This window comes from Stegostoma tigrinum, chromosome 5 (assembly GCF_030684315.1).
Source record: "Stegostoma tigrinum isolate sSteTig4 chromosome 5, sSteTig4.hap1, whole genome shotgun sequence".
In the NCBI taxonomy this organism is placed as follows: Eukaryota; Metazoa; Chordata; class Chondrichthyes; order Orectolobiformes; family Stegostomatidae; genus Stegostoma; species Stegostoma tigrinum.
The window spans coordinates 98,419,839-98,564,017 of NC_081358.1; the positions used below are offsets into that span (position 1 = coordinate 98,419,839).

The window sequence follows — 144,179 nt, forward strand, 5'->3', positions numbered from 1 at the left end:
TAGCTTGATGCATGGCACAAACAATTTATTCAACCATCAAGTTTCATCCATATTTGTCTTTGAGAGCAGCTAGACTGTGAAAGAATGCAAAAATATAAATGCCAAAATAGAAGTGATAATGGGAACTGCAGATGCTGGAGAAGCCAAGATAATAAAATGTGAGGCTGGATGAACACAGCAGGCCCAGCAGCATCTCAGGAGCACTAGGTCCGAAACATCAGCTTTTGTGCTCCTGAGATGCTGCTGGGCCTGCTGTGTTCATCCAGCCTCACATTTTATTATAATACCAAAATAGAAGTTGAGTTGCAGTGCACTTGCTGATACCTACATGTTATAAAAGGCCACCAAGTTAGACATTACCAGAATGCCCATTCCACTTGCCATACTCAGAGATTAGCTTTATTTTGGGCAAGTGCATGTGTGTGTTTGAAATAATCAAAGACAAGATAATCAAATAGTTATTTATAGCACAATTATATTACAGGGGAATGTACAATTGAAATTTTAGTGTTTGTTATTGGATAATATACACATGCAAAAGATCAATCCATCTCAAAGCCCCACAACCCCACCCCTTAATCACTATGCTAAACTAAGACACTGAATCGCAAAAACGTTACTCATTGCTGTACTGATAGTATAGAACGGGATTAGTGTGTATAAAAGAACAAGGATTTAAGGGAGGATTGTTGAGAGCTGTAAACAAAGAAACGTTTTCAAATATCTCTTACAAATTAAAATTAAACCAGTTTCCTCAGCCAACTTCTGTGTAATGTAGAATTTCCTTTGCGCAAAGCTGAAGTGCATGGCTCGTTGTGAACATTGTCATAATGAGCTGATAGTTTGCAATACAGATGCCATTTCAGATTCAGTGTTAGGGTGCAAACTTCCTCCTGCCAACAACACCCATCCCAACTACACTCTCTTTTCTCCCCCTCTCTCTTCTATTGCCTTCCACACCTAAAACTGTTACTGTGCACTCTCACATGACAAAGTTTGAAGTGTTTATCTGGTCTAGACTAGCCAAATTTTACTGAACTATGTTCTAAGCCACTGAAATAATGTCAGCAGGTGGTTTAAATTGATTTTTCCTCATATTGGCAACTTTACTCCAACTTGTGAAGTGAAATCAAATTCTAATTGTTGAACAATGATGGCACACTTCAACAAATGTAAACTTAAAACAAAACAAGTTCTCCTGTTTCTGTAGGGAAAGTGATGTGTCAAGTACATCCCATGGTTGTGCTCTTTCAATTGTCCTTGACGTGCAGAGGCTAAGCAAAAGGAGAAGTGGGATCAATTTCTGTTTGTTGACAGTCCGGTAATCTTGGGACACAATATGGTTCCGGTTTATTTGTTCAAGTTGCAGAATGCAGAGTTTTTTTTTCCTATCCCTCTTCCCCCAGACTCCTGCCACTACCACCAGCAACAGGCCTACATACTTTCTATCATAACAGGTGAAAATGTTCTTTCCTAATGCAATCCAACTTTTACTTTAAGTGAGAATACTTTCATCCTATCTCTTCTGCACGCTTCACCACTATCAGATTTCATTGTCATCCAACTGGATAGAACATGGAGCCTAAGCCTCAATAGAAACTTTAATTTGGAATCACTCACTTGAGTTATCAATTCAGTTCACCTGCAAGATTTTAACATCACAGTTCTATTCACTGACGAAATGAGACAATGAAACGATTGGAGTCTCAGCGGAGATCTAAATGTACACTATGGCATAAGGTAACTTTTCCATCCTCCTTCAACAATACATACTGTTTTTCAGTCTGTCCTCTAAGTGTGTTCAGTGGCTCTGTACCATCCATGAGTGGTTTTAACTCAATTGTAAACCTGGCAAAAGACTAAGTAGCTTGACAATAACATACTTTGTAAATAAAAGGGTTATTTTACAGAAAATCTGGGCAAACTTGATACCCAAAGCCTTTAGCTTTTGTTTCAATTGCATAAGGAAAACTACTTTTAGAGAAATTAGAATACAAAGCTGGGTGGGAAAAGTGGAGGAAAGGCAACAATGTTCTTAATGGATATGTCGAGCTCTGGAAATATGGTCCTTCAATTTTGGATAATTGAATCTTTTCATCCTCGTCTTGCACGAGCTATTCTTGTTTATACTTCACATGCCGGGATGTTTAGAATAGCTGTTCTTTGCACAGGTTAATGGGTGGAAAAAAACTGTGAATCATAAAATCAACAAACATCACTACGAAAGAAAAGGTATGATAAATATTGGCACATTGGGTGCATATAAATCACTAAATGTGGATCTAAACTTTTTGTAGCCATGAAGTTCACGGTCGGTACACGTGCAGGTATGAAAAACAGAATGCTCAATTAGTTAGTGAGGTATCACTTTAAAATCTTTCAAGTGATGTTTCCAGCACAACCAATTGTAAGGGGAGACTGGCTGATATTAACTGTTCTTGCCTCACGCTCTAATCCTCTGTAGGTATGATTTGTTAGTGAAATGATTCAATATAATTTACATCATGGTAGAATGTGACAATTTTGTCCACAGTAACTACAGAAACAAAAAACTTGCAGCTTCTTGAAATCTGAAGAATTTAAAGAAGATAGTAATTCAGATATAGATTCTTTGAACCAGATGGTGGCTGACCTGTAGAGTGTTTCCAGCATTTTGTATTATTTCCCCCTGTATGTTTTGCATGTGATTCATTGGGTTAATTTTTTTTGAGAAATGTTAAAGTTACTATTTTCAATTCTGCACAGATCATGAGGTATGCTTCCTTCATTTGACTATCAATATTTTAGTTTACTGCAAACAAAGCATATACTATCCCCATTTAAACAGGACCTTGGCCAAAGGTAAAGTACTGTTTACCAGTTATTCTTCCACTTTTCATTAATAATTTCATAATAAATGCACGTGCTTGAGCTTCAGTATTTGCACTGTAATGGTTAACACTGCTAGGGACTGTGGAAAATAGTGCTGCACACAATGTATGAAAGGTAGCGCAAGACCGAAAAGAGACTACCTATTGTATTAGGTTTGAAATGATACACAATGGACCAAGGAGAACGAAAGCCAAATCTTAAAATAATCAATTTAAGTGTACGATAGAATTTTAATGTCCATCAAAAAAGGATGAAAGTACTAATCACAGACTACCATCTGCTGGACAGCTGAAGGAATAACAGGAGGGTTAAAATGCAAGAGTCAAGCAATTCATGTTTCCTGTCCACTGAAAAATTCAGTCCCATTGTTAGAAGAATAGTAACTGATGTTGGTTTTAGCTTTTAGATAACTCTGCATATTCACTGCTTAAAAGGGAAAGCAAGATATACCAGCTCAGCTGCCAATTATTTAACACTCAAACATCCAAGTTACATTTCCTATCTTCTTAAAGATTTCTTTCTCTTCTCAAGTGACATCCATAACTGCATCTGCAAGTGGGCAAACATACTAGGTTTCTGACAATTCAAAAGTGTAAACCATTCAAGTGAATTACCGTGAACTTACTAATAACCCTTAATGGTGCACTTTAAAGCCCTGGCCATTAAACTTACCTTATATATTAGTTAATTTTGGTAGCACAATATTCTAATTTTTTTTCTCCTAACAATTGAAATGAACTTGTTTCCATGGTTAAGAAAATAGCATTACATTTCAGCAGCATTCCATACAATCAAATCTGGCACTGATATATATGACAGATGCATTCCAATGTGCACAGAAAAACCATAGGGTCAGTCCAGAGGCTCCTTGCAAGGAAGGCAGGACTGAACGATGCTCACCAAATCTGGGTCAACAATATATGCAAGTTAAGCAGTGGAACTGCACTGAATCTCAGTCAGGCTTTGACGTTGTTAAGTTTGGGCCCTTTGGCAACTGAATGGAACTCAGGCTGAGGCAGCAGGAATTGGAACTGAAGCTACAACAGATTCTTGGCAGCAACAAACATCATCACAAAAGAAAGGTAATCTAAGAGCAGACAAGTAATTGACTCAGTCATTGGAATAAAGCTGGAAGATTCTGCACATTCTAAAGCTGATAGTACAGACAGGTCATTGATGTGAAGAAAATCACAAATTAACAGAGCTGATCAGCTTGGAATGTTCCCTCACATAAAAGGAAGTCCCTAGTAGACTTCCAAAATATAACTGTGGCTTACTGCTAGCGGTATGAACTGAGCTGAAATTGTTTCTGCCTTGAAACAGTTTTGCTGTGGGTCAGACCTGACAAAAGGAGAAAGCAGCATGATTGCTAACCCAATAACGAGAGTGATAAAACACAGATCCATCCATTGGGAAGCACCACTCCAGTAGAAATTATTGAAACTGACTCAATTATACATACTGCAGACACTCAATAACCAAACTCAAAATAGAAAAGATACAAATGGGTAAAGTACTGTAGGAAGGTCAGTAACTACAGAACCATACCAGAGTACAGGTCTGTTCAGGAACAGTATTTGAGAAAACCCAGGGGAAATCAATGAAGCCATGTCATCCAACAACATTCCAAATAAAATGAGTTACTGAGAATCTACTGCAAGGGAGAGCTGGCTGGCTAAGTAATGGAGTGGACAAAAACCATGAAGACAGTGTCTAAGATGGTCAACGGGAAGAGATTGGATCAACGAGAGCCAACTGCATGGCCAATGGGCAGAATGTCAAAATGCACTGGCAGGACAGCTACGGGTCAAACAGACCACACAAACAGCAAGAATAAGCATTGAGTGGGTTCAACCTCCACAGGTCGAGAGAGGAGGGGACACTGGCTTTCCAGGCTATCATTTCTGACAGAGATTTCTGAAGCACATCCTAAACTGGAGTTGGTCACAACATAAAACCCTTATTGTTAAAGGACCAAGTAAACATATATCAACCATTGGAAACAGTGGTTTAAATATAATCAAACAAGTAAGCAAGAATTTACTACCATCTGCGTTAATACTAGGTTTAAAAGGAATTTTGATTTTTGTACATTCAGAAATTGGTTATGATACAAGCCTGGGCACTGTTCTTTCCAGTTTACATGCAACTAATTTGCAGTTTTAAACTGTCCCTGTTGTGTAGAAATTCAAATGAAGGCTGGTTAAGTTTTCCAGCCCCCTTGTCCCCTTCTTTAAAAAAGTGTATCTCCAAATCCCAAGTACTCATGTTCATTATCCTGGGAGATCTCAGACCAACTAATCATGTTTTATTTAGAGTCCACAACGGATCCAGAAGATTCAAAGGATCTTCACCAGTGTGAGTAGCCTGGAGGCCCTGGCCATCCTGAGGCTGCAAGAAGTTGTGCTTGCTAATTTTCTGCCTGTTCCGGGGATTGCTGTCGAGGGTGAAGGTCTCTGCAGTTAAGGATGCCAAAAGATCTAGTGAGGTGGTCTTGCTGTCTGCGTTTGTTATGGGGTTTGTGGAAGCCGGCTGTAAAACAACTGGACAATCTCCTACATTCAGTTTCATTTCATCCAACTCTTGGGTTGTGTCACAACTTCCTGAGCTGACATTATTTGTTTCAACGGCTGATTGACTTGATGGTGTCATCTGTGATGGTATGGTTGGTTCTGCCACTGCACTAGTGACCTCAGCCTTGAGGTCCTGCTGAAGCAGATCATTCGACAGTGGTATGGTATCAGTCTGAGAATCAGACCAAATATCAAAGCTTGGATCAAATGAAGGCAGAGTGTTCAGTTTGCCATCTCCAATGGTCCCAGCAGATGTCTTGATGCTGAGCTTTGCAATGGTGGCCTGGATGGAGCTAATTGGTAAATCACCTCCAAGAACTAAATCCTGGGATTCTTGGCGGGTATAAACCTGCAGAGCAAAAAATAAGTGAGACTGAATGAGAGGAAAACAAAACCCTTTCTCTTTCTAAATGAAAGAATGTTCCCTTCACAGTTAACTAATTACAATATTACATTCTTTTCCCCACAGAAGTTCAATGATTTACAGTGCTAGGTGCTAAAAGCTGAATAAAAGGTAAGCAAATTAGGAAGTAATTATTCAGTAACACTAAAGTTACTTTTGAAAACACAGATTGTGGGAGGAAGAAACATAAAATGTGAAGATTCACAGTTTTAAGACTCAGGAAACATGTAAGGGCAGGCGGTAATTTTAAGGAGTGAAAACAGAAGGCTTTTGAAACTTTTACTCCCTTTTAAAGGGATAAGTAAACTGACTAATTAATCTCATCTGATAGTATTAGAGGTGATTATTAGCTGAAATACCTCTTGTTCAAGTTAAAATAGAGGTATCAGAACCTTTGATAGAAATTCAAAGTCTTGATTTACAATTGCATGCGAACGTGGGGCCTTATCGTGCAGCACTCCTTCAATACTACACTAAAATAGCAACCTAGCAGAAGAATTCAATGCCTCCAATTTTGGATCTAGGCACTAGAACTACTGAAGCCATCACCCCTTGTAATTTGCTGATCTACCCTGCCTCCCATTCTGTCAAATATTAATTTTAAAATTCTTGTCTTGGCCTTCTGATCTCACCAAGGCAGCACTGTACTATGGCATCAATGCTAATAGGTCACGGGAAAGATACAGATGGGAATCCTTGAAAGTTTGGATTTCACCCCCTGTTCCAGGTAGAAGCATGACAGCACTTTCTAAAAGCAATACACTGTTTCACAGGGTGCGATGATGAACTGATGTCATTCTCAAATGACAGCAAGCAGATGCCTGCAATGGTGCTGAAGGCTATAAAATGAAGTAGTCTGCCCAAGAGAATACAATCAGTTTGTTTTGTTTTCTCCCAGCAGCCTCCCTCACTTTCCAGCTTCCTCTGCAACACTGGAGTTTCTCTCAGTCTTTGTGTCTGCACATGGTAATCTTACTGTAATAATTATTCCAAATATATAAACTGCCTAATCAGTTGCAAGATGATGATTGCTGCCCTTGGACAGTCCTTCATTGGCCACAAAGTGGGCAGTTTGGAAAAAAGCCTGGGTCAAAGTTCAAGATTCTAGCAGCAGACCCCACCCATGCCCAATCATTTGAGTGTTAAGATTCATTCATCAGCCCTCAGAACTCTGAACCCTACCACTAGCCTCAAACATCTCAATTTTCATTTCTCAGTGCTACCAACTGTCCCTTCAATTGCCTGAGTCTTAGGTCCTGAAATTTCCTCTCCAAATCTCTCTGCGAGCATGTCCTTTATACGCTCCTTCAAAGTCAGATGTGATTTTTTTTTATACCTGATGTGATTCAGTGGCAAAATGTGTTTGGTAACATTCCCTGGATGTACCTTGGGATATTCTACTGTTATGACTGGTGGCCAGTTTTTAACTGCCCAAGGCTGAACAGTGGAATTCCCTCCCTATACCTATCTACTTCTCCCTTTCCACACTTAAGATACTCTTTAAAACGTACTTCTTTCACCAAGCTTTTAGACATCTTATCAAACATATATGGATCAATAATATATTTTGTTTCATGTTCCTGCAATACAGTTTGGTATTTAAATGCAACTTAGGATTACGGTTCTAAATAAATGAGTTGTTAAAGGCTATAGTTTGTAAACTAAGTTTCAAAAACATGAACAAGTACCTTTTGAGATGAACTGCTTGGTATTTTGCTGGGAAAAGTAGTGATAACTCCATGCCTCAGCAGAACAAGCTCCACATGATTAAGAATGGCTTCATAACAGAACTTCAGGTGGAGCTAAAATGATACACCACAAAGCAGATCAGAAAAGCAGCAGCTGCCATGCATGTCTTTCATGTTTATATGTTGACTTCCCTCCCACAAACCACAAAAACAATTGCTGAGAACTAAAAAGTGTACGTTAGCAGACTGCATTGGTAAATTATTTAAGTACACAAGATTGCTATACAGCGTAACATTTTTGGGGTGGTTGATGGCTCAACAGTTTCAGAAGAAAGCTGAGCTACATGTTGCACTCCAGTCAAGCATACACAAAGTTAATGTAAACTGGTTTTAAGGGGTCATTCAAACCACTTGCGTGTCCACACAACAAATGGCTATAAACAATTTGACCAGTGTTGGGATTGTAGCCAAAGCCAATCCTGCCTTTGCCCACTGACCACCCATGCAAGCATTCTAAAAGAAGGATGTACCAAGGGAGTAGAAGATTAGGACAAAATAGAAAGGACCCATAAACACTTAGTTTACACTGGAATCCTCTATTAGACAGTGAATTTAATAAATAGTACAAAACACAAGAAATTAACTTAAATTTTAGATTTGTATCACAGACACAAAAGTAAAGCCTTCTTATCACCTGACAGTTTGGATTATTTTCTAAATGATTTTCTTGAATGTAAGAAGTTAATGAAATCACTTGCTGGATATGACGTGCATGCGGCATTATTTTAAGAAAATTAACTACACCTACACACTTAATTATAGAGAAGGCTAGTAAAAGATATTAAACAAAAGTTTAAAGTTTCATTGTTTCAAGGGGGATCACTCACTCAAACGTATGTCAGATCAAAAAAAATTATTTAAGCCTTAAACTGACTTTTAGAAGATTGATTTTGTAGCAACATCAATGACAATGTAATTTAGATATTGCAAGGCAGGTGGGAAGGTTATTAAATTAGAAAGGATCATCACAATCAAAAGCTTTTGAAGCATCCAGATATTTGTAGTTTGGGCTACACCCAATTGAAAAATTCTTAACATTGTCTTCAGCTGAACTGACCACATGCATGTGGTCTCAACCCTGGTAATTACACTTTGGGAATTCACTCAAAATCAAGAAGGAACAAACATCACTGAAAATGACAGAAGTTGGAAAAAGCCAGAACTTTGCCAAAACTCACCATGTTTGCAGAATCTTCCTTTCTATATCATTTTCTCAAATGCAATTAGGAACGAGCAACAAATGTTGCCAGTCTTACCCGCGATACCCACATCACTAAAATGAAAACATTCTACCTTCCCTGATGGCACAATACTGTCATAGACAGGCAAATATGTACCAATAGTTGCAGCACTCATGCCAATTATACATTTCTTTTCTATAGACAATGCAGAGATCAGCTAGTTTATGGTGGGATCCAGAGTCTTGGATGCTGGTGATCACCAAATTTCACACCCAACAAACGACATCTCCAATATATACAAGCTCCAAACAAGGATTACGGTTTTGTATAGCTGATTGTAAAACCAAAATACGTGGGTGCTTTCAACCAGATCATCAACCTCAATTCCTTCGAATGAAAGTTTTTGTTTTGATGAAGATGCTTTCTTTTGGCTTTAACAACATCATTAGAATAGTCCAAGATGAATTAATGTTTTTTAAGTCAACCTTGTGCTATACAAGCCAGCAGTCTGAATTGCGTAACAATCACACAATGTTACATTTGGCTGTTCTGACCTATCAGTTAAATTCAATTTCACTAAAGATCAAGGGCAGGGTTTGTTGCAAGATTTTCAATAGGTCACATGAAAGCAGGAATGCATTACAGTTAGTTGGGGAAGATGGAAGATCAAGTAAGAAACAAACCCCATGCAAGTAAAAAACTTTTTAGCTGGATTTCTGAAAAGGAAACCAAATTACATGGGGGTTTTATGTAATTAGGAACAGAATTAGAAGTAAAAAGCAGTTGAATAGCTCTGTGTAGTCAGAAAGAACTCTGGACAAAGCTTACAGATAGTAAACAGCTAATTGATAGAGTTAATCCTCAAAAAATGTCTTGGGAGCTGTGGTAGCTCATAGGAAGCAATGCGCAATTAATAGTTCAGGCGGCAGAATGAGGTGTGAAGGAAATCCACAAGCAATATTTGCTTTGTGCAACTGAGCAAGATCAGATCTCAGGAAAAATCCAGTGGCATTACTAGATTGGTGAGCCTAACTGTCTATAAAAAAGAAACGCTCAAGTTGAGCCTGACAGTCAGTGTTGCAATTCAGTGTTCAGAATCCAGGGAGTACAGACTCAGAAAAAGATCAATAATTATGGCAATCCATGACAGAGCTGGATCAAAAATGAAAAATTGTAATCCTGTAGGAAATTTTAACTTATTCTAACTTCCTACAGAAGTGAAATGGAAACAAGAAAAAGATCCGAAGAAAAGGTATGCAGGTCACTAACATCTGAAGGGAGTGGAGGGGCAGGTTACAGAGAAATTCACGGGAACGGGTTTGATCACATTTGCTGTCTGAGGTGTTCTGTGAATGTTCAACAATTGTTTGTCTATTACCATATACACATCATACTAAGATCAGACATTAGAATACAAGTTACATCTAGCTTTGAAAAGTCTACACTTCTTTGTTATTAATTTTTACATGTTTGATTAAGTTTTACTTATAATAACTTGTTATCCTTTGCTGATTAAATAGGCCTGACTAAACTGTTTCATACTAAATGCTTACCATCTGAGACCTTATAACTGGCCATATCATAGCCTGGTTAAATTAAAAGAATTGATAAGATCAGTGGAAGAGTGGGACTACAAAGCGATCAGTACATCTCTCTAGACTTGGTTATAACTGCTTTTAGAGAGATCAGAAGGTAGTTTTTCAATACATACAATATTAAAACATATAACTCAGAAGATTCGAGATACAATTTCTATTATTTGCCAAGTTAACTTGATGATGATAATGGTAAAGGTCACAAAAGAACTTCTGGGATCTGAATCAAAAAACTGCTGCAACTCAGCGAGCATCAAAACCATCAGAAGAGGAATGGCAAAAAGGAAATGATGAAAAGGTAAGTTATGCAGGTAAAACTCAGGAATAAAGAAAAACTTGGACCTGGGTGTTTCACTCCATCAATAATGTAGCGCCTTTTAAACATACTGCATGTTCAACTTTGATACTGTATTGTTTGAAGCAACAGGATGAAAGAACAACTATCAACTGGAGGAAACTCAAGTCACAGGAAAATGTTCTTAACTTCCTCACCTTGTCTTGGAGCATGTGCTTCCTCTGCTGTCTCATTTTCCGCACAATCTGAGGCACATCAGGGATTCCATTACCAGCCTCTACTTCTTGCACAGCAGCATAGACAAGACAGAAAGCACCGGTCCTTCTAACTCCAGAGCTAAAAGAATCAATAATAGATATTTATTTTTGGTGTGTTGGTTATCTAACAAAGTGAAAATTTAAGGGTGTAGAAAAAGTGACACCCAACTATCAAATTTTATACACTTAATGCTTTCACCCTACACAAGGGTCACAGACATAGATCAAACCAAGATTGAGCGATCTTACCAACCATTTCCAAAGTGGACTTAGGAGCACATATGACGTTTAATCAAACTAACCTAGGGTTCCCTTTTATTTTAGAAAGGGATCTGGTCCTAGGATGTAGCCTGAAGTAAAACGGATGTCCACATTTCAGGCAGTGATCTCAAGCCTGTGCTGCCATTTAACTATATATTATTAGTAATTCCTATTTCAACGCTTACAGGTCTTTGCCCCTTCGATGCCCATGCCTGAAAGAAAAAATTGATTGTTGTCTTCAAAATTTCAACTGTCCAAAGTATTCACAAACTTTTGGGAAAAGATTTCCCTAATTCTTTCAGTGAATAAGTGCCACCATGTTTTACTCCTAAATAGTCCAACTCTAATTTTAAGATCTTCCCTCTCACTTTGGATTACTGCACCAACTGCTGATGTTAAGACACACAGCAGCCATTAGCCTAACCCTGCATCCATAAAGCCCTTGCTATTTGCAGCAACTACACAAGTGGTTTCCTAGACCACGTCAGAGAGTCAATCATGTTGGTGCAGGAATGGCTCTTAAATTGTTCTGCACAGTATTCCACCCAATCAATCATGCTCCATCCTCATGAAGTCAGTAATCAATAATACCTGCAATGCACAACAATTGGTGTATGAAGTGGACGCTGATGCAGGTAGTGCCCATGTACCTCTTGAATAAAACGCAGTAGATTACTTTTACTGTCTGGCAAACCCCTACAAAAAGAAAAAAAGCATCATTTCAGGCTTATTATTTCCACTGAAGTTTCGGATTTTACAAGAAATGCAAAGATAGAAAAAAAAACCTCGCAGTTCAGAATATAACGTAGTATACCATACGCTAATTACTGCACCTTAAAAGGGGTGCAATGCAGGTGAGGCCTGGTTTCATGGATGCCAGCAAACATTCAGTATATCACTCGTACTTCAAGACAAGGTAATGTGTATTGACAGTCCACTGATGGCACAGTTAAATGTAGCATTCCCAAGTGCACATTCTGCACCACTACAAGGTTAAGTGCCACTTGAATTTACCAACCACTGTTCACGGTGGGAGGGGTGTTATGGGTAGCTGCAATCAATAAACGACTGCTCCAGCTATGGTAAAACAACTCAGTATTAATTAGCAGTGAAACAGGGAACTTTTCCAATTTGCATGATGGGGTGGACATGGTTCATTCTAGATATTTTAAGCATTCAATTAATGTATGAACTATAAACAAATAGAAACACTTACAGTTCAGGCCATGATGTAAACTGTAAGTGAATGATTGTTCGCTTCAGGCTCTGGTCTCTATACTGCAAACCAATCATTCGCTCCACGTGAGTCTGTGTTATTTTCTGTGTTGTCAGGGTCAAAGTGATAGGCCCGTGCACTATTTGCTGGCCTCGCTCTGTTGGGAAGTAACGGATTACCTTTTGCTGCAACAGGAGATAGAATAATATATTTTGAGACACATCACTCAAAATCATTTTCTCCTCGTAAATTATATCTATTATTTCCATACTCAGGACCTTAATCCAAAAAGTTAATTCCAAGGGCTTCTCTGAAAAATATTTTAATGCAATGCACCTATACACTGCAAAGTAGAAGAGCTGGATCCAATTAGCTACCATGAGATTCTGATTTCAAACATTCCATTGTAGTTGGATAGATAACCAAAAAAAAACCATGAAGGCAGAGAACTTAATGGCTCCAATTATTATATCAAATAAGTTTCGAAGATCCTTTTCACACTGTGAAGTTCTAAAAGCTGTTTGATCACAGCTAAATCCAATCCTCAATTCATCTTGCATCTAGTATCAGCAATAAGTCATTAATTTAAAAACCAGGAGAAGGAATAAGGATCCATCTCCTCTTCTCTAACCCAAAGACACAATGTTAATTTTAGAATCCATTAACACTGCCCAGCTAAAATCAGCTAGGATTTTAGAGTGGGATTCAAACCTCTCAATTGTTTTAGGTTAACATGGTTCACCTAATCCATGATGTGGTGAGCCAAAAGCTGAACACCAAAGCAATATTTAATTTGCAAGACTCCAAAGGACAATATTGGCTAAAATTTGCTTTTTCCAAAGAGGCCATGAAATTGGTTAGCTTAAATAATACTACTTTGTACAATAGTGGAGGAGACTTCTCTGACAATGCCAATATCTTTATTAATACTGAAAGGAGGTTTAGTGTCCTAGGAGCTAAAACTGTACTACTGGCCACAAATGATGACAGTGGTGAAAAAAACAAAGCAAACCAACCTTCTTATGCTGTTAATTATGCTCAGTGAAGCACTTTTGTTCTTGCAGTAGAACACAAGGTAAATGGCTCTTGGGAACTTGGATGTTGCAGCCTCCAGAGTTCAGAATTAAACCCTTCATTGGTGCAAAAACAGAGTGTTGGGAAGCCAGAGATGTCCACCCACAATTTCAACAGATCTTTTTGAGAGCAGGAAAAGGGACAATGTCTCTGACATAACTTGACAAATGGAGGACATGAACAACTGAATGAGAATAAAAATGTCTAGACATAAGAAAAAGATCTTTAATTAGAGTGTCAGCCATACTTGGTAGAATTCTTGCTTCAGAGTCATGGGGCTCTTGTTCAAAGTTCCACTCTAAAACCAAGGTTGGCACTCCAATCTAGTACTAAGGGACTGCTGCGCTAGAGGAGGTACTCACTTTTGGATGAGACACTATAAACAGAGGTCCAATCTGCCTACTCAGTTGAATGCGTACATGGTACACCACTAGTTAAAGAATTGCAAGAGAGTAGAATCTGTAGAGTCCTGGCCAACGTTTATTCCTCATCAGTGAGACAGTTTATTTGGTCATGATCATACAGAAAGCTTTCTTTTAACCAGAAGCTTATAAACTGGCAGTGTCTAAACTGGTAAAACATATATACCTGAAATACCAGAAGTTTACGTATTATCATGACCTTCGCAATGTCCATGTAGTCAGTTGAGGGTGTGAATAAGAAAAGTCTCTGCCAGGAGGTTTTAATTAAGGCAAAGGTGCATTATTATGCAAGTGATTTATGTTCTAAATAAAGTGTAACAGTAATGTATACACACTCTGCATTATGTTTCTATTACTTAGAATGTGTTTTTACATTGATTATGTGGACCTCTTAATCAATTGGTACATTCCTGGCCCCATCAGTGCCAGTCAATAAAAGGTATGATATATTGCTGTTTGTTGGAGTTTGCTGTGCACAAATTAGCTGCTGGTTCCTACAGTGCAATGACTGGCTATAAAACAATGACTACCTGGTGGCCGTAGGAACACAAATCTTTCTTTTTCTTTCTCTATTACATTAATCAGCATTATTAAAAAAAAAACACAATATTGAGAAGGGGTCCAATTTGAATCAAACTTGTCCATACAATTATGTTATTACTGCTTAAAGAAACAATGCATCATAGCCAATTCAAACTTCAATGTATTTACTAGCTCTACTGTAATAAAATGAAGAATTTTACTGCCTAAGTGTGTAGTTCATCTTCCTATGGATTATATTAAAACCCAAAGGATACTTAGGATTGCGTGTTTAGATAGGTAAGTTGGTAAATAAATTTGAGCACTTGCCTCAGGCAAATAACTGAAAAGATAATCTAGCCCAAATTATCTTTATTCTTTGAATCAAGGACATTGTCCAGAGTTTTGAGGCATGTTAGTAAATACGCACTGCAACAGTATAGAAGGTGGAGGGCAAAACATTAGCAGTGAGCCAAAAAGCAGAAACAAAACACTCCTTCCCCCAATGCATGTTTTTTTTCCTCAATCAATATTAATTTACACAATAATCTTGTTAAAAAATCAACCCAAATATCCATCGTTAGGACATACCTTTTCCACTTCCTGTTCAGAGACCAGCATAACCACAAGTGACACCTTTTGCTCATAAATCATTAGCCAGAAGTCTGCCGCGGTTCCCACCAATGGAGCCTGTGTAGCTATGATTCTTGGACAGTAAGAGGATAAGTCCTCAATCATACTAGCATTGATGTAGTCGTCTTTTCCTGATTGGATTATAATCCTATTTTTGTCATAAGGCATGATATCCTGATGACGATTTTTCATAGTGTAACAGCGAGCAACCGCAATTGACAACTGTCTGACGTCTTTTTCTTGAGCATCCTGCAAGTCCTTCCATTTACAATCCAATTCAGTCAAGGTTCCATATGAGGGTCTGTCCATGGAGTCAACAACAGTCTTAAAGCTTTCCAATTCCGTCAACAACTTTCTTACATGCTCTGGCTTCTCATATGGATCTTTCTCTATGATTTGAATTCCCTTTGGTTTCTGCCCTTCCTTCGAGTCGACTTTGGTAGGCAAGAGAAGAGGCTGAGTCACTGTAGTCTGGGGCCCTCCATGCTGGCTATCTGGACTTGATGACAAAAGATCGTCGGTTGAAGAGTTTTGCCTCTGAAAAGGTACTTCAGAAACAGGTGCCGTTGCTCCAGGTGTGAGAGATGGTGGTGGTCTCTGCTGTAAGACTGTAGATCCAGCCATTGCTGTGGGCAATAATGCAGCAGGAAGAGTACCAACCTGCCCTTGTGGAGGCTGTGAGGAAGGAGCCGGTGCAGGTGGCAGTGGGGATCCAGATACAATTGCACTGGCTGGCATTTGGCTAACTGTTGAACTTTGCACAGTTTGGATTGAATGTGCAGCATGATGACCTGTTGAGACAGGCTGAGGTCCTCCAACTTGATTTGGTAAAATTGCAGATTGTGGTCCAGCATGCAGATGGGGTGGAGGAGAGGAGAATGGCATGGACGAGACCCCTTGAGCTGAGGATCCAGGCAGCAATGTCATTGGTTGTGACTCCGAAGTAGATGCTACTGCATGACATTTTTGAGGCTGTGGAACCACCGCAACAGGAACATTCTGGCCTGGTTGAAGGTTACTTGGATTGCCTGGAAAAATAATGTTGCCTGCATGAGGTAGAATCCTTGGTGCAGCAGTTTTATCTTGAGCAGGATGCTGATAGAGGTGAGATCTTAAATGTGGCTGCATCTCAGATGGAGGCTGTGCCAAAACTGGGACTGGAGAATGGGGTGGAATCTGCGCAGTATTTTGAGGTCTTGGTTGAGGCTGCAACTGTGGTCTTGCCTGTGGAAAAAATTGAGCTTGATAAGGTTGCTGAGTATGTATTTGAGGCCTAATGTGAAGTTCCTGGTTTGGGTGCACCTGATTTGGTTGCTGGAACATATGCTGTGGCCCGGGGGCAGTACAAGCAAATGATGGCACATTTGTGAACTGGGACTGGGATGGCTGGCTGAATGGGTGACCACCAGGATGATACGGATATTGACCAACTGCCCTCATTGCAGGTCCAGAAGGGACACCAGCTGCACCTGGTAAAGGCATACTGGGCTGCTGTCTCATTCTCACATCATAGATTGACGGTCTATTAAGCTGTCCGCTCACTGACTGTGGATCTGGTGTAAAGCTTGAAATTGGAGTCTGTATACTATCCACTGTAGTGGTTGAAGTATTTGGTTGTGGTACAATATTTCCTCCTGGTATCTGACCACAGAATTGTCCAGGGTAGGCAAGTGTAGGCCCAACAGATGGAGGTGGTGTATGCAAACCGGTGTTAACCGGTACAGTTGAAGAAATTTGTTGACCCAATCCATAGGATGCAGTAGGACCAACAGCACTGGGATGACCCATTGAAGGGGGAACAGGCATGGAATTTGGCAAGTGCTGTGGTGAAGTCCCTCTTGGAGCTAAATGGCTAGCTGTAAAACGGGGCTGAGCTGGAACTGGATCCCTAATCATGGTAACTGCAGGATAGGATGGAGGAGGTGGTGACGATGCAGAGATATGTCGAGGGAGTACTGGGCAGGACACAGATGGACCCATCCTTTGAGCAGGTAGACCAGATGTACCACTAACTGAAGGAGGCCCTGAATGACTGATTCCCATATAAGGCCCTTGGGTAATCCCAGCAGTTGAACCTGGTGGTGGGATTGCTCCTCCATGAAAATATGAATGTGCATGACGAGTTGTTGAAGCAGGATCTGGAAACTGTTGAACATGTAATGGTGGCTGCTGCAGCGCACTAGTAGTCCTACAAGCTGCAAAAGCTTCTGGCTCCGAGTGTCTCATTCTTGGAAAAACAGCAGGCTCTGCGGGATATGCTCCAATGCTATCTACAGGCATTCCATTTGTGTGTGCTGCTAAAGTATTTGTTGGTAAGCTTTTTAACTCACTGGGAAGATCATTAAAAGTAAGAGCTGCATTAAAAGTTCGTATATCTACATCTTCAATACTGGCCAAAGAGTCAAGTTCTGCATCAGAAGTTTTCTGCAGAGGTTTTGGTGCTGTTGGTCTTGGTGGCGGCTTCTTTTTCATTTCCCTGAAAAATAAGTAAATTTGGTGACGTTTTACACCATTATAGTGAAATGTTGTGCTTTGTCCAAGTATATTATGCACATCATTTATCATTAATCTGTCTTGACAGCAATCAGAGAAACTGCTAATGGAAAAATACTGCACCAAGAAACATTAGGCTAGCCAAACTTCCCAACTTTGGAAAGGATTATTCCACGGCACAACATTGTGGGCCGAAGGGCCTGTATTGTGCTATACTTTTCTATGTTCTAACACTATGGAGCAACAAAGTCTTGCTTGAGCCTTCCTTGCCACACTGAAGAAATACCAAATGCAAAATCCTATACTATAGAATTTGCTGAGTTCACAGAACAAGGAATACCAAGAATTCCACAGACTACTGATACTCAAAAAAAATCTCCTCATTCCTTTCCTAAAAAGGAATCCTCATTTTTAATGTATATCCTCTACAAGGAGGATGATGTCCTGGTACTCATTTTATCAAGTCCCTTCAGGATCTTAATGCATCAATAAAATCACTTTCACTCATCTAACATCTGTAAACCTTGTTCTTAGATGAAGCTAAATACATCGTTCACAGTGCTCCAAGGACTCCAGGTGTGGTCTTAAGATCCTGTAAAGCTTCAGTAAAACTTTTTTTTCCCCCCCCTGAAGAGGGGTCCCGATCCAAAACATCAATTTTTCTCCTCCTCTGATGCTGCCTGGCCTGCTGTGTTCTTCCAGCTCTGCACTGTTATCTCTGACTCCAGCATCTGCAGTTCTTATGATCTTCCTGTAAAACATTCCTACTTTCATATTCCATTCTTTTGCAATAAACACCAACATCCCATTGGCGTTCCTGATCACTTACTGTACTTACTTTTGCAATCATGAACCTGGACACTGAGATCCCTCTGTACCACTGGCACTGCAATTTCTCTCCAATCAAACAGTGTCCTGCTTTTCTATTCTTCTTCACAAGTGAATAACTTCAATTTTTTCCACATTATACTCATCTGCCAACTTTTGCCCACTCCTTTACCTTGGCTATATTCCTTTGTGGACCCTTCACCTCTTTTTTGGGAACTTATCTTCCTACATAAACTTCCTTACATATGATTCCCTTATTCAAATAATTAATATTTATTGAAAATAGTTGAGGCCCCATCACTCTGGCATTCTACCCGATATAGCTTACCAACCTGAAAAAACCCATGCATCTCTATCCTCTGCTTCCTGCAGGCTAACAATTCCCTTATCTATGTTAATATGTTAGCTCTTGCACTATGTGCTCTAATCTTTCACAGAGACTCCACCCTTGACACCTTATCAAATGCCTTGTTAAAATTCAAGTACATCACATCCATTGGTTCCCATTTGCCTACTTTACTTGCTATTTACTTCAAATAACTCTAATAAGTTACTTAAAGATGATTCTGCTTTCACAAAACCATGTTGACTCTGCCTGCTAGAAGATTGGACATGGCTATTCAGCCCTTCAAGCCAGTTCCAACATTCAGTTTGACCATGGCTGACCATCCAACTCGGTACCATTTCCCACTTCACCTCATACTCTTTGATCCATTTAGCCTGAAGAAATATATCCAACCTAACTGATTAAGGATTCTAGCCTGTTGTCTATGAAAGATGATAGACTAATTAGCCAATAGTTTTCTATTTTGTTTTCTTACTTGAATAAACTTATCACGTACAATATTTTAATGAGTGGAATTAATTTTTCCTTAATTTACAGGACAGAGTCTGCCTTCAGGAAGGAGTTATCACAAGAGAAATCCATCAAATGTAGACTCATTTCAAATTAGATGCTATCCTGTTTAGGTGACTGTTAAATCTCTAACCATGCAATGTCAAGGTTGATATTTTGATATCTGGGTTTAACTGTTCGAAGATCTAACTAATAATGTATAAAGAAAATACTGAGAAATCTGACCTAAGAACTGTCAAATCAGTAACAAAGTGAAATGATAAAAGTTGGTCTGATAGGCAGTCTGAAAGTTGATCAGTTAGTCATAATAATCATCATAAAATAGACCAAGAAGATTCTGCCCAACAAATTTGCTTCATGTTTCTGAAGATTTGAAACAGTAGGTTGCGACACTATTGGAGAAAATAAATTTTGAGAGTAAATTTGCAAGTAAATTTTCCAAGACAGGTATCAAGAGCTTATTAAAACCGCAGTGAACAAGAACTCCTTCGAGGAGGAGGAGAGTGGGCAATTAATAATGGGGAAACCAAGAAACAGCACAGAAATTGATTAAATACTTTACATCAGTCTTCATAGCAGAAGGCAGTATTAACATTCCAAAATTCCTAACTATTCAAGGGGCAAAAGGAGGAAAGGAAATAAATACAATAACTAATCACTGGAATTAAAGCACTAGGGAAACTAATGGGCCTAAACACCAAAACAAACCCCAGATCCTGATGGGATGTATCCTAGGATATTAAAGGAAGTAGCTATACAGGTTGTTGATGCACAGGTAGCAATTTCCCAGGAATCCTTAAGATTCTGAATAAGTCCCAGCGAATTGGAAAACTGCCACATACCTCCTTTATGTAATAAGGGAAATAGACAAAAAAAACAGGTAACTATAGGTCAGGTGGTTTTGTCAGTATTACTGGGTAAATATTAGGGTCTATTACAAAGGATGTAACAGCACAGCATTTAGAAATACATAAGATGATAAAGCAGAGTCAGCATGGCTTTATAAAAGGGAAAGCATGCCAGAGAAATTAACAAAGGAATTAACAAGCAGGATTGATGAAGGGAAGCAGTGGATGCAAGAGATTTGAATTTTCATAAAGACATTTGTAAGTCACCACATATTAGACTACTTAATAAGATAAAAGCCCACGGCGTCGAAGGCAGTGTATCAGTATGGATAATGGATAATGGATTGGGTAACCGAAAAGTGAACTTAGCCAGGTTTGCTGTTGACACAAAAATGTTTGCCTTTATTTCAAAGGGAATAGAATATAAAAGTAGGGAATATATAAGTTAAAAATCCCAAAGAACTACAGATCCTAGCAATCAGAAACGACAACAGAAACTGCCGGGAAAACCTCAACAGGTCTGGCAGCATCTTTGGAGAGAAAGTAGAGTTAATGTTTTGGATCTGGTGACTCTTCTTCACATGGTTCACCAGACTCGAAACATTAACTTTGATATAAGTGGGGAAGATTTGCTAAAAAGAAAAATAAGAAACTTAGTCAGATTACAACCTGAATGCTGTGAACAGTTTTCTCGTCTAAGGAAAGATACGCTGCAATGAAGATGAGCAGTTCCAAGAAGGTTCACTAGGCTGGTATCAGATATGGAATGAATGTCTTATGAGAAGGCAGTGAGTAAATTGGGCCTGTACTTTATGGAATATAGAAGAATGACAGGCAACCTTATTGTAACATACAAGATATTTAAAGGGCATAACAGGGTAGAGTGGAATTGTTGCTTCCCCTTGTAGCAGAGTCTAGGACCAGTGGACGTCATCTCAGAATAAGGGTTTGTATTTTTAAAACAGAGATGAAAAGAAATTTCTTCTCAAGTCTAAGGGTTGTGAATTTGTGGATTTTTTTACTGCAGCTTGTGTCAGTAAATAGATTCAAGCTGAGATAGTAAAGATATAGGGTTATATGGAAAAGTCAGGAAAGTGGAGTTGACGATTATCAGATCAGCCACCATCTTATTGAAGCAGACTTGATCGGCTGAATGGCTTACTTCTGTTCCTATATTTTATGGTTTTATGGGCATCTAAGAGGCTTTGACAAATCTCATGGAAAGCTTCCTAACTAAATATAAGTCACAGCGAATGCTGAGCAACATGGAACGGGATCAAACATATGTCAAAAATTAGAATAGGAAGTATTTGCGAAGTAGAACTTGAGAATACAGCAGAAAGCCTATTTAAATCATTTTAAATAAAACAAACAAGCATTATATTGAAAGACTGAATAATATTTGCAACATCAAAACATCAGGAATATTGTTAACAGACCACATTGTTTTTTTGGAATAATAAACTGTAATGGAAGTTGGATTGCTGGAACTAAAAAATTGGGAGATTTAGATCTCAAAAAATCCAGAAGTGCTGCATATACATACTGCTGGTTTTGTGAAGAAGTACTAAAGAAATTCAAGGCCAAGAATCTTACAATTTAAGGAAAATCTATTTGACAACAACAAGCCTCTGATAGCCTGACCTCTAGAATATTTAAAAGCCACAGTGGCCAAGAAAAGTACAGGAGAAATATCCAAAACCCACAGACATGCAAGAAATAATTCATGTATGAAAGGCCATGTCCAATCTGATCAACCAGGCAACAAAATGTCATCATTGCAGAAATCAAGACAATGTTAAGTAGATAATCTACAACTTCGTGATTGTTTGGTTACTCTATATCTTATTCTGCCCATAGTACAGATAAACATACAAATCAGGAGTAGGATACTCAGTCCTACCCAAAAGGATCTACACATGCCAATCGATGTGTGGATGCATAAACCTCAGGCTCTCAAAGCTGACACTTTGCACAGACCTCAACTGCAGAAATAACAAATCGGGAATACAGACTCCACCAATCAATAAGATGGCTGATCTGATTCTTGTCTACCCTGATAACTTTTCAAATTCACTCGAGGGATGTGGCTTTCACTAGCTGGGGCTGCTAGGTTTTTTTTTTAAAGCCATTCCTAGTTGCCCTTAAGAACATGACAGTAAGCTGCTCTCTTGAACCATGGAAATCCATTTGATGTAGGTACATCCACAATGCCGTTAGGAAGGGAGTACCAGAATGTTGAAACAGCAACACTGAAGGAACGGCAATATATTTCCATGTTAGGATGGTGAGTAGTTTTGAGGGCAACTTGCAGATGGCAGTGCTGGTCTCCATGTCTGCTGCCCTTGGCCTTCTAAATGGTAGTAGTCATGGGGGAGCAAAGTGTTTCTAAGGAGCTTCGGTGAATTGCTGCAGTGCATCTTGTAAATAGTGTAGTTTGCCGTTACTGAGGATTGGTGAAGAAGGGAGTGAAAGTTTGTAAATGTGGCGCCATCAAGTGGGCTGCTTTGTTCTGGATGTATCAAGTTTCTTGTCTGCTGCTGGAACTGCACGCTACCAGACAGTGGGGAGTTCCATCACTCTCTTGATTTGTGCCTTGTAGATGGTAGACAGGCTCTGGTTAGTCAGATGATGATTTATTCACTAGACTCTGATCTATTCTCGTAGCCACAGCATTTACATAGCTAGTCCAGTTCAGTTTCTGTTTAATGTCAACAACCAGAATATTGATAGTGTTGGTCATGGCTACTGAATGTCAAGGGGTGATTAGATTTTCTCTTGTTGCAGATGATCACTGGCACCACACAAGCGCTAGGTAACATTTGTTACCACTTGTCAGCCCAAACTAAGATAGTGTCCAGGTCTTGCTGCATTTGATCATGGACTGCTTCGAGTTGATAATCGTCAACTCCATTTCATTTTGTCATTTATATAAATGATTTGGATGTGAAATTTAGGAGATATGGTTAAAAAGTTTGCAGATAACACTAAAATTGGGGGTGTAGTGCAAAGCGAAGTAGGATATCTTTAAGTGCCACGGGACTTCGATCAGATGGGCCAATGGGTGACAGATGGAGATTAATTTAGATAAATGTGAGGTGTTGCATTTTGGTAAGGCAAATCAGGGCAAGAATTACACAGTTAACGGTAGGGTCCTGGGGAGTGTTGCTGCACACTTCGGGTGCAGGTTCATAGCTCCTTGAAATTGGAGTCGCAGGTGGACAGGGTATGAGGGTGGTGTTTGGTACACATGCCTTTATTGGTCTATGCACTGAACACTGGAGTTGGGATGTCATGTTGTAACTACATAAGACATTGGTTAGGCCAGTTTTGCAATATCAACTACAATACTGGTCTCCCTGACGATAGGAAAGATGCTGTGAAACTTGGAAGGGTTTGGAAAAGATTTACAAAGACGTTGCCAACGTTGGAGGAAGAGGGTGAATAGGCTGGGTCTATTTTCCCTGGAATGTCAGAGGCTGAGAGGTGACTTCAGAGGTTTATAAAATCATGAGGGGCATGGACAGGGTAAATAGCTAAGCTCTTTTTTCCCCAGGGTAAGGGAGTCTAAAACTGCAGGCCTTAAGTTTAAAGGCAAGAGGGAAAGATTTAAAAGGGACAAAGGGGCAACTTTTTCACATAAAGGGTGGTGTGTGTGTGGAATAAGCTGCCAAAGGATGTGGAGAAGACTGGTACAATTACAACACTGAAAAGGCGTCTGGATGGGTATATGAATAGGAAGGGTTTAGGTGGGATATGGGCTAAAGGCTGGCAAATGGGACTAAATGAATTTAGAATACCTGTTCAGCACAGTCCGAAGGAACTGTTTCCATGATGTACAACTCTAAGATTCTATTGTCAATGCACATGAAACAAGATGAGAGGTATTACAACAGGCACAATAGTTTGCACACTATGGTTATATAATTGTAAATAGTTTTATGCTATATAGAATCTTGTGTTTTATAGATTCTTCCCACATCTGTGACACAGTCAAAAGAGTTTACACAACTGAGAACATAGATGGAAAACAAAAATATTAACAGATAATGCTGAAAGAGAAGGGATTATTGAAAAATATTTCAAATAATAAAGAGCATAGAAGAAAGGTCCAAAGTATTGCTTAAAGTTAAATTAACAAAAAGAGCAAAAGGAAATGGTAGGCATGATGTAACCTCTCCTCCTTAATTAAGCTAGTCTTATTATCCTTTTCAAATCACCATGCCGTTCATGTACTTACGGGGCTTTATTTTTTGATTCAATTTCTCAATTACAGAAAAACATGCTTACTGCTCCAGTACAAGTTGCCTTTGGTCCTCTTGAGATTTGCAGATGTCCTTCATTTTATCCAATAGCCTTGTTACTTTGCTTTCTAGATCTGCATAGAACTCTTTTCCTTCTTGGGATTTCTTCATCAGGTCTTCGTAAGCTTCATACGATGCTACTAGCATCTGAATAGTAACGTTCCACCTAAAGAGCAACAGGCAGCGCCAACTTTAAACTTGTGCTGTTAATTTTAAATCAATACAGTACGATCATTAATTGTCTTTTCTGTGTTTACAAATCATAAATATGTCTATTGAAAAAAATGAACGTCATGCCAGGATAGGAGAGATTTCTTTTTCTTTCTTACAGGCAGAGAATCTTAAGCAGCATTAGCCAACATTTCAGAGAAGAGCAATCTAATGAAATTGAACAAGATAATAACAGAAAAAAGTCACTCACGTGAAATTTAACTGTTTTGCTCCACAGATGCTGCCTGACTTGCTGAATTTTTTTCCAATATTTTTAATATTTCTAATATTCACGATGTATTGCTTTTGTGTTGAAGATGAATACAGAAAGATGAATACAAATTTCCTTCCATAAAGGATATTGAGTTGCTGCTCAAATTCTCAGCTGCTCAGGCTTTATCCATGAAGAAACAGAAACATTTCAGGTTGAGAACTTTAATCAGTTCTGCCTGACCTACTAAGTATTCCCAACATCTGTTTTCACTTCCGATCACTACATTTCCTCTCCTTTGTAGAAGGGTGACAGCACAACTTCAGGCTCAGTGCTAAGGTTGTTGTCCAGATGTGCAATTAACAGTTGTTTCTGCACGGAGAAATTGCAGCACGATTATTTTACTAGATGTGTAAACAAGTCAATTTTAAATGGTGGCCAAAATTCAAATTCCAGTTTGGTGGCTGGAGGATTCAAATTCAGTGAATTAAATAAATCTGGAATTAAAAACTTGATGATGATCATGAAACTACTGAATTGTCACTAAAATCCATCAACTCAATATCCTTTATGGAAGGAAATTTGTTATCTTTATCCAGTCTGACCTATACGTGACTGCAAACACACAGCAGTTTGGCTGACTCACTGCCCTGAGGATGGTCAAGGAAATCATACAGCGCATTCAATAAAGTGGCTCATCAGGGCTGAGTCAAGGGAAATTAAAAACAAGTAATAAATGCTGACTTTGACAAGATTGTTCACATGCTTTAAATCAATAAAATGAAACCTGCAAACTACTGTTCAGATTATACGACAGTTATTCAACTGGTATCAGACTTTATTCTTCCAGATTTGTCTGGGCCTTTAAAGGAATGGGTTATTGATTACTCAACCGTTAATTTTGGCTTTATCAAACACAGATACATGACAACATTCACCAAACAGTACTGAATATAAACTGCTCAGAAAAGCAATACCTTAAAATTCGTTCGACATAAAACAGACTCTGCAATAACAAAAATAGCTTGGCCATTTCCACTCAAACGGACATTATTTATGTAAGTAGTAAGTAATTCTTCATTTCAGTGAAATTGTAAGTACAAAGGTGTCTTTCATTTGTTGCTCTCCCACTCATCATTGGTGTTGAGTGAATCTACAGTGAATGCCACCTTCATGTAGTTTATGCCCTCCTGATTCTTTTTACCATCCACTAAGATGAGAAATGTCTTCATACAATAAAGAGCCTGTGGAAATCATTACTACAGGAAATGGTTGAAGTCAAAGCATTGTGTTTTCAAGGAGGAAATAGATACAGCTATTGCAGCTAAAGGAATCAAGAGATGCGCAGCAGCAGCTGGGTGTGGGGGTGGGAGTAGTGCAATATTAGAGGTTTGAGTTTCATGATCGGCCATAATCATAATGAATAGTGGAGCAGGCTTGGAGGGGTTGAATAACATACTCCTCATATTTTCTATATTTCTATATATCTATGGCCCTCAATTCAATCAATTACTCCACCTCTATCTTTTCTATAGTTCATTTGTGCCATGGCCCCATTCCAATGGAATGAGTACATTTCCTCCAACAGTTTGCTAATCCTTCTCTGCATGGTGATTATTACGTTGTCTCAAATTCAACAATTTTGGCTTTTTCTCATCTGAACACTACCATTACAAATCTGAGTCTGGTGCATAAATCTAATCTGAATCAGTGGAATCTCGCCATTAAGGGGCCCAAAGAGTTCTCGTTTTCGATATGAGACTTGAGTTCTTATCAAGAGATTATAGAAGTTTATTAATAACTATACTCAAGAATATGACAAATTTACATCTATAGTATTATGCTCTTACTAATGTTTTTATTACATTGCAAACATAGTTAGCTGGCTGTCTAAATGACTGTCTGCTTGCTAACTCTATAGAATAAGATATATCACATGCATCACATGCCACAAGATCATCTAGATGTCTTAAAGATTCAGTGCCTAAAATCTATGCACTTTTACCACTTGGTTGGCCTGCCTATCTTATTCCAATGTCAACTTCTTCTAATGGGGCAGAAGTGCAACATCAAATATTCCTCATGAATTAAATCAGGATGTCAATTATTCTCACTGATAATGGAGTTCATAAATTGTTTTAATTCAACAGCTGATGAAACACAAGATCATGGAACACAGTAAAGAACATTTTGCCCATCTGTTCAATTCACATTCAAGTAAATTTTAAGCATAAAAGACTGGCTGTTCCCTTCTTTATGTAAGCACAAGAACTTTCCCTGACAAAGGTAAAAATTCAAAAATTGCAAATGGCTGTTAATTTACATGGGCAATGGACACCCTCAGATTAAGACACAAGGATTTCAATGACACTGATTAAAACAGCAAATATGCAAGTGAATTACAATATTCTTAATTAAGTTCCTGACTTTCCACAGATACAGCAATTCATTACGTCAGCTTTCTTGTATGTTATATTTTGCAATAATTGTGTTCTTTTAAGAATAATGTCTGTCAGCAAATCACGCTTATGCTCACCTCCATTAGCTACATTCCTGTTATACGGTGACAATGCAGTAGGATTTTAAAGGCAATTTCTCTAATGACAATTTGTACATTCCTGTAACTCCATTGGAAGGCAATGGCCTAGTGGTATTATTGCTGGATTGTTAATCGAGACACCCAGGTAATGCCCCGTGAACCTGGGTTCCCACCATGGCAGACAGTGGAATTTGAATTCAATTAAAACCTGAAGTTAAGAGTCTAATCGTGACCACAAATCCATTGCTGATTGTTGGGAAAAACCCATCTGGGTCACTAATGCCCTTTAGGGAAGGAAACTGCCACCCTTACCTCGTCTGGCCTACATGCGACTCCAGACGTACAGCAATTTGGCTGAAACTTAACTGCCCTCTGGGCAATTAAGGGATGGCAATAAATGCTAGCCTAGCCAGCGAGGCCCTCACCCCTTGAATGAATGAAGGGGAGGGGTGCAACTATTGCTCTTCCAAGTCTACTGTACCTGTTCCTTACACTAATTCACCAACAGAAATCAGCACGTGTAATGTTCAGAACTTCTTTCTGAACTCTATTTCGCTCATCTTCAAATATCTTAAATCCCATCTCTGATCTCAATCTTGATCTATCTCGTGCTCACCTACAACCATCCTTAATAATTAGTCAATGCCCCCAATGTCTGTAAAGGTCTATTTTTCAGCATGTTAAAGGTGTTTAACAAAGATGTTAAAAGGTGCACTGAAAAATAAATAATGTTCAGTGCAAATATCTGCAATTATTTATCAAACTGTATCAGCCCATGTACTGATAACTATTAAGACTTATCTTCAAATGGTTGTTTTGAATTTCTTTGGTACCTCTTAATTGATAGTTTAATTTTGTCTTCCCTTTGTATCTCTAATAATCTCCCTAACTATCATCTGTAATTTGCTTTAACTGAAAATTATATACAAACTGATCCAATGTAGTATAACAGGCCTTTCTGATAGCAATCTCCATTGGCTCCCAGAGTACACTTCAGTTATAACTTAACAGAACTGTAAAACAGAACAACATATTCCTAGACTTGTATAGGAATTTTATACATAATCAATTTTTTAAAAAATTCTAACTATTTACAGTTGGGAAACATTGAGACACTTTTTTCATTGATTTTTCACATGAAAGTACATTGGTTAAACTATGGCTGCAAGGCTTCTGAACATTTTATCTAAATGGATAGTTCTACTTCAGCACAAAGCAACTGCTGGAGGACTATTCAATTATGGTGAGGTTTACAGGTGCATTTTATCCTCTTCTCACCAACCATCCACTTGAAAAAAAAGGTTACTAGATGATGATCAAGTACTGCAATTATTGTACTAGACCAGACACACATCATAACAAAGCTCATAGCCATTGTTCAAATCAGGAATTAGACACAGGACTTTCCTGGTTTGTATAACGCACCACATAGAACCAAAGAAGCACCACAGAAAGCAAACTGGCTGGATGTATAGAGAGAACGGGATGCATAACAGCCTGGACTGCCCTGCCCAGGACTACAGAAGGTTGTGCGCACAGCCCAGACCATCACAGAAGCCAACCTCCCATTCTTGGACTCCACTTACACTTCTTGCTGCTGCGGAAAGACTGCCTACATCGTCAAAGACCCATCCGACTGTGATAATGCTCTTCTACAACTTCTTCTTCAGGCAGAAATTACAGAGGTTTGAACAAACGCACCAGTGGGTTGAAGTGCAGCTTCTTCCCTGCTCTTATCAGATTGATGAATGGACTCTCTAACTTCAAATAACATTGATCTTGTTAATGTTGTTCTTGCTTCACACACATCCTGTGCAGTATAATCTGTATGCCTCACTCTACCCAAGTTTTTTTTTAACCCTATGGCCTGTATGTCCTTGTTTACTGTGATCTGCCTGTAATGCTCACAAAGTTTTTCATTGTACTTTGGTAGACATGACAACAAATCAAATGAAACATGGAGTATAGTGCAAGCAAAGCATTTCAATAAGCAGACAGCCTTCTTTTGGTTAGCTACTCACTTATGCTCTGCTTCAGCAAGAATTTTCCTAAATGTAGCATATTTGACATTAGCATCTGTCAAAGCCTTCAAGATGTTTTCTTGGGCAGCAAGATTTTGATCAATGTAAACTTTTAGTTGATCGTATTTCTTCAGTTGTTCTTCAAAAAGTTTCTGCAATTACATAGTTATACATAAGCAAATCGTACAAAGTGTACTGGATACATCACAATTTTCCTTCCGCCTTTCCGGATGACCAAAAATAAATTATCTTCCTAACTGCAAACCAACTACTTGACAATAAAAAGTCCTCACGCCACTGCGGAATAAGTTATTGCAAGGGCCAAGAGCATGATGGGAAATCATAAAAACACAATTGTGACAATAAAGAAGCACATGAACTACATCTAAAATAATTCATGTTACTAATATGTAGCCCAAACTGCCACTGCACCATACACCATTTCAGTCTGAGTTCTGGATCTGACAAGCAATTTGGACAAAGATTCGAACATAAGTTACTGGATCCAGCTAGCATTAGCTGCACTTGGGAAGATCATTTATGACATTATTTTTGAATTATTTTAATGGCTTTAGTCATTATATGTAAATATGGTGTAGTTGGCGATTCACCTTCATTTCTGAATGGTCTGTTGTAACAAGTGTTGTGGTAATGTCATCCTTCTGGATGGTATCTCTCAGCTGCTGTATCAGTGAGGAACGCTGGTCACGCATTTCCTCAACCTTCAATAAAATTCGCTTCATGTTCTGGAGAACGCTCTTTTCCTCTATTAAAATGTAGAGCCAAAAACACTGTGCATTACTGAACTTGAAAGTGAGGATGCCAAGAACCATCCAAGGCCACTGGTTATAGCCAGCAGACCCAACTAACAGCATGGAAAACTTAAATGTAGGAATAGAACGTTACAAGACATGCCAAAGGTGCCCACGTGAGAGAGAAGAATGGAATCTCTTGTTTGAAAGCAGCTTTCCTGTTGAATATTGAGCACTGTACTTGATACAAATATAGATACAGAGGGCAAATAACGTGCCTGTGCAAAGTAAACTTGCCACAGATACAGTGTAGATTGTTCTGTTGTGAATAGGTCAGTAAGAAAGGGTCCAGTAAATAGGAAGCTAGGTTTAAAAATCAAAACTAAACAAAGCAAGGCAAAATATGTAGAATATTCCCCAAGTTTCTTACCAGTTTATGAATTACACATATTTGAGCTTTCTAAAAAAAGAGAGTTGGAGGTCTTGGGTACAGAGGATCCTTCAGTTGGATAGCCAACCTGCACTCCAGTAAAAGTGAGTACATTATAAACAACACTATGAAGTACAAGTTGAAGGGTACATGTAACAATAACAGACCAGTACAATTCCTGAGAGAGAAAAACATTAACAGATATAAGTTACATTGCCAAATGTATAGAAAATACATGTCAATACCATCAGAGACAGTGGGAGTTGGTAAAGCAGCACGAAGATCTTGTAGGGGCCCACTTAAAAGCCGTAAGTTACTGATATGTAAATTCATTGCCTTATGCAGCTCAGTATTGGTGAAACTGGCTTTCTCATGCACTTCCATGTACTTGGACCACTCCTTGCTGAGTTCAGATATTCCGCTTGTTGTGCCCCTTTTTCCAGTGGTCTCTTGTAATTTCTGCTCTGCAAGTTCATCCTGGTCCATAAGATCCTTAAACTCTCTCAGGGATGCTTCAACATCAGTGTATACTCCAGATAGAACTGGGGAAAAATTTTAACAGTAGTTACCTTTTCCATCAATTTGTAGGGTTTGGCTGCAACGCACAACACAGCGATCAAGAAAGTGCCAAGTTTGTGTTAAGTTGGCCAAGTAAAAGCAAGTTGTCAAATAGAAATTATTAATGAGCTATACATGCAGCTATTGTGACATTATTGTCATTACATGCATTCTTGTTTTGTAAATTCAAGCATCACACAAAGAAAATAGATCACAGAGTAAAATGTCATAGAAAATTAAAAATGAATCATAGAAACTTTGAGAACAAAGAGTTGTCAGAGAGCCAAAGAAGATAGCATATAAACAACCGAACTGGAGTTTATATTCGCATAAAACATACCTTGCATGGATTGAACCAAATTTTTCACAGTATCCGGGCGGACACTCAGTGCTGCACACTTTTCCATCAGGACTGGTGGGATATGATTATACATGTCTAAATTGTCTATTGACTCTGGGTCAATTCTCAAAGAATCCATGAACTGCCTGTTATAAAATGAAACAAGACAAAGCAGATTTAAATATCAAATGAAATTCTCTGCTTCCCTTTAGACAATTTTCTCAAATCACAACAATAAGATATGTACTATCAAAAGACATAAGCTTCTGTCAAGCATACTGAAATACAAACAGAAATTGATTATCTCTTTACACACTGACTCCTTTTAAGTCATAGAATTAATTTGGCTCCAAAACGCATGGTTAAAAGCATTTTGTTCTTTTTTAAATTAGATCACAAAACTGCAAGGCAACAACATAATTATTGTTTTAGTCATTGCCACAAAAATCCAAAGCACAGAAAATGGTTGTTCAGCCGAACCATTCTAATCTCATTATACAGTATTTGGCCCATGGTCTTGGCATCATAAGTACAAATTTAAATGCTTCTTAAAGCTATTAAGTTTTTTGCCTCAACACCCTTAAAGACAGCGTTTCGTACACTTACCTTCATCGGTCAGTGCAGCGGGTCTAGGAGTTTGAGAGGTTATGTTGCAGCTGTATAGGACATGTTAGGCCACTTTTGGAATATTGCATGCAATTCTAGTCTCTCTGCTTTTGCAAGGATGTTGTGAAACTTGAAAGGGTTCTGAAAGCTCTAGTTAGGCCCCATTTAGAATACTGTGTCCAATTTTGGGCCCCACACCTCAGGAAGGACATGCTGGCCCTGGAGCTTGTCCAGCGGAGATTCACACGGATGATCCCTGGAATGGCAGGTTTAACGTATGATGAACGGCTAAGGATCCTGGGATTGTTCTCATTAGAGTTTAGAAGGTTGAGGGGAGATCTAATAGAAACTTACAAGATAATGTATGGTTCAGAAGGGGTGGACACTGGGAAGTTGTTTCCGTTAGGCGGGGAGACTAGGACCCGTGGGCACAGCCTTAAAATTAGAGGGAGTAAATTTAAAACTGAAATGAGACGACATTTCTTCAGCCAGAGAGCAGTGGGCTTGTGGAATTCATTGCCACAGAGTGCATTGGAGGCCGGGATGTTGGATGCCTTCAAGGCAGAGATCGTAAATTCTTGATATCAGAAGGAATCAAGGGCTATGGGGAGAGTGCAGGGAAGTGGAGTTGAAATGCCCATCAACCATGATTTAAATGGCAGAGTGGACTTGATGGGTTGAATGGCCTTACTTCCACTCCTATGTCTTATGGTCTCATGGTCTTATGGAAAAGATTTACAAAGGATGTTGCCAGCGTTGTAGGGTTTGACCTATAGAGAGAGGATAAATAGGCTGGGGCTATTTTCTCCGATATGTCAGAAGCCGAGGGGCGTCATTATAGAGGTTAATAAAATCATGAGGGGCATGGATAGGCTGAATAGCCAAGGTCTTTATCCCAGGGTAGGGGAGTTCAAAACTAGATGGCATAGCTTTGAGGGGAAGGGAGCAAGATTTTAAAGAGACCTAAGGGGCAACATTTTCACGCAGTAGATGGTGCATGCATGGATCAGGCTGCCAGACGAAGTGGAGGAGGCTGGTACAATTACAACATTTAAAATGCATCTGGATGGGTATGTGAATAGTAAGGGTTTAGAGGGACATGGGCAGAATGCTGGAAAATGGGACTTGGTTATTTTAGGATATCTGGTCAGCATGGATGAGTTGACCCAAAGGGTCTGTTTCCACGCCGTATAAGCATGACTATGACATCTCAAATCACACCAAAAAATGTTGAAGCTACCAAATACACACATGCCAAATAGCATAAGCAGCAAATGATATACAGAACGAAATGATTACGTAGCTAAAGGATCAGATCGGGGGATCAATCCAGGGATCATCCGTGTGAATCTCTGCTGGACACGCTCCAGCGCCAGTATGTCCTCCCTGAGGTGTGGGGCCCAAAATTGGACACAGTATTCCAAATGGGCCTGACTAGAGCTTTATAAAGTCTCAGAAGCACATCACTGTTTTTATATTCCAACCCTCTTGAGATAAACGACAACATTACATTTGCCTTCTTAATCACAGACTCTACCTGCAAGTTAACCTTTAGAGAATCCTGGACCAACAAACTGCAGCAATTCACGAAGGCAGTGCACCATCATCTTCTCAAGTGCAATTAAAGCAAGAAAATGCTAGCCTAGCCAGTGAAGTCTAGATTCCAAATGATTTAAAAAAAACTTTGTGAAAAAGTTCCAGCTTTTTATAAGCTGGTTAGCATTTAGATTCAAGAACATTTTTAACAACAAGTTGAGTGATATTGCAACTTCTGAAAAGTCGTTGCACAATGTAATTAGGTTCTGAACTATACCAGTTGTATGCGGGGCAAATACGTACTCTAATACTTCATTTTTGCTGTCTATTTTAGCCATGACCTCTCGTAACAACTTTGCCTTTTCTTCACTAGAAAAACAAAACGGGAAAAGGATAAGATATGGCACAGATACAGCTTCAAACATATAAATGTTTCAAAATATTACAATCTTTACAACAGTTGTCTTTATAAACCTAGAAGGATGAACAAAACAAATCTGCAACTGCTGTAGTCATTTTGCAATCTTTTTGTTCAAAATTTAGATTATAAATTATTAATTTAATGTATTGTAAAGGAAGCAACACACAAGCACTTTTGGACACCAATAACAGAATTGAGAGCAGTGAAAACCTAAATTTAAGAAAGTAAACAGTATGCACAGCAGGCTAATTTGTATCCAGGAAAAGACAAAAAGGTTAATACCTCATCGAGATGTTACCCAGACAAACTGAAACTCTGACTTGTCCTTTTCAGGTTTTAAATGTACAGTGGCTGATCAAAAATTATTTGGCAAGCAATTCATTACAGTTTTGATCATACAATGGTTTTTCATTAAATGCGTTGGCAAACTCTCTATTCACCAAATTGAATTTTGGATACACTTCACCCAAAATTTACATCAATTCTCCGATAACTCATTCAACAGCTTTCGCTGTGTAAAATAATTTCCCATGCTCCCATTTAACAGTTTCTATCTTCTAGCTCCTGCTACTTGATCCTTCAAGTCAGCATTTCAGGTTTGTCAATGCCACTGTCATCTTAATGTCATACACCATCCTGGCTTTACCATGTTGTTCCCCTAATGGAAATAGAGCAAAAATCAAAGAAATCTCCAACATCATTATGGGAGCACTTCCACCAGGCCAGTTTGAAATATTTAAAGGTAGCTATCACCTTCTCTCAGGCAACTAGGGAGAGATAATCAATAATCAGCAGAAGACCTGACTGAGGTTGAACAATGAAATTCTCAAAAGTCTTTTCCCTTCTAAATAGAGAATGGTTAAATTCCTAAAGCATCTATGGCTTATACACGTTTACAGAGAAATGGGTAAAGCTAATAAATTAGCTTTTTTGAAAAAAACAAGCAAAAGAAACTCTTGTAATGATGCAACGACTTTTAGAACACATTTCAAAGTTCCTGTGCTTAATTTTCAGTCACGTAGCTGTTCAGAAGCTGCAAGCCTCAGGCTCACCTGTACAGAGACGAGGCCTCATGGGCTTCCATAGGCACCAATTTTGCAAAAATGTCAGGACCAGTCACGTTTGGATCAGTTGGATTGACAGGAAGGGCTTTTACCAGAGATGCTCCTATTAAAAATAGGTTGCCACAAGAATTAAAATACCTGCGCCTCCTTCCTGAAATAAAATTGTATTTAATGCACTTGAACATGCACAAAAATGCTCTAATTGTTTTTTAAATTAAGCAGCTCAGTTCAAGGGCCAAAGTTCAGGGCTGGATGCATCAAGTTGTAATGAACAGAGGAGATGACATTAGGAAATACTGAGTTACAGAAAAAGATGGAAGAATCAAGATTTGCAGTGATTTGAATCTTGGAAACAAAGAATTAGGATACGAGTCAGTGAGTAAGCAATACCCTACACACAGACTATCAATAAAAAGTGCAAATTAGGCAATCAAAAAAACTAAAATATTTCAAACAGTTTTAAATTTGAAAGCGGTCAATAGAAAATAACCTTCGAAAACTTGCCTTTTACAGATGTGAGTGAATCCAGAGGTGGCACAGCCTCATGATAAACAAAATCATTGTCCTTCTTGGCAGCATTATACCTAAGTGAAACAAAGAAGGTAGAGTCTGTAGAAAAAAACTCAACATTAAAATATTTTAATGTGTTTCCCCCTTTTCTCACCCAAATGTCAAAATTTGTGAAAGTTGCTCATAATACAGCCTCCACAAAGATTTTCAATTTATAACTGAAACAAACTAATGCCATCAGGAAATCTTTCACTGACAGGTAAAAGCCAAACATCCCATATTACTGGTTCTCAAGAGTGGTGCAGTTTGATCTGCTTCAATTGATATAAAATGGAACACAAAATGGAAGTAAATAATTCAGTTGTACAGAATGCCTTGGTCAGATCCTCACAAGTATGGCTTTTAGCTTTTGGCATCAGACAAGGATACATTAGCGTCGGAAGGGGTGCAACACAGGTTCACCAGAATGACACCAAGGTTTAACGAATTACATTAAGAGATTGCAGTCAGCTTGGATTCACTTAAGTTTATAATATTAGCCCTCAACCATTTAGAGGTAAACATGATGTGCAAATATGGTCCTTGGATTTGATACGTGACAAAGATCATTGCCCATTTCAAATAAGACTTTAAATGCGAATTCTATTTGTTTGGACAGGAATCTGGAGATTCTCTAGCATTAGGCTTTGTTTCAAACCTCCCTAAGTATATCCGATATTTTGCTTTTAGATAGCTATGGCTGCCCCAGATGACCAGAGCAACGCGAGATCTCGAGAAGGACATCCTTACTGATTAATAGAAGACAGTTTACGATAATGTGAGAAAATCATCCCCAATAAGCAATAAGCCTATAATTCCCACAAATTGATTTATAATGCTTCTTGAATAGTGAAACATTTGTGGTGTTGACGAAATTAGGAGATAGTCTTGTTATTCCAAAGACTTTGTGAAAAGGTTGAGAGTTTAAGTGAATGCTCATGACCACAAGCGTTATAGATCTTTGTAGGAAATAATGGCCAGATCACATGTTTTGTCGTTCTGCCTAAATTTGATCTCTCGAGTTGTTGAAGGAATGCTTTGATTATTTTGGCAATATAGTTAACATCCAAATGAAAACATTTCTGTAATACTTCTTCCAAAGGTCTCATATGGCTGCATTATCTCTGAGAACAGTATTACAAATTTCAGCTCAAAAAGGGAGGAACCATTTGTTTTGACATAGTCTCAATGGCCCGCTTCCACACTAGGGATTCTACGATGTGTCAACACAAATAGAGACTATTATTAGATGACAACATCACATGATAAATAAGTTAGTGAAAATGAAAGAGCAACCTGAAAGCCAAAAAAAGTCTTCAAAGAAAAATTACATGCCTTGACCTATGAAGTAGACAACATCCTTGTTGAAGGATAGGCCACATGATGTGATGCTTTTGGAGCACTGCTGAGCGATGCAACACCTACAAGTTTAACTATCTGTGTGGTGGTCAGTCATAGTGAGGTACAGACTTGAAATGCCTGTCTCCTAAGTTTGAGATCTCAGAAACAGCGTTAGGTGCAGCCAATCAAGTTCTCTCTCATAAAGGGAAGTAAAAGGTGCTAAGGAACAGGATGATAAGACTACAGCATGCCCGGCAACAGCATTTAGGTGATTGAAACTTACACTGAGTGTAAACAGAGATTAGGCTCCTTGCACTGCTCCAATGGAATCAGAAGATGCACAACACAGTTAAGGACTTACTGACAAGGCAACAATAGAGACATTGGGAAAAGCTTTCCATTAGATGATACTCATTAAAAAGAGAGTACATTAAAAGCAGAATATTTTCACCTTGGGGCGCTTCTTCTCTCATTCTAAAATCAATTAAAGTGTGTTAGATGTCATAAAAGGTGCTTGATTATTGTATTTTCAGACTGAAATTGTGCACTATTGTAAGAATTAAAAAGGAAAGTAGAATAAAAGTTGTTCAAATAATAATTCAAATTATAAAATAAGGGAAAAGGAGTGGCACATGCATTCAATTAGAATACTACTTTGTCAGATTTGCAACCTGGATTTCAATACCAGTTGCACAGAACACAAAAAATGCCTCAACTTGGCAGTTAGTAACATTAAACTAACAAGCACCCTCAGAAGGCACGTGAATGACTAACATGTAAAATGGTAATGTCAGACAAAAATGAGTACTTCTGAAATTGGAAGTAAGGTAAGTGTGGTGTTACAATCGAGAGAACTATACTCTAATTGTTTTACTACTAATCAAGGAGTCTACAACACCAACATTTCCTTTAGGTACAGCTGCGGAGCAGCTCTGAGGATCAGCGCACATTGACTGATATGCCAACTCACTTCCCTGCATTGAGTCATGGTTTTGGAAGTGGCTGTCTCACACGATCAGGCAACGTAGCTGAATGCTGGATGCTAGTTACTCAAACTAATGAAAATGGATATCTCGATACCACGTGCAATGTGTAAGACAACTAACACGGATGCTTTTAAGGGGAAGTTAAGCACTAGTGAGACAGGAATAGAAGGATGCAGTGTTAAGGTGAGATGAAGTGGGCTCAGAAATAGCTTTTGTGGAGACAAGTGGCTACAGAGAAAAGGCACCAGAGTGGGAGTGGATTCATTGCCCTTGCTGAGGTTGAATGGCCTCTTTCAACACTGTAACCATTCTATGATTATAAATCTCTTTAAATTACTTACTTTCCTCCAATTACATCCATAGTAAATCGTAAAGCTTCTTGAACAGTCTCAGGTTGGCCCTAAAATACAAAAGGAGTCTACAGTTTGCTTTTGCACAGGATATTTCATACATTGCTAACAGAGTTGGCAATGTCTTCCCCTCCTATCTTCTGTACTGTTGACATATCAAGAGATATTTTTTGAGGAAAGCTCGCAGGATACATATTTGGGAACCACTTGAAGTAGTATATCTGGATTTACAAAAGGCATTCAATAAGGTGCTACACAAAAGATTAATAGGCAGTTATGAAGGGCTTGTGAAGCCGGGTATTAATGTATCCTGAAAATAGGACTGTTAATGATAGGAAACAAAATGTGGGTGTAAATGCAATATTTTCAAGTTGACAGATCGTAAGTAATGACACACCACAAGCATCAATGCTGGCATCTCATCTTTTTAAAATCTATATTAATGACTTTGATGAAGAAATGGAAAGCAACAGATCTTTGATCCTTCATCATACAGAGATAGCTGGAAAAGTGAAGAGGGATATATGGATTGGATAAAACCAAAAAGGGAGGCTATACTGTACGGTAACCGTATAAAACACTGGTTAGACAAAAGCTAGAGTACTGCATTCAGTTCTGAAATCTACATTATATGAGGGATGTGACAGCACTAGAGGGTGCAGAGGAGATTTACCAGAGTGTTGCCTGAGCTGGAGAGCTTGAACACACTGCGATTGTTTTCCTTATATCAGAGGAGACTGAGATAGAACATGATTGAAATGAATAAAATTATGGGGGACATATATAGGGTAGACAGGAATAAACGCTTAACCTTAAATGGATGGATCATTGACCAAGGGCGAGCTTTAAGGCAAAGGACAGAAGGTTCAGTGGAGATGAGAGGAAAAACTTTTTCATCCAGAGGATCGTGAAAATCTGGAACACATTGCCTGTAAGGCTGATAGAGGCAGAAACACTGATAGCATTTAAGTAGCACTTAGATGTGTACTTGTCTTGCATAGACACAAGGTTATGGAATTGCAGGAAAATTATATTAAAATAGTTTCCTGTTTTGACCAGCATCAACTTGATGGCTCAAAGACATTTTTCTACGCTGTAGACTTCTATGGCTGCATAACATTCTTGAATAATTAGTTTCAAATATTTTTTCAACATTATGCAATTGTAACATTTTATACTCAAAAATATATCTGCCAAAAAAAAAATCAAAGCTCACCTTTGCATATTTCACTGCTTCATTCAACTTGTCCAATGAGCTTTGGAAGTAAGCAAGCTACAGTGAGAAAACAGAATGTACAATATTAAGATTACACTACATCTAAACATGTGGACAAATGCATGAATTTAAATTCTGCTGCAGATTCAGTTCACGGTCTCAAAAGGTCATATCAACAGTGAAAAATATTTCCTACTCACTCTTTCTCCATACTTCTGTTGTTCTTCTGATTGCTTACCCATATGAAGCTGGAATAAAAGTACAAAAAAAAAGTCTTAAGATTGGCAGGAGGAGCTGGAAAACTCCAGCTATGAAGACAGAATGATTGCCAGAACTGCTGTGGCCGATAAAAATATCATTCTAATCACTTAAACTGATACCTCCTTCTTGCTTGGGTATTTTTTAAATCAGCTTCACAGCTGAAGTGCATAGTTTCGTCAAAAGGAAACCTTAACTTGTCCAACATACAACTTATTGCAATCAGTCAGTCTTATAACAATAGACAATAGGAAAGAGTTGGCCATTCGGCCCTTTGAGCCAGCACCACCATTCATTATGATCACGGCTGATCATCCACAATCAGTATCCTGTTCCTGCCTTATCCCCATAACCCTTGATTCCACTATCTTTAAGAGCTCTATCTATCTCTTTCTTGAAATTATCCAGAGACTTGGCCTCCACTGCCTTCTGGGGCAGAGCATTCCATATATCCACCACTCTCTGGATGAAGAAGTTTCTCCTCAACTCTGTTCTAAATGGCCTACACTTTATTTTTAAACTGTCCCCTCTGGTTCTGGACTCAGCCATCAACGGAAACATGCTTCCTGCCTCCAGAGTGTCCAATCCTTTAATTATCTTATACGTCTCAATCAGATCCCCTCTCATCCTCCTAAACTCAAGTGTATACAAGCCCAAGATAATCAAATGTGAGGCTGGATGAACACAGCAGGCCAAGCAGCATCTCAGGAGCACAAAAGCTGACGTTTCGGGCCTAGACCCTTCATCAGAGAGGAGGATGGGGAGAGGGAGCTGGAATAAATAGGGAGAGAGGGGGAGGCGGACCGAAGATGGAGAGTAAAGAAGATAGGTGGAGAGAGTATAGGTGGGGAGGTGGGGAGGGGACAGGTCAGTCCAGGGAAGACGGACAGGTCAAGGAGGTGGGATGAGGTTAGTAGGTAGCTGGGGGTGCGGCTTGGGGTGGGAGGAAGGGATGGGTGAGAGGAAGAACCAGTTAGGGAGGCAGAGACAGGTTGGACTGGTTTTGGGATGCAGTGGGTGGGGGGGGAAGAGCTGGGCTGGTTGTGTGGTGCAGTGGGGGGAGGGGACGAACTAGGCTGGTTGAGGGATGCAGTAGGGGAAGGGGAGATTTTGAAACTGGTGAAGTCCTCATTGATACCATATGGCTGCAGGGTTCCCAGGCGGAATATGAGTTGCTGTTCCTGCAACCTTCGGGTGGCATCATTGTGGCAGTGCTGGAGGCCCATGATGGACATGTCATCTAGAGAATGGGAGGGGGAGTGGAAATGGTTTGTGACTGGGAGGTGCAGTTGTTTGTTGCGAACTGAGCGGAGGTGTTCTGCAAAGCGGTCCCCAAGCCTCCGCTTGGTTTCCCCAATGTAGAGGAAGCCACACCAGGTACAGTGGATGCAGTATACCACATTGGCAGATGTGCAGGTGAACCTCTGCTTAATGTGGAATGTCATCTTGGGGCCTGCGATAGGGGTGAGGGAGGAGGTGTGGGGACAAGTGTAGCATTTCCTGCGGTTGCAGGGGAAGGTGCCGGGTGTGGTGGGGTTGGGAGGGCAGTGTGGAGCGAACAAGGGAGTCATGGAGAGAGCGGTCTCTCCGGAAAGCAGACAGGGGAGGGGATGGAAAAATGTCTTGGGTGGTGGGGTCGGATTGTAAATGGCGGAAGTGTCGGAGGATGATGCGTTGTATCCGGAGGTTGGTAGGGTGGTGTGTGAGAACGAGGGGGATCCTCTTGGGGCGGTTGTGGCGGGGGCGGGGTGTGAGGGATGTGTTGCGGGAAATACGGGAGACGCGGTCAAGGGCGTTCTCGATCACTGTGGGGGGAAAGTTGCGGTCCTTAAAGAACTTGGACATCTGGGATGTGCGGGAGTGGAATGTCTTATCGTGGGAGCAGATGCGGCGGAGGTGGAGGAATTGGGAATAGGGGATGGAATTTTTGCAGGAGGGTGGGTGGGAGGAGGTGTATTCTAGGTAGCTGTGGGAGTCGGTGGGCTTGAAATGGACATCAGTTACAAGCTAGTTGCCTGAGATGGAGACTGAGAGGTCCAGGAAGGTGAGGGATGTGCTGGAGATGGCCCAGGTGAACTGAAGGTTGGGGTGGAAGGTGTTGGTGAAGTGGATGAACTGTTCGAGAACGCCCTTGACCGCGTCTCCCGTATTTCCCGCAACACATCCCTCACACCCCGCCCCCGCCACAACCGCCCCAAGAGGATCCCCCTCGTTCTCACACACCACCCTACCAACCTCCGGATACAACGCATCATCCTCCGACACTTCCGCCATTTACAATCCGACCCCACCACCCAAGACATTTTTCCATCCCCTCCCCTGTCTGCTTTCCGGAGAGACCACTCTCTCCGTGACTCCCTTGTTCGCTCCACACTGCCCTCCAACCCCACCACACCCGGCACCTTCCCCTGCAACCGCAGGAAATGCTACTCTTGTCCCCACACCTCCTCCCTCACCCCTATCGCAGGCCCCAAGATGACATTCCACATTAAGCAGAGGTTCACCTGCACATCTACCAATGTGGTATACTGCATCCATTGTACCCGGTGCGGCTTCCTCTACATTGGGGAAACCAAGCGGAGGCTTGGGGACCGCTTTGCAGAACACCTCCGCTCAGTTCGCAACAAACAACTGCACCTCCCAGTCACAAACCATTTCCACTCCCCCTCCCATTCTCTAGATGACATGTCCATCATGGGCCTCCTGCACTGCCACAATGATGCCACCCGAAGGTTGCAGGAACAGCAACTCATGTTCCGCCTGGGAACCCTGCAGCCATATGGTATCAATGTGGACTTCACCAGTTTCAAAATCTCCCCTTCCCCTACAGCATCCCTCAACCAGCCTAGTTCGTCCCCTCCCCCCACTGCACCACACAACCAGCCCAGCTCTTCCCCCCCACCCACTGCATCCCAAAACCAGTCCAACCTGTCTCTGCCTCCCTAACCGGTTCTTCCTCTCACCCATCCCTTCCTCCCACACCAAGCCACACCCCCAGCTACCTACTAACCTCTTCCCACCTCCTTGACCTGTCCGTCTTCCCTGGACTGACCTATCCCCTCCCTACCTCCCCACCTATACTCTCTCCACCTATCTTCTTTACTCTCCATCTTCGGTCCGCCTCCCCCTCTCTCCCTATTTATTCCAGCTCCCTCTCCCCATCCCCCTCTCTGATGAAGGGTCTAGGCCCGAAACGTCAGCTTTTGTGCTCCTGAGATGCTGCTTGGCCTGCTGTGTTCATCCAGCCTCACATTTGATTATCTTGGAATTCTCCAGCATCTGCAGTTCCCATTATCTCTGTATACAAGCCCAGTCGCTCCAATCTTTCAACATATGATGGTCCCGCCATTCCGGGAATTGACCTTGTGAACCTAAGCTGCACTCCCTCAATAGCCACAATGTCCTTCCTCAAATTTGGAGACCAAAACTGCACACAATACTCCAGGTGCGGTCTCACCAGGGCCCTGTACAGCTGCAGAAGGACCTCTTTGCTCCTATACTCAATTCCTCTTGTTATGAAGGCCAGCATGCCATTAGCTTTCTTCACTGCCTGCTGTACCTGCATGCTTGCTTTCATTGACTGATGTACGAGAACACCCAGATCTCGCCGTACTTCCCCTTTACCTAACTTGACTCCATTTAGATAGTAATCTGCCTTCCTGTTCTTGCCACCAAAGTGGATAACCACACTTTTATCCACATCAAACTGCATCTGCCATGCATCCGTCCACTCACCTAGCCTGTCCAAGTCAACCTGTATTCTCATAACACCTTCCTCACATTTCCTCACATATGGTCTTGTCACTAGTTTTACCATATTATGTACTTCACATGCAAGAGGTAAGTTCCATGACTTTGGAAGTAAATAAAAACACAGATTAACTAGGGCTACATTGGACAGAGAAATTTAGCAAGTCAGAGAAATGCACCTTCCCAATTTACAAACGATCAACTTTCAAATGCTTGCACATATGAATATAATCTCAGACTGGAGTGCAATTTTAATGACTTGATATACAAAATTCTCCTGTACATATGAACGGTGCCTTTACATTGTCTTGAATTGTGTTCTGACTTGAAAAAAATCAATTAGCAAATGGACTCCAGAGCAGAACCCATTTGCAACCCAGGGTCTGCCTGTAACACCTTAGAACTGAACCTAAAAGACTGATTATATAAATCTGTGTATATTTCACAATAAACTGCCCACAGAGATGACACAATAGGCATCACTTGAGTCTCAGAAACATTAGCGACGAGATGTCAAAATCTGATACTTCAGTATGGTAATATGTTACTATTAAATAAGGGGAAATGCTGTCTTTTGGCTGCAATACAACATGGAAACCTCAACTGCCCTCTCAGCTGGAAATAAAAGATACAGGGACATTTCTGAAGAGCAGGGGAGTCCTCCCCTATGTCCTGAACAGTTTATGAACTCATTGTGTGTAAATGACTGCCATGTTTCTTACTTCAGCGGCCAAGAAAGCATTGGAATGGTCAAATTAAAAGACAGAGGCTCGGATACAGATTTCAGCAGTAGACGAGCTGATAAAATAAACCTGAATGACAAATTAAAAATTAATCTCAGGCTCAAAATAAGTCTTCAAATCAAACAGTGTTTTAAAGGCTATACATTTAAAACCAATTTGTATTGTATTTTTAATTAATATGTATATTTGATCTAGATGAAAATGACCACTGAGTTGCTGATATAACACTGACGATTAAAGGACTCGTCAGTTTAGACGACAAATCTAATTTTAAAAACTCGATTGAACACAAAGAATTTAAATTAGTTGATAACAATCTTTTTCTGCAGAAGTTATGAAATGATCACAAACATTGAAATAGACAGGAAAAAACGCCTTGTTTACTGAATGGAAGCAGTCTTGAAGAAGAAGCTGCCTGAGAAGTAACTGCAGCAATTACAGCAGCCGATGGATTGAATAAAAACTTGGTAAACTGAGGAAAATACTGATAAAGAAACTGTTTATCAAGATTTACTTCATATGGAATTGCATAAGGTTAGGCTAAATCATGTAATTTGTCAGGTAAAATTTGGAATCTTGGGATTACCCTTCTGGACAGTTACTAACCAAGAGGCCAATTAAATTCCCACCCATCTCAACATCCTTTCATTCTTATTTAGGTCAGGATTTATGGCTCGTATAATCCATCAGGATGGATACTTTTTCCTAGCAAAATCAGTCATTCTTGGAAAATTGAAGCAATATTGGATGAACTGTACTGACTTAAAGGCAGTTTTGAGTTCCGAACAAAAGCCCTTTCATAATTGAAGCAAAATTGCAATTGCATTAAGAAGCCTTACAGTCATCAGAAAGATTAATTTTCAATATATTAAGCTCAGGCTGAATTCAGTGAACATAACCAAGATCTTGCCATTACACCTAATGTACACTTTGTATCCCTACTAAGAGTAAAATCATAACAGTTTCAATAAAACAGTAACTGTAATATAGCAGCACAAGTTGCTTATTAGACATTTTATAGAAATTTGATGATATTCAGTCAAATTAATGTTTTTTTAAAAGTCAACCAATTGCCTTGCGCTTAAAGCACTAAATAGTGCATGTAGACTGAAAAGTTTCCGATATGTACATTCAAAAGCTGGACTTGAACAAGATGTCCTTCATGATAGAATAGTTCAACAATATTCATGCCCAGGCTTATTCTTCAAGAAATTTGGTACTTATGCAAAGTGAGGAGTGATAGTCATCTACAAACAAGTAGTAAGTCTTACAGAAAAACAAAAGGAGACAACTTCGAGGAATGGTCAGAAGGAAAGTGTGTTCTTGGAGAACACCAGATCAAAATTCAAAGTTTTATACTTTCCACACGATGCTACTTACATGTGCGACTGCAGCATAGTAATAAATCTTCATCTGCACCAGCTTCTTCCAGTCTTTCTGAAATTTCCCAATAAGTGAAGCAGTCTCTGAGTTTTCCAGGGCACGACAGGCTTCCTTATAATAATCAACCACCTGGCAACAAGGCAAACTATAAAAAACTCTTCCAATCATCATTTTAACAATATGCATTTTTTTTTTCCTCTGACTCATCAAATTTCAACCTAATGAAATTACCAGAGCAATAAAACCAAAAGCAAACCAGGAGCAAATGCGACCAGGGACGTTATTTTCCCTGCCTTAAGTCTGCATGAAAAGGTATTAGAAGCATTCTTCAACTTTATCACAAAAGGATGCGCTGCAGAAAATTTCAATATGGGAGAAGAGTAAAAGGCAATTCCCTTGATATCTTTACTAAACGTATTCTCAAAGCTAAAAAAGAAAGTTACACGCTTCTCATATTATCCGGGCATTATGAAGAATGATGTAAGATTAATTGGAGTTTCTATTTGTCTAGACTGCAGTCAGACAATTTGTAATATCCAACATTTTGGTCACATGTACAGTTTTGGTCATGTTTCCATATAAATGATTAAAGTTCAGAAAAGGGTGACACCAACAGCTGCAGTTCTCTATTACAAGGAATCAATCTACTGAATTCATTTTGACTGTAGACCAAAACACCGTGATATGGTCATCAAAAGGTAGAAACAGGCAGCTTACTTCATAGATCAATTATAAAAATAAAACATTTCAAATGAAAAGGTGCTGGAGGCAATTTACATTAGTTAGAAGAAAGACTGCAGATCAAAAGATGGAAAGAGATGACAATTTGCCTTCAGTCAAAGTCAGCTCCCTTTAAAACCAGATTAAAAGATTTCTTTGATCTATTTCCACAGAGATGCAGCACAGCTGAACAGAAGATCTTAATTTCCAACGTAATCAATCTTTAAAAAATAAATACGGTCAAAAAGGATTGAGAGGTAGATATATAAAGATTTAAAGTAGAAGGATTTTTGGTTGGGATGAGGAAGAAATTTAGGATCAGGTGAGCAAATTTGGACACAAGAAGAGTGAAATTTATGTTTCTAAAATCTTTTTTATTCATGGTTTTGTGTTCCCTGAACTCTTTGAATAAGGCAGAAATTTGCAACTTTCCTCATTTAAAATTTTTCAGGAAATACAAACACAGTCTAACAACCTACAGATTATGAAATGCACAATGTTACATACACTCACCTGGGCACTGATTCTTGCCACTAAAAAACTTTTTCTGTTGTCCAGCATTGATTTTTCCAACAGACACTCCTGAGCCTGTCCCTAAAGTAATAAAACAGCAGACAAGTATGATCATTGTAATACAGAGCATATATTTTTACAGAAAACATTGCAAGGGCCAACAATAGCTTATTCAACTAAGAACAAAGTCAAATAAGACCATAAGACACAGGAGTGGAAGTAACGCCATTTGGCCCATCGAGTCCACTCCGCCATTTAATTATGGCTGATGGGCATTTCAACTCCACTGACACGCACTCCCCCAGTAGCTCTTAATTCCTTGCGAGATCAAGAATTTATCAATTTCTGCCTTGAAGACATTTAACATCCTGGCCTCCACCGCGCTCTGAGGCAATGAATTCCACAGGCCCACCACTCTCTGGCTGAAGAAATATCTCATTTCCATTCTAAATTTACCCCCCTAATTCTAAGGCTGTGCCCATGGGTCATTTTGGAATGCAGTTGATGTGATAATTTAGTTAATGCCATGCCTCTTAAATAAGATGTACTGCAATAGCACAGACAGTGTATTTTCAAACACACTAGGCAGGCATGCAATTGCTATCAACAGGGAAAGTCTCCTTATCAAACTTCACAGATTGCTTTAGCCCCACTATTAATATATTGCAAGAAATCTTCCATATCATTACATAATTCTGCCTCTAATGCCTTCTCTAGCCATTTAAGAGATTCACTAGGCTGATTCTTGGGCTGAAGTGATTGAATATCAAAGATCAGATTAGGCCTTTATTCATTACAGTTTAGAAGGAAAAGCAGTGAGCTATTGAAACCTACTCAATTCTGAGGGTTCTTGACAGGATAAATGTTAAGATGATGCTTCTACTATTAGTGGAATCACAAATACAGAGAACATAGTTAAAGGACAAAAAAGGGATACTCATTTAAAAGTGCACTGCAGAAGAATTTCCTTTCCCAGAGGATAGTGATTATCTGGAATTCCCTACCTGACAGCACTGCGGAGGTTAAATCGAAATATTTAAAAATAAGGTTGACACATTTCTAAATTTAGGAAAGTTGAGTGCTATGAGGACTTACATCTGGGCTAGATCAGCCATGATTTTATTCAGGGGCAGGGAAAGCTCAAGGGGCTGAATTGTCTACTCCTATCCATTATGTTCTTGTATACAAACATCAGTTTATATTCAACATCTAAACAAGGATCAGCTCTGGACAGTCTCCATCACTAAGACTACTTACTTTAATCTCCATAACTAATTTCTCATCTTTGTCCCTCAATCACTATGTTTCCATCATGCATTTTCCCTCATTTTCTCCAAAAACATAACCTCAGACTCTGCTCTACATATTTCTAGCTCCTTCACCTGAACATTCCTGAATTCCTCTACTGCTCCACGTATCTTCTTCCCATATAAAATTATCTCTGAGTACCAAACTTCTGGACACCTACCCAATATCCCCTCCTTTGGCTCAGTTGACAGGAGAAAGCACAACCTGAGTGAGGCACAGCAATAATGACGGTGTGTTTTAGGGAAAATGGAGCACAGTGAGAATGTGACACAGGAGAGGTGCTTTTTGTGGTTTTTTTGTAGTTTATACCATTCTACAGTAGGGGGGACCTGAGAGTAAGGGCCCTAAATAATTTGATGTGATTTGATATTAAGCTTCTTCAAAAGGTTAAATTTAAGGGGTAAGTCATAGTGGGGCACTCCAAGTCGTGATGTGCTGTTCCTGCTCTGACAGAAGTCCAGCAGAGTTTCTGCATATGTGCTGGCCACGGCACTGGAAGTCTCCAGCTACAGTTCTTTCTGAAGTCTGGTTTTGAAACTGGAATACCAGCTGGGGACACTATAAAGCATCTTATATCATGTGTATTACAGGCTAAGACTCCACTGGTAGGAAGACAGTGTGCAACGACCAGACAAAGCAAGAGGATCTGGCACGCAGTGGAGGAGTCTCTTGTGGTACCTCCCTGGAAAATGGATATAATGTTTTGGATTCTGCTGAGGAAATCACCTCTCAAGGGCAAGTTTCTTCAAAGCAAATTGGTTTTAACGTGACTGAAGGATTATAGAATTGGTTGCAGAATGTGAGCTTTCCCTACTTGTAATGGCTAAAATGTCATTTCCTCCCCATCACTTTAAATGACACGGTTATTGTGTGATTTTCTTATAAATGCAAGATCACACGAGAACGGAACTACTGTGTTATATCAGAATCAACTGTAGGTTGAAAAGTTGGACCTTGAAGGTACTGACCTCAGGATTACTCACAGGTCATATGCTAGTCAGAACAGAAATAGAGGACATATCAGATGCACACATGGTTGAAGAGGTAACACAAGAAAAAGTGTTTCAGATTCCTGGAGTATTTGGACCAGTTCTAGGGGAATGTGGCCAGTACACATTGGACAAGTTACAGCCGAGCAGGACCACGACTAATGTCCTTGGGGGAGTATTTCCTACAGTGTATTGGGAGGCTTTAAAACGGCAGAGTGATGGGACCTCGTACAAGGAAGGGGAATCAAAGGCAAGAGAAAAAAAGTGAAATTAAAACAAAAATGATTGGCAGAGAAATACCACAGGGGCTAGTGCTAGGACTTTTGTTGTTTACACAAATGATCTGGAAGTGAAAGTACAAGGCATGATGAGTAAGTTTGCAGATGATACAAAATTAGAAGGTGTCTCTGAAAGTGAAAAAAGTTACCAAAAATTACAGAGGGATCTTTACCAAATGTGGAAGTGTGCTGAGGATTGGCAATTGCAATTCAATACGATAACTGTGAGGTGTGCTCTTTGGAAAGTCAAAGCAAGTTAGGACTTGTACAGTAAATGGAAAGGTCCTGAGGTGTGTTGTAGAACAGATGGACCCAACAGTACAAGTATTTTGTTCGTTGAAAGCAACATCACAGGTGGACAGGGTGGCGAAGAAGGCATTTAGCATGCTGGCCTTCATTAGTCAAGGTATTGAGTATAGGAGTTGAGATGTTACGTTACAGTTGCACAAGTTGTTGGTGAGGCCGCACTTGGAGTATTGTGTACAGTTTTGGTCATCCTGTTACAGGAAAGACATAGTTAAACTGGGAAGTGTGCAAAGAAAACGTACGAGGATGTTGTCAGGACTGATAGGCCTGAGTTATAGGTAGACGTTGGCCAGGATAGGACTTTATTCCTTAGAAAGTGGGAGAATAAGGGGTGCACCTTTTGTGGTGTATAAAATCATGAGGGGCATATAGTCTTTTTCCCAGGAATAAGCAATTGAAAACTAGTGGGTATAGGTTTAATGTGAAAGGGGATAGATTTAAGAAGGACCTGGAGGGGCAATATCTTCATGCAGAGGTTGGTGCGTATATGGAATGGGCTGCCGGAGAAAGTGATTGAGGCAGGTACAGTAACAACATTAAAAAAAAATTGGATGGGGGCATGGTTAGGAATGGTTTAAAGGGATAGGGTCCAAATGTAGGCAATTGGAACGAGCTGAGTGGGCACCATGGTCAGCATGGGCCAGTTTGGGCTAAAGGGCCTGTTTCCAAGCTGTATTACTCTATGACTCTATAAATCAAGGGCCAGGATCGAACAGGGCCACAGTAAAAAGTAATAGAAATGGGACAAATAATCATAATAAAGAATAGTCTTAAGGCTTTGTGCTTTAATGCACAAAACTATGACAATAAATGGACAGTATGAACTCGACGGGGTGAATGCTTTGCTGCCACACTTTACGGGTTCTAAGTATTTGTGATACCCGCTCCAATGCTGTGAAATCTGCACTGGTAGAGCTGAGAAACACTAAGGGGGAATGAACGAAAAATATTGGTGGCAGTTGTATACAGGCTCACAAACTACTGACGTAATGATAATAAACAGGTAGTAAGAGATGCAGGTAGTGAAGGGACACTTATGGAAGACTTTAATTTGCATACAGATTGGGCAATTCAAATCAGCAACAATACTACAGAGAAGGAATTCCTGCAGTGTATACAGGATGATCTTTGGGACCAATACAATGCAGAAACAACTCAAAAACAAGCCATCCTAGACTGGGTACTGTGTAATGAGAAAAGAATAATTGACAATCTAGTTGTGAGGGGTGTGTTGGGGGTGAGCAACCATAATATGATAGAATTTCTTATCAAGATGGGAGAATGACAGTGGATTCAGAAACTAAGTTCTTGAATCGAAATAGAGGAAATTACGATGGCATGAGTCACGAGTTGGCTAGGATAGATTGGGAATGCTATTTAAAGAAATGACGATGGGAAGAGAATGACAAATATTCATGGGATACATGGGTGGACCGCAATAACTATATTTCTAAAAAGCAAAATGAGAAAGGTAGTTGAACCATGACTTGCGAAGGAAATTAGAGATGACATTAGATCCAAGGAAGAGGCATATAAAATGGCCATTAAAAAAAAACAGGCCAGCGACTGGGAGCAATTTAGAGTTCAGTAAAGGAGTATAAATGGATTGATTAAGAAAGGGAAAATACAGTGAGATAGCAAGCTTGGGGGAGAACATAATAGTTTTGCTAAAATATTATGGGATAGCAATCGGAATCAAGAAATCTAGCTGGATTTCCATCACAGCCAAACAAGAGGAGTTAACACAACACAGAATAAGGAACAAGGTTACCAATTCTGGACTGTATGTCTCAGTTACAGTTTGTGTGAACAGTAAAACAATGGGGACCACAGCAGACTATGTGTCTGCAAATCTTCTGATCTAACCTTGAGTCTTGTCCTTACCAGCATGAGGTTGATGTTAAGGTTGAGGATTTGGTGACTCATGTCTACACTGTAAGAGTGACTGAAATGATCCCGTAAGTAAGAAAAAGCTCCTGCTGAACACTGGAAGTGTGTACAGGAAACTTTCATTCCCTAGAAAGAGGTAATGGAAATTCAATTACTGGATATGTCTAAAAACAAGGCATAATTGTAAGACAAAAATCAATAAGCATTGCTCACTTTGCAGTTATTTGATTATATTTATTACTCACCTCTTCAGTCACTCTGTTATCCACAGCTCCAAGCATTGAGTGAAGGGCTCCTGGGAGAGAAACAAAATATCACAAGTTCAACATTCTATTACACTAAGAATTGGCACTGCCGGTCCAATAAGAAATGAATCCAGTCGACCTCAATCCAGTGCCAGAGCTTAACTGCGACGAAAGTATAAAATATCCGAATTCAGCATTAAGAAACAATCCCATTAAGAAATCACTCATGTTAGAATTTGTAAAGGGTTATATCAGGCTCAATGACAAAATGCAATTATATGTTTCCCCAAAATAACAGGTTTGAATACAAAGACTCATCCAAGTTACTTGCTTTATGGAGGCTTAATTTTTAAAATTCTTTCATGGTATATGCATATCCTTGGCAAGATTACCCTTTACTGCTATTACTAATTTGCTTTCGTAAGAGTTTCAAGCTAAGCCATTTCAGAGTCCAGCTAATAGTCAACTACATTGCTGTGGTCTGAAGTCACATGTCCTAAGAGTAGATCAGGATATCTTCCCTAAAAGGACATTAATGAACCAGATGAGTTTTGGTAACAATCAATGATAGTTAATATGCTCGTTACTGAGCCTAGCTTTATATTCTAGGTTTATTTACCAAAGTTAAATAGCATCAGCTATGGATTTAAAAGAGTTCCTACTGCCACGGTCTCCAATATGTAGATAATGTTTGAGTAGTCAATCGCAGAGTCTCCAACAGTGGATTTTTAGCCCAGGCCATGTTTCCTCAGCATGCATTTCTGACAGCTGATGTCACCACATGCATGCTGTCATATGACTTTTGCTTCTGGCAGCTGCATTACTATAGAAAAGTGCATACTAACAGGTTTTATTAGCTTTTTGCATCATATTTCAGTTTATTCCAGGACTATCAATGGGAGGGTAAGGATAATGCAAGCAACCAAATAAGGTATGTAATAGGAACAGATGTGTGAAGCCAGTATATTATAATACTAGAAACATAGAAGGCTAACCAATCCACGTGGACTCCCTGCAAGAACAGCTCAGCTAATCCTATTCTCGTCTGTTGTCTGCAGACTTTAAGTTTTCATTTTCCTTTAGCTGCTTCCCTAATAGACCCTGTTGCACCTCACACTCAATATTCCTTGTAATGCAAGGTGACCACGGGCCCTGGAAACAAATGCGACCTTCTCATGTTTGCACACTGTAAGGGTACCAGCAACATTCTGGATGTTCCACAGGCACAGATCCACAGGCCTACCTGCAGCGTGGCCAGCAGCAGTGTGACATCACAAACTACAAAGCAGTTGGAGTGAGTGATGAATCTGGAGCATCTGACATGAAAACAAAAATGCACAACTTCCACGTGGAATAAGAGAATGCCTCGTATGCCGTAAAAGTACGTTGAGAAGTCACAAAGGGAGCTTGGACCAACACCACTCAATGATGTATGGTGATTTTAAGAACAAGTTTCCCTCACACAACATGCTTTGAACAAAGAAAGTTGACAAGTTGAAGGCTGTTTTGGAAACCACTGCACTACAGCATCAGCTCAGAGCTCTAGATGACTAGTCCAGCAATATTACTACTATGCCACCACCTTTTTAATTTTTCTTAAAGATAATCAGCATTAGTCAAGTTTATCAGGATCAAAGATAAAGTGCATAGGATATATGGTGCAAAAAACAGGCTATTCAACACAAATCAGTGCTGATGCTAATGTAACATTCCTGTTTAAGGGAGAGAGGCAGAAAGTGGGAACTTACAGGCTTGTTAGCTTGACTTCGGTCATTGATAAGATTTTAGAGCCCATTATTAAAGATGATTATGAAGCATTCGAAAGTGCGTGGTGAAATAGGGCATAGTCAGCACAGCTTTGTCAAGGGGACATCATAACCCTGGCAAACCTGTTAAGATTCTTTGTGGGGGGAAAAAAAAGCAAGTTACATAAAGGAGAGCCAGTGGACATGATACATTTGCAGTTCCAGAAGGCCTGTGACAAGGTGCCACACAGGAGATTGCTAAATAAGATCCCATGGTGTTAGGGGCAAGATATTGGTATGAGTAGAGTGACTTCTGCTGACTGGCAGAAGGGAGAGAGTGGGGATAAAGTGACATTTTCAGGATAGAATCCAGAAGTAGTCAAATTCTGCGGAGGGGTGGGACCATACAGATATTCACATCATACCTTAATGATCTGGATGAAGGAACTGAGGGCATTGGTGTTAAGTGTACAGGTAACACAAAGATACATGGAGAGACAAGTAGTGTTGAGGAAGCAGGGAGGCTGCTGAAGGATGCTAGGGCAAAGAAGCAGCAGAAGGAATAGTGTGGGCAAGTGAGATTATGCATTTTCGTAGGATAAACAAAGGCAAATTACTTTCCAAGTAGAGAAAGGCTTCAGAAATCTGAAGCACAAAGGGACAATTAGGAAGGCTTATGCAATGTTAGCATTCATTTTGATGGGGCTAGAAGCAGAACAGTAATGCGGACGCTACATAAGGCTCTGGTCAGACTGAGTTTGGAATACTGAGAGCAGTTTTGAGCCCTGTGCCCAAGGATGGATGTGCTGGTCCAGAGGAGGTTCGCAAGAGTGTTCCCAGGAATTAAGGGCCTATCATATAAGCAGTTAAGAATTCTGGGTCTATTCACAATGGAGTTTAGAGGGGGAGGGGGGGGGGGGCGGGGGGAAGGAGGTGAAGAGATTGCATTGAAACTTATAGAATCCTAAAAGGCCTGGATACAGTGGATATGGAGATGTTTCTGAAGGCATAGCTTCAAAATGAAGGGACAACCGTTTCGAACTGAGAGAAGGAAATTTCTTCAGCCGGAAGGTGGTGAATGAATGGAACTCATTGTGACAGCCAAGTCACTGAGTGTATTTAAAGCAGCAGAGACAGATAGGCTATTGAGTAGCAAGGGAATCAAAGGTTATGGGGAGAAGGCAACAGAAAAGGATTCAGAAGCAAATCAGCCACGACTGGATGGCAGAACAGACTCAATGGGCCTAACCCTAAATCTGTTCCTTTATCTTATAGTCTAACCAGTTTGTGCAGGTGTTTATGCACCTACTTGAGTCCCCTCCCATCGTTTCTCAAACATTGAGAATAGATACAGTAACCTATTTTACGGACTAGATTACCAACCCACAGCTCACATTACTATTCAGCTCTTGCAGCATTTTGCTTAAATTACTGAACCAGGTTTTGGTCAATAATTCAACAAACAGGACTTCAACTTTCCAATGGCACTTGGATAACCCAAAATCGGTTTCAAAAGAATCAAGATTGCTTTTTAAAAAGGGTACAACAAGAAAGAGATTATAGAGCTTTTGGACTGTCAAAAAACCTAAATTGCTTCTTTTTGTCTACCTGATAGTTCCCTCTTAAAACTGCCCTTTAAAGTAGTATGCCACAGTATTATCAAACTATATCACCTTCTTAAAGGAAATAAAGCAGGGGCAAGATGATGTCAACATTCTAGGATTTTAAAAAAAGTTGCACAAATTTTAAAATAACACCTTTATTCAAGTGAAAATTGAGACAAGAAAAACACTGTTGAGTGTGCTATTTTGAACTCTTTTTTTCAGATCCAAGAAGAAAATAGCAGAAGTTACTCCCCAAGTTCTAATACATTAAAAGGTTAGTTAAGAGTACGCCAAAAAGTTGCACATCTCTGTACAAAACTGTAAATAAATGTCAACATCCTGGGGATTACTACTGACCTGAAACTGAAATGGACTCATCACAAATTCTGTGGGTACAAGAGCTGGGAATCCAGTAGTGAATAAGTTACCCCTTGACTCCCCAAAGCCTGTCCACCATCCACAAGACAAATCAGGAATGTGATGGAATATTCCTCGCTATCCTGTGAGTTCAGCTCCAAATACACTCAAGAAGCTTGACATAATACAGAACAAAATAGCACCGCATCCACAACCATTCAGTCCCTCCACATCTGATGTTCAGTAGCAACAGGGTGTACTATCTACAAGATACATGGCAGAAATTCATCAAGGCTCCTTATCTGGCACTCTTCCAAATCCATAACCCCATCTAGAAGGACAAAAGGAGCAGATATGAGGGAACATTAACTTCTCCAAATTCTCGTCTAAGCAACTCACCATTGATGGAAATACGTTATCATTGTTTCACTGTCAGTGGTTCAAAATCCTGGAAATTCCTCCTGACAGCATTGTGCATATACCCATAGCAATTCAAGAAGTTCAAGGCAACTCACCACTACCTTCTCAAAGGGAATGATGGACGGATAATAAATACTGGCCCAGCCAGCCAAGTTCATATCTATACATGAACCAGAAAACACTACTTACCCAGATTATATAAAATGCAAGCCTGTTCGTAGCAGATCTCATCAACAGTTACTGTCTTGCCAGAAAAGATTTCTGTCCTGTAATTTCAGCAAACACATCAGTTTGTCAGTATATACATTGTTTTAATTCCACTGGACTAATATATCACATTGTTGTTCTTAAGCTCTACATGAACTGAACAAATGTGAATAGGTTATGCACAAATGGACTGCAATACACAAATTAACAAGGCGGCTTCAGGTAATTTCACTTCCACAACAAAGAAAATTCAGTAAAGAGAAGGCCATCCCATAAGAATGGACAGGATTGGTGAGGAGCTGCACCTTCAAACACTGACTGGTTCTTGCCCAGCTTTGCTGCTGACATCCTGAGGTAGGCTTGTAGCGAGCCTTTTTTCTCAGGTGGGTGGAACATTGTGCTGTAATGGAGTAAAGAGTGAATTTTAAAACTTTCAAGAAGAGAACTATCATAATTGGGAGTAGGAAAACTAAGATAATGAATTCCTTGCCAATGCAGAGTCTCCAGCTTAAAGTTGCAGTAGTTTGGGTTATTAAGTGGGGGAAAATGTTGTGGATGTTAAATTAATGAAACTGTCAATTATATAAATTCAATAATGAGCAGCTTTATTTCTAAAGATTTTGACCTGTGTTTTATCACATCTCAAACTCACTCTCTCATTATGAATTCCTTGAAGTGCAATGACCATTAGGCACAAATATATAACTATATCGCTGTGAAAGTTCATTTAGAGTGACAGTGGCTTGTGTCTAGAAGTGACAGTTTTTCTTAAGGAGGAGGACATCTGTTTTGTTATTAAGTAACAGCATCACCTAACGAAAGTTAGTGAGAATGAAAAAGTAGCCCTGTAAACCAAAATATAGCGGTCAAAATCTCCCAGCAAACACTCATAAGCAGCAAAACAAAATTCCCGACATACATGTTGCACTCAAATTGAAGGCCTATAACTTGGCCAGTTGGCAAGACCCTTGTGAAAACACCTTATCATATGGGTTTCCTGCTCCCACAAGGAGGATGAATGAATCCTTACTCAAATTCTTTTACTGCTAGAGCAGACATCGTTTAAGAGTTTTAAACTTAATTAGAAGAATACAGCAACTCCCACAATAATTCTACTAAGCCACATTGATCATTTAGATTCTAAATTGGATTCATTTTTGTGCTATTTTAACAGATCCCCAAAAGAGCAATACTGTGTCAAATGTACATCAGTCAAAATTAAATCAAGGAGGACTCCTTTTCTGAAGGTTATAAATGGGGCTAAGCAACCTCACAAACAATAGTTCAGAGTAAAATTCTGTTGTCTTTCCAGATCGAATCATGAAGGGTTTGAGCAGGTCAAATAACGAGGAGATATCCAAGAATACTCTATCCACGATGTTGCTGGGGTTTTGCACTTCAGCGCTAAAGATGAGGCTGGAGTGTTTTTAAAAAAATATCTGCAACCAGAAATGGTCCAGGGAAAACCTACCTCAGCCTCCGGTGATGTCACAGCTTTCAGCCAATTCAATTCATTGAGTGAGATATCAAGGAAGGACTAGGGTCCTTAGCACATGGATAAACAAAGGCTGTAAGCATTGACAATATCCCAGCTGTAGAATTAAAGATATGCTAACAATTATGTGTGTTTTACCAAGCTGTTCCAACAGCAATGACAACACTGGTATCTGCGAGATGAAATGGAAAATTACACAAACAGAGCCTGACTACAAAGCAAAAAATCCAATCAGGCCAATAATCAATCTTCTCTCTCAATGATCCGCAAAGGTGTTGCTGATGAAACCAGCAAGCAGCACAAATTCATCAATAACCAGTTCATCAATGCTTAGCTCACATTCTTCTAGGACTATGTAATTCAGAAACGGACAAAGGAGAAGAATTCTAGAGATACAATAGGTCAGACTGCTCCTGACACCAAGGTAGCATTTGACCAAGTGTGGTAGCAAGGAGTGCTAGCAAAAATGGTATTGATGGGAATAAGCCGTGAACTAACCACTGGTTAGAGTCATGTGTAGCAAAGAAGAAAATGGATTTGGATTTTGGAGACCAAACCCATTTACGCCAAGACACCACTACAGGATTTCCTCAGATGTAGTTGTTTTTGTCAAACTGTCCAGACATGTTACTACATATCTCCGAAGCAGGTTGGGCTTAAACCCAGGCCTCTTAGCTCAAAGGTAGGGACACTATCACTGCATCACAACAGCCAAATTTCTCAATGTAGATATTTCTACTCAACCTGTTCAAAAATGATATCACACAACTCTGGAGCAGCTGGGACTCAAACCTGGGCCTCCTGGCTCAGTGTTATAGGTTCAACTGCCTTCTGTTGGATCAATGATCTTCCCTACAATCTAAGTTCAGAAATATGGATGGTGGCTCACAATCTCAGTATTCAGCTGCATTTGTAACCCCTCAGACAATGAAGCCATTCATGCCGAAAAGTAACCAAATCTTGGGCAACAGTCAGACTTGGGGTAAGGGTCAAGGGATGACCACATTCAAAATAATAAGAAATCCATCTACCTTTAACATTCAACAGATTACCATTTCAAATTCCCCAGCATCTTAAGGTTACCACTGATCAGAAACTCACATTGGCCAGCCATACAAATATAACAGCTACAAGAGCAGACCAGAGGTTGGAAACTCTATGTAGTTCAACTCCCAACTTCCCAAGACTTATCTAGCAGCTAAAAGGCATATGTCAGGAGTATAATGGAATATTCCCCACTTTTCTGAATGACGGAGCTCCAAACCAGTCAAGCAGTTTGAGGACAGAATCTTTCACATGACTGGAATTTCACTCACCGTCTTAAACATTAGCTTCATACATCATCAACCAGTGAAAGCAGTGTGCACCATTTACGAGATGCACCACAGTAATTCTATAAAGCAGCATTTTCCAAAGCAGTGAGCTCATCATTCACAAGAACATGGGCAGCAAGTACCTGGGACGACTACTGCCTGCATTCTTCCCTCCAAGTCGCACAACATGTTTACACAGAAATATATCACCATTCTTTCACTATTGAGTAAAAATCCTGGAACTCCTTCCCTAATGCAACTATGGATTTAATAATACAATACAGACTGCAAGATTCAATTTAGAGTCTGCTCTTGATATCAAGGTAGCATTCTACTGAGTATAGCATCAAGGAGCCCTGGCTAAATTGAAGACAATGGTAACTAGGAAGGGAAACTCTCCACTGGTTGGAATAATTTCTAACATAAAGGACTAAAGTGGTGATTATTGAAGGCTAATCATTTCAGCGCCAGCATATAGCTGTTTTATACTGTTTTAATTACCTTTCCAGCATACAGGGCAGAAGTGGGAATGTTTACTGATGATTGCAGTGTTCAGAGCCATTTGTAATTCCCCAGGTAGTAGCAAGAAGTAAGTTTGAATTGATAAGTGGTAAGTAAAGTTCACGTTACTTAAGAACTAGCAATGACAGCCTGAACAAGAAAGAATATAACCATCTCAGTCTGTGCTCCATAGCATTATCATTGCTGAATCTTTCACCATTGGCACCCTATGGGCTACCACTATCCACAGACCTAACTGGACCAGATGTATTAATATTTGGGCTAAAAGGCTGCCCTGAAGTCAAGAATTCAGCTGTTCGTAATTTCTCCCCTAACAGCATAAAGCCTGTTCATCATCTAGAAGGTGCAAATTATGAACATGATAAAATAATCTACGTTTCCTGGCATTGCCTTGCACTAACATCACAAGAAGCTCAACACCATTTAGGACAAACCAGGCTATCAGCATCCCATTCAGTCCCTCAACCACTAGCTCAAAACAACTGAAGTGAGCATCACTTTCAAGCTGGATTGCAGCAAGTCAACAAGTCTCTGCTGACAGCAACCTCAAAAACAATTATCTCTGCCAACTAGACAGCAAAGAGACATTCATGGAATACCAAACTCTTTTAAATTCTACTTCCAAACACACAGCCTCTTGATTTGGGAACTCCATCAATGTGCCTTCACTGCTGCCAGATAAAAATAAAATCTGGAACTCAAACCTAATCAGTACTGCATATGCAGCTACTCTAAATATACAACAATCGTTCAAGAATGCAGCTCATTACCATCTTCTTTGGAGCAATTAACAATAGAACATGAGTGGTGAACAAAAACAGAAGTTACTGGAAAATCTCAGCAGGTCTGGCAGCATCTGTGAAGAAAAATCAGAGTTAACATTTCTGGTCCAGTGACCCTTCTGCAGAACTGGTTTGTTTTGTTCCTGATTTACAGCTTCCACTGTTCTTCTGGTTTTTATTTAGGACATCAGCGCTGGCCTTGTTGGATTCTCCACAACTAACACCACACACAAAAAAAATGTGCTGACAGCAAACCTAAGAGCAGAGCAGAAGAGATGCCAAAATTAGCTACAGCATTTAAGAAGTGAGCCAGATATCACTTCCAAAACCTATCCAGTCACCCTTACTTTAAAATGTAACTGACTCTAAAGCTGGACATCATCATATTAAACTGGAAAAGGTGCAGAACAGATTTACAAGGATGTTATCAGGACTGGAGGGTTTGAATTATAAGGGGAAGCTGGAAAGGTTGTGACTTTTTCCCATGGAGTGTAGGAGGCCAAGGGGTGGCCTTTAAGAGGTTTATAAAATCATGAGATGCATAGATAAGTGAAAAGCAAAGGTATTTTCCAAAAGGTAGAGGAATTCAAAACTAGCGAATACATGTTTAAGGTGAGAGGGGAAAGATTTAAGAGAGACCCGAGGGGCAACTATTTCACACAGACAACATTGCGTACATGGAATCAATCATCATCATAGTCAGCAGTCCCTCACAGACAAGGATGGCTCTCCTCCGCTCTCAGAATGGATCTGTAAATGGCTGTAGAGTCAGATGTGACATTCACAGGCTGTGCCACACTTGGGACATAACATAGTGATAGGAAGAGGTGGGTGGGCTGTTGGTGCAACAGTACATTCCTTATGCTATTTTCACCTGGCTTCTGCTTTTTCAGACTGCATGTCTCAAGGTACTCAACGACTTCCCAGATGCTCCTCTTCCATTTGGGATAGTCTTAAGCCAGTGATTCCCAGGTGTCAATGGGAATGTCGCACTTTGCCAATAAGGCCTTGAGGGTATCCCTGAAACATTTCCACTGTCCACCTGAGGGTCACCTGCTGCTTTGTAGCCAAGAGTTGAGTGCTTGTTTGGGAGGTCTTGTGTCAATCACATGAACAATGTGCCTGGCCCATTGCAGCTGACGAAGAGAGGTCAGTGCTTCAATGCTGGCGATGTCCGCTTGGGCGAGGTCGCTGATGTCAGTGTGTCTAATTTCCCAGTAGATTTTGCGCAGGAAGCATTGACAGTCCTGCTTCAGTGCCTTAAGGCCCACGTCTCAGGAGGGCGGGAACCACCACAGCTCTATGTATCGTGACATAACCAACGTGCTCCATTTTTTCAAAATTTTCAATTCCCTGGCAGCCAAACACCTCATCTTCACCATGAATGTACAGTCCCTTTACACCTCCCTCATACAGATGGCCTAAAAGCCGTCCGCTTTTTCTTTTCCTGTAGGTCGAACCAGTCCCCCCTCCATTGACACTCTCGTTCGCTTGGCAGAACTGGTCCTCACCCTCAACAAATTTTCCTTTGATTCTTTCCATTTCCTACAAACCAAAAGGGGAGGGGGGAAATTATGGGCACTCTATTGGGCCCAAGGTATACCTACCCCTTTTGAGGATTCATAGAACAGTCCCTCTTCCACAACCACACTGGCATCATCCCTCACCTATTTCTCCACTATATTGATGACTACATCAGTGCTACCTCATGCACCCCAAGAAGCTCGAGCAGTTTAATCAACTTTGCCAACATCTTTCACCCTGCCCTCAAATTCACCTGGACCATTTCTGATACCTCCCTCCCCTTCCTGGGCCTCTCCATCTCCATCTCGGTTAACTGACTCATCACTGATATTTGAAACCACTGCCTCTCGCAACTAGCTCGACTATACTTCCTCTCAACCACCCTCCTGTAAAAATGCTATTCCATACTCTCATTTCCTCCATTGCATCTGTTTCCAGGATGAGGCGTTTTGCTCCAGGACAACCCAGATGTCCTCCTCCGTTAGGGACTGGTATCTTCCCTCCTCTTTAATTAAGGATGCCATCAACTTCATCTCCTCTGTATTCCACAGTTCAAAACCCCTCCAACCCGCACCAATAAGGATAGAATCCCCCTATTCCTCACGTACCATCCCACCACCACCAAATCCATCGCATCATCCTCTGACATTTCCACCACCTACAATCAGACCCAAACCCAAAAACATGGATATGTGCCTCCCCATCCCTGTCCATTTTCTGCAGGAACTGTTCATTCCATGAACTCATCACCTCTACACTGCCCACCAACATCTCCACCACACCCGATACCTTTCCCTGCAACAGCAAATGCAACACCTGCCAGTACACTTCCTCTCTCACTTTAGCCCAAAGCTCCAAATAATCCTTCCAGATCCAGAGATTCACCTGCACTTTATTCAACTGAATCTAACGGATCAGTTGCTCCTGATGTGGTCTACCCTAACGCAGGCTCAGGGATGGTGTGCAGAGCATCTGCACTCTACATGCACCGACCAACCCGACCTCCTGGCTGCCATCCATTTTAATTCCTCATCCCACTCACTTGGTGGCATATCAATCCTTGGCCTCCTCCACTGTCAGTGTGAGGCCAAACATGAACTGGGGGTATACACCACCTGATATTTTGCGTTGGGGGCTTTCAGCCCACTGGTCTCAATACTGATTTCCCCAACTTCAAAATCCCTCCTACCCCCAGCCATATCCATGTCCAGCTTTCCCCTTCCTCCTCACCTCCATCATCTAATCTAACCTGAGCATCTTCCTACTCACCTACGCCCAGCACCCTTCCCACTGACCAATCACAATAATGTCTACCTGCATCCACCTATCACCATCCCACCTACCCTTCCCCTGTGCCCACCCCCACCCCAAACCTGACAAAGGATTTCAGCCTGAAACGTTGACTTTCCTGCTCCTCAGATGCTGTTTGATCTGTTGTGCTTTTCAGGCTTCACACCTATTGACTCTGGCTTCTAGCATCTGCAGTCCTTCCTGTCTCCACAGCTCTGGTTTGGAGGCAGCGAAGAATGAATAATTTCCTGCTGGCTCTGTAGGTTAGTCTCACTCCAGTGGAATGAACTGCCAGAGGAAATGTTAGAAGCAGTTCAAGTTACAACCTTGTAAAGATATCTGGACAGGTACATGAATAGGATAGGTTTAAAGGGATTTGGGCCAAATGCAGGTAAATGGTACTAGTTTAGTTTGGCAAACCTGACTGGTATGAACAAGTTGGACTGAAGGATCTGTTTCTCTAATGTATGACTATGATACAATCTAAAGATCTTTTGCTACCTCTAAGGTAAAAATATTAGTGGTCAACTGTATCTTACCAGAAGCCAAGGCCTTCAGGATGAAAGAAAGTAGCAACTGAAAATAAAACAAATACTGGGAGGAAAATGCTATTCTTACCACGTGACTGGCACAGCCGCCTCTTCTCCTAAGCCCATGGGAATGCGACTCTGCAGATAGTGAAGCTGGCCAAAATATTTCCTTAACGTACTACATCCTTCAAAGTCTCTTGTAACATTCACGGCACTCTGCAACAGGACAAATGTTTTTGATTACCACTTGACAACTATAACCAATCTAAAACTGTTTTTTGTTTCCTACATCATTTGCTCTTCATTTAAATCAAGCAGCAAAAATATGAGATCTGATAAGAAATGTTAAAATTACAAATTAGCTTTCATTATGAAGATCAACAGAGAACCAAAGGTCTGACTTTAAATCTTTAAGTTAGCATTTCCAGTGAATTAAAATCAAGCCAAAAGAATGCCTGGTTGCAGTTTCACTTCCCTTCTTTTTAAAAAGATTGTCACTTACATGACACATGTTGCTCTACACCATCACCTGTTCCTTTTAGTGCTATTACAATGGTCCCAGTTACTAATAGACAAGTCAGATCACAGTACAACGCCTGGTTTGATTCATCAAACTTTGATATTTCTTTTAATGTTTTCTTTCATTGAAGCACAAGCAGAGAAAGCTGCAGATTTAGTTTAAAAAATAAAACAGCTGTTTATTACAGAAATTTAATAAAAACAAAATACAATAGTTTGTAAAATGATGGTGCTGGGGTGTAGATGTGTTGTGTTTTGCATATGTTTTGAAGTCTTTCAGTTAATCAAAATCCACAGATCATTTCTTTCTATATCAAATTTAATGGATTATCTTAACTGCTTCTTCTCAGTTACTGACCTGTGAACTGTCATTTGGTTTGATTTATTGTCGTCATATGTACCTAAGTATCTTGAAAAGCCTTGTTTAGTGAAAAGTACAGGCAGATCATGTTAGAGAGTCCATTCATCAGTCTAATAACATCTGGGAAGAAGCTGTTCTTGAGCCTGTTGGTGCATGCTCAACCTTCTGCATCTTTTGCCTGACAGAAGAGGTTAGAACATAAAACATAAAACAATACAGTGCAGAACACGCCCTTCGGCCCTCAATGGTGGGAGGAATCTGTGATGATGTTAGCAGCCTTTCCGTAGCAAGTTTAAATGGAGTCCTTGGATGGGAGGTTGGAGTCTATGTTGGCCCGGCCTGTGCACACATCCTTCTGTAGTTTCTCAACAGTCGCCATGCCAGGCTGTTATGTGGTACGGTTAAGTTGGTGAAGTTCCTTATGGACATGCTGAATTTCCTAAGCCGCCTGAGGAAAAGAGGCATTGTTGTGCCTTCTTGACCACTGCATCTGTGTGGAAGGTCCAGGACAGAGTGTCAGTTATCATCAATCCTAGGAACCTGACACTCTCGACTCTCTTCACCTCAGCACCGTTGATGTAGATGTGGGTGTTTCCTCCTCAAGTCAATGGTCAGTTCTTTTATTTTTCTGATATTGAGAGAGGTTGTTGTCATTACACCATGACACCAAGCCCTCTATTTCCTTTCTGTACTCTGACTCATTGTTGCTTGATATCCATCCTACAATGTAGATTGTGTTCATTTGGAATTTGGCTATACAGTCGTGGGTGTATAGAATATAGGGGGCTGACAAAGCAGCCTTGGGGGGCTCTAGTATTGAGGGTCATTGTGGAGAAGGTGCAATTGTCTATCTTCACTGATTGCAGTCTGTAGGTCAGGAAGCTGAGGATCCAGCTGCAGAGGGTGCAGCTGAGACACAAAGTCTTAGAGTTCTGAGATTAGTCTAGAGAGGATTATGGTGTTGAAGTCGGTAGGTAGGAATATGAAGTAGGTATCCTTGTTATCCAGATGTCCCAGGGATGAGTGTAGGGCTAGGGTAATGGTATCCACTGTGGGCCTGTTTCGTTGGTAGACAAATTACAGGGGACCAAGGCAAGGCTACAACTGATGAAAGCTCTGATTAATCTCTCAAAGCACTTCATGATTATGGAGGGCAGAGTTGCTCGGCAGTAGTCATTAAGGCATGTTACATGTACTTTCTTTGGTCGTGGGACGATGGTCGTCTTCTTGAAGCAGGTGGGGATTTTGGCTTATAGGAGGGAGAGATTGAAGATGTCAGCGAATACCTCCACCAGCTGGTCCACATAGAATCTAAGTGCGTGGCCAGGCACATCACTTTCAAATTTCATTCTACTAAACTCCAATGAGTATGGGCCCAACCACCTCAACTTTATCTGACAGTCCCGCCATACCCAGGATCAGCAATAGTGGATGTTCACAAAACCGCCCTCAGGGCCAGTACATCTATCTTTAAATAAGATTTAGCATTACTGTTCACTGCTCCACCTGTGGCCTCTCTAGCAGTTTCTACAATTTTAAGCAAGACTTCCCTATTTAACTACTCCATTCAATTTGAAATAAAGACAGAATGATATTTTCTTTCACGACTAAACTTGTATGTTATCTTTTTGTGATTTATGTACAAGAACTCTTCTGCACTATCACTTTCTGCAGTCATATTCCATGTAAATAATACTCAACCCCTCTATTCTTTCTGCCAAATTGTATAACCTTACATTTTCCTATTTTACATGCCAAGTTTTTGCCCATTCATTTTATTTATTTCCCTGTCTGTAAACCTGACTGTAGTACGTTTGTGTTTCTCAAATAAGTCATTAATATATACTGTAAATAACTGTAGCTCCAGCAATGATCCCTGTGGCACTTCAATATTAATGATGACCCCCTTATGCCAACTCTGTCTTCTATTTGTCAGCCAACTTTCAATCCATACTAGTATACCACCTCCAAAAACATGCATTTTTATCTTATTAAGAAACATAATACCAAGATACCTTATCAAACACCTTCTGGGAATCCACATGTTATATCCTCTGCTTCTCCTTTATCTGTCTTGTCTGTTGCTTCAAAGAATTTTAATAAATTTGTCAGAAATGATTTGCCCATCATGAAGCTGTGCGGACACCGCTTGATAACATTACGTATTTCTAAATGCTCTGATATTACATGCTTCATAACAGACTCCAACATTTTCCCAATACAGATGTTAAGCCAACTGGCCTACAGTTACCTGTTATTATCTCCTTTTCTTTGTAAATAAAGGGGTTGCATAGTCAGTTTGCCAATTTTCTGGAATATAATGATTTTTCGAAGATTTCGACCAGTGCATCTATCCTCTTTAGCTACTTCCTTTAATATCCTAGAATGCATCCCAGCAGGGGCCTTATTGGTGTTCCCATTAGTTTACCTAGCAATTTCTCTATAGTGATAGCTAGTCCATTTATTTCCTTTTCCTCCATTTGCCCTTGATTACATTGTAATTTTGTATTGCTATTAGTGTTTTTTTAGAAATAAGACTGATGGCAGCCAAAAGAGAAGGAAAACTGCAGAGAAAACTGTGCTAGGGAAGACAAGTGGCTACAAAAAATACAGATTCATGGTTGTACTGTTACATATTTCTAACGCGACAAAGATTAAACGAATGGTGATCTTCAAGACAAAAAGCCTCATAAAACAGCAATTCCCAAAAGAAAGAGTTATCCACATTCACAATAAAAGATAAATGGATGAATGAAGGTGGTTTGAAAAATGGCCAAGGGAAGTTTAGAGTTTTTAAACCAGGGGGTTATGAAAAAAAAATCATCTTATCAGAGACAATTTCAGGTCACAGGTCATCAATATAGTTATTGCTAAAAAGTTACTGCAAAACTGATTTCACAGTGATTCCCAGTCATCCAACCAGACTTCAACAATTAAATGGTCTCTGAAAAAGTCTTTCAAGGACAACTTGAGGAAAAAGTGGAATAACTGAATGACGGGAAGAAAGAAGTCATTCACAAAAGGAGGCATCAAACATTGTCTGATATCAGCAATCCAGTGTTAATGGACTGCTGAGGCCTGGACAAAATTAGAACAGAGACTGTCACCAAATCTGGGATACCACAGCACCTTGGGGAATGATACGTCTGAAAGCGGGCATGATTACTAATGAAAATGATGTCAATGATCTACACAAAAATGATGATGATTAGGGTACATTATCTGGTTGAAGACAAGCACAATTTTTATGGATTTTGTGTCATATTCAGTAATTACTTGCTACTAAGTAGTATTATTTTATTCAATATGAAAAAGAAATGAAATTGTATACAATTTACATTGTTGACGATGGCATTGATGGATTCAGTCTACAAAAATTACTGTTTCCCTCTATGGAGGTTACTTTGTGTAAGTAAAATTGTAATAATAAATGTACAGTAGCTCCTTTCATGTACTTTTGGGGGCAGCAATGGCAGGAACTCTCATAACTGGCAACACGAATAAGGAAATGAGAGAAGGTGAATTTCAACCTCTCCAAAATATCACTTCAATAAAAAAGAAAAATCGACACCAATTTTTAATTAAAGACTTAGTCTTAGAAATTCAACTTTTATATGGTAACTCCTGGCTGACATTTACTGTCATAACATGCTAGAAAAGAAACATTACGTGAACAAAAGAAGATCTCGGAAACAGATAACTGTTAAATTGGAAGTAATGGCCAAATTATCTGATTGATCTTAGTTGCTGAAAAAAGTGTAAAACAAGAAATTTCAGGGTCATTCTGCCCAACAGCTGAAACCCAGCTCAGGCATAGGACAAGCTCAGATACATTATTCATTTCATAGGTAAATGAATAGGCAAGGTTATGACCCGAAGGTGAGCACAAGGCACATAAAGAGAGATGAAAAACAATGTTTTCAATGTAATTTTTGGAATGCCAAGAAAATGCCATAAAGTGGCTAAATTGACTGCAACATTTGAAATAGCACTGGATAGAATTAAAAGTAAAAATGAAAGCAAGAAGATAATATAACTGGACAAGACATACAAAAACAAAAGTATGAAAATCAGACTACAGCAGTTCTAAATTGAGTACAATTAAAAATGCCATAAGCCTTGATCTGTACTAGAATGTTTTATTTTCCAGATCAGTCATTAATTTTCTCAAGTGCTTCCAAGCGAATTGCATCATGCAAGTTCAAAAACAAAAAACTTGAGCTCATGTTAAAATTCATTCAAACATGCCAACATCAAGGAGTAGGACTCCAACGATGCTATCTTGCTGATCTGAGACACAATTTATTTCTATTACAGAATGCATTCAATAACTCTAATTTTAAAAAGTTGTTTCTACACTGTCATTCATCTTTGTATCTCATTGCTTCACTTTCCAAACTGATTGATCAAGTACATATGCAGCCACTGGGTACAATGTCCACTTCACCTGACTTTTGACAGATGAGTTACCAATGCTACAGATTCTTCTTCCATCAGAACGGCCTTTCAAAGCACACTGGAAAAACTACAGGCAGCAATGCCTTGCACTAGAAGACTGACAGCATAAGTGAATCAATAAACTGCATCAGATACACAACAGGATTATTACAATCTAATTTAGCATTGTTTAACTCTCAAATTTTAAGTATGTCTACATCATTTCTATTTTGTTTTGGCAAGGGGCCTTGGGCATTTGAGGTTCTACTGTACCAGCAATGACGTGGGGTTAAAACTAAAGGTACAGTCACATGGGCAGGAACACATTACACAGAAAATTTCCTGAATAAACAAACATGGGGCTTAGAGCTCCAACAGTTAAAGGCAGCAGTCTAATGTTTCAGTAGCAATCTGTTATTCGATGCTTACCTGTCTGAGCTGATCAAGTTTCTTCAGTTCCTCACTGTAGTTGTCAGGATTTTCACCATAATGCTTCAAAATATACTGAAAGATAATTGATAAAATGTTTAGAGGACAATGTAATCTTTGTTCTACTTTTTCATTACTTAATTATGACACATTGTTAGCTGTGGCACACAAGTAAAATGCAGACTACTCCTTCCCCAAAGCTTGTCATTGCTCTCATATCCTAATTTTCAGAACCTCTGTCATCATATCTAATAATACAACTTATGTGCACACAGTAGATTAAAAGCAGAGGTAAAGGGTAAATACATAAGATCATGAAAGATTACGCACTAGTTTATCAGTTTCAAATTGGTTCATTTCCTGTTTGAGTGCAAACATACCTGCATGAAATGTGACAACTAAACTTTTAACTGTATTCATCCAAGTAGATGTGACAATAAAGCTAATTCAATTCAATTGCAATCATGACTTCTGTTTCCTTCTGCATTGCAACAGCTCCATAGTCACTCAAGACTAACTCTGGCCATACCTCAAGTGAGGTGAAGCCAATAAAGTGCATCAGTCTGAAGGTCTCATTACATTTTTTTCTGAATTCTAAATAACAATGACTAGTGTAATCATAGCCTCCAAAAGATTATATGGAGCTTCTGTCAAGCATCAGCTCTGACTCAATGCTAGCTTGTAATTTTGTCTCAATGCTAAATTGACAGATAAACATCGAGAGGCTGACATGCCTAGTACTCAATGGGCAACTGCTTCAGATTCTACAATGATTGACATTCTCTACTCTAAATACCTCTTTCAATGTCGGTGGAACGTGGGAAGGCGTACTTGAAAGAAACCCAAGCCTGTATATTTCATAGCTTTGCACCAAGTGCGGAAAAATCAGAAATATGGAAAGATGTGCAATACCAGCAAAGCAGCCAGAATCTATAAGTTAGACTTGCAATACCTTTTATCTTTTCATCTAAAAAGAAGTGACCACTACTGTACTTCTGGAATGTTATATACGAATACAGTTCAAACAAGTAGCTTGACACCAGCCTAGATAATCAGCCCCAGAAAACAAAGTGTGGAGCTGGAGGAACACAGCAGGCCAAGCAGCATCTTAGGAGCACAAAAGCTGATGTTTTGGGCCAGGAGCCTTCATGAGAAAAGGGGCAGGGGGAAGAGGGTTCTGAAATAAATAGGGAGAGAGGGGGAGGCGGATTGAAGATGGATAGAGGAGAACACAGGTGGGAAGGAGACAGACAAGTTAAAGGGGCGAGGATGGAGCCAGTAGAGGTGAGTGGAGGTGGGGAGGTTTGGGGGGGGGGGGGGGGGGGATAGATCAGTCCGGGGAGGACGGACAAGTGGGCAGGATGAGGTTAGAAGGCAGGAAATGGAGGTGCGGCTTGAGGTGGGAGGAGGGGATAGTTGAGAGGAAGAACATGTTAGGGAGGTGGGGACAAGCTGGGCTGGTTTTGGGATGCAGTGGAGGGAGGGGAGATTTTGAAGCTTGTGAAATCCACACTGATACCATTGGGCTGCAGGTTTCCCAAGCAGTATATGAGTTGCTTTTCCTGCAACCTTCGGGTGGCATTGTTGTGGCACTGCAGGAGGCCCAGGACCGACCTGTCGTCTAAGGAATGGGAAGGGGAGTTGAAATAGTTCGCGACTGGGAGGTGCAGTTGTTTACTGCAAACCGAGTGAAGGTGTTCTGCAAAGCAGTCCCCAAGCCTTCGCTTGGTTTCCCCGATGTAGAGGAGGCCACAATGGTACAGCAGATGCAGTATACTGCATTGGCAGACATATAGGTGAACATCTGCTTGATGTGGAATGTCTTCTTGGGGCCTGGGATGGGGGTGAGGGAGAGGGAGGAGGTATGGGGGCAAGTGGAGCACTTCCTGCAGTTGCAGGGGAAAGTGCCAGGTGTGCTGGGGTTGGAGGGGAGCGTGGAGCGGACAAGGGAGTCACGGAGAGAATGGTCCCTCCGGAAAGCAGATAAGGGTGGGGATGGAAAAATGTCTTTGGTGGTGGGGTCGGATTGCAGATGGTGGAAGTCTCGGAGGATGGTGTGTTGGATCCGGAGGTTGGTGGGGTGGTATATGAGGACGAAGGGGATTCACTCATCCCTCACACCCCGTCCCCGTAATAACCACCAAAAGAGAATCCCCCTCATCCTCACATACCACCCCATCAGCCTCCGGATTCAACGCATCATCAGCTACTCAAATAAAGGTGTGATCCTTAAAATAACCCAAATCAACCATCAAGTTTAATGTTACCCACCACTCCCTTATCAAGTATTAGTAGCCTCACGTGCACTGCAGACCAGAACAATGACAGGTAACATTTTTTATCCACCAAAAGAAGTCACGGAAAGCAGAAAATTCTACCAAATAATCAATTCCACAACCAACACCACCATACATATACTTGCAACATAAATACTGCAATATGATCAGAGATAAGACTCCTTCCCAGTTCTTTTCCAACCAAAAACTTGCACTGATATAATATTTCTAGCACAGTTAAAGTTCTACACAGTTCACAAGAGAGTGATCAACAAATGTGAGGTGGAGATACAAAAAAGATGTTATGACAACTAACCAGAAGTCCTGGTCAGGTATATTGGTTTTAAGTAGTTTCTTCTAAAGGAAGAGATGAAAATTAAAAGTATCATAGAAAGCATTTCAGAGCTTAGGCCTTGGCAGCTGAAAAAACAGAGCAATTAAAATGATGCAGATATACGGGAGGCCAGGAATGGAAGACTCGGGGGTCTCAATCTCCCATTTTTGGAGTTTGGGTGGTGGTGGTGCTGGGGAGCAGAAGGATCATAGCCAGTTGGAAAACAGTTTAATGTAATTAGGGAGACATATAAAATTTAGAAAGAATACATTTTCATAAAATGTTTTCAGTAATAAGGAGCCTTTAACATAGCAAAACACCCTATGTTTTACAAGGATAGCAGGAACTGCAGATGCTGGAGAATCTGAGATGACGAAGTGTAGAGCTGGATGAACGCAGCAGGCCAAGCAGCAGAGGAGCAGGAAGCCTGGCATTTCAGGCCTAGAACCTTCTTCAGAAAAATCTGAAGACCTGAAAATCTGAAAAATCTAGGCCCGAAACACCAGCCTTCCTTCTCCTCTGATGCTGCTTCGCCTGCTGTGTTCATCCAGCTCTACACCTTATTATCCTATGTTTTACAAGAGTCTTTTCAAATAAAATTCAACAAGCCACATACGGAGATATCAGAACAAATAACCAAAAGATTGATCAAAGAGAAATGATCTTGAGAAGCATTTCAAAGGAGGAAGCCAGTGAACCAGGGATATATAAAGATGGAATTTTTGAGCTTAAAGCCTTGACAGATGAAAGCATGGTCCCGAACGATGATGCAAAATTAGCAATACTCAAGGGCCAAAACTGCAGTGACAGCGTATGTCACAATCACAGATGCCTAAATGTACTTTATAGTCGGTTAAGTATTTTAAAAGTATAGTCATTGTTGTAGAAAACAGCAACCAATTTGCACACAGCATGTTCCTACAACAGCAATGGGATGACTATATAATCTGCTTGCATGATGCTGACCAAGATTAAAAAAATTGCTAGGCCATAAGGGAAAATTTCCCTGTTCATTTTTGAAATATTGTCATGCACAAAATTAAAAAAATTCTTCCAGACAAAGCGTTCATCTTTGCATTTACTTGTGGCTCGGCCCCAACTCCTTTCAGACATAACCAAATTTCAGCAGGTTTTAAGGCACTCTGATTGCACAAAAGCATCCTGATTCAAGTTTTAGAAAATAAGATCCATAAAACAATGTACAAGTTACAGCTATACTCAGAACCAGTGTGATCAAATGCACTCAAGCTGCCCAGACAGCCATGTGCACCACGTGATTTCGTGTTCACATAAGAAACGGTGAGACAATTTTAATAGAGATTACAAGGTGTAGAGCTGAACGAACACAGCAGGTCAAGCAGCAAAGGATGTGCTGTGTTCATCCAGCTCTACACCTGGTTATCTCAGATTCTTCAGCATCTGCAATTCCTACTATGTCAGAGACAATTTTATTAATCTGGATAAAAAAATTCCCAAAATGGTTTCAATAAATACTTCTTAAAGAATAAATCATTGTTTCTGTTTGTAAATTCAGTTCAGTTATGTTCTTCCATGGTATAATTGTATGAAGTCAATCATAGGAATCTAAGAAGAGCAGGAGTAGGCCATCTGGTCCATCAATGCTCTACCATTCAAAATGATCACGGCTGATCTTTTCGTGGACTCAGCTCCACTTAGCTGTCTGCTCACCAAAACCCTTAATTCTTTTACTGTACAGGAATCTATCTTTGTCTTAAAAACATTGAACGAGGTAGCTTCAACTGTTTCACTGGGCAAGGAATTCCACAGATTCAAACCTTTTGGGTGAAGAAGTTTCTCCTCAACTCAGTCCTAAAATTGCTTCCCCTTATTTTTAGGCTATGCCCCAGTTCTAGTTTCACCCACCAGTGGAAACAACATCCTATTTCCATCCTATCCTTTCCCTTCCCTTCATAATTTTATTTGTTTATATAAGAACCACCCTCATTCTTCTAAATTCCAATGAAGATAGTTCCAGTCTACTCAATTTCTTCTCATAAGCCGATCCTTTCAACTCTGGAATCAACCTAGTGAACCTCACTGCATCCCCCCCACTGCTAGTATATCTGATCTCGCGCAAGGAGACCAAAACTACACAGAACTTCAGATGTGGCACCTCACCAGCAACCTTGCAATTGCAATGTATTTTTAATCTCAATTCCTCTATCAATGAGGGACAATATTCCATTTGCCTTCTTAAATTACCTACTGCACCTGCAAACCAATTTTTGTGACTCATGCACAAGGTCACCCAGGTCCTCTGCACAGCAGCATGCTCCAATTTTTCAACTTTTAAATTATAGTTTATTTTGTTGTTATCCCTACCGAAGTGGATGACCTCACATTTACCATCATTGTACTCCAATGCCAGATGCTTGCCTACTCAGTTACCTATCTATATCCCTCTGCAGACTTTCAGTGTCCTCTGCACACGCTGCTCAACCACTTATTTAAGTGTCATCGGTGAACTATGACACACTACACTAATCTCCACTACACGTAGTCCCCAACTCTAAATCATCTATGCAAATTGTAAACAATTGCGGTCCCAATACTGACCCGAAACACACCACCAGCCACGGGTTGCCAACAAGAAAAACACCCATAATATCCCAACTCTTTGTTTTCTGTTAGTTAAGCAATCTTCTATCCATGTTAACACATTACACAATACCATGCACCTTTATCTTATGCAGCAGTCTTCTGTACGACACCTTGTTGAATGCCTTCTGGAAATCCAGATACAACACATCCGGTCACCCCTCATTGTCCATCATGATTGTAATGTCCTCAAAGAATTCTAGTAAATTAGTTAAACATTACCTGCCTTTCTAGAATCCATGCTGCATCTGCCCGATGGGACAATTTCTATAAAGTTGTCCCGCAGTTGCTTCTTTCAGTATGTATTCAAGCATTTTCCACACTACAGAAGTTAAGCTAACAAGTCTATAGCTACTTGATAATGGGCCTATAGTTACATATTGCATTTTACATACAAAGGATTGTTATGGTGCAAGACAGAGCCACTCATCCCATTGTGCCTGAACTAATCTTCTGAACAGTTTAACATATAGCCAAACATCTATTTTATTTCCCCATAACCTGTACCTGTTTCTAATTAAATAATAATCCAATGCTCGGCTGAATACCTCCATTAAATCTACCGATCATACTTCCAAACAGTGCAATCCATACCGTAACTACTCACTGTGAGAAAAAGGTTTTCCTCACCTCAAATTTACTTCTATTGCAAAGTATTTAAAAACTAATCCCCTCTGGTTCTTGATCTACTCTGCCAAAGCCCCTCATGATTTTGAAAACATTAGTCAAATCCCCTCTTAGCCTTCTCCTCTCCATGGAAAATAGTCCCACCCTAAGAAATCTTTCCTAATAACTGAAGTGGCTCATCCATAGAGCAATTTTTAGAATTGTTTTTAAAAAAGATTACACTTTCCAGATCAGTTTAATCCAGGGAGACTGAGGAAATATCAATAAAGACCCATCTGACCCTGATAATAATCTCCTATAACTTCTTCTGTCAGACAGAAGATACGGGAGCCTGAATACATGCACCAACAGGGTCAGGAATAGCTTCTTCCCAGCCATTATTAAACCTGATGAAGGGACTCTCTAGCCTCAAACACTGCTGATCTTGCCTAGCACGTGCCCTGTGCAATGTAACTTGTATGCCTCTGTCTATATCTTTTTGATCCGTATATCTTTGCTTCCTATGATCTGCCTGTACTGCTCCTAAACAAAGCTTTTCACCATAATTTGGTACAGGTGACAATAAATCAATCGAAATACAGTAACAGAAAGTGGAGGTGAGATTTAGACATCTCCACGTATATGCCGAAGAACACATTTTGACATTGAGAAAATGATGCTGCCTTATACTCCATGTCAAATCATGAGACATAATCAAATGGGGCGGTCACAGCTGGGGGACACACATAACACAAGGAACTGCAAAGTAATGCAATGGCTGGAAATCTGAAATAAAATCAGAGGTGTTGGAGAAACTCAACAGGTCTGGCCATATCAGCAGAGAAACAGTTAATGTTTTAGTCAATATACAAGAAGGTCAATCATCTCAGGTCAAGAATTCCTCAGGGTAACATCCTAGGTCCAAACAGCTTCAGCTACTTCAATGACCTTCCCAACAAGGTCAGAAATGTGATATTTTCTGATTCAGTGACATTTCCAACTCCTCAGACACTGAAGTAGTCCAAACCATATACAACAAGGCCTACTCTTTAGGCTTGAGCTGTCAAGTGGCAAGTACTATCCCCAACCCATAAGTAGCTGGCATGACAATCTCTACCAAGAGGAAATCTTACCATCTCCTCTTGTCAGACAATGAAATTACCATCATTGAATCGATTACCACTGACCAGAAACTCAACTGATCAGTAACCACAAACTGTGAGGTGGTTAACTCACGAGTCAGGAGTGTAATGGAATGCTTTGTATTTGCTTGGATGAATGCAGTCCTGGCATCACAGAAGAAACTCATCACAATCTGGAACAAAGCATTTCACTTTATTGGCACCCACTGATCAACTAAAACATTCACATTGTCCAGCACCATTTACAAATTACTGCCACGCATTTGACCAACACTTCTTCAACTGTACCATTCAAACATGTAACTTCTGGCACCTGGAAAAATGAGGGAAGTAAGGCCATGGGAAGATCACCACTTACAAGTCCATTGGTGCAGCATTCCTGACTTGGAACTAGGATGGAGGCAAAATCATGTAACTTTTCTTTCCCAGCCGCACCAGACGGGCCATTGAGATTCAAGAAGGTAATTCCAATCACCTTTCAAGGGCACTTAGGGATGGACAACTAATTTTTGATGTTGACAACAATGTCAACATTTAGTGAAATAGTTAAAAATTTGTATGTTGGGGGAAAGAGGGAGAAAAAAGGCATACAGCAGCTGGTTGTTGGGTCATCCAATGACTGTACCTCCCTCAGTACTGACTGCTGCATCCATCTTGATTTGTCTGGTCAAGTTCTGGAGTGGGATTTGAACCCACAGTGTTGGAACTAAAGTAATATGAAACTATTTTTAAAAAAAAAACTCAGCTGGTCAGACAGCATCTTTCACAAGGAAGGTCATGATTGTGATGAAAGGATGCCTCAACGTGAAACATTAACTTTGTTTCACTCCACGGCCATTGCCTGCCTTGTTGAGCATTCCAGTATTTTGCAGCACCTTTGATCTGCATTATGTTGGGTGTCTGCTGACAGCTGACTGTTACACTCATCATGGCGTGATGGCGTTGAATGCCCTTTGTGAAGCTCATCTTAGGTGAAGAATAACATCAAGGAAAAAAATGGTTTGGTTCAGCCTCAGACGTTTCGCTGTCCGAGTCTGCAAGTTAATAGCGAATGGAATGACGAGCAATCAAAAGGAACAGCAAATCTATTTAAAAACAAGATGCCGAACTCTTAATGTTAAAGGTGGTAGGCGCAGGGCCCGGATACGGTTCCTGGGATTCATAGGGGCTCAGCAGAAACATTCAGGGGCCTCAGTGACGCCAGCGGAGGCCGTCTCCTCCTCCTCCTCCTCCCAACCGAACAGCCAGAGTCTGGACGCCTTGGCGTTGTTAGTTCTCAGAATAATCTAACTCAGATGAAGAACACCAAGCCCTGCTTTCGATCTTCGGCCGATTCTCCGTCATTCTTATTTACCTGTCGGACTGCACTGGCGAAAGGAAACTCCCCGGCTTCCTTCAAATCCAGCCAGATCATCGGCATCCGCGGCACGGCCTCCATGTTGGAAGGACAACCGAGACCAGCCAGTCGTGGCGTCACCCAGCGGATATGACGTCACGTCGGCACCCTGAGCCTTGTGGGAATTGTAGTTCACCCCCGCGCTCTCTGGGAGCCTTCACCACACTAAGAAGGGGCGAAAACAGAAGTTGCTGGAAAATCTTAGGGGGTCTGGCAGCATCTGTGAGGAGAATTAACGTCTCGGGTCCGGTGAGCCTTCAAAACTGATGGTGGCTCAGAAGATATCGGTTTATACGCAGAAGGTATCGCATTTTCTGACGTTGCACGCTACCTATTATTAGAATGTGGAGGTGCCGGCTTTGCACTGGGCTGGACGAAGTCGGAAATCACTCGACACCAGGTTACAGTCTGACATAACAAGGTGTGGAGCTGGATGAACACAGCAGGCCGAGCAGCATCAGAGGAGGAGGAAGGCTGACGTTTCGGGCTTATTCGCTTCTTCAGAAATGGGAGTTCCTACTATCTCTGAACCAGGTTATAGTCTAACAAGTTTATTTGAAAACAAACAAGCTTTCGAAGGGTCAAATAATAAGTCGCTGCAGGTCATCCAAACTGTTAGATGGTGTGAATATAGTGTCAACAGCTGAATAACGAGCAAAGGGATAACCTATAGTCTGATTAAATGAGGCAGAGAGATAATTACAAAAACTTTAAAAATAAGGTGGTGTCAGAGACGATCCAAATGACTGGAATAACATGATAGGTATAACAGTTACATCCTGAGTTGTTGTAATCCAAAACTGTGCAAACCAATTACGGTCGAGAGATCATAATAATTTATCCAGGTGGTGGTGACGAAACAGGACAGTAAGGAAGATTTTCCAGATACAGGACAGTGTGGTGGGGTCACATGTAATGTGATTATGAACCCAAGATCACGGCTGAGGCTGCCTTCATGGGTACAGAGCTTAGCTATCAGTTTCTGCTCGTGATTCTGTGTTGTGTATCTTGAAGGCTGCCATTGTTTTAGTGTCTGCATGGTGTCACCAATATACCATGCCTCAGGCCATCCTTGCCTGCTGCGTATGAATTAGATAACATTGGCCAAGTCACATGAGTACCTACCATATATATGGTGGGTGGTGTTCCCACGTCTGTTGCCAGTATCCATGTTGATGACCTAGCGTGTCTTGCAGCGTTTTCTGTGTCAGGGTTGTGTGGTGTTGTAGTTGATGTTCCCCTGATGGCTGGGTAGTTTGCTGCAAACAATGGCCTGTTTAAGGTTTTTCAGTTGTTCGAAAGCGAGAAGTAGATGTATAGGGATGATGGATGTGAGATTGCTCGCTGAGCTGGAAGGTTAGTTTTCAGATGTTTCGTCACCATTCTAGGTAACATCATCAGTGAGCCTCCGATGAAGCCTTCGGAGGCTCACTGATGATGTTACCTAGAATGGTGACGAAACGTCTGAAAACTAACCTTCCAGCTCAGCAAGCAATCTCACATCCAGAACCTCAACCTGAGCTACAAATCTTCTCAAAACTCGCTAGTATAGGGATGACCTTGATGAGGTACTCATCGTCATCGATGACATGTTGAAGGCTGCGAGGAACATGGCGTAGCCTGTCCGCTCCAGGGAAGTATTGTGTGATGAAGTGTACTCTATTGGTCGAATCCTGTGTCAGTCTTCTGAGGAGGTTGTTGCGGTTTTTGGCAGTGGCACGTCAGAACTTGCGATCGATGAATTGAGTATCATATCCCACTCTTATGGGGATAACCTTCAAAATCTTTGGGTGCCCGTTGTGTTCCTCCTCATCTCAGCAGATTCTGTATGTGTTTGCAGGGCCTATGCATACAGGATGGCTTCTTCAACATTTTTAGGGTGGAAGGTAGAGAAGTGCAGCATCATGAGTTTATCCGTGAGGTATTTAGGTGTCCATCCTTGATGCAGATGCATGTGTCCAACCGTGAGACTAATTCTGAAGAGTAGTCCATGGTAAGTCTGATGGTAGGATGAAACTTGTTGATATCGCTGTGTAATTGTTTCAGTAATTTCTTGCCATGAGTCCAAAGGAAGAAAATGTCATTGATGTTTCTGGCATACAGCGTTGGCTGGAGGTCCTGCACAGTGAAGAAATCTATCTTGAACCTCTGCATGAAAACGTTGGCATATTTGGGTGTAAATCATGACTGTTCCTTATATTTGGGTAAAGAACTGGTTGTCGAAGGTGAAGATGTGATCGAGGATGAAGCAGATGAGTTGCACAATGGTGTCTGGAAATTAGCAGTTGTTGATATGGAGTACTATGGCTGTTGCAGCTATGCTGTCATCGTAGGGTATGCTGGTATAGGGTGCCGAAATATCCATTATGATGAACAATGTTCCTGGTTCGACTGGTCCGTGGGAGCTGAGTCTCTGTAAGAAATCTGTAGTGTTGCAATGAAAGCTGATGGTTCCTTATACAATGAGTTTCAAGGTGCCCTAGACATAACTGGAGAGGTTCTCACACAGAGTCCCATTGCCTGATACAACAGAACACCCAGGTGTGTTGGCTTTGTGTGTCTTTGGAAGGCAGTAGAAAACTCCTATGTGAGAAGTTCAGCGGATGAAAGTTCATATGATACTCTGAAGGCTGGATCAAAGGTCTTGATCAGTTGACAGATGCGTTCTTTGATCAGATTGGCAGGTAGCTAACGGTAGTATTCCTAGTTGTTCAGTTGTCAGTATGCTTCTTTGCGGTAGTACATTCCGTTCCATATGACAATGGCTCTTGCTTTGTTTGCTGGTTTGACAATGTTGCGATTAGTCTTCAGAGCATGGATGGCGTTGTGTTGTGCTTAGTTGACGTTTTGTGCTATCTTGTAAGCACAGCTGATTAATCTGGTGTTAATGTACGTCCTGACAGCTTGAACATGCATGTTGAGCCAAGGGCAGCGGCCTTCTGGAGGAGTCCAGTTCAACACTTTCTTCTTTGGTCGCTGCACCATGGATCTCTCTGTCAACTGTTCTGGCTCGTAGGTTGTCTCATTGGGCTTGCTGCTGACATCTTGAGTTTGTGGAAGAATTCCCGGAGCCTCATTCACCTGATGAATTTCTCTGTGTCTGCAGCCAGACCACTGTGGTCCAGTTAGGTAGTGTGGCAGAAATTGGATCCTCGGCTGAGAACTTCAATTTTGACCGATGCGTCAGACAAGTTGATGGACTTCCCTGTGATGGTACTGGTTTCAATTCTGGTTCCAGGCAAAGCTTGGACTGCTGGTGGTGATGTCAAGTTTCTCCATTTTCTTGTTCTTGGTGTGTATGTTGGCGTAGTTCTGTTAACCTCATCTGCTTGGCATTATCTCCTAGCTGGCCCACTGAATCCTGAGCGCAAGCTGAGAATGTAGACTCTACCTCGATTTCAACGTTGCAGCATCTGCTGTGGAGTTGGTGTACAAGATGATGAGGAGTGTGTAAGAGGTGTGACAGCAGAGTCTGTTGGCATAGTATGTGTTATAATTCGTCTTTGGCCCAAATGACACTGCTCAGCAATCGCCAGACAGTGCTGTTCCCTCCAAGTCGGGGAACACTTCAACAGTCAGGGACATTAAGCCTCCGATCTTTGAGTAAGAGTCCTTTGAGGCGACCTTTGAAAGAGACAAAATGCAGAATCGCAATGCAAAAACTGATAACCAAGATAGCCTCAACCGTGATTTTGGGTTCATGTCACGCTACATATGACCCCACCACACTGTCCTATATCTGTAAAATCTTTCTTACTGTCTTGTTTTATCTCCATCACCTGGATAAATTATTACGCTCTCTACCTTAGATTGTACTGTTTTGGATTACTATGACTATGGTTAAAGACTCGTCATGTGACTCTTATACCTAACATGTTATTCCAGTCATTTGATTTGTCTCCAGCACCACTGTATCTTTAATTTTTTGTAATTATCTCTCTGCCTTGTTTAATCAGATTATGGGTCATCCCTTTGCTTGTTATTCAACTGTCAATACTTTACTTACACCATCTAATAGTTCGTATCACCTGCAGGCCTTATTATTCGGCACTCCACTCACACCATTGTATGGTCTTTTGACCTGCCTGCCCTTGATCTCTCTCTGCCCATAAGTTCTGTGTTCTGTGTGCTTTTCTGTCACTTGACTTGGCGAAGGTGCTACACTTCAGAAGTTTGTGATTTCAAATAAACCTGTTGGACCTTGATGTGCATATTTGCAGCTCCCTGAAAGTCAGAGGACGGGTAGATAAGGTGGCTTAAAAGGTATAAGGAATAGTTGCCACTCTGAACCAAGACACAGGACAGAAGAGGAGAGGAGTTCTGCTGGAACTGCATAAAAACACTAGTTAGACTATCATTGGCATACTATATATAGTCTGATCACACTTTAGAAAGGATGTGACTGTACTAGAGAGGGTGATTTAGATTCTATAAGGTATAGTTAGTGCAGATAGGAAGGCATTTGTTTTCCATTTGTAGAGGGTTCAATAACCAGGAAAAATAAATATAAAGTAAGAGACTCCGAGGAAAGATGAGAATTTTGTTTCATTCAGAGGATGGTGGGAGTCTGAATCAGAATCCTTTGTTTCATAAGAGCAGTGATAAGGCATTCAGATCTTGTGCAGACCAGCTGGCGGGAATGCTTGGTGACATCTTTAACCTCTCCTTACTTTGATCTGAATTCCCCTCCTGCATCAAGAAGACTATCATCATCCTCATGCCAAAGAAAAATCGTGCAGTGTTCATCAATGACTACCACCCAGTGTTTCTGATCTCCATAATTATGACGTGCTTTGAGAGGTTAGTCTTGGCTGACATTGACTCCAATCTACCAGATTGCCTTGATCTTTTGCAATTTGCATACGGGTACAACGGGTCCATGGCAGATGCCATTTCCCTGGTCCTGTACTCAAACCTGGAACATCTAGATAACAAGGACACCTGTATCAGGCTTCTACTTATTGACTACAGCCTTTAACAAAATAATTCCAAAAAAACTCATCTTCCAACTTTGAGACCTATGTCTCTGGTCCCCTCGCTGTACCTGGATTTTGGACTTTCTGACCCCTGGACTGCAATCAGTAAGATTTCTACCAGAATAATCCTCAAAAATTGTGCCCCGCAAGGCTGTTTACTCAACACCATACTTGTACCCCTTATACACTCATGATTGTGTGGCCAAATTCAATCTCCATTCCATTTACAGGCTTGCTGATCACACTGCCGTGGTAGGTCAGATCTCAAGCAACAACGTTCAGAAAAGATTTACAAGGATATTGCCAGGGTTGAAGGATTTAAGCTCTCGGGAGAGGCTGACTATGCTGGGGCTATTTTCCCTGGAGCACTAGAGGCTGAGGGGTGATCTATTGGAGTTATAAAATCATGAAGGGCATGGATCAGGTGATAGTCAAAGTATTTTCCCCAGGGTAGGGAAGCCCAAAACTAGAGGGGTTAGGTTTAAGGTGAGAGGGGAAAGATGTAGAAAGGACCTAACGGGCAACTCTTTCTTGTACAGTGTGGTGCGTGTGTGGAATGAACTGCCAGAGGAACTGGTGGAGGCTGATACAATTACAACATTTAAAAGGCATCTGGATGGATATATGAATAGGAAGGGTTTCGTGGGATATGGGCTAAATGCTGGCAAATGGGATTCAATTAATTTAATTAATTTAAGATATCTAGTCAGCATGAATGAGTTGGACGAAAGGGTCTGTTTCTGTGCTGTACATTTCTATCACTCTTTGATGAGACAGAATACAGGAAAGAGTGTGGATGGAATGATCTTCAGAAGATCTGTGTGGACCCAGTGGGCCAAATGGCTGCTTCCACACTCTATGGATTCTATGATTCTAAGTCTTATAAACTCTGGTTTTGATTGCATTCAGCCCTTTATAAAACCGTGAACTGCATTTGACCTAGGTTGGATCGTAACTACAACTTAAATTTTTATGGTACCTTTAAGAAAGAAAATTAGGCCTAAGAAACTTTATCTATTGTTTGGTACTTGCTTTCCAATCACAAAGATATAGGTTGGAAATGTTAGCTGAATATTTAGGTTTTGAGAAGATTTGTAAGGTGGGAGGACGATTTAGAGAGAGACAATTCCCAAGAGTTGAGCTGACTGTTGTGACTGCTGTGAATTAATTTCTCTCATCTCAGCTACCAGATCTTCTCTGGCTTTTCAGCATTGTTACAACATCCTGGCCATTCTTGGTCAATGGGATACAGCAGTTACCTAAAAATGAATATGTTTTGAGAAATAAAACAGATTTCTGAACCCTCCTGAAAGATTATGAGAAGGGCCTAATTTTATATAGTAATAATATCATTGAGATATCTACTTCTCAATTAAAATCACAATTAACAGATTATCTAGTCATAAATACATTACTGCTGGATGCAGCTTATTGCATGTAGGTTAGCTTCTCTGTCTTCTATATTAAACAGTATCTACACTTCAAAAAAAGCGTTGCTGTGCTCTGGGGTATTTCGTATGTTTATTTGTGTTACCCCAACATTTCATTGCATGCTGTAGGGGAAATGTCATAAGGCATTGAAATGACTGTTATTTTTTATTTTTTAGAACTTTAATTCATTTCATATCTCTAATACTTTGATAATTATATAGGCTGTTTGTTAGAGCAGCTTCTTATTGTATTCTTTCACATGATATGGACTTTTTGGGCAGAGACAGCATTTATTGCCGATCCCTAATTGCCCTTGAACAGAAAGTCTTTCTGAGCCTTTTCTGAAGTTAGGTAAGAGTCACATCAATGCCAGACCAGGTATAAAATACACATTTTCATCACTACGGAAGATTAGTGAACCACATGAGTTTTTATGATAACTGATAGTATTATGACAACCAATCCTGTGACTAACTTTCAAATTCAGAATTTATGAATTGAATTTTACCTCGACCAGCTATTTTGGTGAACCATCAGAGCATTAAACTGGGTCTCTTCATCGATTAACCTAGTTACATTACCAGCAATGTAGTCCAACTGGGAATGCTCCCAAGCAAGTCTATTAAGAGAATCAGTGATACCACTTAAGCCAAATATACATAAACAACTAGCTGTGCTGAATGGCTGTTTGGCTTCAGTTATAGCAAAAATAAAATTCAGATCCTATCAAGAGCTTTAAGTGAAGTACTTTAAAGCCAACTGAAGTGCTTCCAGATAATTTGGTGGCAGCCAATGATTATGGCCTAGAGAGACATTTTTTTCCATGGGTTGCCATTTTAAACAGTGCGTATGTGTAGTGAGAGCAGTATGAGATGTTTGTCTTAACAGCTTATACTTTCCACTTGCAGATTTTAGGGCAACAAAGAATCAAACATCCCTTGTTGGCTCCATCTATCTTTTGTCCCTTCGATCATGCCACTGCGCCTGCAGAGTGTCTTCCAGATCCCAACCATGCATGCTTCTCTATTCTACCAACGTCTTATGTTTCCCATGTACATATTGCAATACAGAACCATATGAGGCCCATACTTTTTCTCCCATTATTGGCCATTATGCCCTCAGCCCTGTTCAGCTGAAATCTTACTGCACACTCTCTTTCTCTTACCACCAACCAGTCTAGTCATCGAGGGCTCTTTACTGCTCTGTGAATTACACACAAACAAACCCTGTCAACTACGCCAAGCTATTATGTCGATGGAAGAATAATCCAGTCTAGTCTGACTCCCCGAGGTTTCTTTTTACCAGTCTCCTTTGTTCAAGAACATAGCAGGATCTCTCTTCTGACTCCCAGAACAACATTGTATTCTATGAAATCAAAGTGCTATAGATTACAGCGTTTGCATGATCAATTGATTACATAAGTCATCACATCCGAACGTGACCATCAAATGGATACAATATCTTTTTTCTTTGGACCACATACTTCCTTTATTTGCCTGCTTGTCAAACCTGTTGGTCAAAGCTTGCGCACTCCTTGTACTTGCCCAGACATGTTTGAGCTATACTAACCCTTTCACCTCCCTACTTTGTGCACTAAAGTTGTCCCAATTGACATTGGGGGGGGGGGGTAAAAATCCTCTATTCTTACTGTCATCTTATTCTTTCACTTCCTGAAACTTGATTACATACTTCAGCCTTTATTTCTCCCTTTTTGTGTGCTTGTAGCTCACAACCAATAGCACATATGTCCCTTTTGTGTCTTTTACTTCTGCCCTTATGTCCTTGCTTGATGACCCTTCCAAGATATCAACCCTCCTCACAGCTGTAATTGATTCTTTGATCAATATTATAACCTTCCTCTTCTATCCTCCTCTCTATCTTGTCAGAATTTCCTAAATATTGAGCTACCAATCCTACCCATTATTTCAACCAAGTCTTGGTCATAGCTATGGTATCATACTCCCATTTGCTTATTAATGCACTCAGCTCGTCTATCTTATTCCTTGCATTAAACTACATCCATTTAGCCTTGCTAAACTCACTTCTTTCTTATTTCATCTGCCATCTAGACTCACTTGCTCGTGTTTTAAATTCTAAATCCACATCAGCTTTGTTTCTTATCGAACTATGTCAGAATCCCATCCCCCTGCTAATCTATTTTAAATTTGCACCAGTGGCATCAGCAAATCTTCCCTTCAGGATGTAGGTATTGTTTCTGTTGAGGTGTAAGCCATCCACTTACACAGTACCCACCTAACCCTAGAAATGGTCCCAATGCCTCAGAAATCTATAGCTGTCCCTCCTGCTACCATACTTCAACCACACATTCAGTTGCTTGACCCTTCTGTTCTGAGTTACTGCTGTGTGGCACCGTCGGTCTCCAGGGATGACTACTTTAGAATTCTTGCTTGTCAATTTTCTATGTTGAATTTATTGCGGCCTAAATTGCTATTTGTGATAAAGTCCTGAAAAGTTGGTATCTACACCCGGTGATACCAATGTTACATCTCATTGCCCAATCTGCCCTAATGAAAACCTAGCAGCATGTCAAACAGCAACCAAAATGACCCGTGAAGGCTGCTTTCACTGGTATTAGCCAGGGAATGGTAGTAGTATTGAAATGGAACGTGAACAACAGTATAAGAATCAAAAATGTTAAGCTTGATTTTTAGACCCTGCTTGAACTCGGCTGCAGTTGGACCAGTGTTTAAAACAGCCTTATGGTTGGTTAGCTGATTCCATAGCTGAGCCCAAACGGGCTATCTTTGTGGAGAAGGTAAATGGGTGGTTGACAGGACTACCAGCCTGCATGCGGCAGGTAGCCAACATAGTTTGTTATTGGCCACTCAAAGCCAACTAAAGGAGGATGACCAGAATTTTCCAGTTCCTGTCCAGGTTCTCACAGTTGGGGAAACTCGGTTTTACCTCGCCCCTGCTGTTGCCGTGGCTGAGGTGTTATAGCGCTGTCCTGGCTTTTAAACTTGTTATTTCATTTTAAATTTTTATAAATTTGAGAGAGGGCATTACCATGTCATAGACTCATACAGCATGGAAACAGACCCTTCAGTCCAAGCTGACCATAAACTAGCCCCACCTGCCAGCTCCTGGCCTATTATCGCTTCAAACCTTTCTTTCCTATTTGATGAATAAAATGTAGCAGAAATGCTGTCAGACTTAATTGGCTACCGTCATCAACTCTCCTTTCCAAGCTGGAAGTTCTCTTAATGACCCCAACCATAATTGACTGTCCTGAGGTAAATTACAATGATTGATTGTTTTCCACAAAAAGAGAGCTTCTCCTGACGTTCCAGTCCAGTGGTACTGCTGTAAAAGTTCACATGGACTACAAAGCTACTTTTTGCCTTTTGGCTGTGACTCCACAGTTGTGACTGAGCTGCTGCATTGCGAAGATTTAAGATGAATGTGAGGCAGATGGGTTGGGCAGTGAGTGCTAGCTTTGCTAAAACCCAAGACTGAATTCAAAGTAATATCCTTTAAACAAACCAACTTTTAGATCAGGATAATGGGTTATTTTTTTAATTTGAGAAATTCCCTTCAATTGTTTGAAGTTGATTTCATTGAGAATTTTGCACTTGCTGCTACTTCTGTCAAAATCAAGTTTGTTATTGTAGTGTTTGATTAAAACAATACAGAATGCCACCATTATAGAGCTGGGGGGCTTGCTAGCAGCCAGTAGTCAGACTCCCATCACAATTGCTCCTTCCCCACCCCCTCCCCAATGTTTAAGATACTGCCCAGTCTGACAGTGAGGCCCAAAGGACCTAAAAGACTTTGGTTTGGTTTGCATTCTGCACTAGTTTATGCAGTTGGTGTCAGTACAGGCAATTACAGCTTACCGGCATAAGCTATGTCTGCTTGATCCTGGACACAGTGGCCACGTTACCTTTGGTGAAGTATTTTCTCCCAAAAGTATTACTGGAAGGTTGGAATTTAGAATTGGAAATGATAGAATTTTCTGTTTATTATCACACAAGTTAATCACCTGGTGGCAAAAGAAAACATGAAACGGGTGCAGGTTAAATCAGGCCCATTTTTATTTAAGACACAGCAGGTGAATGTTTCTGCTTGGCCTCATTCCATTGATGATACTTTGGAATTATCTTACATTCCACCATTTTGTTGCATGGTCTGAAAGAAAGGAAACAAATGTACAATGATTTATTAGGATAATTTGATTGTACGTCTGGTCTCGGCTGCTCTCAGGTTAGAAAGTGCCTTTATTGATGTTAAAAGAAGGCATACTGACTCAGCTGTGATTTTAAAAAAAAGACACAATCTGTCATTTTAATTTAATTACATTTAAGGGCCCCAAGCTATTTGACATGAATCCAGTCAGACAAAAACCGACAAGGAGCAAAACAAGAAGACATTAGGAATTGTGACCAAAAGCGAGGCCAAAAAGAGGTCAGTGTTGAGGAATTTCTTAATATAGGAAAGGAGTAAAGAGACAATGACATTTAAGCAAGGAAACCCATAACCTAAGACACACACCTAAGTTGCAGACATCGGCACCAATGGTGTGAAGAAGACAACACAAAATTAGTCAAACAGAGCTCCTCAAGGCTTTTATTATTGAAGGATGCTGCAGAGATAACGGAATGAAGCTGTGGACTTCATTTGAACACACAGATAAAGTTTTTAAAATCCAGGTGTTTGTGGATCAACAGAGGAGGCAAGATAGCAAGTATTGACTTGATGGTTAGATAGAAATTAATGTGATTGAGGCAGGGAAGTTCAAGGAGAGCCCTGGCTTTTTTCAAGGTACTAGAGAGGACAGTGAGGTGGTCACACTGATGGTTGAGTTGGCCAGTGACACTATCTTTTGACTTAATTATGAAGATTGATGATGGGCAAAATACAGGAGCACTTGACAGGGAAATCCAGGTGCATATGTGGTTTGGGGAAGGTAGTTCTCATTGAAGACCTGTGGTTATGTCTTTGAAATGGGTTCTGGAATGCAGCTTCAAAGTTCAGGGGCATAGACTAGGACATGAGGATGATTTATTAGACAAGGAATAATCAGCAAAAGTTAGAGCAGATCAGCAAAAGTGAAGAACCGTAATCCCTTGTGAAGTTTCACAAGATTTAGAACAAAGAACAGTACAGCACAGCACAGGCCTTTCGGCCCATGATGTTGTGCTAACTTATCCTAAGATCAATCTAGTTGCATACCCTATATTTTACTATCCTCCAAGAATCGCTTAAAAGTCTTTAAAGTATCTGACTCCACTACTACTGCCGGCAGCGCATTCTACATGCCCACCACTCCCTGTGTGAAGAAGCTACCTCTGATATCTCCCCTACACCTTCCTCCAATCACACTAAAATAAAGCCCCCTCATAATAGTCATTTCCACCCTGGGAAAAAGTCTCTGGCTATCCACTCTATTTATGCCTCACATCATCTTGTTTACCTCTATCAAGTTGCCTCTCATCCTTCTTCACTCCAATGTAAAAAGCCCTAGCTCCCTCAACCTTTCCTCATAAGACCTGCCCTCCAGTTCAGGCAGCATCTCCTCTGCGCCCTCTCTAAAGCTTTCATATCTTTCCAGTAATGAGGTGACCAGACTTGGAAACAATATTCCAAGTGTGGCCTAACCACAGTTTTGTAGAGCTGCAGCATAGCCTCACAGCTCTTAAACTCAATTCCCCTGCCAATGAAAGCCAACACAGCATATGCCTTCTTTACAACCCTATCGACTTGGATCGCAACTTTCATAGAATACCTACAATGTGGAAACAGGCCCTTCGAATCAACAAGTCAACACTGACCCACAGAGCATCCCACCCAGATCCATCCCCCCACCTTTCCCTGTAACCCACCTAATTAACACACCTCTGAACACTATTGATAAATTAGTATGGCCAATCCACCTAGCCTGCCCATTGTTGGACTGTGGAAGGAAACCAGAGCACCTGGAGGAAACCCACGCAGACACGGGGAGAATGTGCAAACTCCACACAGACAGTTGCCCGAGTTTGGAATCGAACCCGGGCCTCTGGCACTGGGAGTCAGCAGTGCTAACCACTGAGCCACCATTCCACTTGGGGGATCTATGAACATGGACCCCGAGATCCCTCTGTTCCTCCACACTGCTGAGAATCCTGCCATTAACCCTGTATTCTGCATTCAAATTTCAACCTTCCAAAATGAATGACTTCACACTTTTCTGGGTGGAATTCCATCTGCCACTTCTTTGCCCAGCTCTGCATCCTGTCAATGTCCCGTTGCAACCTATAACAGCCTTCCACGCTGTCCACAACTCCACCAACCTTCATATCATCGGCAAACTTACTAACCCACCTTTCCACTTCCTCATCCATGTCATCTATAAAGATCACAAAGAGCAGAGGTCTCAGAACAGATTCCTGCTGAACGCCACTGGTCACCGAGGTCCAGGCTGAATACTTTCGCTGTACTACCACCCTGTCTTCTATTGGGCAGCCAGTTTCGTATCCAGACAGCCAAATTTCTCTAAATCCCATGCCTCCTTACTTTCTGAATGAGCCTACCATGTGGAACCTTATCGAATACCTTGCTAAAATCCAGATAACACCACATCCACTGCTCTGCCTTCAATGTGTTTTGTCACATCTTCAAAGAATTCACTAATGCTTGTGAGGCATGACCTGCCCTCCTCAAAGCCATGCTGACTCTTTCTAATCAAACCATGCTTGTCTAAATATTCAAAAATACTGTGTCAGAATCCTCTCCAATAGTTTGCCCACCACAGAAGTAAGATTTGATGACCCCATATGTCATTAATGTTTGAAGGGTAGTTCCCGGGAAATCTGTAAAATCTGACTTGATTGCATTTATTATTGATTTATGCTGTGGGTATTTGATAATTGTATTCTGGGTGTTGAAAATAAACTGTAACAAATATAATGTAGATTATATTACTGTCAAATGTGTATAGGAAGGTAATGTTGCTTGTTCTAAACTGTGGCATCTTTTGGCTTTATTCTCTTAGTAAGTCCCCTGCATCTCATCTTTTACCTACTTTAAAAATAAATATTATTGGTTCCAAGGCCAGGTTGCAAACATAATTTTAGTGATCACTTCCAGAACCATAACTTGTTGGCAGCCTGGTTTGGAGTCATAACATGTATATTTAAATAAAGGAGATTTGTAATATTTTATTTCATTGAGTAGATTCTTCACATACTCATTTCAAATAAACCCATTCCAAGGTTCCTTCATGGCTTCATTCCTTATCCTTTCTGAGAGATCATCTTCATTCATCAACAGCCTATTCACTCCAGTATCACTTAGTTAATGTTTCCAACATTTCTTTCTCAAGACAGATCTTTCCTGGAATGTCCCACCCTCCTTTAGAATGTTTCCCACAATCATATTCCCTTACCAGCTTGTCTCTGCTGAAAGTCAACAATTTCTCTATAGTCTTCCCTATAATTTCCCTCCTATCCTTACCCCTGCTATTCTGCTCTATAAAGGGCCCTAAAATATTTTCCTTTAAGTGAAAAGCCATGTAGTACTTGAATACAAAGGTATTGTGTATCGTGGTCTACAAAGGAACAGGTAATATACTATTGAAGCAAAGTACTACAGAGACTGAAAACTTTAAATTGAATGCAGGAAATACTGAACAATCAGTGAGTTATTCGTCGTCAGTGGCAAGAGAAAAAGTGTTAACTTTTAGAGCAGTAATCTTAGGTCAGGGAATGAATAAATAAGGAGGCCTACCTGGAATATCCAGTTTTGGAATGCTGATACTCGAGTAAAAACTGTAGGATACCTCTCCATAACACAGGAGACTGGTCCAAAGCTTACGACACCATGGACAATCCAAGCTCCATCACTACCCTGACAGTTCAGAGGGCCACCAGAATCTCCCTGTCACAACAAAATGAATACAAAGTAATGAGATGAACTCATTTAGTTTATTACTTTCACTAATTACATAACATAACATTGACTCAAGGGCCTGCTAGGTTGCAACTATTCATGTGATATAAACCCTGGTTTAATTAGACTTTTGAATGGACCTCGCAAATTATAAATTTCATGTTGATCTCGCTCTCTGATCATCCTCTCTGCAGCTGTAATATTGTATGCTGTACCATTACACTATGCACTTTTTATGGCATATCCTGATTTTTGCTTGCGTGCAGTACACTTTTCATTGTACTTAAGTACATGTGACAATAATAAATCGAATCAAATTAAAAACAAAAACAAATTTCTGGAAAGGCTCAGCAGGTCTGGCAGCATCTGTGGAGAGAAATCAGAGATAACATTTCAGATTGAGTGATCCATACAACTTGGAGTTAACTCTGATTTCTCTCCACAGATCCTGCCAGCCCCTGCTAAGTTTTGCCAGCAATTTCTGTGTTTGTTTCTGATTTACAGCTTCCGCAATTCTTGCGGATTTTACAGATCAGATCAAATGCAGCATTTGCATCGTAATGACATTATAAATTAATAGAAGTCATTACCTGACATCCAGCAGTCACACCATCACCCCCAGCACAGATCATATCTTCAGTGACTGTGTTTGACCACCAGTACGGAGACGAGCATGTCTTGTAGTCCACCACGTGGAGCAGAGCTTGCTGCAGTGTGGGAGATGGAACACCAAAAGCTGAAAAAGTGTATCAATGTAATTTTATTTTTAGTGGCTCTGACAGTCCCATCAAACCTATATTGTCGGCTTTCCGGTCCAGTAATAAACTTATGTATTTAATGAGTTGTTATTTATGTCATGATTACCAGATTACTTTGTGCCACTATGTTGTAGAATGGTACTTACAGGTACATCTGAATCAATATCTGCCCTAAAACATCTCAGGCATGCTTTGAAGACATAATGAAAGATATAGTGACATCTAATGGCTAAATGTGCATGCTGCAAATTTAGTTTTAAGGAGTGAGATTTTCTCTAGCTACCACACATGTCAAAGCATTTGCGTGGTGGACAATGGGGAGTCTGAAGCTGAAACTGCATTAATCTCACACTTAACAGAAGCCGCTGTCTCCACTAAGGAGATAAACTTTGTGTGCTGAAACAAACTGTAAGGAGGATTGTTAAGAACAGATTGCTCAATACAGTTGCCTTCCAGCTAAGGAAGCTGTATGGTATTTTCATGTCAGGCAATTGAACAAACACTGCCTCCTAACAATGACTTTGGGGACTAAGTATGTTGTTGCAAAAAAATTCTGACCACTGCATCACTTCTACATCATTTTTTACTGCTGAGTTGCTGCTGGAGATTTGAAGACAACTTTTGAAACACATCAAGAAAGCAGAAGGAACACTTTATCAAGATTTCAACAGCACTCCATCAATAATTGTTCTATTAGAAGACTTCATCAAAACAGCCTAACTGCCGTGCCATTCCATGCTATTGAACAAATAGGAATCATCAAGGACAAGACTGTGCTGGCCATTAATATCTTGTTTGAGATTGCTAACGATCTCTAATGGGAAAAGCAGGAGTACAAAATATAAGACAGAGCAGCTGTAGGACAGTGACAGGAAAACACACTGTTCAATCTCTGCCACTGTCAGTAGAGGACATGCTCTTTCACTGAAACTCCTCCTCCTTTAGGACCTTGCCACATTGTATGCCCTTTCTCACTCAATCCCTGAACCAATCTGAAACAGGATGTTCTTTATCAGCCTGTACACTCCACACATTCATGGAGGTGGGTTTATGGAGCCAATATACCATATTACTAGAAACATTGTGCCCAATTAGTGCTAAAACTAGATTGTCGAACAAGTCTTGGCATAGCATCTATTCAACTGCAGTGTTCACATCATTTTGACCAAATATGCACCAAGTTGTCCATCTGCACTATTATGAATCCTTTCCATAATGCATATTTGCACTGTTAATAATTTCAGGCATATCTAAGGGAATTCAACAATGGACACTGCAGAAGTCCAAATTGAACTTTTTAAACGGCACCACAAAATCTGCAATACCAAAACAGGCCATTCAGTTCAACTGCTCTATGCTAGATTTTACACAGTGACTTTATTTTAATTTAGTTACTCTCCTTGCCCTGAGTTCCATATTCATCTATTCCCTTCCACCTCTTCTTAAATGTACTATGTCTTTCTACTGCCCTGTAGCAGAGCATTTTGCATTTTTGCAGTTATCCATACAAAGAAATGAATCTTAAAGTTTTAGGTAGTGGAAGCTACCAATGCTGGAGAGTCTGAGATAACAAGGTGTAGAGCTGGATGAACACAGCAGACCAAGCAACATCAGAGGAGCAGGAAAGCTGACGTTTTGGGTCTGGACCAGTCTTCAGAAGAAGGGTCTAGGCCCAAAACGTCAGCCTTCCTGCTCTTCTGATGCTGCTTGGCCTGCTGTGTTCATCCAGCTCTACACCTTGTTATCTTAAATTTTTTGTTTGTTCTGTTAACTATTGTGTTATAGTTATACCCTCTTGTTGTGAACTTACGTTGAGTTAATCCCCATCCAGTAATGTAACAAGGATATCCATTGGGTAGAATGTAACCAAAGCTTGGTAAGATTGCTATTTCTACATCAGGAGTACCACTTGCAGGTTGTTTCAAACGCAGTAGGGCAATGTCATTTCTAAAAGTCAAAGAGTGAAAGGTGAATGCAAAGATGGTAAGAGATCCCAGTTGTCTTTCGGAGTTAGTTGACCTCAAAAGTACCTCCAAATGTACCCCAGCACCTTTGGCTAAGAAGAAGGGAACAAAATCAGTCAACATTCTCATGGTTGAAAGCTCTGTTAGTTAGCTCTGGAGGAAAAGTGTAACATTGATTAGTTGCAATAAAATTAAGCTTACAATTATACAACACCTTTCAAGACCTCAAGATGTCTCATCGTCCTTTGAGGCCAGTAAATTCTTTTTGCTTTTAGGGATCGATTTGTATTTTGAATATATGAAAATTAAAATTGGTCTGTTTTCCAACTTCAAAAGCCCATCATCTCAGCCTAAAACTCAATCAAATTAGTGAGATGTGACTTCCCAAGCACAAAGCTATGCTGGCTATCCCTAATCAATCCTTTCCAAATGCATGTAAATCCTGTCCCTCAGAATGTCCTCCAACAACTTATCCACTACTGAGGTAAGGCTTACCACTCTGCAGTTCCTGGACTGTTCCTTACAGCCTTACTTAAATAATGGCACCACACTAATTAATCTCCAGTCTTCTAGCACCTCACCTGTGGGTATTGATGATACAAATATCTCCAAAATGGACCCAGCAATCTCTTCCCTAGCTTCCCACAAAGTTCTGGGAAACACCTGATCAGTTCCCAATGATATATCTGTCTTTGTGCCTTTTAAGAACCCAGCACCTCATCTTCACCAAGTTCTCCAGCTTCTATGTCCTTTCTACACTAAATACAGGCATGAAATACTCATTTAGTTTTGACGGTATTAGACAGGAACTTTCAAAAGTTGACTGAGTGTGGCTATTTGCAGGTAAAGGGATGGTTGGCATGTAGGACACCTTTAAGAATGAGATAACAAGAGTTCAAAGACTGTATGTTCCTGTTGTTCTGAAGGGCAACACTGGTAGGTGTAGGAAATATTGGATGACTAGAGAAATTGAGGCTCTGGTCAAGAAAAAGAACGAGGCATTTATTGCGTATATACAGCTGGGATTGAGTGAATCCACTACACGATGATACTGTAAACCTCCCTTATCTCAGGTCTATCATTTTCACTGGATATGGACAGGGACAGTTAAAACAAAGTTTGCTGTATATTTGAGGCTTGGACAGATTTTTGTAATCAGTAAGTGATTCAAAGCTTACGGGGAAAAGGCAGGAAAGTGGAATTGAGGATAATCACTGATTAGTGGAACATACTTGACGGGCCAAATTGTCTACTTTTGCTCCTGTGTCTTATTGTCTTACAGACACAGCACTGAATTCAATCACCACAGTAAAAATGCACTTGACATATAATCCAGCATCTGATAATGATGTTTGAAGTGAATACTTTCAACCCATATGTTTCAAAATCTTCCCAACTTCTCAGCAGGCTTTCCAAGGTCTCCTAACTCTCAAACAATGACAGATTTGCAGAATTCTTCTAAATCCTGCCAACTGATCAACATACTACGGGACAGGAGAAACAAACTTCCCTGCGACTACCAATATTGACCTGAATGCCAGAGTATATGTAATTGGGGTCACAATCTAAGCCTAACTCAAAATTCTTCCTGTATTTGGAATATCATGTGATGCTTTCTTTAATATAAGAAACCTAAATTTCTAAAGAAAAGATTTTGCTGATTCCAGGAGGAAACAAAAATTTGGGAAACAAGGCCATTAGTCACTATTGTTTTGAGACAAATGCAGTGGCCAACCTTCACACAGCAAGTTTCCATTAATCCCACTTAATTAAATCGACAGATGATAGGTTTTACTGATGTTGATCAAGGGAAAAATATTGTATAGAGCAGTGGGAGAAAACTTGCTGCATTGCATTCAATGGGACTTTTTGTATCCACCAGTGACAGAATACAGAGACTCAGTGTAACATTTGATTCAAGTTACACCACCCACTGATAATTTCACACTCCTCTAATGTTGCAGTAAAGTGTTGATTATTCATTCATAAATCTACAGTGGGATTGATCTTAATCTTCTAATTTAGAGGCAAAAGTCTACCACAGAGCCGTAGCTGGTACATGTTGCAAAATAGTCCATTATGTGCAACACGGAAGCGCGAAAACAGCTTTGCTTCTAAATAATGCCTATGCCAGTCCATTGGAAAAATGTACAGAACTGATTAAGATATGGATTTGCCACCTGGAAGTTAAGAATTCTAATTATACCATGACAAATGGTGAGGGTGAACTGAATAAGTCTGATAAATATTGACTGCCACAGTGTTGAATTGTACTGGTCTATGTGTAATTGCAGTCCTGCAATATGTAATTGACTGATAATGCCTCAGAGCACTACTTTACCAACATCAGTTCACTTCCCAAGAGCAAATGGTAATAAAAAAGCTTAATGATAAACTTGAAACAGTGAGAAATGCTTGCAATATTCAGTTTTGAATTTCAAGACAAAACGTGAGATTAATTAAAGTGAAACTTGATGTCACCATATATAGCATTTAGAATAATGGAGAGATAACATGCATGGAGTATTAATGGCACAAAAGGCCATTTAGCAATAAATATAATATATTTGGAGTTTCAGAATGTCTTTGATATTATGTTCACAGCTAAGTCATAATATCCTTTATTCAAGTATATCACCCTTATCTCAGATTGAACCACCTCACTTTTGAAAAAAAATATAAAATTCTATCATATTGTGGCCAGTCATCCCCAAAGTTTCTTTGACAATGAGATTATTAATTTTTGCATATTACTTGATCCCAAATAGCTTGGCCTCAAGTGAGCTTCTTTTAACATGATCACAAAGGCAATCCAGAAACCCATCCGACACAGTTTTAGTGTTTAATATTTTTACCCGGAATGTTGGAGCTTGAAGTTACCCATGATAACAGTGTTGCCCATGCTGCATGTTTCTCTCATCTCCTGTTATATACCATGCCCCACAAAAATACCAGTACTGTTCAGTGGAATATGAATAAGTCAACCCTTGCTGCCCCTTAACTGCAGACAAACAGACTCAACATATTGTTCTTCCAATCTGAAATTATTCTTTACTAACACAGTGAAACCATCTCTGAATATCAGTGCAATTACAGATACTTTGTCTTCTTCTCTGTCCTTCCTGTCAAGTACAGGTGGAAAGTATGCAATGAATGGCAGAACCCGGAGGAGCATTGATGTGGGATTTGGGTATGCAGGTCCACAGATCACTGAAGTTGGCAGTACAGGTCGATAAGGCAATATAAAAGTCGATGGCATGCTTGCCTTCATTGGAAGGGACATCAAGTATAAGGATAGGTAAGTTATGCTGCAGCTTTATAGACCTTTAGTTAGGCCGTACGTGGGATATTATGTACAGTTCAGATCACCACACGACCATAAGGATGTGGATGCTTTGGAGAAAGTATAGAAAGGTTTACCAGGATGTTGCCAGGTATGGAGAATTTTAGCTATGAAGAAAGGTTGGATAGACTTGGTTTGTTTTCACTAGAACACAGGAGGTTAAAGGGTGATCCAGTAGAAGCTTATATGTTTGTGAATGGCATGTATAGAATGGAAAGTATGAGGCTTTTTCCCAGAGAAAATTACTTGGGGACAGGTTCAAGGTATGGGGGCAGAGGGAGAGTTTAAAAGAGATGGGAGAGGCAAGTTTTTCATACAAAGGGTGGTGAGTGTAACGCACTGCCAGAGCAGGTAGCGCAAACAGATACAATGGCAGCATTCAAATGCACTTGGATGAACACATGAACAGAAAAGGAATAGAGGGATATGGATCCTGTAAGTGAAGACAGTTTTAATATGGAAGAGCAAATTTGTCTCAGCGCAGGCTTGGAGGGTTAAACGGCCTGTTCCTGTGCTGTATTGTTCTTTGTTGTTTTCTTTTCTGAGCTAGAAATATTGTTAAATATTCAGTTCCCAGTTCCCCTCCTCATCATACAACCATATTGCTGTAATGATAATTATGTCATAACTATTTACCTCTATTTGTGTCTTTAGATCACAAGGCAAATGTTGTAAGTGCTGTGTGCACTCAGGTAGAGTGCCCTTAATTTTGCCTTGTTGACATTATTCGGATTTGAGGCATGCTCAGTGTTTGGTTTCATTTCTCCTCCCTTCTAACAAGAAGTAGAAAAGTCTTGAATAACGTTATCAGCCGAAGTCCCCTCCTCTCAGAATCCTTCCCCATACCTCTGTCCCATGGAATTGCTGGATTAAACCCACCCCAGAAGCTTACCAAATCAACCTGGAAGCATGTTAGTGCCAGTCCTGTTAAGATTTAGCCCATCCATTTTGTACATGCTCTGCCTGCTCCAGAATGGCTTATCAGAAATTTCTCATAAATCTGATACCCTCTCCCCTAATCAATCCTCCACCCATTTGTTCAATCTACTCATCCTTCTGTTCTTATGCTCAGCATATGTTGCACTGGCGGTAGTCCAAAGATTATTGCTTGCTTCCTGCCTACCTCTCTACATTCTGCGTTACCTATGTTATTGGAACCAAACTGGACAGTAACTTCTGGCTAAGATAACAGTGTGGAGCTGGATGAACACAGCAGGCCAAGCAGATGTTTCAGGCCGCGACCCTTCATCAGAAAAGGGGGATTGAAGAGGTGGACAGAAGAGGGATTGTTCCACATAACCTACAAAGTGGCAGGCATAACTTGGACCCATGCAGGTACTGGCTCCATCCCTGCCTCTAACTTGTCTGTCTCCTCTCCACCTATCTTCTCCTCTATCCATCTTCGAACCACCTCCCCCTCTCTCCATATTTATTTCAGAACTTTCTCCCCCTCCCCCTTTACTGATGAAGGGTCTAGGCCTGAAAAGTCAGCTTTTGTGCTCCTAAGATGCTGCTTGGCCTGCAGTGTTCATCCAGCTCCACGCTTTGTTATCTCGGATTCTCCAGCATCTGCAGTTCCCATTATCTCAGCAACTTCTGGCTAATCCCCCACCCTTAGAAGGATTAACTACAGGCTGCACATTATTGTCAGGGCCTATGATCAGATAGCCAACACACCATCCTGGATTCATAGTTCAAGCTGCAATAACAGCTGCCTGATCCTTTGACTATGGAATCCTCTATCATTATTGCCATCTCCTCTCTTGGTGATATGTTCAGAACAGAGACATTCCCCACTCTATGCACTTTTTTAAAATTTGCTTCCCCCTCTCTCAGTGCTGTAAAAAGAATGAAACCGCTTCCCGTTCTCTGTGCTCTTTTAAAACTTGTTGTCTCTTGTCCAAAGGCTGTGCTCAGAAAAGACGAAACTGAGGTTTAAAAAAAAGGTTTTCAAAGAGTTTGATAAGTTAGAATTAGAAAATAATGTTTTCAACCATCGTACAGACCAGAACTGTGGGCTAAACATTCAAATAGATCTGACAGGGAATCCTGGAGAAAAACTTCTTTGCCAAGAAAATGTGAAATTTGTTTAAATATATCGGATTGTATTGATACATTCAATAATAGGATAATATAATAGAAATTGCATATACAGAAATGAATCTCTAAAGCAAATGCCATGAATGTTTTGTAGTAAGGGAAGAGAGTATCTACATTTTTAAGATGTTGGGAAAGAGCAATTTGAACAGATGGAATTTCAGTTCAACACAAAGGGATGCAGAAGGAGGGAGAGCCAACACAATGGAGCATTTAAAGAATCTTAGAAAGAACATGAAATAAATAATTTACCATTACCTTCATTGCACTAGAGAAATATGTCTCAAAAGAAGTTGTTCAGTAATTATTTGATTAAGAATAGCTCCATGCAGATGCACTGGTAAATTTTAAAATGTCAATCTGAATTACCCATTTGCAAGAGAATTGGGGTTCCATAGAGGATGCATGATGATCAATTGAACATGTCTCAAATATTCATTGCCTTTGTTCTCCAGGTCATGCTCTCCAAGAACAACAGCAAATCTTCCTGGTATGCTGAAAGAAAAGTAAAGAAAAATTCCTCAGTGCCTTTTGCAATCTAAGGTTACTCCAAAGCATTTTACAGATAATTAAGGACTTTGGAGGTCTAGTTACTTTTGTAATGTAGAAAATGCAGGAGTCAAAATGTGTAATAGCAACCTGTCAAAACCAGCAGTAAGACAAGGACCAGATAACCAGTTTAATGAGATTGGTTGGGGGTAAATATTGAAAAATCACACCAGAGGTAATTACTCTGCTTTGCTTTCAAGTAATAAGATACATTACACCCATCTAAGGAGGCAGACAAAGTCTTTTTATAATGTCTTTCTTGACAAAAGGAAATAAAATCTGCACTTGCAAGAGAATGTGGGGGAAACTCATTTCTTTGAAGTGGAAGAGTGAGGTAAATCTTCTGCTTGCCTCTAAGACACTGCCTTAAATCCAACCCAATGTCCTGAGACCAGGTTCATTTTCGAGCAGAATAGATGCCTAATGGGCATCCAAAATAAAAAATCCTGTCAAGAGAATACTTCCATTGCTGGAAAAGAGAGGCTTGTTGCAGGGGGATTTGTTGTTACATGCGCGAAGACAAGGCAGGTTCTTTAAAACACTGAAAAGCCATAAAAACAAAACAAATAACCTGAATTTGTATGTTTTGACCAAAAACCGTGATGAAAGAAAAGCCAGTTACTTCATAATATGTTTATATTAAGACATATGTCAAGTTATCGTCAATGTTACAATAAATATAGTACCTGACAAGTTCCCTTAATTTGCTAGAATATTTCAGCTTCTATTTAAATAAGCCAAGTTCAAAACTTTTCAATAAGCTTTTGGTCAAACTATCAAACTGGCAATACTGGTTCAAATGGAAATTAGATTTATTTCAGAAAATGACAATTTTACACTGAAGTTAATGAGTAATTTGAAACTCAAAACAATGAGCACAGTGAGCATTGAAAGAATGTGACATTGGACCAATGCTTTTCAAAGCTTTCCACCACCAGGTTTTCTTTGTCTCATTTTTGGTCTTTGTAGATTAATTGATTATAAGTGAATGCTTTAATTAGTCAGCAATGTTTTTATCATATTACATAACTATTAGGATAATAGAATGCAATGTTGATAGTCAGAGATAACAAAGTGTGGAGCTGGATGAACACAGCAGGCGAAGCAGCATCTTAGGAGCAAAAAAAGCTGACATTTCGGGCTTTTCTAATGAAGGGTCTAGGCCTGAAACATCAGCTTTTGTGCTCCTAAGATGCTGCTTGGCCTGCTGTGTTCATCCAGCTCCACACTTTGTTATCTCGGATTCTCCAGCATCTGCAGTTCCCATTATCTCAGCAACTTCTGGCTAATCCCCCACCCTTAGAAGGATGTTTTACAGGCTGCACATTATTGTCAGGGCCTACGATCAGATAGCCAATACACCATCCTGGATTCATAGTTCAAGCTGCAATAACATCTGCAGTTCCCATTATCTCTGATACAATTTTGATAGTCATTTTGGTTAGAAATTCCTATATATCTCTAATGTATTACATAGGTTATAATTCTAATTTGTATAAGTATAAAGGAATGTCTCCAATGTAAAAATGATTGCGCAAACTGCTTGTTGCACATCTTGAAGCAATGTACTTACGTGAGAATACAATGTGCAGCAGTCATGACCCAGTTTGCAGAAATGAGGGTTCCACCACACAAATGTTGGAAGTAGTTTGGGTCAGATTCATAAGCAAACTGCAGAGAGGCCTACAATCAGAAATATATGTTGTTTTACTTTTTTCAGGTGTTAAAATTACTCTAAGGATTCAAAACCTAAGGACATCTTGAACATACAAAGGTTCAAAACAATGCATTGAGCATCCTGTATGGAGACAGAGGTGTGTTTGTTCTCAGTAAGCACCAAAAATGTAACGCTGTAAGTTGATATCAAAGACCGACAAGGACTGCTGATGTGAAGTATAGAAATAACATTCCAGTGCAGTAGTATTGGTTACTATAATAAATCAAACATTATCACTGAGGTTAGAGGGATGCACTGCTTCCTTTCTAGTTCCATGCTTCCACTAGTCACATAAAATTGTATATTTAATCAGAATGATGATGATAATGCCAATCATTATAGATCTCAGTCTGTATCTGGTTTGGTATTAAAAATAAATCACCCAGGACTCTTCAGTCAACAATGATTAATCATTTTATTATAAAATAAAACTTAACCAAACATGCAAAGATTCTTTAGAAAAAAAGATTTTGATGTTGAAAAGATAGACATATCTTGTATTCCAGCATCTTAAAATTAACATGAGGCAAGTATGGGTAGCAGACAAACTATGGCAAATGCCCTACAGAACACATCAATTAGCAAACACAACATGGCAGATCTCATGGAATTCTCCCCAAATATTATCTACATTTGAGTTACCAAGTCTTACTTAAAGTTCACAAGAAGTTACAATTGTAATCTTTTAATGATGTGGTATGAAAGCTCCTTCAATGGTTGCTCCATCATAGACTGCCACAGCAACTGTTCATGCACTGGTGATTCTTTTTTCGTTCCTGGGACTGTGGTCCTTGGAATATGGATTCTGGAAACTGTACTCCAACACTTACTCATAGGCATTGCTGCATATATTCACAAACGATGAACTTCAGTAAGCCAATTCTGCTGCTTGTTTTTTTATTTTCCTGAGCTCTATTCTTTCTCATTTGCATAAGGCAAATACTGCTTCTGCATTTCCAGCATGCTGGCTCACAACTGCACTGAACTTCATGACACATAACTTCATCCAGAGCCATGTACCGATTCTGATGTAACTTTGCTTTATCATTTTTATTTTCAAATACAATATTGATAGGATGCAGAGCTGGGCTGAGAAGTGGCAGATGGAGTTTAACCCTGAAAAGTGTGAGGTGATTCATTTTGGAGCAATAAACGTGAAAGCAGAATAAGGGTTAATGGAAAGACTCTTGGCAGTGTGGAGGAGCAGAAGGATCTTGGGGTTCATGTCCACAGTTCCCTGAAAGCTGCCACCCAGGTGGATAGAGATGTAAGAAGGCGTATGGTGTGTTAGCTTTCATTAATAGAGGGATTGAGTTCAAGAGTCGTGAAGTTATGCTCCAGCTGTTCAAAACCCTGGTTCGGCCATATCTAAAGTATTGTGTCCAGTTCTGGCCACCTCATTATGGGAAAGATGTGGAAGTGTTGGAAAAGGTGCAGAGGAGATTTACCAGGATGTTGCATGGAATGGAGGGAAGGTCTTACAAGGAAAGGTTGAGAGAGATGGGGCTTTTCTCTTTAGAACAATGAAGGATCAGAGGTGACTTGATCGAGGTGTACAAAATGATCTGAGGTATAGATAGAGTGGACAGCCAGAGACACTTTTCCTCAGGTGGATGTAGCTATTATGAGGGGGCATAGTTTTAAAGTGAAAGGAGGGAGATATTGGGGACACGTCAGAGGTAGGTTCTTTACCCAGAGAGTGGTAGGGGCGTGGAATGCATTGCCGGAGAGGGTAGTGGATTCGGCCTCATTAGGGGCATTTAAGTGGCTATTCGATAGGCATATGGATGATGGTGTAAGGTAGGGATGGAGGTTAGATAGACCTTAGGTTTAGGGGAAATGTTTGGCACAACATCGTGGGCCGAAGGGCCTGTACTGTGCTATGTTCAGCATTTCGTGCAATGCATCAATCACTTTCTTCAAAGCCACCTGGAGGTTTCTTGTTTACTTCTTCTCATGGGCTTTCAACAATCCTTCAAGTTTATAATTGAAAACATGTTATTCTGATTGACATTCAACTTCAAATTATCTTCCTTAATTTTTTTTTCCACAATAGGTTTTGTTGTTTCATTGTTTAATTCACCCCAAATGAATAAATCTGCACTGTGAATTTTTGCTCTCTTTAGCTGCTTTTAGAGGTCTTCTAAACTTTAAGTTCTTCCCTTAAATTCCTGAGTAACTTCTCATTCTTATTCTCCAGTCTACCTCAGGATATAAACCTTTCATTATTCCTTTTTACTGTGAACCTCCAGTAGTTTGTCAGTCTGGTTTTTAATTCTGCACTCAACCAACTTTTCTGATACATCAACAATTTATTTTACTGCTTTAAGTTTTTCTCATAGTACTTCATAGAGACTTTTGAAACTTATCTTTATCAGGATGATACTGAAGATGTGCCATTGTTGAATTCATTTCTATAAGTGTTATAACTGCTTTCTGTCCACAGATGCAACTGAGTTTTTCCAGGATTTCCCATTTTTGTTATTGCTAGAGCTATTTTGTCCACTCCCAGTTCTATTGTTCCCTCTGACTTTCCCAATTCATTGCATGGATTGTTGACTAGTGGTTTTAGAATTTCTTGTTTCTTAACTTTTGATCTAAATCCTATCTTCAACTTTCCAGTCATCCTTCTTCATTTATCAGTGGGTAATGCCTGAAGAGACTAAAGTTTATCCCACTCTGCTCAAAACTAGACATTTCACTTCTTCTTGTTGTCCTCTAGTGCACAAGAAATCTGGCGTTTTTAACTAACTGTCTAACTAACTCTGGACTCCCCTGTTAGCTAAAATTCTATTTAATTCGGCCTTGAAGATATTTAATCGCCAAACCTGGACTATTCTCTGGGGAAGAGAATTCCAAAGTCCAATTGACACTCAGAACTAAATCCTCCTTATCTCCTTAAGTGGGAGACCTCCTATTTTTAAATTGTGTCCCCTAGTTCTAGACATTCCCACAGGACAAACATCCTCCCAGAATTAATATCCTGTCAGAATCATATATGTTTCAAAAAGTTTAATTCACTTTCTTCTAAACTCCAATGAGTGTACGCCAAGTTTCTCATCCTTTCGTCATAAGAAAGAATGGTAGTCAGATGAGTGAATCTTCTCTTAACTTCTTCCAATGCAGTTTATCCTCCTTTAAGTAATGGGACTGTATACTGTATTCCAGATGTGATTTTACCAAGTCCTTACACAGCTGTAGCAACAGTTCCCTACCTTTCTGCCCCATTCCTCTAGCAATTAAGATCAACTCACCTTCTCAAATAATTTGCTGTAACTGCATCCTTACTATTTCTGGTTTGTGTAGTAGGATATCACATCCCTTTGTACCACAGATTTGATACGTATGCTCTTTAGATTCTTCCTGCCAAAGTGACCATGTTCCCACTTTCTCAGATTATATTCCGTTTACCAAGTATGTGCCCACGCATCTAATCCACCTCTATCTTTAACTTTATCTGTAATTTAAGGAATTGAAATCTGGTAGACTTTAAGATCAAACTTGAAAGATGTAACAGTATTCCTACGTTCTGACTGTTTGGTAGTTTGCAGTCAGCGAGTTCTCCTTACCTGCCATGGCCAGCTGTGTGGTCTGGCTTCCTGTCCAGCAATCACACGGCCGGTTAATGGGCTTGCAGCGCTAGGCCCAACTACATGGCAAGACAAGCACATAATAGGAAAGAAACAAAGAAAAGAATTAGCGTTTGGTAAACAAAATTGACATTTTTCAGCCAATGCATTCTAAGCTAATGAGAAGAAGCAAGCAATTTCAAGTTCTGGCCAATGCTTACTGAAAAATAGAGTCAACAATATGAACTGCAACATATTGAAATGGGAAATGAGCTCAATTGTCAAGCAGTTTCTTATAAATATATACTTTTTGGCATGTGTCACTAGATAAACTCTCTTTTGTGTAAACAAGATAATTTTTCAGAGGTAAATATCTTATTTGGAAACTATGCCAAACTGTTTGTGAAACTCTCCAGGTTAATTGAAAAATCAGCAATTAAATAAATCACTTATCAGTCATGTTTTGCAGTATTGCCAACCTCTTGTCCACACTGCCAAAATCCTCCAGAACATCATATTACATGAGACAGAAAGGCACTAACATAACCCTCTTCACAAAGGTAGCCAGTGGAAATTCAAAGGGCATCAGCATCACTGCAGAAGAGGCAGGAATGGAAGTAGAACTCAATGTAAGTAAAAGGAATCAGCCTCATGAGTTGTCCTTTAAATGGCTATTTAAGATTCATCCCTAACATTTGCAATCATTAATATGGATTTACCTGCATAAAGGACTAGTGATCTGCCCTGGCAACAGTTTAGGTATTTTGTGTATCTTGGGTGATAGCACAAAACGATTGATAGCAAACTGATAGCCTGCATTATACCTCAACTAAAGTTTTTCCCATTGAAACCATTTCAATCAACTGTTTGTATCACCAAGTGCAAATTTATTTTCTTTTTCTCTAATGTTCTCCCTTGTGCTAAGTTTGATCCTATTCGCAAATCTAGCCCTTACATTTCAACATGAAAATATAGCATCCCTAATATTTTATACCCTTTATTAACTTTCATCCTTATTGTCCATAAGAAATAGGAACAGCAGCAATACCATTCAGCTCCTCAAGCCTGCTCTGAAGTTCAATAGGGTCATGGCTGATCCGATATTTCTCAATCCTCTTTCCTGCATTTTCCCAGTAGCCCTTGATTCCCTTACTGATCAAGGAACTATCTATCTTTGTGTTTTGCCCCACAACTGTCTGTGGCAAGGAGTTGCAAATACTCACAACCCTCAGAAGAAATTCCTTCAAGTTGGTGCCCCTTTATTCTGAGACCATACACTTGGGTCCTAGACTTTCTCATGAGGAGAAGCATCCTCAGCATTTGCCCTGTCAAGCCCCTTAAGAATCCTGTAGGTTTTAATGAGATGATCTCTCATCTTTCTAAACATTAGTGAATATAGTCCCAACCTGTTTAGTCTTTGCTCATAAGACAATCCCTCCGTACGAGGGATCATCCAAGTGAATCATCTCTGAAGCAGCCTATGTGATGTCACTATTCAAAAAAAGGAGGAAAAAAATGGTTAACTGTTGGCTGATTAGCCTAACATCTGATTTTGGAAAAAAGTTGAATCAATTAATAAGAAAGTAATAACAGAACATCTGGAAAATCATAATCTAATCAAGGAGAGTCAACATGGCTTCATGGAAGGGAAATCGTGCCTTTTCTGTGAAAAAAGAACAGTAATTACATATTTGAAGGGATTAATCAGAATGTCATCAGACATACATTTTCCAGTAGTCGATTACTAGGTGATGACGACGAATAACAGCCATGGTCTATTCATTGCATCCTGTAAGCTAAGGCTGATTCTGGTTCTCCTACCTGCAACCATCTAGAAACAGAAACAGAAATTGCTGGAAAAGCTCAGAGGTCTGACAGCATCGGTGGAGAGAAACCAGAGTCAATGTTTCAAGTCAAGGGACCCTTCCTCAGAACTGGTGAGATCATGATGAGATCATTTAACTTAGCAAAGGCCTACCATTGGAGCTGATCCCTATTTGGCTTATGTGATACAGTGTGGATGATTTCTTTGGATTTGAATACCTGTAGAGTGATTGTGTTGGGGAATAGACTAGATTTTGTTTTGCTGTATTTTAAGATCTTTCAAACGGTGTTTTAAAGTTAGATAGCTTGTTTTATTTTTGTCTTTTGTGAAATGAACTTCTGTTTTACTTTTAAACAAAATTTGTAACCTTGTGTGCCTATTTTTCAGGGAATGACCTCCATGTTAAATAACAATAAGTCATCTATCAAGCTAAATTTCATTCTGTGATCTGACTTCTCCAATAGTAACATCAGCTGAGATCATAATAATACTGCAGAATTGTCTAATTGTCTAAAGTCAAAGATATCTCCATTGTGGCAATGTTAAAGTTTAAATTCAGTTAAAAATAATCTAGAAATAAGTAACTGGTATCAGTTAAAGTGATAGGTGTTCAAATTCTTCTAAATTCTCAATTGGTTCACTAATGTCCTTTAACGACAAAAGCACAACATGCTTACTAATTGTGGCCTGTATGTGACTCCAAAATTGATTCTTACCTGCCCTTTGAAATGGCCTGAGATATCAGGAACTGCAGATACTGGAGAATTTGAGATAACAAGATGTAGAGCTGGATGTACACAGCAGGCCAAGCAGCAGAGGAGCAGGAAGGCTGACGTTTCGGGCAGATATGAATTTATAATTAAACGTTACCAATGGTTAAAAAAAAAATCACTCTACCACCTTATCAGAAGCAATTGGAAATATGTACTAACTGCCATCCTCATCAACATCAATGTCCTGAGAATAAATTAATTAACAAGCAGATTCTGTCTGGCAATTTCCCAAGTTGGCAGACCTGACTTGGTTTAAAATAAGTAGGGGCAAATTACTGCAGATGCTGGAATCTGTACTGAAAGCAACAGATGCCAGAGAGCACAGTAAGTCAGGCAGCACCCATGGAATGAGATACAACTAATGTTTCAAATTTGGATGACTCTTCATCAGACCAAAGTGAAGTATGAAGGGGGCACCATTTATGCTATAGTTGGGGGGGTGGTGATGGAGTGTAAGGTGCTGGTGGAGAAAAGAGGTTGATAGTTTAGATTAAGTGATTGAAATGTGAGAATAGCAGAACAATGGTGTGCCTACCTGCCAGACTTGAAAGAGAAAACAGTCCCAGAGGGTTGGGGGATGGCAGAGAGGACATAGTGACAGCTAATGTAACAACTAAAGCTAAAAGAAAGTGAAGAAATATAAGAGATAATAGGAACTGCAAATGCTGGGGAACCTGAGATAACAAGATGTGGAGCTGGATGAACACAGCAGACCAAGCAACATCTTAGGAGCAGGAAAGCTTGTGTTTCGGGCCTAGACCCTTCATCAGAAATGTGAGTTGGTTCACAATTTGAAGGTGTCGAACTCAACATTAAGTCTAGAAGGCTATAAAGCACCTTGTCTGAAGATGAAACATTGTTGTTCCAGTTCATGCTGTGATTCACTGGAGCACTGCAGCATTCTGAGGACAGACAAGTGGGCATGCAACCAGGATGCAGTGTTAAGATGACCAGCTATGAGAATGTCAGGGTCAAGCTTGCGTACAGACCGAATGTGTTCGGCAAAGCAGTCACCCAGTTTGCATTTGGGTTTTTCCAATGGTGCAGTGAATACAATACACAAGATTGGAGGAGGTACAGGTGAAGTGTTGCTTCTCCTAGAAAGATTGTGTAGGCTCTTGGATGGTAAGCAGGGAGGAAGTGAAGGGGCAGCTTATATGGGATGATGCCGTGGGAACAGGGGAGGTTGGTGGTTGTGGAATGGATGAGGTGTCCTGGAGGGAACAATCCCTGTAAAATGCAGGCAGGGGGAGTGAGGAGGGAGATGTATTTGGTGGTAGCATTCTGCTGGTGTTATTTGAAAGGCTGAGAATGGTTCTTTGAGTGTGGTGGCTGGTGGGATGAAAAGTGAGGGCAAGGGGATCTGTTGTGAGTAATGAGAAGGGGCAAGGGCAGAAGTACGGGTGATAAGTTGGATGTGGTTGGGGGGGCCTGTCAACCACAGTGGCAGGAAACCACGGTTGTGGAAGAAACAAGCCATGACAGCCGCATTGTTTTCGAAGGTGGCATCATCCGAACAGGTGCAACTTAGGAAAAGGAATGGGAAGAATGGGACGGACTCCTTGCAAAACATTGGGTGTGATCTGCTGTACTGAAGGTAGCTATGGGAATCAGTGGCTTTGTAGAGGATGGCAGTGGACAGTTTATTCCCCGAAATGGAGACAGAAAGGTCAAAGAATGGATGGGAAATGTTAGAATTGGATGATATGAAAGTTATAGAGGGGTAGAAATTGGGAGGCAAAATAAACAGATTTTTCCAGGTCACAGTGGAAACATGAAGCAGCACTGAGAAAAGAGTTGTGGGAGGGGGCCAGTGTATGACTGGAACAAGGATTGTTCCACATACCCCAAAAAGAGGCAGGCATAACTGAGACCCATGTGGGTGCCCATAGCCACTCCTTTGATTTGGCAGAAGTGAGATGAATTAAAAGGAATAATTGTTCAGTGAGACAATAAGTTCAGGCAGAGGAGAGTGATGGTGAACAGAGATTGTTCAGCCCTCTGGTTGAGGAAAAAGCCGAGACCTCTCAGACCATCCTGATAGGGATGGAGATATAGTGGGATTGGACTTTCATGATGAAGAGGAGGCAGTTAGGGCCAGGGAACTGGAAATTGTCAATATGTTGGAGGGCATCAGACGAATTGTGGATGTAGGTGGGCAGGGTCTGGACAAGTGGAGAGAGGAATTAGTCAAGGCAGGAAGAAATGAGCTTGGTGGGGTAGGAACAGGTTGAACTGGCTTGTGGTTTAAACTGATTTTTGTTCCAGAGAGATAGGAATGAAATGCCACCCACCCTGTTGGCACACCAACTTTTGACACATCATAGTTGACTGTGGAGACTGGCAAGTGATGTGATGTGCCCATTTCTCTAGGGCTTCATTGTAGTTATTTTAGAAGCTGTAGGGCTCTCATCCTTCACACCCCATCCACTGCCCCTCATCACTTCATGGCACCTCATGTCCCCACCTCCATGTTACCTCACACCTCCATGCTCTCCATGCCAATGCATGACTCCACCCATTCCCCATGCCCCTTCGTATCTTCATGCCACCTACATGATACCTTTTACCCACATCATTCCCACTAACCCGATATTCACAAAGGCAGACCTCAGGATCCCTGTGGAGATGAAGAAGAAAACCTTCTAACAATTTCAAGGAGCTCTCAATCATACATGCTTCATATAGGCGAAGAAAATCTCATTCCTGAAACCCAATCTAATATTATAAATCGTCTCAAGGATACATCTGTTACAAACAAACAAATTTCATTCAGCAACTGCATTAAAGACAGTTGATTGTTTCCAATTATACCTCAACCAGGACAGGAAAAAGACATGCAGTGGTAACATTATTCAGAACTACACAATAGCCATCTAGCCAAATGAGTTAATTGGTTCTGTAATCTGTTCACAGCCTCTTTAAATCATCAATAAAAATGTGATGTTAGCCTAATCTTTCTTTTAACTGTTAAAACTCACCCAAGCATTCATAATGTTGTCAGCTACAATTCAAGCTCTTGGAAAATGGCAACAATTGACTCCATTGGAATCGCAAGAACAGATGGTATTTTGTTTTCCAGCCTGCACCCTACAATCTTCTAGAAACCAGTGATTCGTTTTCAAAGTAACACAGTGTGAAGCTGGATGAACACAGCAGGCCAAGCAGCATCTCAGGAGCACAAAAGATTACTTTTCGGGCCTCCGTGTGATTTATGCCAGACCTCCTTCACCTGCAGTAAAATTGGAATTACAGAAGTATAGAAGTATAGTATACCTCTTTCCTTTGTTCATCAGGCCTACACTGGATGTCAATAACCCAAAGCAATTCTAACAACAGAATGTACCCAATGTTATTTATTAAAGGAAAATATAGTACAAAAATACTGCAAAAAAAACTTTCCTGTATGTTGCTTACAACTACAAATGAGCCCTTTTACATGGACAAGTCCAAAAATTAGACCAGATCAGAAGATCAGCCCAGTCCATTTCAACTTCTTGTCATTGATCAATTGACTTCCTTGAGCTAACTACATTTTTGCTGTGAGCTAAGCTGTCTTATACTATTTCCATACCAAGAAGCTGTAGATCCAGCTATACAGCCTCCAGCAATTGATAAGTTTGGCCACTGGCAAATGTCACAAATTTTTGTAATGTTTTCCAAACTGGTTTGATCAATTAACTCAATAAGACTTGCTTGTGGCTCCTTGAAAAGATGCTTATCTCTCACCTTCTATGAACTTTGACTGTGGCTTGCGCTGGCTGTTCACCACTTTTACTTCATCCACTGAACTGTATGATATTTACACAGCACAATACCAGGATATTTGCATATTCAGCTGATGAATAGTTCATGTGATTGCACCTGATTCACTGTATGTGTTTTAAAACTTTAGCTTTACTATGTCAGTTCAGTCCATTACTGCTGGGTGACACGGCTTGATGTAAATAAACAAACACATGGGTTTGGGGATGCCACCACCAGGCATGATTAGGTTGCCATCTACCTCCAGGTCCACTGCCTCCATGACTGGAGCATTCCATCTCAAAGCTGATACTAAACAAAGTCTATAAGACCATGACATGTAGGAGCAAAAGTAGACCATTCAGATCATCAATCCACTCAATGTGATCAGATAATCTTCAACTCCCACTATCCTGCCTTTTCCCTAGAACACTTGACTCCCTTACTGATTAAACATCTGACTAACTCAGTTTAGAACCTACTTAACAACCCAGCCTCAGAAGCTGTCTACAGTAAAGAATTCCATACATTTACCACCCACTGAAAGAAGAAATCCCTCCTCTTTTCTGGCCTCATGAGGCAATCAGTTTTTCTGAGATAATGCTCTCAGGTCCAAGACTCTCCCACCAAATTGTCTGCAATTGTCTCTCAAGCCCCCTAAGAATCATAGAATTCTTACATTTTAGACAAGACCACTTGACCCATCAAATTTGCTCTGATCCTCCAAAGACCATCCCACCCAGACACACCACCCCCACCCCGCACCCTCTCAGACATATTTTACATGAAGTTTACATTCCCTCCAACTACACAGGAGTGCCTCAAGTCCTTGAAGTCAGCAGTGACTACATGATCACCTGGCTCAGGTTAAAGCCAAGACTCTTGTTTGGGTGAAGTTTCAGCTCATACCAGCATGTTTTGTTTAAAATGAATACTGATAATTTGAGCAAATCTACAGCAACATCTTAAACTCGTTGAAAAACTCCCACGTTGTTTTCATTCTTTATCGAGTACATGGGTAATAAAATACATCTGATAATTCCGACTGCACAGGTGTAATAGCAATAAAATATTCTCACATTTATAATTCTCTATTTTTGTTGAATCAGTACTGTTTGAATCAAACTGTGAGACATGGTGTGTGGTAATTTCATGGAACTACTAATTCAGAATAACAAAGTGTGGAGCTGGATGAGCAACAGCAGGCCAAGCAGCATCTTAGGAGCACAAAAGCTGACGTTTTGGGCCGAGATCCTTCATCAGAAAAGAGCTGGGGGGGCAGAGGGTTCTGAACTAAATAGGGAGGGAGGGGGAGGTGGATCGAAGGTGGGTAGACGAGAAGATAGGTGGAGAGGAGACAGACAAGTTAAAGGGGTGGGGATGGAGCCAGTAGAGGTGAGTGTAGGTAGGGAGGAGATCGGTCAGTCCAGGGAGGACAGACAGGACAAGGGGCCGGGATGAGGTTAGTAGGTAGGAAATGGGGGTGCGTGGCTTGAGGTGGGAGGAGTGGATAGATAGATGAGAGGAAGAATAGGTTAGGGAGGCGGGGACGAGCTGGGCTGGTTTTGGGACGCAGTGGGTGGGGGGGTAGATTTTGAAGCTTGTGAAATCCACATTGATACCATTGGTATCAGGGTTTGCAAGCGGAATATGAGTTGTTGTTCCTACAACCTTCAGGTGACATCGTCGTGGCACTGCAGGAGGCCCAGGATGGACATATTGTCCAAGGAATGGGAGGGGGTGTTGAAATAGTTCATGACTGGGAAGTGCAGTTGTTTACTGCGAACTGAGCAAAGGTGTTCTGCAAAGCGGTCCCCAAGCCTCCGCTTGGTTTCCCCAATGTAAAGGAAGCCGCAACGGGAGCAGGGGATGCAGTATACCACACTGGCAGATGTGCAGGTGAACATCTACTTGATGTGGGAAGTCTTCTTGGGGCCTGGGATGGGGGTGAGGGAGAAGGTGTGGGGGCAAGGGTAGCACTTCCTGCAGTAGCGAGTTTTGAGAAGTTTACAGTTTACAGTTGCAGGGGAAAGTGCCAGGTGTGCTGGGGTTGGAGGGGAGTGTGGAGCGGACAAGGGAGTCCCGGAGAGAGTGGTCTCTCTGGAAAGCAGACAAAGGTAGGGATGGAGAAATGTCTTTGGTGGTGGGGTCGGATTGCAGATGGCGGAAGTGTTGGAAGATGATGCGTTGGATCCGGAGGTTGGTGGGGAGGTACAGGAGGACAAGGGGGTTTCTCTTTTGGCGGTTATTGCGGGGACGGGGTGTGAGACATGAGTTGTGGGAAATGTGGGAGACATGGTCAAGGGCGTTCTCAACCACTGCAGACGGGGCGTAGTTGCTGTCCTTGAAAAACGAGGACAACTGAGATATACGGGAGTGGAATGCCTCATCCTGGGACCAGATGCGGTGGAGGTGAAGGAATTGGGAATAGGGGATGGAATTTTTGCAGGAAGGTGGGTGGGAGGAAGTGTATTCTAGGTAGCTGTGGGAGTCAGTGGGCTTGAAAGGGATATCGGTTTCTAGGTGGTTGCCTGAGATGGAGACAGAGAGGTCTGGGAAGGTGAGGGATGTGTTGGAGATGGTCCAGGTGAACTTAAGGTTGGGGTGGAAGGTGTTGGTGAAGTGGATGAACTATTCGAGCTCCTCTTGGGAGCATGAGGTGGCGCCGATACAGTCAATGTTATGGAGGAAGAAGTGGGGTTTAGAGTCATTGTAGGTACGGAAGAGGGATTGTTCCATGTAACTTACAAAGAGGCAGACTTGGCTTGGGCCCATGTGGGTACTGGCTCCATCCCCGCCTCTTTAACTTGTCTGTCTCATCTCCACCTATCTTCTCCTCTATTCATCTTCTTTCCGCCTTCCCCTCTCTCCCTATTTATTTCAGAACCCTCTCCCCCTCCCCCTTTTCTGATGAAGGGTCTCAGCCTAAAACATCAGTTTTTGTGCTCCTAAGATGCTGCTTAGCCTGCTGTGTTCATCCAGCTCCACACTTTGTTATCTCGGATCTCCAGCATCTGCAGTTCCCATTATCTCTGATACTAATTCAGAAGCTTGGTTTAGTGCTATGGGGTAATGGGTTCAAATCAGTCACTGTAGTTAGTGGGATTCAGTTGGTTAAAAGGAAAAATATGAAAGTTAATTTCGATAATAATGCCGGTAAATTATAATTGTTGTAAAGAGACATTCAGTTTTCTGCTGTCCATTGGAGAAGGAAATCTGCTATCCTTACCTGTTCCAACCTACATTTGACTGTAGGCTCACAGCACTGCAGTTGACTCTCAGCTGCCTCCTCTCAGTTCAAAGGCAGCTACAGATTGGGGAACAAATGCCAGGCTCGCCAACAATGCCACATCCTGGGAAAGAAAATGAATAAGTTAAAGCTTAAATATTTACATTTGAGCATTTTTGCAGGAGTGTGATCTCAATTCTGACAATGGCCCACGTGCTGAGCCTGGGTGCAAGTACAGAAATTGGGATTCCGGCACTGTTTTTGAATATTGAATATTCTTTTTTGTCATGTACATTAAAAAAATTCAGTGAAAATTGTGTATTGATGCTTCTATATAGGCACCATTCACAGAACAAAATAAAGTAAGATAACTTAAAGAGAGTCCAACTTTCTTCTTTGCTGCTGTACCACCACGAGAGTCTTAATGTGGACTGTCCAGCCCATGCTATGTCGCCAAGAGTGTCCTGCTCCGGGCTACACTTGTCTGTGCTATGCCTGTGTCAGGGGCCTACTCCATTTGGAAAATGGGAGCCCCGCTCCAGGCCGAATGACTGACTCAGCCTCTGAAAAATGCCACCGCCGCTACGATGCCCATCCCTGATCCAAACACACCGGCCTAATCCTTGGCCTGAGGACAACAACACCCAGACCAATCCCCCAGAGCTCCATTTATTGAGCCCTGACTGCCACCAGTGCATTCCACTGTCCTAGATCTGACTCTCATTAGCTTTCATAGTGATTTTGAAAGATGGTCTTTATTATTTATTCTTAATATATGAGCATTGCTACCCAGATCAGCATTTGTTGTCCAAGATGCATTTGATATATGGACATCTGTTTCTCAAAAGGTTCTAATAATTGTTTATTATTGATAGAGAGCCCTACTGTGTGACTCTTGGTAAACACTGCCTAGATTAGGGTTACATTGGTAACATTATCATACATGAACATGAGATAAAGAACAAATCTCACTAACTGACAATTTGCCTGTCAGCTTAAAGGATTTTATTACCTATAATTTAAGCTTTCAAACACTCTATTTTTTCTATAAGGATACATGTCCAGACAATTGTATTGCCGTGGCTTTTTCAAGGTCATGATGCATTTCATTTCTTTTAATTTTGTTTCCAGAGATGCTTTTAAGCAGCTCTGAATGCGCAGGTGGAGTCTTATAATGGACATAAAATCCCAGTAAGCTTCTTTAATTGTCCTTAAGTTGCTTTTAACAAAAAAAAAATCAGCTGCCAGCATATCCCAATCACATCTCCGGAAAAATAGCCTGGTGTTAGAATGAAATGACCACCCTGGGGTATGATATTTAGTTCCATTCGTAGCCCTGGTTTTAACAAGATCCTGCCTCTCTCATCTTTTCGTCTACACTTTCCAATTCTGGGTCTTGCAATTGGCTGTTTGCTTAGTTTCCTGTCTTCACCTGATTGAATCTACACTCTACCAGGCTTATACATTTCTTCCATTCTGTTTGAATGCTCAATATGACATGGCCAGATAGGAATAGTGTGACAATGACAGCTTAGACCATAAGACATAGGAGCAGAAATTAGGCCATTTGGCCCATCAAGCCAGCTCCACCATTGGTTAGCCATCCATGTTTACAAGGAATAAAATTAGAATTAGAATCCCTAGAGTGTGGAAACAGGCCCTTCGACCTGACAAGTCCACACTGAACTCCAGAGCATCCCACCTAGACCCATCCCCCTAATCTACACCTCCCTGAACACTATGGGCAATTCAACACAGCCAATCCACCTAACCTGCTGTGGGAGGAAACCCATGCAAACACAGGGAAAATGTGCAAACTCCACACAAACAAACTGTCACCTGAGGCTGGAATTGAACCTAGGTCCCTGGTGCTGTGAGGCAGCAGTGCTAACCACTGTGCCACTAGCCAAGAGTATGTTGAAGTAGTAAAATCTGGAGTTAATAAATTGAGATTTCAGTGCAAAATAAGCTGAGGCAGAGACAGAGTCAGAGTCAGAGTCTTGCCATTTTAGAGAAATGGAAATGAAGAGTTTTCATGATGCTGTGGTTCTGAAGTTGGAGGGCTATCTTGGGAATAAATATGATGTTCTAAACAGTAAATTCAGCCTTGAATCAATGGTGTTCAATAGACATTGATGAATTAATCAACTTTTACACATCAACACGGTTTTTCCTTCCCATTCTGAAATCAATGCAAGGAAAATTGGTAATTATATATAATAAGTGGCGATCTAATTTCACAGTTGCCAATAGTTAAAATTATCCTTAATAATGATGTTTTGCTCCCTACCAATGGAACAAGGCTCACATCATATGACTGAAATAGTAGGATTTTAAGCTTTATACAGCTAAGCACAATTTACAAACAAATATTTTCTCATTATTGTATAGTTACCCTCAATACAGCTCCATCAGTTGTAAAAGGGAGGCAGAAAGAGACATCAGAGGTGAGAGATGAAGTCAGTGATTTCCATTGTCTTTAGTACTACTGGATAAGTACTTTCCCAGGTAGTTTGTCGCCATGTGCAAGCATCCATGTGAGTCATCCATTGTGTAATTGCACTGCAATAGATGCCTTATCATCAAGAGAAAAGAAATTCGAGCTAAATAGGCATTAAGTATTGCAAAAAAACATTTTATTGGAGCTTTCTATCTTCCGCTCAGCAGAATATTTCACAAGGACAAAACCAACATTGATACTACATTTAGAACTAGCATTGAAAGGCTCTAACAGAAACATTTTGTATGCAAGAACTTGCAGGGCATCCATCTGTAAGAGCAAAGTGCTAACTGGTTAGCAAGTGGACTTCAGTTGGTAGAGACATTGACTGCACCTGTTAATGCTGATTGACAGTTAGGCTTTGTTAAATGTTAAACAGGTTGGCTTTGATTGATTAAGCTATTGCCCTAAGAGATGAACCAGCAAATGACCGTCACCAATTGTAAGTTAAAACAGGCACAATGCATATGTTTCTGTAAAGAACAGGCCCTTTCTATTAATGTGTATAGCTTCAAAATTACACGTATTTGGGGTCAACTGACAATCTTAACTTCATTGTCAACATAGTTCTTCTGTCTTTTTCCAATAAAACTATCAAACAGAGTTTATCGATGTCTGTGTCAGTAAAATCTTATCTGCTGTCATCCAATTTTCCTGCTCTTTCAAAATTAAGATCAAAAATTACTGGAAAACCTCAGTAGGTTATGCAGCATCTGAGGAGAAAGAAACTGATCTAACTGGCAGAACCTGGTAAGGTCTGAGGCTTGTGAGTTGTGGTGAGATTTGTGGCAGAATCAGGTGAGAAGTCCATTTAGGCTATCTCCCCCCCGACTCCCCTGGTGATATGTCTATCCTTGACGTCCTCCACTGCCAGAGTGAGGCCAAATTCAAACTGAAGGAACAACTTGTCATATTTCATCAGGGGAACTTACAGCCAAATGACCTGAATAATGACTTCACCAGCTTTAAAATCTCTCCTCCCACAACCTGTCCATCTTCTGACTCACCTATCTGCTCCACACTTCCCACTGACCAGCCACAATAATAACGCCCTACCTGCATCCACCTACCCTGCCGCACCCTCCCTGCTATTTATTTCTGAGCTTCCCTCGCCTTCCCTAGTCCTGAAGAAGGGTTCTGACCCGAAATGTTGACTTTCCTGCTCCTCGGATGCTGACTGACTTGCTGTGCTTTTCCAGCTCCACGTTTTTTGACGCTAGCTTCCAGCACCTGCAGTCATTTCTATCTCCAAGGGCTATAACAATGTCAGGAGCACCTCACATCAACTTTTATACTTTTGCCAAGTATCTCACTAGCCAGCAGTGAATTACAATCATTGTATCACAGAATCTCCAGAATGTGGAAGCAGGCCATACTGACCCTCTGAAGAGCATTCCATTCAGTCTCACCCTGTCCCTGCAACCCTACATTTCCCATGGCTAATCCACCTAATCTGCATATCTTGGGTGCTATGGGCAATTTAGCATGATCAGTCCACCTAACCTGCATATTTTTGGACTGTAGAAAGAAACTGGAATATCCGGACAAAACCCACGCAGACACAAGGAAAATGTGCAAACTCCTCACACACAGTTACCTGAGGGTGGAATTGAACCTGGGTCCCCAGTGCTGTGACACACCAGTGCTAACCATGGAGCCACCACACCACCCTGAGTTGTCAACTAAGTGAGATTTAAGCTTGATAATTGCTCAACTCACCAATCAATATTCATAGCTTACCAAATATCCAAAACAAACTATGTATTGAGAAATCCTGGTTTGGAAAACTAGAGCAGGTAACTGGCAGATTCAGCGAGTTACTTGTTCTGAAGGACTTCCATATTGCATGGAACCAAACAGCACCTCAGGGCCCAATCCATTGGTTTTAGCTGCATACATCCCTCATCCATGGATATTTGTCAATGCCTCAACATCATAATGGCATCACTTGAATTCAGCTTGCAGTCTGCTTAGGAACCACAGATTTATAATGCACGGTGCATAACAACTTGCATTGAAAGGCTGCAGCGAGGACACTTTGTGACAGTGAGAGACAAGCTTTCAGCCCATGAATTGGACCAACCTACATCTCAGGGTTTTTTGCTTGATCTGTTAGCGCTCACTTATTTAACATGTACTGACATGCAGACACCATCAGTGCCTTGCCTTGTCTGGTCTTGCCTGCTGTGTCTTGGCAGTAGACTCGTTGGCACTTCAGCCAGAGCCAAAGGCTATCAGTAGTGTTGTATTGACGAGCTCAGTTTGGGAGGAGGAGTGGGTAGGTAGTAGAGAGAGTTGTTGGTGAGGGAAGCATCTTGACATAAAACATAGAAAGGGATCAGTTTAACCACCTACAGCATCTGCCAGCTGCTTGTGTGGAACACATGGTGCATGTGCATTCAATCAAGCTACCACGTCAGTCCAGTCAATGGGAACCATTCTCCCCTCCCTGCCCCCACACCCCCAACTATAGCATGAATGCTGCCGCCTCCACATATAAGCTCTGATGAAGAGTCGGCTAGACTCAAATGTTAGCTTGCCCTCTGTCTATGGATGCTGCCTGATTTGCTGTGATCTCCAGCATTTGTTGTTTTCAATGAGGAGCCACTGTTGGTCAGGCTTTTCTCGTATTATCAGACATGAGCACAGTCTGCACACTGTCCAGAGTTTGGCCATGCAGTCAACAGGTTGGGATGTTCAGCATCAAGGGCTTTGCCTGATTGCAGTTTGGGGCAAGGGCAAAGATCAGTCCTGCAGGGCCAGGGAGCTACATGTACAGCAGTCAGGGGAATGGTCAGCCAGGTCGAGGCGCTGCCTGTTGATGTCGACCTAAGATCTGAGACGAATATATTTCTGAGTGTCTGTCCATCCATTGCTAAGGAGAATGCAAGGGGAACATGTAAGAGCAGTGGTGAGGGAGGGATCACTGCCAGAAGGGGTGGGGGAGTCAAGGCTTTGGGCAGGGCAGAGATAGTAATGGTGGGAAATTCAAGATATGTGGGGGTATGCAGAACATCATGAGAAACCTGGTAAGATATAGGAGCAGAGGTACTGGCAGTGACTACCACAGGAGGAGCATAAAGCAGCATGTTCATCTTTCTGGATAACGTCAGATTTGTAGGCAGAGAGGACAGTTGAAGGTGATGTTTAATGCATTGCTTCTCCACATGGTGGACAATGTATGGTGTGACAAAAAAACACTTCAGGACTTTAATAACTGTTCATGAATTGAAAGAATCAGCAATAAATCTTTCTGGAATAAGCTGAGTTTTCTGAGATAGAGAAACAAGGAATTAAAAGCAACATGCTAAATAGCCATCCCTGGAAAAGAAAGAGTCGAAGCTACATAATCAAACTGTTTTAACAACCACTCGATAAATGTCCTTTGCTACAAGGATAAATGATTACCTTGCAGCAGAATTTAGGGAATTGAGTTTTGAATGACAGTCAACACAGAAAGTAACAAGGAGCAGAGAAGCTAGGCTCGGAACAGCTGGCTTTCACTCCTGATAAGAAAGCAAGCTTACAGACTTGGTGATTTCAGAAGTGTCATAAACAATGTCTCAGCACAAACATAACAAGGCAGAAAATTTGATAAGAATTCAACTTCATGATTCTTCAGCAGCAGAACTCCAGTGAAGTACACTTTACAAGAATCGAACCCCAATCATATCCAGAAACAGATGCTGTTGGTTGGAATTGCAGCTAAATTCCACCATTAATTGGATAATAGCTAAATCTGATTGTGAGATTTAACTTGCTCACATGAGGAGTCTTAGTTTAGTTGCTAAATGCAATATGGTTTAAATAATTATTTCAGTACTTTATTGTCTGTGCAACTTTTTAGTAGTAGCTTGTGGTTACTTTTTACACAGTGGGCATGGGCTGTTGAGGTAGTGTGAGGCAAAAGGTGATGTGGAGGTTCTGGGGAGGGAATAAGACAAGCAGGTGAGCCGCTGGTCGCAGTATCCAACACAAGCTGTGATTCCTGATGTTCTCGAGATGTGAAATGCTGCTTAAAAATGGCTGGGAAAATGCCCAGGCGAGGTAGTATCAGTATTACTTTGATAGATGAAAGCATTGGATCCTCATCTGCTAGATGTTAGGACATCGTGTTCACAAACTGCGGCCATATTTCCTTTGTAAGCTTGTCTTTGCACATCTACAATATTTGCAGAATGAATGTGCCTCTGTACCAATTGCTGGTCACAGGTAGATTGTGCCATGCCATTGGTGCTGGCTAAACTAACATTGTCATCTCAGAGATGTGAGAGTTTGAGGCAGTGATTTAATGGAAGGTGAATACGCATTGAATGCTGACTTCTGGAACTTCCAAAGTTGAGGCTTCATGTGCCTTTTAAGTATGAAGACAAATACATTAGAAAGTGGAATGGTTGAAGTGGGTCTGGAATGGGAAAGAGGCCTGAGCCCTGTAGGCAGCCCCTTTTAGATGCTATGCATTGGTCACTCACCTGGGATTGCACATTCAGTAAGTTGGTACATGTACCGCCACCAGGCCATGGTACACCAGATGATAGGGCTGCTAAATTCTGCAATTTAGAGTGGTTCGGGACTGGATTTGGGGCGGGCTCCAGTATAGACTGGACAAAGCATGCTGCACCATCTTGGCTAAACACAACTAGAACAGGCAACGAGGTGTTATGATGGATAGCTGAGGAACCAAGGACCAGGAGCAGTGCCTGAGGAGAAGGATGAGGATAATGAGCTGGAGGAAGCTCTCATTGTGAATGACAGAGTGTAACTGTGTTACGTTGTACAAGGCAGACAAGACCTGACCGACACCCTGTTCCAATGGATACAAGCTAGTGTGGAAGACCATCATGGACTATCAAGGTAAAGATGCCAGCATTTGTTTCACATTGTGGTGCAATCTGAAACTTGTATTTGTATCCTTGGCTTTCCTCTTTGCTGGCTTATAATAAAAGCTCGTGTTGGGCTTGATTGAATTCTTGCCGTTGTATTTTGAACTCTTATTTCTCTATTTTTCTAACCTATTGCTGGGCTTTTTATTTCTTTATTTTTTCTAATTTTTCCCTAAGAATTTGTACTTAAGAATCTGTACCTAGGCACATTGGTACCTAAGATGGTGCCTTAAGTGGCAACTTGTAAACTTTTCACTGCATTCATGTGAGTACATGTGGCAATAAAGCTAATTCTAATTCTATGTAATGTTCCCTTGCTGGGCAATGAAAAAAGCAGCTAACCAGTGGGTACTGGGGAAGGAATACCAGGGAGTCAGAGAGTGTCTTCAGGCTGCATGCAGCTAATGACAGTTAAAGCTAGTGGCCTAGTGCTTAAATAATGCTGAGGGTTAGAGGTTGGGATTGTATTTGCGAGGGAATGTCAACCATGCCGGTTCTGCATTATGACCACATGGCTTTCTGGCTGCTTTGCCATTATGTTACTGATGAGAGGCAAGGCCAGATTGAAAATTCTCATCTGAGTGCACAGAGACCTCTCAAAGTTGATGCTGCATAAGGAATATTGGCGTTTTGGCAGAGACCCATAAGAGGTGACATTACATCAACATGACTGCGACTTGGTGAGACATAGAAAGATCCCAGAGAAGGCCAATTCAGGAAAACAAGGAAAGGCATAAAGAACACATAGAACAAGATTCTGTGCTGTCACATACAGGCTGTGCGTGGAGACAAGGGTTTCTAGTTGAGCCCAAAACTGAATACAATAAGACTGAATTAGTTTTATTGTCACATACTCACATGAGTACAGTGAAAAGTTTACAAGATGTTGTTTATGGCACCATCTTAGCTACAAATGTACCTTGGTACAGATTCCGGAGTGCAAATTCTCAGGAGAAAAAAACACAGAAAAATAAAGAAATAAAATGTCCAGTATTACACATCTTCAAAAGTACAAAATGATAGTAAGAAATTAGAAATATAAAGAAATAAAAAAGCTCAGAATAAGCATCCTTCCATGATAATACAATAAATACATTTTTAAAAATTAAAAAATGAGAATTTAAGACAAAGCCCACTTAGTTCATTTCACTGGACCCAAAATATTAACTCTGATTTCTCTCCACAGATGCTGCCAGGCTTGTTGAATTTTTTCATCACTTTCTGTTTTTTTTGCTCCTTTTTATTCCAATACTTTTTCCGATAAGTGCATCTAGCACATATTTCTAGAATTTGAGGCAAGAAAATTAGAAAGGAGAAATGATTCTTTATTGACTTCAGTTACAAGATATGTCTGGCACTTTCTGGCCATAAGGCGTTAAAATTTGAGCAACTTTCAATGACAAGCAGGTGCAGTTTCTTTCCTACTACACAGGAGACAAAGATATCATGAATGGTACAGATAAGCAAATGGAAAAGCACTAGAAACAACACAGGATTCTTATAACTAAAAGGATTGGGTGTTGTTAATAGTGTCACAGAACCATTCATGGGTGTTTAGGAAATCTCCTACTTTACATGTTACAGCTTTTATTTGCCTCTTAATGTTGAGGTGCTCTGTGTTAAAATAGCTGCTTATTCTAGAAATTTATATTACTTTGATGATGGAATGAGTTGTTGATGAAGCCCTCTCTAAACCAATTAAATGTTGAATTTCACAAAATGTTGATTTGGAGGTGCATAAAACTGTATTAGAGGTGGATAGGTGGCCACGTGTGTGTGGCATTAGTAATGTGTGAAAGTTCAACAATTGAAGCATTCAGTTCAGTGTTTATTGTTTTTGGATTAACAGATACCTACGTCTTTTTTGCCTTGAGAAGCGAATCAGTAAGCAAGACTATCTGGGACAAAGACAGAAATTGCCAGAAAAGGTGGACAAGTCAGGCATAGAGTCAAAGAGTCATGCTGCACAGAAATATTGGAATCAAGGTTTTAGGTCAAATGCCTTTTGCTAGAATAGTAGGTGATTGGATACAATGTGTGGGAAGTTTGTGACAGTGTATTTTCTTGTGAAGAGAGCAGGGCCAGTGCTACAACGGAGATGGATGGTTTGTCGTCCAGGGCTGGCTGTTGAAAATTTGGTGCTTCTCATTTGCCTCTAAAAAAGAAGCTGGGATAGTGGAGGAATGAAAAATGTAGGGATTAACTCTAAATTTTCTGGGAAAACCAAAATGATTAGGTCAGCACTATTGAAAGATCAGAGGTCAGATGCTGACCGAATCATTGGGCCATCTGTAAATGTTTTCTGGGCTTTCAAAGGGATATGTGTGTTTGCATCTCAGGGCACAATATATAAAGTCACAACATCCATACAGAGTGAAAATAGGCCAATCAGCCCATACCAAATCTCTGAAATGCTTCTCACCCAGACCCACCACATCCTTACATCTCCCCTGGATAATCCTACATATCCCTAGACGCTATGGCATTTCAGCAGTGCCAACCCACCTAATTTGCACATCTTTGGCTTGTGAAAGGAAACCAATGCACCCAGAGGAAACCCACACAGAGTGAATGTTCAAATTCCACACAGTCACCCGAGGCTGGAATCGAACCCAGGCTCCTAGCACTGTAAGGCACTGATGCTAACTGCTGAGTCGTCATACTGTCCACAATGTACTAACTGGTGATATTGTATAAAGACAACAAGATGTAGAGCTGGATGAACACAGCAGGCCAAGCAGCGTCAGAGGAGCTGGAACTTTGGCCTGCTGTGTTCATCCAGCTCTATACCTTGTTATCTCAGATTCTCCAGCATCGGCAGTTCCTACAATATCTGGTGATATTGTATGTCTGGTTGAAGATCCGATTTAAAGCAGAAGGAGGATCCTCAAAGTGTGAGGGACCATTCGTCAGTAAATCAAAGTATAGTTGATCACAATATGATTCTGCTGTGTAAGTTTCATACTGTTCATTGGATGATACAAAAGCTGCAAGGACATAGTCTACATGGGCGGCCTGAAAAAGTTGACCTGAGGTCAAGATTCACTGATACCAGGGAATAATCCTCTTGCTAGAGAAAACATGCAATGTCTTAATGAGCAAAAGATTAACTGATCATGGTAGATGACACAATTCTGATGTTTGCCAGTGGTTCAAATTATCAATCGATGAAGACTGGACACTGTATAGAAAGGAATATAAAAGAATATGCCTTGGAGCAATAGGTAGCTAACTCAGGAATGGGAAGCATCCTACAACAACTGGAATTTGGGATAGAACAGGCTGATCACCTGTTTTAGTCTGATCCTTAGACAAGTTCACAAAAAATTGTGTTAATTGCAATAGTAGACATTGTTTGGGAAGCTTATGATATAATATGATGAAAATGGTACAACAGCAGAAAATACTGGAAAAGCTGACCAAATCTGACAGATGACAGCATCTGTGAAGAAAAAATCAGAGTTAATGTTTCGGGTCCAGTGACCCTTTCTCAGAAATGGCATCTGATGATCATCTAGATGTGGATGTTGATTGGAAGGTAGGTAAGGACAACGGGAACCCTATTGCTGTTGCGGGAGGGAAGAGAAGGGCTAAGGGTGGAAGTGCGGGAGATGGATCAGACCCAGTTGAGAACCCTGTGGACAAGGGTGTTGTCCCAGCACCGCCGTCATCAGGCCCTGAACCGGGTTCGATCCATCTCCCTCACTTCTGCCATCACCCTTTTTATTCCCTCTCTAACAGCGATAGGGCTGAAATGATGTGAAGGAGTCTGGCAACCTCTACGTTCCTTGGTGACCCAGCTGAGAAATTGTCCTGGGGATCTTGCCTACTGCCTACTGCAAACCTACCTTCACTAGTTTATGTAATTATTGAGATCCTCAAGTTCCCTATGATTTAAGAGTGCCTTTATATGAAACATTAATGTTGCTAGAGCTATTTGTCAACTTGCTGATGAACATTGAACGTAGAATTGATGGTGAAACAGGGTGCCATCCTACAGGATAATGGCTACCACAAACAGGTCATTTCCTGCATATGTATCATTCACACATGGGAAGGTGCCAAGGCAGTTACTGTTGGTACTAAACAATGCTCTGTCTACCTCAGAATACCCTGATGTGGACGTGCCAGCGTTGGACTGGGGTGGACAAGGTCTGAAGTCACATGACACCAGGGTATAGTCCAACAATTCCTCTGTCTCTGTCGCATATGTTCCAATGAAGCCAACTTTGACAAGGGATCCTCCAAAATGTCCACCTGCTTCCTCAGATGAGACTTCCCCAGCATCATTGCCAACAGAGCCCTTAAACCGGGTCTAACCCATCTCCTACACTTCCACCCTCACCCTCTCTCTTCTTTACCACAACAGCTATAGGGCCCCCCTTGTCCTTACCTACCATCCCAACTGCATCCACATCCAGGAGATCATCAAAATGCCATTTCCACCACCTCCAGTGAGGTACTACCACCAGACACATATTACCCTCCCCTCCCTTGTCTGCCTTCCTAAGGGACCATTCCCTCTGGGACACCTGGTTCACTCTTCCTTCATTCCCAACATCCCCCCACAGCCCACGACACCTTCCCCTGCAACCAGCAAAAGTCCAACACCTGCCCATTTACCTCCTCCCTCCCCACTATCCTAGAGACCAAACATAACTTCCAGGTGAAGCAACACTCCACCTGCATATCCCAGAATCTAGTCTACTGCATTCGCTGCTCACAATGTGGCCTCCTTTACAATGGGAAAATGAAGCAGACTTGGTCACTGGTTCACAGAACATCTACGTTCTGCTCACAAAAGAGACCTCTTACCTGTTCCCTGGCCAACATCGCTGACTCTGGGTTGCTGCAGTGTTCCAATGCAACTCAACGCAAGCTGGGAGAACAACACCTCATTTTCCTCTTGGGAACCCTGTAGCCCTCTGGGCTCAATATTGAGTTCAATAATCTTAGGGCCTAAATTCTCCCATGTCCTTGCCCCTTACCCAACACACCAGGCTTTGTTATCACATATCCTTGATATTACACACTTCCTATTGTTAGCCACTAACAGTTCCCATTAACAACTGGTCTCCCAGCCAGATTGTTATCAACGCCTTTGTCTATCCAATTGCTCTTCTCTCTCTTCGGGATCTGTCCTATTGTTTACTTCCTATCCCATCCCCCTCCCTATTTTCAGCACGTAAACTGACTTTTTCCCAGCTACCATCAGCTCTGAGGAAAGGTCACCAGACCTGAAACATTAACTCTGATTGTTTTCTTCACAGATGCTGCCAGACCTGCTGAGCTTTTCCAGCAACTTCTGTTTTTGTTCCAGATTTCCAGCACTCGCAGTTCTTCCGGTTTATATTTAACAAGAATTGCAAAGTTGCTGTCTACCAGTTGGTGGCAGTACTGGTCTTTGAACATTTACTTCATTCAAAAATGAGCTGAATCTTCAGAGGAATGGCAATCATTCCGGTTCCATTTCACTCCTAATTTCTTACCTTATGATGGTATTCCTCAAAGCTAATTGTCTGGTAAGCAGGGGATCTGAGCCAATATTTACTTGAATTGTGTGAGCTGCATTAGTTTCTTGGACTATTGCAATAATCTCTAAATTGTAAGCACAGAATGAAAATTTAATTGGAAATGAAGGAGACTGTTCTACCCACCTGCTTTGAGAATGAAGGCCTAGCTCCACCTAATTTGAGACTAAACCATGTGGTTAGTTTAAGGGCGAAAAGGTTACATGGTTTTAAATTGCCTCTTAAAGAAAGAAAAAGCAGAAGAGAGACAAAGAGGTTGAGGGATGGAATTTCAGAGCTTAGGACCTTAACAATTGAAATTGGATTTCAATGCAGGCAAATTTGACTTTGAATTTGACAAACACTTTGGCCCTGTAAAGGACTGTTTTGAAATGGTGATAAGTTAGGAACTGTGGAAGTCCAAGGAGACTTGGGCATCTTTGTAAGCAGATCATTAAAATGTCCCAAACTAGTGAAGAAAATAATTAAATCTTCTGATGGAATGCTGGTTTTTATGGACGAATGGAATACAAGAGGGTAGAAGTCATGCTTCAGCAAATCAAAGCCTTGGTTTGACCACACTTATCACTGTAGTCACCACCTCGGAGGAAGGATGTAGTGATGTTAGAGGCAGTGCGCTGAAAATGTACTGGAAAGACACCTGGACTTCAAGGGTTAATAAACTCTAAGAAGGGATTGCATTCCATTGAATTTGCAAGGTAATGGGGAGAGATTTAATTAAAGTTTTGTAAATATTGAAGGCCTTTGATAGGGTGCCTGACGGGAGGCTACTGAGCAAGGTGAGGATCCATGGTGTTCCAAGTGAGCCACTGGCTTGGATTGAGGACTGGCTGTCTGACAGAAGGCACAGAGTTGGGATAAAAGGCTCTTTTTCAGAACGGCAACCGGTGACGAGTGGTGTCCTGCGGGGTTCAGTGTTGGGGCCGCAGCTGTTCACTTTATATATTAATGGGGGCATTCTGGCAAAGTTTGCCAATGATACAAAGATAGGTGGATAGGCAGGTAGTACTGAGGAGGTGGGGAAACTGCAGAAAGATTTAGACAGTCTAGGAGAGTGGTCCAGGAAATGGCTGATGAAATTCAATGTGAGTAAATGTGAAGTTTTGCACAACATTTCTTCAGCCAGAGAGCGGTGGGCTTGTGGAATTCATTGTCACGGAGTGCATTGGAGGCCGGGATGTTGGATGCCTTCAAGGCAGAGATCGACAAATTCTTGATCTCAGAAGGAATCAAGGGCTACGGGGAGACTGCAGGGAAGTGGAGTTTGAATGCCCATCAGCCATGATTTAAATGGCAGAGTGGACTTGATGGGCCGAATGGCCTTACTTCCACTCCTATGTCTTATGGTCTTATGGTCTTATGGGAAAGAAAATATGTTTGGAGGAACTTATTTCTTTGAGGTGGGGATTCTGGGACAGGGAGCAGGGGAGGTTGTCTAAAACTTAGACCTGGGTCAGGACTGAAATCCCAAACAATGTGGTAGAAGATTGTAATTTGCATCTCAAATTTATGCTAGGGGTTAATTATTAAATTTAAAACATGGCCTAATTTATTTACTAGTTGGCATGGTATAGTGAGATCCCTTCAAAGATTATTGAGATATTTTGAATCTATGCATAGTCTCAGTTTTGGGTACTGCTGAAAAAAATTACACATTTTGTCAAAGCTTTTCTTTCACTCATTAAGACATTTTGCAAGAGTACAAATTTAATATTTACACTACATGAGTGGAGAGTTTGGATTGGTTGGCAAGTGGACTTTGGCAGAAGTCTTGCCATGATGCCTGATGTTCAGCATGAGCAGACCACCTTACTTGAAGGCAAGCTATAAAAATGTTTCAGAGATAATGGGAACTGCAGATGCTGGAGAATCCAAGACAACAAAATGTGAGGCTGGATGAACACAGCAGGCCAAGCAGCATCTCAGGAGCACAAAAGCTGACGTTTCAGGCCTAAACCCTTCATCAGAGAGGGGGATGGGTTGAGGGTTCTGGAATAAATAGGGAGAGAGGGGGAGGCGGACCGAAGATGGAGAGAAAAGAAGATAGGTGGAGAGAGTATAGGTGGGGAGGTAGGGAGGAGATAGGTCAGTCCAGGGAAGACGGACAGGCCATGGAGGTGGGATGAGGTTAGTAGGTAGATGGGGGTGCGGCTTGGGGTGGGAGGAAGGGATGGGTGAGAGGAAGAACAGGTTAGGGAGGCAGAGACAGGTCGGACTGGTTTTGGGATGCAGTGGGTGGACTGGAGGAGCTGGGCTGGTTGTGTGGTGCAGTGGGGGGAGGGGACGAACTGGGCTGGTTTAGGGATGCAGTTGGGGAAGGGGAGATTTTGAAACTGGTGAAGTCCACATTGATACCATTAGGCTGCAGGGTTCCCAGGCTCATATTCCGCCTGGGAACCCTGCAGCCTAATGGTATCAATGTGGACTTCACCAGTTTCAAAATCTCCCCTTCCCCAACTGCATCCCTAAACCAGCCCAGTTCGTCCCCTCCCCTCACTGCACCACACAACCAGCCCAGCTCCTCCAGTCCACCCACTGCATCCCAAAACCAGTCCAACCTGCCTCCGCCTCCCTAACCTGTTCTTCCTCTCACCCATCCCTTCCTCCCACCCCAAGCCGCACCCCCATCTACCTACTAACCTCATCCCACCTCCTTGACCTGTCCGTCTTCCCTGGGCTGACCTATCCCCTCCCTACCTCCCCACCTATACTCTCCTCTCCTCCTATCTTCTTTTCTCTCCATCTTCGGTCCGCCTCCCCCTCTCTCCCTATTTATTCCAGAACCCTCACCCCATCCCCCTCTCTGATGAAGGGTCTAGGCCCGAAACGTCAGCTTTTGTGCTCCTGAGATGCTGCTTGGCCTGCTGTGTTCATCCAGCCTCACATTTTGTTGTCTATAAAAATGTTTGCTGGGATTGCACATGAGCAATGAGGTTTCTCATTATGGTAGGTTCCTCACGGCTCAATTCATCTGAATGAGATTAGGCCCTGCAAGGTGCACAAATGCCCCATTTTGCCCTATCTTATCTATGACTAGTTCTACACAATGTGAACTAGTCAAATGGTTCAGGTTAGCAGCTCACACATTTTATTGAACAAGTTCAGCATTTACTTGGTGAAGGATTCCTTCACGTTTTTGAAGACTGTATAGAATTTGTATATCAATCGCAACATAGTGTCCATGTGCTCATTTGACATTGATAACCTATTTACCAACATACTGAGCAAAGAAACCATAGACATCTGCATTGAAATATTATATCATAGTGATAAGGCAGATCACCATCACATGCTTCATGAACATAGCAACACTATTGAATTCAATTTCAATAACACCAGATATGCCAAATAGATGATATTGCCATGGGATCCTCACTAGGTCCAGTATTTGCAATTGTCTTTGTTGGATTCCATGGGCAACTTACCTCTGATGGAATGACACTTAACATCCTAACCCTATCACATATTTCTGCTAAGTAAATGATGTGTTTGATATACTTGACCCTGTAGCTGCATGTAAGAACTCCCTTAATGTCTTAATGAACTCCAGTCTGTGCTTAAATTCACCTTTGAAATGAAGAAGTCAAATAATCTTCTGTTCCTCGATGTCCTAGTTGAGATTTGTCCAGGGCTCTTGACTACTATCCACTACAAACCCACCTCCACTAGTTTGTGTAATTATTGAGATCCTACAGATCCCTGTGCTATAACATTGCCTTTACATGAAACATTATAAATGGGGCTAGAACCATTTGTCAACTTGCTGATAAACAATTAGACTTGATGGTGAAACAGGTTGCCATCCTACAGGATAATGGCAACCACAATCAGATCATTTCTTGCATATGTATCATTCACACGTGGGAAGGTGCTGAGGCAGTTACTGTTGGTGCTAAACAATGCTCTGTCTACCTCAGAATGCCCTGATGTGGACGTGCCAGCGTTGGACTGGGGCGGAAAAGGTCAGAAGTCACATGATCCCAAGTTATAGTCCTACAATTCCTCCACCTCTGTCGCAAATGTTCCAATGAGACCAACTCTGACAAGGGAGCCCCCGAAGTGGGGCTCAACAGAGGATTCCCCAGCACCATTGTCAACAGGGGTCTCAACTGGGTCCAACCCAGCTCCCGCACTTCCACCCTCACCCTCGCTCTTCTGTACCACACTACATCCTACCTGCATCCATATCAAGAAGATTATCTGTCATGTGCAGCGAGATGCTGCCACGAGGGACATATTCCCCTCCCCTCCCTTATCCGCCTCCCACAGGGACTGTCCCAACACCTGGTCCGCTCTTCCTTCACTCCCAACATCCCCCCCCCTCCACAGCCCCATGGCAACCACTGGAGGTGTAACACCTGCCTGTTTAGCTCCTCCCTCCTCAGTATCTAACAGCCCAAATGTACCTTCCAGGTGAAGCAGCACTTTACCTGCACCTCTCACAATCTAGACCATTGCACTTGCTGCTCATAATATGGTCTCCTCTACATTGGAGAAATGGAGCATGTACTGGGTGATTGCTCCGCAGAACATCTACGTACAGCTCACAAGAAAAGACCCTGAACTTCCAGTTGCCTGTCACTTTAACAGACCATCCTGTTCCCTGGCCAACATCTCTGTCTCAAGCTTGCTGCAGTTTTCAAGCAAAGTTCAATGTAAGCCCTCCGAGCTCAATAATTTTAGGGCCTGAACTTTGCCATGACCCAGCCTCCTAACCCCACACACCAGGCCTTGTTATCAGAGATAACAAGGTGTGGAGCTGGATGAACACAGCCGGCCAAGCAGCATCAGAGGAACAAGAAGGCTGACGTTTCCAGCCTAGACCCTCACAAGGTTTGCCATTAAACACTATGTATTGTTAGCTACTAACAGTCTCCATTAACAGCTATTCATCCTCATAACCAGATCATTATCCACTCCTTTGTTTGTCCAACTGTTCTTCTTTCTCTCTGGGCTCTATCCCCACCCATTGTTAACTCCTTATCCCCTCTCCCTGCCCCTATCTTCTGCAAATGAACCAACATTTTCCAAGCTAACATCAGCTCTGAGGAACAGTCACCGGATCTGAAACATGAACACTAATTTCTCTTCAGTAGTGCTGCCAGACCTGCTGAGCTTTTACAGCAATTTCTGGTTTTGTTGTAGCACAACAAGTTTATTTGATTTCACAAGCTTTTAGAACGCTGATCACTACACCTGACAAAGGAACAGCTCTCTGAAAGCTTGTGATTTCGAATAAACCTGTCGGACTATAACCTGGTGTCATGTGACTTCTGATCAGATTACACTGTAAGAGTACGGGATCTCAAACATTTTAACAACAGGTGAAGTTAGCTGTTTCACAGTGTTTACATGAATGGTTCTCACCATTAACAGGTGCTGCTGTAAAGCCAATATGAGAAATGATTTTCAGTGCCAGTGTGATCCCAGTATCTGGTCTTTGTGCCCCAAAGACTTGCAGATCGTATTAAACTTCCATGTTCCTTCACCTGTTCAAAACGAGCAGGGTCCTGATTGTACCCAAGATAACAAAGTGTGGAGCTGGATGAACACAGCAGGCCAAGCAGCATCTTAGAAGCACAAAAGCTGACGTTTTGGGCCTAGACCCTTCATCAGAGAGTTCTGTGCTCCTAAGATGCTGCTTGGCCTGCTGTGTTCATCCAGCCTCACACTTTGTTATCTTGGATTCTCCAGCATCTGCAGTTCCCATTATCTCCTGATTGTACCCAACCTGCCTAAAGTTGCAAAGCTTGCAACACAGTAGTCTTAATATGAGATGTGATTCTGCTATTGGACAACATTGGCTGGTTAATGCTGATAAACAAGATTTGAAATGCTGTTATGGATAGTGCTGGGAAGCCGGTTGAAACTTCGTTTTCTGCGTGTTTTTAAGATCATTCTAACTGCTGTATATTTTTAAATTTCTTCTTTTGTCCAATTCACTTCTGCTTTATTGTTAAAAAAAAATGCAGCCTCATGTGAAGGTGTCTCAGCGACAAACCACCACATTAAATAGTTAATAAAAATGATATGATCTATCAGGCCAAGATGTATTTTTAGATTTGAGCTGCCAGTAGTACTATCAGCTGGGATCTTAGCAATCTGAATAACAGCAAGTGGAAAAATGACAGCCATTCCGACTCACCCAGCACTTCAAATTTGCTGATTTTGCTTTTATGTACTTTTTTAAACAGTAGCTGACTCTCATACAACTCTGAGAATACTCTCAATTTCAGCTTCATATTTCTAACATCATGCTTTAATTAATGTCTTTAATGGCTGCCACAACTAAAATGAAAGCAAGTTATAGCAGTGATATAGGTCACATGACTAGATTAAGTCAGCTAGTATGCTATTCATAAGTGCATTTCTCCAAATACAATGAATTGTGAAACAGACTTGAGGGACTAATTGACCTATGTTCTTATGTTATGAATAGAGCTAGATGGAATCTAGGATACATGCAGAAGGGTGATGATGACAATTACTTTATAGCTAATAGAATGTGGGAGGCTGAAGGGACTGTTTTGAAATCAAGTTTAGAGACAACAAAGTCATCAATATGGATTTTGGCAGCAGATCAACCATGTAGGGGCAGAGTTTAGCAATGTTATGGAAGTGGAAATGGGTAGTTCATCAATTACTCAGATATATATTTGCAAGTTCACCTTGTGGTCAAATATAACACCAATGTTGCAAACTGGTTCAGCATTGGACAAGCAAATGGAAGAGGTCTTGGCTAGTGGGTAGAGTTTGTGGTGAAGACAGTTTTCACAACTTCTAGTTGGAAGAAATTCTTGCTCATTCCTCAGTGGATGTCAGACCAGCAGTTGCACAATTTAGACATGGGAAGAGAGGTGAAATGAAGGGGAGAGGGCATAGCATCATTAACATAAGAGTACATGAGTAAACTAATGTTGTCCTTTTGGATAAAGTACCTGATGGTTGGCCAAGTAAAGATCCTTAGAGAACATCAGAGGTTACATTGTGAGAACAAGAATAGAAACATCATTGGCTATGACAGGGTAGGTGAGAACTAATAAAACTCGAATCACATTAGTGCACCCCTACTCAGCTGGATAATTAGTGAGCCGGTTATAGAAGAGGATTGTGTTGTCAAAGGCTACAGACAGGTTGAGGAGGACCAAGACAGACTGTTTATATATGTTGCAATCATGCAGGGTGGTACTTATGAGTTTTATTAGGGCAGGATCATTGGAGCATGATGGGTTTTACTCAAATTATCTTACCTTGAGAATCTTCAGGAAAATCAGGTCAGGGACAGGATTGCTACCTATCAACAAACAGCAAATAGCCAATTGAGGTAATTAAAAGGCCAATTAAAACCACTCTACTGCCTTGATGACTGGGCTTATTCAACAGCCATTTAAACAAGGTGACCTCCAAGTAGGCAAGAGAACTACATTTTCTCCTGCTAGAGAAACCCATGCTTACTTCGTGGCTGTTTTGCTTTGGTCCCTGGGAATTAGTGGAAGGGTTTGATCATCTATAATCATGACCAGGCTGCTATGGCCCTTTTTAGTTTATTGATTGATAGACTTATTGTCACATGTACCAAAATACAGTGAAAAGCTTTGTTTATGAGCGATACAGACAGATCATAGTAACCAATGGATGTACAGATCAAAAAGACTTAGACATATGCATACAGGTTACATCGCACATGGCACGCACCAGGCAAGATCAAGGTTATTTGAGGCTAATGAGTCCATTCAATAGTCTGATAAAGGCCTGGAAGAAACTTCTCCTAAACCTACTAATGCATGTGTTCAGGCTTCTGCACTTTCTGCCTGATGGAAGGGTTGTAGGAGATCATTACTAAGGTGCAATGAGTCTCTGATGATATTGACAGCTTTTCCACGGCGGTGGGCTGAGTAAATAAAGTCCATGGTTGGAAGGTTGGCTTTCATGGTGGCCTGGGTTTTACACACAACCTTCTGTAGTTTCTTATGCTCCTGGGAAGAGCAGTTGCCATACCAGGCTGTTATGCACCCGGACAGTTTGCTTTTAATGGTGCATGTGTCAAAGTTGGTGATGGTCCTTATGGACATGCCAAATTTCTTGAGCAGCTTGAGGAAGAAGAGATGTTTTTGTGCCTCCTTGACTGTTGCATCTACATGGGAAATCCAGGAGAGGTCATCAGTTATCATCACTCCGAGGAACTTGATGCTCTTCACTCTCTCAACCTCAGTTCTGTTGACGTAGATGGGGCGTGTTGTCCTCCTTTCTTTATGAAGTCAATGATCAGTTCTTTAGTTTTGCCAACACTGAGAGACATATTCTTTTCATTGCACCACATAACCAAGCCCCCTATCTCCTTCTGTACCTTGACTCATCTTCGTTAGATATCTGTCCCACTATGGTGGTGTCATCAACGAACTTGTAGATGGCATTCATTCAGAATTTGGCAACACAGTTGTAAATGTACGGGGAGTACAGTAGGGAGCTAAGGACACATCCTTGAAGGTGTTCCAGTGTTGAGTGTTATTGTGGAGGAGGCCTAGTTAACTATTCTCGCTGATTGAGGCCTGTGGTTTTTCCAAGGATTTTAATTTTCATTTGACCCACTACCAAATTTTTAGAGGATGTTTTATTTTTATATAAAACCTCCATCAATCACCCATGTTTCTACTTTTTTTCCCCAAGACTTCAGATGGTGCCTCAATTACACACACATTCAGCTCCTACCTTGGGCGATGGGCCTGACATGAGTCATCCCTGGAGGGCGTCTCTTTTGCTTTCCAAGCTAGGGAGCCAGCTTGCTATCCTTATTTGGATGGAAAGTATGTACTCTGACCATTAATTGACCAATGCAGCTATAATTATTTTCAGTTAATTCCTGATATGGTACAGGATCAGGATCTGCATTTCATCTCAATGTCAGGTCTAGATTTAAAATGCCAAGAATTTACCTTTGTCTCTCTATCCCATGTATTCCTTACATATTTCCTTGTGCTTCCTCTAGTGTGATGACCAGAATTAAAGACAATATTCTAGGAAAGTGAAAACTAGTGTGTTATGTAGTTTCGGTATCATTTTCTGATTTTTGTGGTCTGAGCTTCTACTTAGAAAGCTCAGCATCCTATTTGTATGATTAACACATTTGTTAACTTGTCAAAGTCCATTCAAAGTTTTGTGCATACTTACCTCTAGATGCCATTTTGAAATATGTAACTTATAATATAATGTGTAGTATGTTATATCGCTTCCGTTTCTGCTTTACAATTGTGTGATTTGTTACCGAGAGGACAGAACCAGAAATATAGTGTGGGGTTAGAGTTAGACTGAGTGCATGTGACAGACTCCTCCCCCAGTGGATATTACTAAATCATTTGTGTTCTGAAATCAAACTAGATCTTTCATAGATAATGGGAACTGCAGATGCTGGAGAATCCAAGATAACAAAGTGTTAAGCTGGATGAACACAGCCGGTCCAGCAGCATCTCAGGAGCACAAAAGCTGACATTTCGGGCCTAGACCCTTCATCAGAGAGGGGGATGGGGAGAGGGTTCTGGAATAAATAGGGAGAGAGGGGAAGGCGGACCGAAGATGGAGAGAAAAGAAGATAGGTGGAGAGGAAAGTATAGGTGGGGAGGTAGGGAAGGGATAGGTCAGTCCAGGGGAGATGGACAGGTCAAGGAGGTGGGATGAGGTGGTAGGTAGGAGATGGAGGTGTGGCTTGAGGTGGGAGGAAGGGATGGGTGAGAGGAAGAACAGGTTAGGGAGGCAGAGACAAGCTGGGCTGGTTGTGTGATGCAGTGGGGGGAGGGGATGAACTGGGCTGGTTTGGGATGCGGTGGGGGAAGGGGAGATTTTGAAGCTGGTGAAGTCCACATTGATACCATTGGGCTGCAGGGTTCCCAAGCGGAATATGAGTTGCTGTTTCTGCAACCTTCGGGTGGTATCATTGTGGCACTGCAGGAGGCCCATAATGGACATGTCACCTAAAGAATGGGAGGGGGAGTTAAAATGGTTCACGACTGGGAGGTGCAGTTGTTTATTGTGAGCCGAGTGGAGGTGTTCTGCAAAGCGGTCCCCAAGCCTCCGCTTGGTTTCCCCAATGTAGAGGAAGCCACACCGGGTACAATGGATACAGTGTACCACATTGGCAGATGTGCAGGTGAACCTCTGCTTAATATGGAAAGTCATCTTGGGGCCTGGGATGAGGGTGAGAGAGGAGGTGTGGGGGCAAGTGTAGCACTTCCTGCGGGTGTTGTTGGGGTTAAAGGGCAGTGTGGAGCGAACAAGGGAGTCACGGAGAGAGTGGTCTCTCCGGAAGGCAGACAAGGGTGGGGATGGAAAAATGTCTTGTGTGGTAGTGTCGGATTGTAGATGGCGGAAGTGTCGGAGGATGATGCGTTGTATCCGGAGGTTGGTGGGGTGGTGTGTGAGAATGAGGGGGATCCTCTTTGGGCAGTTGTGGCGTGGGCGGGGTGTGAGAGATGTGTTGCGCGAAATGCGGGAGATGCGGTCAAGGGCATTCTCGACCACTGCAGGGGGAAAGTTGCGGTCCTTGAAGAACTTGGACATCTGGGATGTGCAGGAGTGGAATGCCTCATCCTGGGAGCAGATGCGGCGGAGGTGGAGGAATTGGGAATAGGGGATGGAATTTTTGCAGGAGGGTGGGCGGGAGGAGGTGTATTTTAGGTAGCTGTGGGAGTCGGTGGGCTTGAAATGGACATCAGTTACTAGGTGGTTGCCTAAGATGGAGACTGAGAGGTCCAGGAAGGGTTGGGATGTGTTGGAGATGGCCCAGGTGAACTTGAGGTTGGTGTGGAAAGTGTTGGTGAAGTGGATGAACTGTTCGAGCTCCTCTGGGGAGTAGGAGGCGGCGCCGGTACAGTCATCAATGTAACGGAGGAAGAGGTGGGGTTTGGGGCCTGTGTAGGTGCGGAAGAGGGACTGTTCCATGTAACCTACAAAGAGGCAGGCATAGCTGGGGCCCAAGTGGGTGCCCATGGCCACCCCCTTTGTCTGTAGGAAGTGGGCGGAATTGAAAGAGAAGTTGTTGAGGGTGAGGATGAGTTTGGCTAGGCAGATGACGGTGTCGGTGGAGGGGGACTGGTCGGGCCTGCAGGACAGGAAGAAGCGGAGGGCCTTGAGGCCATCTGCATGAGAAATACAGGTATATAGGGACTGGATGTCCATGGTGAAATGTTGGGGGCCAGGGAATTGGAAGTTCTGGAGGAGGTGGAGGGCGTGGGTGGTGTCATGGACATAGGTAGGGAATTCCTGTACCAAAGGGGAGAAAATGGAGTCCAGACAGGTGGAGATGAATTCGGTGGGGCAGGAACAGGCTGAGACAATGGGTTGACCAGGGCAGGCAGGTTTGTGGATTTTGGGAAGGAGATAGAAACGGGCCGTGCTGGGTTGGGGAATAATAAGGTTGGAGGCTGTGGGTGGGAGGTCCCCTGAGGTGATGAGGTCATGAATGGTGTTGGAGATGATGGTTTGGTGCTCGGGGGTGGGGTCATGATCAAGGGGGCAGTAGGAGGAGGTGTCGGAGAGTTGGCGTTTGGCCTCGGCAATGTAGAGGTCAGTGCGCCATACTACCACTGCGCCACCCTGTCTGCGGGTTTGATGGTGAGGTTGGGGTTGGAGCGGAGGGAGCGGAGGGCTGTCCGTTCTGCAGGGGAGAGGTTGGAGTGGGTGAGGGGGTGGAGAGGTTGAGGCGGTTAATGTCTTGTTTCAGAGGTAGTAGGAACTGCAAATGCCAGAGAATCTGAGGTAACAAGGTGTAGAGCTGGATGAGCACAGCAGGCCAAGCAGCATCAGAGGAGCAGGAAAGCTGACATTTCTGAAGAAGGGTCTAGTCCCGAAATATCAGCTTTCCTGCTCCTCTGATGCTGCTTGGCCTGCTGTGTTCCTCCAGCTCTACACTGTGTTATCTCTTTCACGGTAGTATTTTGATGCTAGTCATGAATCTTAATTTTTACTGAGGGCAGATTTTAAACTGAATCCTGTTTTTAAGCTTGGCAGTGTAGAATTCCAGCCAACAACAATCAAGTTTGATTCCATAACCACCCTGAACATTCCCAGACAGTCCAATTGAAACAATTACTACAAGGGCTACTTGGACACTTGCTGTCCATTAAACAGCAGCTGCCATGGATTTAGAGATAATGGGAACTGCAGATGCTGGAGAATTCCAAGATAATAAAATGTGAGGCTGGATGAACACAGCAGGCCAAGCAGCATCTCAGGAGCACAAAAGCTGATGTTTCGGGCCTAGACCCTTCATCTGATGAAGGGTCTAGGCCCGAAACGTCAGCTTTTGTGCTCCTGAGATGCTGCTTGGCCTGCTGTGTTCATCCAGCCTCACATTTTATTATATTGCCATGGATTTAGATGTTGGTTCTCCCGAACCCTGGGGTGGCCTTTTGTCATACAGTGGCATTGTCCCTACTGTTGGACTGCAAGGCCAGGGTTTAGGTCCCACCTGCTCCAGAGGTGCATAATAACATATCTGAATAGGTTGATTAGAAAAATAGGTGAGATAATTTTAAAAATTCCTGAGACTAAAGTGTCTTGAAAACCAAAATGGACTGTAGCTAGCACATCCTTGTGATATGGACAATGCTGAATATTTGACAATGTTGCACTGAAGAGGCAATGGTAAATTCAAAGTGGTAGGAATTCTGGATACATTGAGGAAAACAGAGAGATTTAACGAAAAGTAGGAGACAATGTGTATTCATTTGATGTGTTTTGTCAAAGGGGTGGTATAGTGAACATGATACCAGGGTTTGGTCTTTGCACAACTTTTGTGGCTAATACACAAAAGATACTATTTTCAATTCATGCCAAATAGTCAAATTTATAAATAATGCAAACTATTCTGAGGCCATTGAGAAATCATGTGAGTTTTTGATAGAATATTCAATGGCAGATGAAATACCCTCTTACCCTTGCAGTAATTTATCTTGTTACTGTCTCTGATATTATTCACTCTCACTCCCAGTAATTTATTCTTCCTGACTCCTGCTTTCCTCTTATGTTCTTTAAGACATCCTCAGTCAATTATTTCTTTTACCTTTCTCTTAATAATTTACATGATCGCTGACTCTTGATATTACTTTGTTATGCTGAATCACAATGTTTTAAAATCTCTGAACAATCCATATCTGTTCTCAAGCAATGCATGTCAAGTTACAACAAGTTCAGCTTGATCATATAGTTTTCTTTGTTATGCTTACTATAGCAATTTGAGTTTAAACACATACTTGTTACATGAGTTTAATAGAAACAAAGGTTAGAAGCTAATATTTTTGTATAAGTTTCAATGTCTGTTTCTTTGAAAATCTCCAACATTTAAAAAAAATATTCCAGCTAGCTATGCACTTAAACAAGGCATGATGGCCATCTGCTATGACACCAGATGAACCAACCTGAAGTTAAGAGTTCTACCATAGTTGTGAAATTGAATTCAATAACATGGTTAGCAGCAGAAGTGATATAATAGCTGCCAGATTGCTGTTAATAGTCACTTGTGTTCTTTGGGGAAGTGACCCTGCTACTCCTACCTGATCTTACCTAGTAAATAGGCCTCAAATCCCATAACATGCATGTGAACTTTCTGTCAAGACAGCTAGGGCTTAGGCAATAAATACAGTTTGCTGTGCACAGTTGTTGAAAAAAGACATGCTGATTACACACTATATATTAGCTGCATTCCTAAAGCAAGACAATCAGTGTACAACATTACAGCATTCTATCAGAAAGTTTTCTTACTGGTCTTGGTTGAAATTATTCCACCTTTATTCACTTAAAGTAATAATGTGTCATAGGGCCATTGCTTATCTCTGAAATGAAATTCTCACTTTGCTAATAAGTCAGTCCAGTTTCATTTGTGCAACTTTGAATTAAAAAATATCTTCAAATGTGAGGAAAGGTTCCTTGTGAAAGTGGTGATGAGCCATATTTTCCAAAATCTTTATAAAGCACCTTTTGAGGAAGGAAACACCTCAATATGGTATGAACATATGAGTATGTGAACAAAGAGCTGCAGTAGGCCATTCAGCCCCTCAAGCTGGATCCACCATTAAATAAGATCGTGACTGATTTTAATGCAACCTTACATACACATTCCTATCCAATCTGATAACCTTTCACCTTTTCTTGCTTACTGTCTACCTTTGTTAGCTACCATTTACCTACTTAATTGCTTGCTGCGCTTGCCAGTTTACTTTCATTGATTGATGTACTTAGACATCTAGATCCCTTTGCACATCCCTATTTCCCAATGTATCACCATTTAAATAATACCTAGCCTTTCCAAGTTTCATATTGTAGTAGATGATTTCACATTCATCAATGTCATACTGCATCTGCCATGTGTTTGCCCACATATTCAACTTGTCTAGATTGCCCTGAAGCCTCCTCAGTTCTCACAATCCCAACTAGTTTTGTGACATCAGTACATGGCAACTTCTGGAAATCCAAATACACTACAATTACTGATAACCAAGTGTGAAGCTGGATGAACACAGCAGGACAAGCAGCATCTCAGGAGTACAAAAGCTGATGTTTCGGGCCGATCTCCGATGAAGGGTCTCGGCCCGAAACGTCAGCTTTTGTGCTCCTGAGATGCTGCTTGGCCTGCTGTGTTCATCCAGCTCCACACTTTGTTATCTTGGATTCTCCAGCATCTGCAATCCCCATTATCTCTGAACACTAAAATTACTGGTTGCTTTTACCAACTTTATTTATTACACCTTCAAAGAACTGGAGCATACTTGTCAAACGTAGCTACCCTTTCACAAACTAACATTGACTCTGATTGTGTTAATCTTTTCTCAATGTTCTGACATTTCTTCCTTAAGAATGGACACTAGCATTTCTCAATCACAGATGTGGGGAAAACTGACCTATAGTTTCCTGCTTTTTTTGGTCTCCCTCCCTTTTTGATCACATTAGCAATTTTCCAATCTGCTGGTACCTTCCCAGAACCCAGTCAGTTCTGGAATATTTCGATCAATGCTTTCACTATCTCTACAGTCACTTGCTTTAAAACCCTTGGATGCAAGAGGTCAGGTCCTGGCTTATCTGAAACAAATACAAAGAATGCTGGGCAAATTCAGTCAGGTCTGGCAGCATCTGTGGAGAGAAAAACAGAGAATGTATGACTCTTTTTCAGAACCCAACTTGTCTGCCTTCAAACCCACTAATTTATCAAATTCTTTGTCTCTTGTGAAAGAGACAGCATGAAATCTTACCTCTAATTAACACCTTCCTTATCTGATAAATGTAAAGTCATCATTGTCTCAGAATTAGAATTAGACTGAGTGCTGGAGTAGAGGCCGTTGGCAGCAAGTGAGTCCTGGAACGGTGCCTGCGGGGGAGCAGAGTCCCAGAGAAAACTTACCTTGGAGCAGCTGAGAGTGGGTTGGAGGCTTGGGGCAGACAGACTACGTGTGGAAGCCCCTGCATGGAGCTATTGCGAGGCAATGTTTATTTGTAAATTGTTTATCCAACTGTAATGTCTATCCTTTTAACTGTGTCATATTTCTAACTTATTCTGTGAATCACTGCAAAGTAATGCAACTACTTTTTTTTATTCCTCTTTTTGTATCTAATATTTG

At 41.0% G+C, this 144,179-nt stretch overlaps 2 protein-coding genes across 3 annotated transcripts; both read right to left on the reverse strand.

Annotated features, from left to right (window-relative positions):
- Window positions 1–447: 447 nt before the first annotated feature.
- On the reverse strand, window positions 448–77,882 carry ptpn23a (protein tyrosine phosphatase, non-receptor type 23, a). 2 transcript variants are annotated; one of them, XM_048528532.2, is made up of 25 exons: window positions 77,757–77,882; window positions 69,426–69,500; window positions 63,768–63,895; window positions 56,206–56,282; window positions 51,891–51,940; window positions 51,640–51,771; window positions 46,875–46,955; window positions 45,639–45,770; window positions 39,708–39,755; window positions 39,508–39,564; window positions 38,283–38,341; window positions 35,570–35,649; window positions 35,054–35,168; window positions 33,884–33,949; window positions 31,439–31,584; window positions 30,786–31,082; window positions 29,970–30,124; window positions 29,359–29,510; window positions 24,364–24,543; window positions 15,007–17,524; window positions 12,401–12,585; window positions 11,776–11,880; window positions 10,864–11,002; window positions 7,536–7,649; window positions 448–5,793 (listed from the first exon to the last, which is right to left on the reverse strand). In XM_048528532.2, the coding sequence occupies exons 1-25, from the start codon at window positions 77,838–77,840 to the stop codon at window positions 5,173–5,175; spliced, it is 5,796 nt and encodes a 1,931-aa protein (XP_048384489.1). In that variant the 5' UTR covers window positions 77,841–77,882; the 3' UTR covers window positions 448–5,172. The 2 variants fall into 2 exon arrangements, with proteins under 2 accessions (XP_048384489.1, XP_048384490.1); XM_048528533.1 differs by lacking the exons at window positions 448–5,793; window positions 7,536–7,649; window positions 10,864–11,002 and adding an exon at window positions 11,033–11,396.
- Window positions 77,883–88,251: 10,369 nt separating this feature from the next.
- On the reverse strand, window positions 88,252–106,347 carry LOC125451457 (chymotrypsin-like elastase family member 2A). Its single transcript, XM_048528534.2, has 8 exons — window positions 106,314–106,347; window positions 106,093–106,172; window positions 102,380–102,489; window positions 100,627–100,752; window positions 94,664–94,800; window positions 92,686–92,831; window positions 91,934–92,083; window positions 88,252–88,354 (listed from the first exon to the last, which is right to left on the reverse strand). The coding sequence occupies exons 1-8, from the start codon at window positions 106,345–106,347 to the stop codon at window positions 88,328–88,330; spliced, it is 810 nt and encodes a 269-aa protein (XP_048384491.1). The 3' UTR covers window positions 88,252–88,327.
- Window positions 106,348–144,179: the final 37,832 nt, after the last annotated feature.

What these genes read in the sequence shown, in the direction of transcription:
- ptpn23a (XM_048528532.2), bottom strand. Translation starts at nt 77,840, where the DNA reads ATGGAGGCCGTGCCGCGGATGCCGATGATCTGGCTGGATTTGAAGGAA. An exon ending in TCGCCAGTGCAGTCCGACAG is followed by an intron (nt 69,501 to 77,756) that starts GTAAATAAGAAT and finishes ATTATCTTTCAG; the next exon opens with TATATTTTGAAGCATTATGG. An exon ending in AGCACATGCTCCAAGACAAG is followed by an intron (nt 7,650 to 10,863) that starts GTGAGGAAGTTA and finishes GTATCATTTTAG; the next exon opens with CTCCACCTGAAGTTCTGTTA.
- LOC125451457 (XM_048528534.2), bottom strand. Translation starts at nt 106,347, where the DNA reads ATGTTGCAGTTCATATTGTTGACTCTATTTTTCA. An exon ending in CACACAGCTGGCCATGGCAG is followed by an intron (nt 102,490 to 106,092) that starts GTAAGGAGAACT and finishes TTCTGATTGTAG; the next exon opens with GCCTCTCTGCAGTTTGCTTA. An exon ending in GTGTGACTGCTGGATGTCAG is followed by an intron (nt 92,084 to 92,685) that starts GTAATGACTTCT and finishes TTGTTGTGACAG; the next exon opens with GGAGATTCTGGTGGCCCTCT.